We start from the raw sequence: 144,179 nt of genomic DNA on the forward strand, positions 1-144,179 counted from the left end.
GCTGGAAATGAAGGGTACACTAATTGAAATAAAGAACAATTTACAAGGAAGCAACAGTAGAATGAATAAAGCCAAGAATCAAATTAATTATTTGGAACATAAGGAAGCAAAAAACAACCAATCAGAACAAGAAGAAAAAGTAATCCAAAAATATGAAGCTAATAAAAGTAGCCTCTGTAACAATTTCAAGCATTCCAACATTTGCATCATAGAGGTTCCAGAAGAAGAAGAAGAGAAAGAGCAAGATACTGGAAATATATTTGAAAAAATAATGAAAGAAAATTTCCCTAATTTGGTGAAGGAAATAGGCATGCAAGTCCAGGAAGCACAGAGAGTCCCAAACAAGAGGGGTGCAAAGAGGCTCATCCAAAACACATCATACTTAAAATGCCAAAAGTTAAATCTAAAGAGAGAATCTTAAAAGCAACAAGAGAAAAGCCATTAGTTAACTACAGGGGAGTTCACGTAAGACTGTCAGATGATTTCTCAAAAGAAAATTTGCAGGCTAGAAGGGATTGACAAGAAATTTTCAGTCATGAAAAGCAGGGACCCACAGCCAATATTGCTCTACCCAGTGAAGCTATTATTTAGAATCAAACAGCAGATAAAGAGCTTTCCACAGAAGAAAAAACTAATGGAGTTCATCATCACCAAACCATTATTATATGATATGTTAAAGAGACTTATTTAAGAAAATGAGGAAGATCAAAACTATGAACAATGAAATGGCAAAAATATATATATCTATGAACAATTTAACCTAAAAAAACAAACTAAGCAAAGAAAAAGAAAAGAGACAGAATCATGGATACGAGGGCCTTTTGATGGTTGCCAGATGGGAGGAGGTATGGGAGAATGGGTGAGGAGGTGAGGGGATTAAGAAGTAGAAATAGGTAGTTACTGAATAGCCAAGGGGTTGTAAAGTAGAGCACAGGAAATGGAGTAGCCAAAGAACCTATGCATGACCCATGGACATGAACTATGGTGGGGATATTGCCTGAGGGAGTGGGGGGTGCTGGGTGTTGGGGCGCTAAGGGGGAAAAATCAGGACAACTGTAATAATATAATCAGTAAAATATAATTAAAAAATGAAAAGAAATGATGAAAAACTAGGAATAATAAAGACATAGAGATAAATGGTAAAGATAATTGTAATAACATATGAAAAAGCCAAGAGATCCCTTTGCTTTTCCAAAGCCAATTATTATTTCCCAACAGAAACCCCAGATATAATTAGACAGTGAGAAAGGAATTAATTAATTCAAAGTATTGTTACAAAAAGCAAATTCCTTTGTCAATTGTAATCACTGAGTTATGACCTAACTTGGAATAATTTACAGATTGTTTCTTCACACTGCTGCACTGTAGATAAAAATCAGCACAGCCCTGGCTGGTATGGCTCAATGGATTGAGTGCTTGTCTGTGAACCAAAGGGTCGTTGGTTTGATTCCTAATCTAGGGCACTTGCCTGGGTTGCAGGCCAAGTCCCCAGTAGGGAGCACACAAGAGGCAACCACACATTGATGTTTCTCTCCCTCTCTTCCCCACTCCTAAAAATAAATAAATACAATCTTTAAAAAAAAAACAAAAAACAACAAGCAGCACAAAGCAGATCTGCTAGGACTTATGCTAATCAATTAGCATTATCAGTGTCCTGATTGTAACTCTTTCCCAGGGATATGGTCAAACGTTTTCAACAAATACAGACTTTTTTTGAGGTATATTTTGCCTCCATCAGAGTGCATTAACAGAACTCTTCTGAGAACAGAAAAAGAGAGACAAAGAAAAGATAGCAATATTAGAGTCATTTGATATTAAAAGCTGAAAACATTCATCTGAATTTTATAAATGAACAAAGTACTAAAGTGAATTTATTTTGAGTAAACACATTTCTTAGATTAATTTTTTAATTTGAATAAATTCAATTGATGTGATATACTCAATTATTCTAGAGGAAGTCATTTTTATGCCCAAAGTCAAATTATGCATTACACATATAATTATGTATACATAAAAACCTGCCTCACAGTTCCTGGTCAAGATGACAGCACATGTAAATGCAGTATTGAATCCTCCTACAACTACATCAAAATTATAACTAAACTACAGAAAAACTATCATTCAGAACCATCTAAAATCTAGCCAAACAGAAGTCCTAGAACTAAGGATATGAAGAAGAAGCCACGTGGATACTGGTAGGAGGGGCAGAGATTCAGATCAGGCTGGTCCCACACACACCTGTGGCACATAAAAATCAGGAGGGATGTATCCACTTCAGAGGTTCCACCTTAAAAGTGAAGGGTCCCAGCCCCCAACCAGGCACCCCCAGCCTAGGTTCCCAGTACCAGGAAGAAAAGTCCCTTTTGGTTGTGGAAAACAACAGGGATGTAGGCTGAGTGAAAAAGGGCTTCTGAAGACCCAGGCAGCCCTCTTAAAGGGCTTTCACATGGACTTACTCAGACTACCTTTTTCTGAGCTCCAGCACTGGGGCAGCAGCTCAAAATGCACCAGAGACATACAGGAAGGAACTGAAGTGTCTGGCATCAGAGCAAGAGCTAGAGGGGCCGCTTTGTCCCAGACAGAAGTGCTGGAAGAAGCCATTGTTCCTTCGCTGAGCCCTCCCCCATAGAGCTTCCCCCCCCCCCCCAGAGGGCTGTAAACCCTTTATTTCCAAACTATAAATAGGTCTGCTCTCTGAGGAACAGCTGTCCAGGTGAGAAGTCACCAGCCACTCCATCTCCCCTTCCTACTTGCTCTGCAGTCCAAACGAGTCCCCTCAAATGCCCCTGGAATCGTGATCCTGGCAGCCTGTTGAGAAACAGCCCTCCCTTCTTCCACAGTGACTCCAGCACAGCTTGGGCCCTGTTCTGGCCAGGCCCAAGGCTGGCCTGACGCTCAACCCTGTCTGACCATCTCCCTGACCAGCCCCACCACGCGGTCACGTGCTACGGAGGCCCAGCTCGGGACACTCCTGGCTGCTCCCAGCTGCTGTGAGGGGCCACCGGGTCCCTGAGATGCCACAGTTTGGTGCGAAGGTTGGGAGAGGCCTGCTTCCAAGATGCATCCCTGCAGGTCACTGCTATCCCTGGGCCACAAAGTACTCTTCCTCCTCTGCCTCCTTGTTGCCATCTTCTGGCTGGCTGCTCCCAAGCCGCAGCTCCAGGTCAGGGTTGGAACTCAGCCCCTTGGAGGGTTTGGGGCCACCATCCCCTCTGGAGGGCAGGGCCTTGAGGGCCACATGCAGGGATATTCCCTAGAGGCAGAGGGCGAAGCCCAGCCAGTTCAGGAGGCTGATCTGATCACCCAGCAGATGAGCTGCCAACAGTAAAGTGCAGACTTCCTTAAAAATTCCCGCAATGGAGAGAGTGAGGCATAGTACCATATCTGAGTTACCATCAACCTGGTTAATATTGTTTGCCCTTCCATGGTGATTCCCTAAGGCCCCACCCTCCACCCAACCTGTTTACAGTGGCTTTTCCATACCAATGGCCTCTCTTGGCTCATGCTTCAGACTTTACTAAAATCTCTCAAGCAAGCAACATCTGGCCTCTGTGTGCCCCATACATCTTCCTAAGGGGCCCCACGGCTGGCACTAGCAGCCGCCAGCCTTCATTCACAGCTTAGCCTTGTCTGGGTACCTCCAAGTCCGGCACAAATAGAAGTCATCTGTAAATCTCTTTGTAGCTCTTGCCGGGTTACCCTGGGTAGAACACAGTGGTTGCTGATCTTGGCCTGCAACTTCCTGGTAGGCCTAAGAGCATGTGCACCCAATGAATCATTTCAGACCACTTCAAAGCACTGCCCAACCACCTCCATAAATAACACACTAAAGGGGCAGACTCCAGTGCCCTGCTGAATTAAGTCTTGCTCCATGGGGTGGGCTCCTGCAGAGCTGATCCTCCCTGATGGTCGTAGCCAGTCCTTGCAGCCAATAGGCCTATGGGTAAATTCCTTCAATTAACATGCCAAGAGCAATCAAAGCTCAACTACAGTGGAGGTGCATACATAGCCCACATGCGGGGTGCACCTGGAGTACTCAGTATGGGTGATCAGGGAGCCTGTGCCACTGGGCCCTACAGGATACTCTACTATATTAGGCTACTCACCCAGTCCTGGAAATAGAGCAGCTCTACCTAATATATAGAAACAAACACAAGGAGGTAGCCAAAATGAGGAAGTAAAGAAACATGTCCCAAATGAAAGAACAGGATGAAACTCCAGAGAAAGAACTAAACAAAATGGAGACAAGCAGTCTACTAGATGCACAGTTCACAACATTGGTTATAAGGATGCTCAATGAACTTAGTGAGAACTTCAAAAAAAGACAGTAAATATAAAAATGGACCTAGGAAACATAAAAAATCATTTCTGATTAGTCAGAAATGAAGAAGACATTGACTAAAATGAAAAATACATTATAGGGAATCAATAGTGGAGTAGATGAAGCAGAGGATCAAATCAGAGATTTAGAAGATTAAGCAGCAGAAAACACACAATCAGAGTAGCAAAGAGAAAAAGAAATCCAAAAAGTGAGGATAGTATAAGGATCCTCTGGGAAAACTTCAAGTGTACCAACATTCGCATCATGGGAGTGACAGATGGAGAAGAAAGAGAGCAAGGTATCAAGAGCCTGTTTGAAGAATTAATGGCTAAAATCTTCCATAATCTAGTGAAGGAAATAGAATTACAACTTCAGGAAGCACAGATAATTCCAAACAAGATGAATCCAAAGAGCTCCATATCAAGACACATCATAATTAAAATGCAGAAGATTAAAGACAAAGAGACAATCTTAAAAGAAGCATGAGAAAAGCAGTTAGTTACGTACAAGGTAGCGCCAATATAATTGCTTTCTCAACAGAAACTGTGCAGGCCAGAAGAGAATTGGCAGGAAATGTTTAAATGAAAAGCAAGGACCTACAACTAAGATTACTCTACCCAACAAAGCTACCATTTAAAATCGAAGGACAGATAAAGAGCTTCCCACACAAGAAAAAGCTGAAAGATTTCATCACCACCAACCAGCATTACATAAAATGTTAAAGAGTCCTCTTTAAGAAGAAAAAATAGATAAAATACTATGAACAATAAAAGTGCAATAAATGCATGTCTATCAACAATTGAATCTAAAAAACAAAATAAGTAAACAAGCAGAACAGAAGCAGACCCATACACACAGAGAACATTTTGACAGTTGCCAGGTGAGAGAGGGGTTAAGGAATGGGTAAAAAAGGTGAAGGGATTAAGAAGTACAAATTGGAAGTTACAGAACAGTCATAGAGACATAAAGTACAGCACAAGGAACAGAGTCAATAATATTGTAATAACTATGTGTGGTGTCAGATGGGCACTAGATTGATCAGGATGACCACTTTGTAAGTTATGTGATGCCTAATCAGTGGGCTCTACATCTGAAACTAATATAATATTGTTTGTCAGTTGTCATTGAAAAGTAAAATATTATCAAAACAAAATTTTAAAAACCTGACTCAAACTTTTTCCCTCAGAAATGTACTTTAAGGTTATTATATGAGAATGTGAGGAAAATAATATGCATAGTCAAATATATTAAAAAAAAGACTGAATGTTATCTTGGAAAATATAGCTCTTATTCAGTGTATAACACTTTATCATATTGCATTTTTGTAATATAAAATGATATTAAGCACTGCTTAGAGGAAAATTTATAGCATAAAATGTTCATATGAGAAAAGAAAAAAAGAATTCAAATCAATTACCTAAGTTTCTACTTGAAAGTAGACAAAGACAATCAAATTAACCCAAAATAGAAACAATGAATTAATAAAGGAGCAGACATCAATGAAATAAAAAGAAACAAAGAAAATCAATGAAATTACCAATAAATGAATGGAGAAAGAAAATTCTTTCCAACAAATGGTGCTAAAACTCCTGAAACTAATACAAAATAATAGTGAATGAAAAATGATATCAAACTCTACTATGAGGCCATTATAATCAAAACAGTCTGGTACTGGCATAAGAGCAGACACATAGACCAATGGAGCAGAATAGAGAGCCCAGAAATAAACCCATGTCAATGTGGTCAAATTGATAAGGGGACAGGAACATAAAATGAAGTAAAAATAGTCTCTTCAACAAATGGTGTTGGGAGAGCTGGACAAGTACCTGCCAAAAAAATGAAACTAGGCCATCAACTTACACCATACACCAAAATAAACTCAAGATGGATAAAACACTGAAATATAAGTCGTGACACCATAAAAGTCCTAGAGGAAAACATAAGCAGCAAAATTTCAGACATCCCACGCAGCAAAATTTTCACCAATACATTCCCTAGGGCAAAGGACATAAAGGAAAGAATAAACAAAAGGGACTGTGTCAAACTAAAAAGTTTCTGCACAGCTAAAGAAAACATCAACAAAATGAAAAGAGAACCAACCATATGGGAAAATATATTTGCCAATGATAACTTGGACAAGGGTTTGATCTCCAAAATTTATAAAAAACTCACATGACTCCACACCAGAAAGACAAACAATCCAATTAAAAAATGGGGAAAGGTCCTGAACAGATACTTCTCCAAGAAGGACATACAGAGGCCCATAGACATATGAAAAATTGCTCAATATCACTAGACATTAGAAAGATGAAAATTAAAACCACAATGAGATACCACTTCACACCAGTTAGAATGGCCATCATTAATAAATCAACAACCAACAATGTTGGCGAGGTCATGGAGAAAAGGAAAGAGTAGTGCACTCACACTGGTACAGCCTGCAAAGTTGGAGGAATCACCCACCCTAATATCAAACTATACTATAAGGCCCTAGTAATCAAAACAGCCTGGTACTGGCATAAAAACAGAAACATAGATCAATGGAACAGAATAGAGAGCCTAGAAATAAACCCATATCTTTATAGTCAATTGTTTGACAGAGGAAGCAAGGACATACAACGGGCTAAAGATAGTTTATTTGATAAATGGTGTTGGGAAAATTGGACAGATACACACAGAAAAATGAACATAGACCACTTTCTTACATCACACACATGAATAAATTAAAAATGTATCAAAGGCTCAAACATTAAACCCCAAACCATAAAAATGGTAGAAGAAAACATAGACAGCAACATCTCGGACATTGCTTGTAGCAATATTTTATCGGATATCTCTTCCCAGGAAAGGGAAACCAAAGAAAAAATAAACAAATGGGACTATATCAAACTAAAAAGGTTTTTCACAGGAAAGGAAAACATCAACAAAATAAAAAGACAACCCACAGAATGGTAAAACATATTGGCCAATAGATCTGATTAGGACTTAATATCAAAAATTTATAAAGAACTTACAAAACTCAATACTGAAAGACAAACAACCCAGTTAAGAAATGGGCAAGGACCTGAACAGACACTTCTCCAAAGAGGACATATAGATGGCCAATAGACGTATGAAAGAATGCTAATGTCACTCATCATCAGAGAAATGCAAATTAAAACTACACTGAGATATCATCTCACACTTGTCATCAATAAATTAACAAATAAGTGCTGGTGAGAATGCGGAGAAAAGGGGACTCTTTCGCACTGTTGATGGGAATGCAGTCTAGTGCAGCGACTGTGAAGAGCAGTATGGAGATCCCTCAAAAAATTAAAAATGAATCTGCCTTTTGACTCAGCTATCCCGCTTCTGGGAACATATCAAAAGGAACCCAAAACACCAATTCAAAAAACATAGGCACCCATATGTTCGTTGCAGTGTTATTTACAATCACCAAGGTATGGAAGGAGTCCAAGTACCAATCAGTATATTAGTGGATAAGACAACCATGGGATATTTACATAATGGAATACTACTTGGCTGTCAAAAAGAAGAAAATTTTACCCTTTGCAATAGTATGGATGGACCCGGAGAACATTATGCTGAGTGAAATAAGCCAGTCAGAGAAAGACAAACACCATATGATTTCACTCATATGTTAGAACAAACTGAACTAACAAGAAAGAGACAGACTCATAGATGGAGAGCAGGATGACAGCAAAGCAGGTGGGGAGGTTTGGGGTGGAGGCATTGAGCCAAAAGGAAAAAGGACTCACACGGACATGAACAACAGTGTGGTGATTGCTGTGGAGGGTGAGGAGGTAATAAGGGGACTAAATGGAAATGGAAAAAATACAATACACATTTTTTAATAAAGAATTTTCATGGGAGGCCTGTCCCACAAAGAGAGTTTAGAACTTTTGGTCTGAATGTCCTATGGCTATGGCAGGGAAATCCCTTGTGTTCTCCTTACTGTCCTGTGAATCACGCTTCTTCACTTTGAAGTCCCAGGCACTCACCCTATTCCTTAGCTCAGGACAGCTTGTAAACTCAATTGCCTGACTTGCCCCTGAGTCTCCTGTCTTTGAGCTCCTGCACATCTGTAATTAAATTCGTTCTTCTCCTGTTAATCTGCTTCATGTCAATCTACTTATTAGGCCAATCAAAGAACCTAGAAGGAATAAAAAGGAAAATTTTTTTCTCCCCTTTAGGTATAATGGCAGATTTAGAATTCCTTCTTCTGAGTCATAGGTTGTCAATTTATGTTGTAAATTATAGCTTTTATTAAAAGATTAATATGGCTACCTTTGCCATTTCTTATTATAACAGTTTTATTAGTGTATTGATGTTTTTAATGCAAAGTGGTGTTATGATTTGTCAAATACCCAAGGCTGCTTTCTTTCCTCCTCTGCTCTTCCACGCCTCCTGGAGGGAGCCAGCCTGACTGGTATGTGGCATTTTGGCTCACATAGTCATATTTTCCCTTAAGAGTTGTTCCCAAGAAAAAGATGGTTTAGAAAGCAGATTGAGACGAGCCAAGTCCTATAATATTGCAATTAAAAAGCTGGAAAAAACAGCAGGCATTAAAATTGTTCTAAAAGTATTTAATGTATCTCTTACATTTTTCTCCAAAAAAAAAAAAAAAACAATTACAAAAACATTGTTACCATAAAGCAGCTGGGTTTTTGTTTGGGAAATAACAATCTTTATTCTTTATTCAAAAGGAACATTTTTTTTTTCAACTCAAGGGTCTTTTCCTGGTTGCTTGCTGCTGTGTATAATGGATATTAAATAGTTTCTTACTTTCAATGGGAGACCAACTCCACTTGGTTTTGTTCACATGAACTTAAAAACAGGTAAGGAGAATAGAGATATCACAATACATAATTTTTTATTCTAATAACTGGTGTTTTTAAAACTTTCACATTGTTAGTGACTATTTATAAAATAATAAAGCCTAAAAAGTTTAAGACCACATACAGTTCTTTATTTCAAAGCCAAATCAACCTCCTAAAGTTTGAGAGAATTATTGGCTTTATAAATTAGAAAAGAGAGAATTAGTGAGTTGTTGTCTTCCTAAAATTGCCCAGCTGCCTCTAACTTGGGAAAGATAAATGCAGGTTAGGAAGACCATTGGAAGCTGCCAAACACCAGCATTAGTAGGAAGCCAAGCTGAGTGGGAGGAGAGATGGAGCAATCCATTTGCAGATAAAGCTCTTGTGAAACCTGGGAAGTTTTTTCTAAGGAAGTCCCACAGAAAGTTCAAAATAACTTCTTCAACTCTTGTAAAATTGTGAAATTCAGAGCTGTAAAGTATCAGAAATAGTCGTATGCACTTTATACACCTGGAATATTCACCTCTGAAAAGAAGATTTCCATCTGTTTTGGATTAAAGGGAACAGTAAGGATAAGGGATGACTCTTGGGTCAAATTGGAATACAATAGCTATTGGACAAATTCCCACAGTGCCATGTCATGGTTCTACAGTTAATAGCCATGTAGGGCACTGAGAAAATATCAGTCATTGGAGAGTAAGCCTAATTCTGTGTGTATCCCATCAATACATTGCATATGAAATAATAAAATTATGGTGTCTTAGCACTTAATGCAAGCAAACATTAATCCTTCATTTAGCACAGTGGTCCCCAACCTTTTTGGAACCAGGGACTGGCTTCGTGAAAGACAATTTTTCCACGGTTCGGGGGTGGGGGGGTGAGGGAGCGGGGATGAAGCTCACGTAGTAATACCAGCGATGGGGAGGGAAATGAAACTTTGCTCCTTGCCTGCCACTCACCTCCTGCTGTCTGGCCAGTTTCTGGGCCTGGGTTGGAGACACCTGATTTAGCAAACATGTAACACCTCCTGTGTTCCATATATTTTAGCTATACACTCTAATTTTTAGCAATCTTGCAGCTAAAGAATTCCCAACACCACTTTACAGATAAGGAGACACAGAAAGCTTGTAACTATTTGTCTGACTGTCCACAGTTTCCTTGAAAGCATAGATAGTAGTTTACTAAACATTGTGGCTCCAAAACATAATAACTAGTTCATATTAAACCACAAAATATGTGTTGAATAAATAAGTAAATGGATGCATGAGATATAGTTGGGTTGACCTTGAAAAATACATAGGATAAGCAGAAGCAGGGGAATGAAGGAAGAAAAAACTCAAACAAAGAGGGAGATCATCCAATCTTTCTTTCATTACTTGCTTTGTACTTAATTCAAATCACAAATCCGACACAGACATGAAATACCAAACACCAGTATATTACTTTGTTGTAGAGACAGAAAAATGTAGACTTCTGACTTGTGTAAAGCTTCTATACTCTGTTCAAGACCAATTTGCTTCTGCCTTGGACCATGTGGCTAAGTTGGTTGGAACTTCATCCCCTAGACCAAAGGGTTGCAGGTTCGATTCCCAGTCAGGGCACATACCCAGGATGCAGGTTTGACCCCCAGTTGTGGGGTGTATGAGAAGAAAACCGATCGATGTTTCTCACTCACATTGATGTTTCTCTCTCTCCCTATAAGAGTCTGTCTCTCTGTTTCTCTGTCTTTCTAAAAGCAATGAAAAAATGTCCTCAGATGAGGATTTAAAAAAAAAGATCAGTTTTCTTCTGCATCCCTATATTCATCTTCACACTAAGTCACATGAAGGAGCAAATATTAAACATTGCTAAATTCAATATTTTTCATTTTAGTTTTCTATTTTAAAATATGTTCCTGTTTATGCGGTTATGGTTGTCCCACTTCCCCCCCCTTTGCCCTGCCTCCGCCCGGCCCACCCTGCCACTTCCACAGGCAGTGCCCACCTCATTGTTCATTTCCACGGGTCCTTCTCATAAATTCTTTAACTAATCCTCTCACCTTCTTTCAATCAGTCCCCACCTCCCCACTCCCATCTTACATGATTCCATGATTCTATGCCTCTGGTTCTATTTTGCACATTAGTTTATTGTGTTCATTAGATTCCTCTGTTAAGTGAGATCATATGGTATTTTTCTTTCACTGACTGGCTTGTTTCACTTAGCATAATAGTTTCCATTTCCATCCATGCTGTTGCAAAAGGTAGGAATTCCTTCTTTTTCTGCTGTGTAGTATTCCTATATGTATATATATACCACAGGTTTTTGATCCATTCACTTACTAAGGAGCACCTAAGCTGTTTCCAAATCTTGGTTATTGTAAATAACACTGCTACGAACAAAGGGGTGCATAGATTCTTTTGAATTGGTGTTTCAGGATTCTTAGGGTATATTCTCAGCAGCGGGATCGTTAGGTCAAAAGGCAGTTTCATTTTTAATTTTTTGAGGAAATTCCATACTCTTTTCCACAGTTCTTGTACTCGTCTGCATTCCTACCAACAGAGCACTAGAGTTCCTTTTTCTCCACATTCCCACCAGCATTTGTTTGTTGATTTATAAGTGACAGATGGCCATTTTGGCAGGTGAGAGGTGATATCTCATTGTGGTTTTAATATGCATCTCTCTGACGGCTGGTGATGCCGAGCATCCCTTCATGCGTCTATTGGCCGTGTGTGTGTCCTCCTTGGAGAAGGGTCTGTTCAGGTTCTTTGCCAATTTTTTAATTGGATTGTTTGTCTTCCTGGTGTTGAGTCATGTAAGTCCTTTATATATTTTGGATATTAAACCCTTGTTCGATATATGATTAGCAAATATGTTCTCTCATATAGTTGTTTCCTTTTTCATTTTGATGATGGTATCTTTAGCTGTGCAGAAGCTTTTTAATCTGATGCAGTCCCATTTGTTTATTTTTTTTCCTTTATTTCCCTTACCCTAAGAGATATATAGGCAAAGTATTGTTACGCGAGATAGCTGAAATTTTACTGCATATGTTTTCCTTTAGGATTTTATTTGAACCGCAACATATTTAAGTTTTTTTTTTATCTATTTTTAGTTTATTCTGGTGTATGGTGTAAGTTGGTGGTCTAGTTTCCTTTTTCTGTATGTACCAGTGCAGCTCTCCCATTTATTGAGAAGTCTGTCTTTACCTCATTGTATGTCTAGACTCCTTTGTCAAATGTTAAATGACCATAAAGACATGGGTTTATTTCTAGGCTCTCTGTTCTGTTCCAGTAATCTATGTGTCTGTTCGTATGCCAGTACCAGACTGTTTTGATTACAGTGGCCTTGTAGTAGAGTTTGATATCAGGTATTTTGATCCCCTCCAACTTTTTTTTTCTTTCTTAAGATTGTTGAGGCTATTCAATGTCTTTTCTGGTTCCATATAAATTTCTGGAATATTGTTCTAGATCAGTGAAATATGCCATTGGTATCGTAATAGGAATTGCATTGAATCTACATGTTTCTTTGGGTAGCATGCAGTTAGTTCTTCCAATCCACCAACACAGTATATGTTCCACTTGTATCTTCCTCAGATTGTTTCTTCAGTACCTTATAGTTTTCTGAGTACAGGTCTTTTACCTCTTTGGTTAAATTTATTCCTGGGCACCATATTTTTTGTTGTTGTTGCGATAATAAATGGGATTGTTTTCTTAGTTTCTCTTTCTCATAGTTCACGATTGGTATATAAAAATGCCATAGATTTCTGAGTATTGATTTTTGTATCCTGATACTTTGTGGAATTCATTTATTACATCTAGCAGTATTTTGGCAGAGCCTACATGGTTTTCTACAATGTGTACAATCTCATGTTGTCTGTGAATAATGAGATTTTTACTTCCTCCTTTCAAATTTAAATGTCTTTTATTTCTTCTTCTTGTCTGATCCCTATGATGAGGACTTCCAGTACTATGTTGAATGAGGGTGGTAAAAGTGGACATCCCTGTCTTGTTCCTCATCTTAAGGGAAATACTTCTAGTTTTTGTCTATTAGCATGATGATGACAGTAGGTTTTTCATATATGGCATATATGGCCTTTATTATGTTGAGGTTTGGTCCCTTAATTCCCACTTTGGTGACTGCTTTTATCAAAAACAGTCATGTGAATTTAATCTCTCATGTTGTTTATGTGATATATTGCATTTATTAATTTGCAAACATTGTACCATCCATGCATTCCTGGAATAAATCCCACTTGATTATGGTGTATGATCTTTTTGATGCGCTGCTGTTTCGGTTTGCTAATATTTTGTTGAGGATTTTAGCATCTATGTTCATCAGGGATATTGGCCTATAATTGTGTTTCTTTGTTGTGTCTTTACCTGGTTTTGGTTTAGGATAATAGCCTTGCAAAAAGAGCTTGGAAATCTTTCCTCTTCTTGAATTTTTGGGAATAGTTTGAGAAGGACAGGTATTAGTTCTTCTCTGAATGATTGGTAAAATTCACCAGTGAAGCCATCATGTCCAGGGCTTTTGAGTGCTGGTTTTTTTTTTTAATTACTGCTTTAATTTCATTATTTGTTATCAGTCTATTCAGGTTTTCTGCATCTTCCTGAATTGGAAGATTGTATGTTTCTAGAAATTTATCCATTTTGTTCATGTTGTCCAATTTCTTGGCATATAGTTGTTCATAGTATTTTCTTACAATCTTTTGTATTTCTGTGGTATCAGTTTTACTTTTCCTCTTTCTTTTCTGATTTTATTTATTTGGGTCTTCTCTTTTTCCTTGATGAGTTTGGTTAAATGTTTGCGATTTCGTTTATCTTTTCAAAGAACCAGCTCCTGGAATCATTGATCTTTTGAATTTTTAAAAAAATTCTCTATGTCATTTATTTGTGTTCTGATCTTGATTATTTCCTTCCTTATACTCATGTGGGCTTTGTTTGTTATTGTTTTCTAGTTCTTCTGGGTGTAGGGTTAGGTTATTTATTTCCATCTTCTTGAGGTGGGCCTATACTGCTATTGACTTCCCTTATCAGGAATGCTTTTGTTATGACCCATAAGTTTGGGGTTGTTGTGTGTTCATTTTCATTTGTTTCCAGGTATTTTTTTAAATGTATTCCTTCATCTCATTGATAACCCATTCATTATTTAATACCATGTTATTCACTCTCCATGTATTTGAAAGATTTTGAGGACTTTTTTTATTGAGGTTGATTTCTGTTTTTATGCCATTGTGATCTGAGAAAATGCTACATATAATTTCAATTTTCTTGAATTTGTTAAGACTTATTTTTTATCCTTCTCTGTGATCTGTCTCTGAGAATGATCCATGTTGATTCATGTGCACTTGAGAAAAATGTGTATCCTGATGCTTTGGGACGAAATGTTCTGTAAATGTCAATTAAATTCATTTGATCTAGTGTGTCATTTAATGTCGCTGTTTCCTTGTTGATGTTTCTGTCTGGAAGATCTATTAATTTGTGACAGTCGTGTGCAAAAATTCCCTTCAGAGACTATATCGCTGTCAATCTCTACCTTAGAGTTCAACAAAATTTTCTTTATACTTTTAGGTGCTCTTATATTGGGTGCATATATGTTTTAAGGGTTATATCCTCTTGTTGGATTGATACCTTTAGTATTATGTAGTAAACTTCTTTGCCTCTTTTGATAGGCATTGTTTTGATGTCTATTTTGTCAGATGTAAGTATTTCTACCCCTACTTTTTGTTTTTCATCTTCATTTGCATGGAATATTTTTTGCCATCCTTTGACTTTCACCTGTGTAAATTTTTTGTCCCAAGACACTACAGTATCTGCCTCTACCTGTCTCTGCCTGCCCGCCTATTGTCAGTCTTAGCCTAGTCACTGACCCAGCTATTTCTGAGAAGGTTTCTGGCAGAATCAGGAGAATGGGACCTCTGGATCTCCCAGGAAGGGGAGGTGCTGTTCATACTTTAAAGAAGATGGTGAAGTGTGTTTCCCTACACTCAAGCCACACATCTGTGTCTGTCCTGGATTATTTCCCTGAACTCAGCATAGCAGAGCCCTTACTAGGAAAGTGGGTGGGGCCTCCAAAGTCGAGAGTTCAGGTATTCCAGGAACCAAGAGGGTGTTTCTATGGCTCTCCCATGAGGGGTAATCACCAGTCCGTTTCCCAGGAAAGTGTAAGGAATGGTTACACCTAAAGTCGATCTCTAACAACCCTGAGTCTGCCTTTGCTGTCCTTTCCTCAGCAGGAGTTAAGATGGGGGGGGGGGGAGATGCAGGGTGGGGCAAGCAGGATTCCAGAGGGTGGAGCAAATGGTATCCTGCAGGGTAGGGTAATTGTTTTTCCCCTGGGAGGGGATTGCTCTTCTCAAGAAAAATGGCTGCTGAGGATCAGGAGTTGTCCCAGCACAGGAATCCCAGCAGCCAGTCCCCGTCTCTCCTTAATGTCCCCTAGTCCAGACCCTCTTCAGGCGACTCCAGTATATGCTCTCCTCCCTTTGCCAGAGCCCAAGGTGAGTGGCTGCAAATGAAAAGTCCGTGCTTTGGCCCCTTAAAAAACAGTGGCTTTGTCTCCAGCAGGCTCCATCTCTCCCTGGCAGACAAACCCCCACAGCCTTTTGCCACTGGATGCTGCATGGGTGGCTAATCCCAGCCCTGGTGTTCTGTGTTTGGGAGCATGGTCTGGGGTCCCGGCTTCAGGTCTCTCAGGAAGAAGCCCCCACAGCTGAGCTGTAACTTCCGCCTTCTGCCAGTGGGGGCAGGGCCAGCCCCTTTCATGTCCTTGCCCTTCCTACCAATCGCAAGGTAGTTTCTGCCTATTCTTGGTTAAAAAGTCTCCTCTTCGGGTAGTCTTCAGTTGATTATTTCAGGTGTCTGGTCCCCTCTTTATTTTTATTTCCAGTTTGGTTCCGGAAGGTATGAGAAAGACCCTCCTACTCTGCCAGCGTCTTGTGACCTATTTGTTTAAAACCTGGCAGCTTTAAGATTTACTCAATAAATGCCCACATTTGGGGATCAGCATACCCAAATGTGGTACATGTTGCCTCTAGAATCTCAGAAGCCCATTCAGCATTGTGTCTATTTATAGTGGGTTAGACACAGCGTGCAACGAATAGTGTCTTACTTAGAGAATCTGAACATTCCTTGCTATGTCAGTCACGGTCAGATCAGGAGACAAAACAAAACCAAACCAAACCACCACTCTATTTTGAACATGGAAATTTTAATATAAAGAATTCTTTTCCAATAACAAGAGATTACTACTAAGAGAATTGCATGAAGAATTTAAGAGCAGCAGAGGTAGGGAACAGTCACTTCCTCTAACATGGAGGCAGATCACCCAAGGGAGAAGCAAATTTGGATGAATGTTCAAGATGAAGCTGAGTCAGACTTTGTTTAAGAAGGTGTTCATGTGGCAGGGAAGTCTGCTATGGTGCTGCAAGCCTGCTCTGGCAAGCAGGAAGTTGCCCACCAACTTTCAGGCAAGATTCACTGGGAAGCCACTCCCTGGGGTTCTGACAATATTCAGTGCCTGTTCCAGGCTTGCAGCACCATAGCAGACTTCCCTGCCGGGAAGGTGTTGGCAAAAATCGCTGATCACAGGGTGTTCCGCTCACTGCTCCCCAATGCATGCTATAGGAATGAGCACGAAAAAGCACACAAGACCAGAAAACTAAGTCCCTCACTTCATCATCTCTCCAGCAACCTCCACTGCAAATACCTAACATGTGGCCAGCTGCCAAGGGGAACTATGTATGAGTCCAGCTTCAGTACCAAAAGTAGGGCAAAGAAGGCCTTGAAGCTGAGGATTTAGAGCTGAGAGGCCATGAGCTGACACCTGGCAGAACGGACCTCTCTGGCCACTCAGCTCCTCTCTGCAATTTTCTCTCCATATTTGAGCTTCCTACATTTCCACCTAACAAGATAAATCATCTCTCATACAAATAAAGATTTTCTTAACAGGTCTTCTAAATTGGGAGACTCATGTCTTAATAGTTACTGTTTCTATCTCTGGTTATATTATTTACTTCCAAATCAGGTTCCAGACTTAACTCTCAGTCACCTCTGTCCTATAAATACAGGAGATAAGTACTTTCTTTAGAGTCATCATAAAGGCTTTCTAAATTTCTGTCTGGGCCTTGTGTTGATTAGTCAGAGCTTTCAAATTATTCTTTCCTTTATGAACCCTTTCTAGAGTAAGAAATACCATCCTGTGCCATAACGTTTGTCATTAAAGTGACAAACTGGCTCAGCCACTTGATCTCCCTACACTTCCACTCCCTGTGCAACCCATTCTATTGCTCTGCTTGGGACATTTTGAGTAATCATGATGTTACCACATGCTGCATACATCCAGTGTCCCATGTCCTCCTGACAAGAAGGTTATTCATATGCTCTCCAAATGTATGAGCAGTTCAAGCCTAGGATTCCACGTTAAAGTCCATTTGCTGGGGCCAGGGGCCAGCAGGAACCTGGTGACACACTCAAACTAGTTAATTTGAGAAGTATTTAGTAAAAGGACTATTTACAAGGAGAGATCACTGTTTAAGGAAATCAAAATAAAAAACGAGAATCACCTTAAACTTACTTACAAAAGAAAGACATTATCACCCATAAGCTGAAGAAGTAACAAGGCATGAGTCCCAGAATTCAGAGTTGTAGCATATGAGGAACGACTATACACCAGAGATGTGGTCTCAGGAAGAAGAATGCAATCACTGACAACAGACCAAAACTCAGGTGGGAGAAGCGAAGGGGAGACATGCTGCGATCGTTGCCTTTCTTTCACACCTCGAATTTCCTGCTGCTGTTTCCCACTGACCAACACAACTGGAGGACATTATGTGCTCATTGATGCAGTGCACAAAGATCAGCCTCCAAGGGCACAAAGTGGAGAGAGGGGAAGGGTGGGAGGTAGATCTAAGGAGGCAAATGAAGACTATCCCACCGAAGCCATCTGTTTTACCTTTTAATAACTTTTATTTGGTTTGCTAACATTTTGTTTAGGGTTTCTGCATCCATATTCATTGTGAAAATGGCCTATCATTTTCTTTCTTGCGCTATCTTTGTCAATTTTTGATATCAAGGATAAGCTCGCCTCATGATTTGGGGAGTATTCACTCTTTTTCTATTTCTTAGAAGAATATCTATAGAATTGTAATTATTTATTCATTCAATGCTCCAAAGTGACACAATTTGACTTGCATTAAGTTGGGCAAAGCATGCCTCGCTTCAAGAGGGTGGGGAATTGTAATCAAGCACACAGTGTTCCTGAACACTACTAAGAGGTTTCTACCTCTTAGCTTTTTTTTTCCATTTATGAGGTCATTTTTGCTGAGAACTGTGAAGGGTCAGGAATGCTATACTAAGTGCAAGCTAACAAGTTTGCCTGCTACAATTTCATAGATGACAGAAGATACAAGGTTCCTGGGTCAGAGATGAAGCACAGTTTATTGGACACAGAAATAGCAGCAGACAGAATATAAGCATTTTGACCTAATTCCTTCAAGGTGACACAAAGTCCAGGTGACACAAAGTCCAGGTGACACAAAGTCCAGGTAACACATGCACACCCATGAGTTGCATTACAGGATAGGAATCCTGGGCTCAGATACTCTGAATCTTTCATAATGAACCATAAAAAGTATACCATCCAAGTCTCTTTGCTTTACAAACACCCTTGAAAATAAGTCCTGCATAACATAAAATGCCTCTGCTCAAAATATCATGCAGAAACATGAGAAGCCTATGGATAATTCTCAATTGACTTTTTTAAACCAACTTTGTATCCAACAGAGATTAATTATTCATTTTTATTGTGAATTACAATTTATCAAGATAAATAACTCCCTTTGCTCTGAAATTTTTCTTCCCAATTTCGTCTTTGATATTATTGCCACCATTTTTTGTCTATTTGCATATGACTGATAATTTTTAATCTTTATATGTCATTTTATTTGGGGTATATACCTGCTATACTGCATATATCTCACTCTTTTGATGCACTATGAGAATAACTATCCTTTACTAGAGAATTTTAACCTGTTTAAAGTTATGCACCATGATATTTTTAATCTTGTTTTTCTACGTACCTTCCTGCTGTTAACCTTAAATATACATTTATATAATTGTGTTGCAGTGTGAAATATTGCTACTTGAATTATAGATCTTCACCTTTTATCTTTTTCTCTCTAGCTCATTAACGTCTACTTAGCCATCCAGATCCACTCTCCCCATTTTCTACTTTGCTCTTTGTCCTGAAGCTGTATGCATTATGTCAACAGACTTGTATTTCTTCTGCTTTTGGGGGAGGTGGGGTTCCATCAATGGAAAATTCAAGCAGAAGACTGGAGGAAGGGAGCGGTGTGGGATCAGAGTATTTATTTCTCTAGTTCATGAGGTCACCCTAGGGCTGGTCTCTGGTCTTCTCGGTTACCTTCTTCATTCTCTTTCTGGGTTTCCAGAACCCTGCCTCCCCAGTTCATTTGAGACAAGGAGTAGACATCCTTTATCTCATACTGGCCCTGGGCTCCTGTACTATAATTTAGTTTCCTTACACACTGCCCACACTTTATAAGTTCCTTTGTAAATTCGGAGTGTTAAGACTATCTCCTGTTAAGACTGACTCATAAACCCTAGTTCATCATTGTAGGTCCTTGATATGCATATGGTCAAGGTTATTCTTTTGGTTTATTGGAGAAAGGGATTATTATTGTTCCTTGATCAAGTTTAATCCTTCTACAGAGTTTTCATTGTTGCCCCACTAGGATTTTTTCTCCCATAGGAAGGTAGTTCCACTCTTTACCCCGTTTTCCAGCATAGAATGTACCTTTACTTGTTTGTTTATAAATCGTTTCAGTTGTTCGCTTGGGATTTTGAGAAGGATGGAAGGTGAAAGTGAAGATAAAAAGAGAAAATTTGAATCCCTACCTTAAAAATAGTGTCTTTTCTCTTACCTGTAAAGATTTTCAAAAAAGGTAATTCTATAATGCTTCCTCCCACCCACCTGTATACTGGCTATTCTTCTGTAAATACATATTATCTAAAATACATTTCTTGGGTTGAAAGTCAAGCCTAGCTTTTATCTATTAATTTTAACTATAATGCATGTGAAAATTTTTTAAATGTTAATGTAAAAATATGTAAAATGTTTTTTTAAAATATTGTTTTAGTAACAAAATCATATTTTAACATCAATCGTCTCACAGTAAAGCACATATACAGAGATGTCTTCTCTTTATACAACGTATGATACTATTAAAATCACTTAAAGTCAACTTTAAAAGTTCTATTTCTATATTGTGTGATCTCTGTATTACTCTAGTAGCAGTAGACAAAAATGCTGATCATCAGACAAATACTCCTGGGTCTTCTAAGCATTAGGCCTTGGGGATTCTATAATCTTAGGTGTTGTTTCTGGGTGATATTTCTTTCTGATCTCAGCTATGTCAGCATCATCAAGTATAAATGCAGCCAGGACTGGAATTTGAGAAAAATAGTTCTTAGCCAGGATATGCTTGTGCTGGATCTTGTGAATAAATAAGGGTTCATATCCCTGAAAAGAAAAGAAAATCAAATTCTATTACATGTCACAGATATATTTTGCCAAGTAAAAACAGGTTCACGCCTCAATGCCTTTGCTTATTAGTTCTTTGAGCCCCGAGTACATTTCTTCCCTTCTGTCTATCATTTTTCAGGGCTCAGTTGCTATGATGCTTTAACCTGCAAGGCTCTCCTGATTCTCCTTCTGAACTCAATCTGACTCCAACCTAAACCTTCTGGCCTCCGTACTTGCAAACACTTTTATGTATTTTAATTGTAATATTTAGGTTATTCTGCCTTGAAATTCACTATACTCTTGAGAATCTCTTCCATGATAAAGAAAACTTGAAGTCTCGAACTGGGCCTTTTCCATAGCTGTGTATCTCGTCACCATGAGGTTCGAAAGAAGGCACTTGTGTCACTGTGGTTCTCCTAAGCCTCTTTCAACACTGATACAATTAGCAGCTTGACTTTATTTTCCAAACTTGGTCCTTCCCGTATCCCTAGAGTTCAAAGGAAAGATCGCGTTGGTGTTGTGACAATGCAAACCTCTCTTTGGTTGCCCCTTTTACTGCCCCAGGTTCCCATCTTAGGAATCCTTGCATTCTCTCTCTTCTGGCTTCTAATCAGAAAATAACATGCCTGCCTATCAAGTCTTTGTGCTTTTTTACTTTTATTTGTTCTCAGTTAATAGGTTTCTTGTCTCCCCGCAGCTATAGCAGCACTTTGAACTTTCACATAACATTGTCACATGACTGTGAGACAATCAGTTTTCTAGAGAGAGCAGCAGACTACTAGTTGCCAACCCAGTGGCATTCTCTCTCCCACTTATATTTAGAGGCCTGATTTTGTATAGGGGCCTGGTTTTGTATTTTGTGACATCATGCTCCGCTTTCCTAGCATTTATTCTTGCTATAGGTGGCCATGTGACAAGTTTCTGGCCATTATACATACACATATAATTAAAAGTCATTAGCACTCACAGGAAAGCTTATCAAGAGTGAAAAGACTTGTCCAGCACGTTTAGACGTTTGCCGTACCTGGGAGGAGTTAGAGTAGCTATCTTATCTCTAAGAGTCTACAAGCAGGAAAACAAAAGCTAAAGATTAAATATGGCAGAGGGGAAGGGTGGAGGACCTGGGTTTGTGAGAGCATTGCAGGGCCACCAAACCAGCCCAGGCTGCCAACCTCTGCACCTCTTGTTACACAAGAAAACTAATCCCCCGTTTGATTAAGTCACTGTAAACTGCTTAGTCTATTACTGGCAGCTGAACTCATGCAACTCAAACAATGAAGAATTGTGTTTTTCTCCAAGGATTTAGCACAGTATGTGGAACATTCAAAACTAAATTCTGATTGAATTAACAAATACCATCTATTCTCTTTATTAATAGTAACGGACCCTTCTTTTCAACCAAATGATAGATACTGCCTGTACCTCCTCCTAAAATTTGTGTTCTGAGAATAAGACATCCTCTCTCGAAAGATCCCTCCCCTCCGTAGTGTCAATCAAAAGTAAAGAAATCCCTGGAGAAAAGGAGCCAAAAAATATAATATTCTCGCAGAAAGTACTAGGTAGGAGTATCCTGGGCTTATTTTAAATTTTCTTCTCCACAGACAAATTTAACAGGTCAAAATAGTCATCCTTTGCACTAATCTAACTTCATTGCATCACCTCTTAGCCCATATTTATTCAAGAAAAATTATTTCATTTCTGTATGCAGCATTAAATTATATATATACAGGACTTTGTAGGCTTTCAAAGTGCTTTTACAGAGCCAAAAAGTAATCCTTAAAAATTATATAAGCATGTTATGGTTCATACAATTAAAGGAATAATAAGCAACTCTTAAAGAATAATACGAAAAGACTGCCAATATCTATTACCCACTTTTTATGTTATTCCCTTTATAGTGATGAGAAAACCAGAGCACCAAGACATTATTAACAAGCTTGCGTAACTTCTCCCAGCTCATGAGTGATAGAGCCAGAATTCAAAGTTGGGGTACTCTATACTAATTCCATGTTTTCAGGTAACCTTTATAAAAACAGATAAAGCAAAGAGGGCAGCTTTAATGTTGTTCATATCGTTAGTGACAAGAATGGGGAATATGGGGCCATGTATCCTGACTTTAAATCCACTATCGTTCTTACTTTGGCCAATGTGCACACGACGAGAAACTGCTCTGCCTCATTTACAGTTTAAAGAATAGAAGCCTTTTTCCATGCTTTTCCTACAACTTTGTGTCATGATTACTGGGAGTCAAGATTATTTTAACTTCTGAATTTTTTTTTTTTATTTACTGAGAAAGCAAATATCTGTGCATTAAGAAAATTCTGGAAATGCTTGAACTTGCTGCAAGACCAATTATTCCTTAACTAGGTTAAGTATTAATACTTAAAAGATTACACCAGCCAAAACCCTAAAGGAGGCAATTTTTGTTTTGAGTTTCCCCAGTTGAGAAACTTAGCTATTTTACAGAAATTCAATAAGCTCAGCATCCTGGATGTGGATAGAACATTTAATTTGATACTGCAGTAATTTGATTAAATACACAACAGGTGCTGTATGGATTAACTGAAGAAGCAGTATAATATTAGCTTTGTGAATGAACCTCAATCTGCCTAAGGGTGCTGGATGAAATGATTTTTTCAGTATTGGCTATGCTTGCAGTGATTAAATATTTATGAGGCAGCTTAGTTTACTAAATACGATATTTAACACAGCTTCAATTTCTTGCTCTCTTTCTTTCAATACCTAAAGTAAAATTTTTCTTAGCCTGGCTTCTACTGGAAAATTCTTCAAAAAAGCTAAAGATTTAACTAGTTTCTCCTCTTTACACTTCCCTCTCCCCAATAAAAACACAGGCCATGAGGAGCACTATTCAAAATTACTGTTATATTTGAAATCATTTCTTTATTTTCTCTTAGCTGATATCTTGCATGGAGTTAAATACATTAATTTAATCAACAGAAGGCAAAGAATCAGTATCAGCAGTAAGAATTCTAGGGGAGCGTAGTGTAAATGGAGCTCTCTGAGAACTCATCAGGGACTCCTCAATTCCCTTCATCAAAATGCTTTAGAGATTACATGTTGTAAATTACTGAAATTAAGTGGTATTTAATTTTTTAAGTGCTTTCCCCACTCCTGGTTGGTTGGAAGCAAATAAAAAATGGATCCTCAAAGCTATACCCCATGAGTATGATTGTCATTTAGAGCACAGAATTATGAACAGAATTAATTTGAGGATTAATTATCAGACTCATGATGATTAATCAGAGGACAGATTTTAGTTCTACAATACCTATCTAGTGGTAATATTCATGTATTCATTCAACAAATACTTACTAAACCCCTAATCTGTGGCAGACACTGCTGCAGGTATTACAGCTAGAGACACAACCTAACAAAATCTCTGCTCCTGTAGAACTAATATGCTTAAACTTGCTATTATTACAGGGAGTACTATCATGTCTGGCTACTTGTACAGACCCTCAGATCTTTTATCCTCACCTTCCATGTGCCCTGGCTTCCCTTTAATGTCAATCTCTGCCACACATGCCATCCACATATTTTATTACTGTTATCCATGGGTTCTCTGTTTCTTAATCCAGTGGAAGTATTTAAATTATGTAAGGAATGTATTAAAAGGCAGTCACTTTATCTCTAATAATTCCAATGATTAAGTTAACTTCCCCCCCAAAAGTTCAACTTTGTTACCTCTTCAACACTTGTTAGCTTGAGGTGAGCAGCGCCTTCATCTTTGGTGAGAAGAATGCAGTTCCAGGGGGACCACTCCAGGGACTTGTCCCACCTGACCATGGCCAGGTCGTTGAGGTCATTCCAGGCACTGAGTGCTGACTGGGACGCCCAGATGTTCTCAGTCAGGTACTGAATATCTTGCAGCTGCATGTCAAAATAAGTTTGAAAAATGTTTTCTTATAAACATAAAAGTTATTTAAGGTTATTATATTAGTTAAGGAGACAAATTATATTATGTATATTTTTAAAAGAGAAATACTATTGGTAAGGTTTTCAGTGCTATATTGTTCCTTATTTTCCACCAAATATCTGTTCATTTTGCCCAAATTATGTTAACAATCTCACATTCATGACCTCATCTTTGACCCAGAGTAAGCTATATATATTTCTTCCAATATGCTAATTTTACCTTACATTTACTGATATGGTATTAAGTATTTTTCAAAATGTATTAGTGACTATCATCTTATGTTCAGGGTTACTGTACATTATTTTAATCCCATTTTACAAATGAGGAAATTGAAATTTAATTAAAAATAAACAATTTCCTTGGTGTTATTGAAAAGGCTTTTTTATTTTAATGAAAAAGAGGGAAGAGGGAATTAAGTAACTGTTTTTAAACTTTATTTAAACCATATTAGCTAAACTCTTGAAACAGCTTTTTATCAAGAAGTCTACACATATAAACTTGGAAGTGCCAGCGGAGCAAGCCTCTCAAAGTATAAAAGCATAGGGAGGGAAATCCATTAGTTTAAAAAGTTTGGGTAGGAAAGCAGGAAATCAGTGGACCAATTTCATCCATGACTGGCAAATCTTACTGATTATACCTGCATCAGGAAAGCAATTTTAGAATCATCTTCGTATTCAGCTTCTGAATGGTAGAGCCGCTGAAGTAAACTTTTGTACTTCAAGAATGATTCTCGTTGTCGAGACTCATTTTCAAGGCTAATGCAGTTCCGACACCGGTATATGCGGTGTGAGATGGATGATACAGCAAACTCCGTAGAAGGCAAATAGAGCTGGCAACTGTGGCAAAAGTATATCTTCTTATAAAATTTAAGTGGGTCTTGAGGGACCTAAATAGTAAAAATATATACATATATTTATAAAGAGAGAGCGAGAAAGGTATAAAAACAGGCCAAATACTATGCAACAGAAGCACTGAGGGGTAACTTATTTTAGAATGAGATAAAAAGTTGATTTTATTTTTCCTTTCATCTCCTATCCCATACAAAATGTAAATTTCAAGCAGTATTCACTTACCCTGCCAAAATATTAACAATCTGTATTGTTCATCAACCTTTAGATATATATGGTAAAATCACAAAAATTAATTGACTGAAAAAGATTAGTAGGTAAACACTTTGGGTTGCAAAACAGTAAGGAAAACTTCTAAGTGCTTTGGCATTTATTTTTAAGAAGAATTTAGATTTTTGGTGTTATGCTGCATTAATTAATCTTACAGGCAACAGCTAGTCTGACATATAAATAAAAGCCCGCTAAGCCATGTGTTCTTATTCATCCATCTTAACAATAAATTTGGATGACTCAATAATCAATTTTCAAACTTTGAAACTTTGTATCATAGGGTAATTCTATTTTTAATTTTTGAGGAACCTCCATACTGTTTTCCACAATGTTCACCAATTTACATGTTCACCAACAGTGCACAAGAATTCCCTTTTCTCTACATCCTTGTCAACACTTACTTTTTGTCTTTTGCTGACAGTCATTCTAATGTTTGTGAGGTGTCATCTCTTTGCAGTTTTGATTTGTATTTCCCTGATGATTGAACAACTTTTCATGTTCATGTTGGCCATTTGTCTATTCTTTGGGAAAATGTCTCTTATGGTCCTTTGACCATTTTTAAAGTGGGTTAAAATTATTTTGCTATTAAGTTGTAAGAGCTCTCCCCTCACACTTTTTTTGGATATTAACTCACCAGATATAGAGTTTGAAAATATTTTCTCCCATTTTGTAGATTGTCTTTCATTTCATTGATTCATTCTTTTCCTTTGCAGGAACATTTTAGTTTGATGCAATCCCACAATCTCATTTGTCTAATTTTGCTTTTGTTGGCTTTGCTTTTGGTGTCATGACAAAAAAATCATTGTCAAAATGCTTTTTCCCTATTTCCCTCTAGTAGTTTTAAAGTTTCAGGTCCTTCTTTTAAGTCATTAGTCCATTTTGAGTTGACTTTTGCATGTGGTAGAAGATAAGGGTCAAATTTCATTTTTTGCATGCCATTATCCATTTTGCCCAGTATCTTTTACTTAAGAGACTATCCTTTTTTCCATTGCGTGTTCTTATCTTCTTTGTCAAATATTAGTTGACCTCATATGTGTGGGTTTATTTCTGGGCTCTCTATTCTGTTCCACTGATCTATGCATCTTTTTTTTATGTCAATACCATACTGTTTTGTTTACTAGAGCTTTGTAATATAGTTTGAAATCAGGAGGCATGATGCCTCCAGCTTAGTTTTCTTTCTCAGGATTGCTTTGGCTACTAAGAATCTTTTCTGTGAAAAATACCATTGGAATTTTGATAGGGATTGCACTGAATCTGTAGGTCAGTTTGGGTAGTATGGTCATTTTAACAATATTAACTAATTCAAAGAGATTTATTAAATGCAAAAAAAAAAAAAACACACCAAAAGCATGATCCATTTTAAAAATGGATAAATTAAACTTCATCAAAATTAAACACTTTTGCTCTATTGAAGATACTATTAAGAGAATGAAAAGCCAAGCCACAACCTGAAAGGAAGTATTTGCAAATAATATATCTTACCAAGGGCTTATATGTGAAAGAGATAAAGAATTCTAAAAATTCAATAACAAGAAAATAAATAACCCAACTTAAAAAAAACAAACAAACAGTGGAGATGGTAGCAAAATATATGTATGGCAAAAAAGTGAGTGGAAAGATGCATATTAATCATTAGGAAAATGGATATTAACATATAATGGAATACTACTTTATGTTTATTAGAATTCCAAAATTAAAATAAAACGTTACAATACCAAGTGGTGACAAGGTGGCAGAACAATTTGAACTCCCATACATTGCAGATGTAAATACAATATGGTATAGCCAGGTTAGAAAAAAAGGTATCTCAGAGTCTTATAAAGGTAAATATGAATTTACCATGACTCAAAAATCCCACTTTTGGAGGTTAGGTATTTAACCTCCAAAGATCAATTGATCTTAAACTTAAAATTAAGCGTTTATAGTGGCTTTATTCACAAAACCCCAAAACTCTAAACAGCTTAGTGTTCTGTAACTGTGAATGAATAAACACTGTGCATCCAGACAATAAAAACACAAACTAATGATAAACTCAGGAACATGGGTGAATCTCAAATGCAATATGTTAAATGAAGGAAGCCAATCTCAAAAGACTAAATATAGCCCTGACCAGTGTGGTTGAGTTGGCAGGGCCTTGTTTCACAACGCAAAAAGTTGCTGGTTCAATTCCTTGTCAGGGCACATGCCTGGGTTGCAGGTTTAGTTCCTAGTCAGGGCACATAAGAGAGGCAACCGATTGGTGTTTCTCACATTTATATTTTTCTCCCTATCTTTCTCCCTCCCTTCACCTCTCCCTAAAAAAAAATAAATATTTTTAAAACAACTACATATAGTATGATTCCATTTATATGAAATTCTGGGTTAGGTAAAACTATAAAAAGAAAATACAGGTCAGAAAAATACAGTTAAAAAAAAATTACCAAAGATTAAGAGGCCTAAGGAAAGGGTTGATTACAGGACAGCAGTATGAGGGAATTTTGGAGGATAATAAGACTTTTTAAATCTTGATTGTGCTGTTGGTTACATGACTTTCTGAGTTTGTCAAAACTCACACCAAAAAGAGTGAATTTTACCAAATATAACTTACAAAATGAATAAAATAATATAGTGTTATGTGAATATGTAGAACATAAAATTGTATTATGTTACTGCAAACATATGAAAACTGAATAAGTCTATAGAAAAGCACTAGAAGATAGCCTGGACAAATGAAATACTGATTTGAATGAAAAATAATAATATGGGAACTTTACTTTTTTCTTTATTTTATTTTTCATATTTTTCATATTTATTTTTCATATTTTTCATATTTTCATATATATAGATATAAAAGTCCAAAATGAACAACTCTATTAGAGACACAAATTAGAGTAGTAGCTGCTTAAGGCAGGAGGGTAGTGCTGGGGTGTGGGAGCTGGGGGAATGGGAGAGTACATGAGTAATAGCTAGAAAGAAACTTTCTCGAGGCAATGAAAATGTTCTAACATGTGCTGTGGTGACAGTTGCCTATATCGGTGCCTATTCTAAAACCCACTGAACGGTACACCTTAACTAGCCAAATTATATGATATGTGAATTATATCTCAATAAAACTGTGTTATTTCTAGCATCACGATTTACTTTTTAATCATTTTTATTTTTCAATTACAGTTAGCATACATTATTATATGAGTTTCAGGTGTACAATCCAGTGATTAGGCATTATATAATTTACTAAGTGATAATCCCAAAAAACAGTGTACCATTCTGACACAATACAAAATGGGAAACTTTTCTCTTGTACTTTTGATATATTTTAGTATTCTCTTATAATACAAGTAAATTTTAAAAATTCATTTAAAAATAAATAGTATATAAACTAAACAATTTTTATAATTTTGACTAAATATTAATAACTTTGTCAAAAAATGTTTCAGTCAACTCCCCCTCCAGACTTCACTAAAAGTATTTTAAGCACTTTTGCACAGTAAAAAAGCAATAAGGTGACAGAGTGACTAGATTAACAACTGAAGGAAGCAGCCATAGACTGTGGATCCCTGGTGATCTTGAACAGGCTGCCTAAAGCCAGGCTGTGACACCATCTGACATTACCAGAGGCAGATCCAGGGGGAAAAAAAAGTGCACCTACACAATAGCATACAAGATGTGGTGGGTGGGCAGAGTGACTCTGAGCCAGCCATTTGGAGGCAAGGACCCGCAAAAGAATGACCCAACAACAATCAAAACCCAATTACTTCCACAGAGCCGACATAAACGGCATGCAAAGCATCCAAAGAGCATCAAGTTCAGGAGGTCAGGGAGACTGCACCACTGAATCTCACAGGTCTCGTACCATACAAGTTTATACCACAAAGTCAGGAAGTCAAAACAGATAAATTTAAGAAGCAGAAGCAAAAAAGAAGAGTCTTACAAAAAATGGGTAAACAAAGAAACAACCTCCAATCAAAAGGAAAGGAAGAATCCCCAGAAAGACTGCTAAATGAAATAGAGGGGACCAAACTATCAGACAATGAATTCAAAATAATGCTTATAAGGCAGCTCAATGAGCTCAGTGAGAATTACAAAGAAGTACAGGGAAGCCACAAGGAACCTTCTTTGAACTACATCAGCATGAAAAAGTACATAGAAACTATCAAGAGCCAGGAGGAAATGAAGAATACAATTTTTGAATTGAAGAACACAGTAGAAGGAATTAAAAGCAAGCTAGATGAAGCAGAAGACTGAATCAGCGAGGTGGAGGACAAGGTAGGAAAAAATTCCCAGACTGAGCAACAGAATGAAAAAAGAATCAAGAAGAATAAAGAAGGTTTAAGGGAGCTTCAGGACAACATGAAACATAATAATATCCATATCATAAGAATAGCAGAAGGAGAAGAAGATGAGAAAGTTATAAAAAAACAGTTTGAAAAAGTAATGACAGGCCCTGGCTGATGTGGCTCAGTGGACTGAACATGGACCAGTGAACCAAAGGGTCTTCAGTTCAGTTCCCAATCAGGGCACATGCCTGGGTTACTTGCCAGGTCCCCCCCAGTGAGGGGCACATGAGAGGCAACCATACATTGATATTTCTCTCCCTCTTTTTCACATTTCCTTACCCTACGTCTAAAAATAAATAAAATCTTGAAAAAGTAATGACAGAAAATTCACCTAACTTGATGAGCGAAAAATGTCATGCAAGTCCAGGAAGCACAGAGGGTCCCAATCAAGATGAATCCAAAGAGGCCAACTCCAATACACATCATAATAAAAACTGAAAAATTTAAAGACAAAGCATATTAAAGGCAGCAATAGAGGAATAGCTAGTAACATACAAGGGAGCCCTGATAAGACTATCAGCTGATTACTCATCAGAAACACTACAAGCCAGAAAGGAATAGCAAGAAATATTACAGTAATAAAAAGCAAAGATCTATAACCAAGACTACTCTACCCAGAAAGACTCTCATTAAAAATGGAAGGCAAAAAAAGGAGCTTCCCAGACAAAAAAAAAAAAAAAAAACCAAACAACCAAAGGAACCAAACAAAAGCAGGCTAAAAGAACACATGTTCACCAACAAACAGCATTGCAAGAGATGCTAAAGGGCCTACTTTAAGAAGATGAAGAAAGAGAGAGAGAGGAACACAAGTGCAAAGGGGAAACATGGCAGTGAATAATACCTAGCGATAAAGCCTTAAATGTAAATGGATTAAATGCTCCAATTAAAAGACATAGGGTAGCTGAATGGATAAGAAAACATGACCTGAATATATGCTGCTTACAAGAGACCCACCTCAGAACAAAGGACCTACATCGACTGAAAGTGAAGGGATAGAAAAAAATATTCCAGGCAAACAGACATGAAAAAAATGCTCAGATGGCAATATTTATATCAGACAAAATAGATTTCAAAACAAAAACCATAAAAAGAGACAAAAGAAGACACTATATATAATACCTAAGGGAACAATCAATCCATCAACCCTTGTAAACATATATGCATCCAACATAGGAGCACCCAAATAGACAAGAAAAATCTTGGAGGACTTCAAGAAAGACATAGACAACAACACACTCATAGTAGGGGAATTTAACACCCCATTGTCAACAATAGATAGATCTTCGAAAGAACCAACAAGGATATTGTGGCATTGAACGACACTCTAGATCAAATGGACTTAATTATAGATACAGAACCTTTTTACCCCAAAGAAGCAAAATATATACTTTTCAAATGCACATGGAACATTTTCAAAGATAGACCACATGGTAGGTCACAAAACAAGACTCAGTGAAGTCAAGGGAATTGATCATATCAAGCATCTTATTCGATCATCATGGCTTGAAACTAGAAACCAACCTCAAGGAAAAAACTCAAAAACATTCAACTCATGGAGGCTGAGTAACGTGCTATTAAATAATGAATAGGTTAACAATGATATCAAGGAAGAAATCAAAAAGTTTCTGGAAACAAATGAAAATGAACACACAACAGCCCAAAACCTGTATGGGACACAATGAAGGCAGTCCTGAGAGGGAAGTTCATAGAAATATACACTTACCCAAAAAAGATAGAAAAATTTCAAATAAACAACCTAACCTTACATCTACAAGAACTAGAGGAACAAAACAAAACAAAAACAAAGCCCAGAGCAGGTAGAAGGAAGGAAATCATCAAGATGAGAAAAGACTTAAATGACATAGAGACTCAAAGGATCAATAAAGCCAGGAGCTGATTCTCTGAAAAGATTAACAAAATAGACAAGCCTTTAAGCAGACTCATCAAGAACAAAACAGAGAGGACCCAAATAAATAAAATCAGACAGGAAAGAGGAGAAATTACAACTGATACCACAGAAATACAAAGGATTGTAAGGTTACTATGAACAACTACATGCCAATATTTGACAACCTGGGTGAAATGGACAAATTTCTAGGAACCTATAATCTTCCAAAACTGAATCAAGAAGATGCAGAAAGTCTGAATAGACCAATAACAATTTGTGAAATTGAAGCAGTAACCAAAAATCTCCCAGTACACAAAAGCTCTGGACCTCACAGCTTCACAGGCAAATTTTACCAAACATTTAGGAAAAGGCTAACCCCTGTCCTTCACAGACTATTCCAAAAAATCCAAGAGGAGGGAAGACTTGTAGACTCTTTTTATGAGGCCAGCATCACCCTAATCCCAAAACCAGGTAAAGACACAACAAAGAAAGAAATCTATAGGCCAATATTACTGATGAACATAGATGCTAAAATCCTCAACAATATATTGGCAAATTGGATCCAGCAATACATTAAAAAGATCATACACCATGATAAATGGGATAATACTATACAAAAGGACTGTATAATATTTGCAAATTGATAAATGTAATATAGCACATAAACTTAACAAAAGACAAAACCTACAATTATCATATCTCTAGATCTTGAAAGAGCATTCAATAAAGTAACACCCATTTATGGTAAAAATGCTCAGCAAAGTGAGAATAGAGAGAGCATACCTCAACATAATAAAAGCCATGTACGAGAAACCTACAGCCAACATCATACTCAAGGGACAAAAACGAAAAGCTTTCCCCGTAAGATGAGGACAAGACAAGGATGCCTGCTTTCATCACTTTTATTCAACACAGTATGGGAGGTTCTAGCCATAGTAATCAGAAAAGAAAAAGAAATAAAGGGCATCCAAATTGGAAAGGAGGAAGTAAAACTGTCATTGTTTGCAAATGACATGATAGTGTATATAGAAAACCCTATTGGCACCACCAAAAAAGTACTCGACCTAATACCACATTTTGCTGTGTATAATGAGCACTTTCTTTCCCCAAATATTTGAGGGAAAAATAAAGATTGCATTGTACATGGGTAGTACCTTAAGTACCTGTATCTGTTCTTGTGTTCTGTAATTATTAGTTACATAAAACTTCTTGTATCATAATATGTTCAAAAATAAATGCTAAAATTCCTTTATAATACAAAAAATAACTATCTAAATATAAATAAATAAAAAATAAATTAAAAAATTAAAACAAAAGATTTTTTTCCGGGAAGTTTGAGTCAAAAACATTGGTGCACATTATACACAGCAAAGTACAGTAAGTGAATTTGGCAAAATAGTGGGACCAAAGTCAATATTCATAAATAGAAGACATTTTTGTACACCAACAATGAAATATCAGAAACAGAAACTAGTGGGAAATATCCCATTTACTATAGCAACAAGAAAAATAAAGTACCTAGGAATAAACTTAACCAAGGACGTAAAACACCTATACTCGGGAAACTACTGAATACTGAAGAAAGAAGTCAAGGAAGATACAAACAAATGGAGGAGTACACTGTGTTCATGGATTGGAAGAATTAACATCACTAAAATGTCTATACTACCCAAAGCAATCTATGATTCAATGCAATCCCTATTAAAACACCAATGGCATATTTTACAGACTTAGAACAAATATTTCAAAAATTTACATGGCACCAAAAATGACCCTGAATAGCCTCAGAAATCTTGAAAAAGAACAAAGTAGTGGAGATCACAATACCTGATATCAAACTATACTACAATGCCACTGTAATCAAAACAGTCTGGTACTGGCATAAGAACAGACACATAGATAATGGAACAGAATAGAGAGCCCAAAAATAAACCCATGTCTCTATGGTCAATTAATATTTGACAAAAGAGGCAGAGGCAAAAAATGGAGTAAAAATAGCCTTTTCAACAAATGGTGCTGGGAGATCTAGAATGGTACATGCAAAAAAAATGAAAGTAGACCACCAAGTACACCATACAACAGAATAAACTCAAAATGGATTGAAAAAAACTTAAACATAAGCTGTGAAACCATAAAAGTCCTAAAGGAAAACATAGGCAGTAAAATTTCAGATATCCCATGCAGCAATGTTTTCACCAATACATCCCCTAAGGCAAGGGAAATAATGGAAAGAATAAACAAATGGGACTACATGAAATCAGAAAGCTTCTGTACAGCTAAAGAAATCATCATCAAAATGAAAAGGGAACCAACTGTATGGAAAAATGTATTTGCCAACCATACCTCAAACAAGGGTTTGATCTCTGAAATATGTAAAGAACTCATACAACACAACACCAGGAAGACAAATAACCCAATTAAAAAATGGGCAAAGGACCTGAGAAGACACTTCTCCAAGCAGGACAGACAGAGGGCCCACAGGCATGCGAAAGGATGCTCAACATCACTAATCATCAGAGAGATGCGAATTAAAACCACATTGAGACACCACCTCACACATGTCAGAATGGCCATCATTAACAGATTAAAAAACAAAAGTGCTGGTGAGGATGTGGAGAAAAGGGAACCCTAATGCACTGAAGGTGGAAATGCAGACTGGTGCAGCCACTGCGGAATACTGTATGGAATATCTTTAAAAAACTAAAAATGGAACTGTCTTTTGACCCAGCAATTCCACTGCTGGGATTATACCCTAAGAATCCTGAAACACCAATTCAAAAGAACTTATGCACCCCAATGTTCATAGCAGCATTATTTATAATAGCCAAGCGCTGGAAACAGCCTAAGTGCCCATCAGTAAATGAGTGGATCAAAAAACTATGGTACATATACACAATGGAATACTACACAGCAGAAAGAAAGAAAGAACTACTACCCTTCACACAGCATGGATGGAACTGGAGAGCATTATGCTAAGTGAAATAAGCCAGGCGGCAAAAGACAAATACCATATGATCTCACCTATAACAAGAACCTACAATCGAGAAAAATAGAATGAGGGGCATGGAAGCAAGGAACAAAACTGACAGGGAGGGGTGAGAGGGTGAGGGAGGAAAGAAGAGGAAGGGCCTAGTTAAAGAACAGGTATAAGTGACCTATGGACATGGACAACAGGGTGGGGATTGACTGTGGCAGCAGGGAGGGTGAGCAGGCGCAGCAGGGCGGAGCAACTTGTGTTAGGAAGGGTGGGAATTGGGACAACTGTAATAGCAATAAAAAAAAAAAAGCAGTAAGGCACAGAGAGCAAAATCCCTAATGAAGCTTAAACATGGCAGAGTTGGAGAAGGCAGTTTAATTCAAATACATGTCACATTTGAAGTTCTATCAGGATAGCCACATGGATTTGTTTAGTAATAATTAAAACTATGTTATAAGTATTCTAAGTGGACACAAACAAGGGCATGTAGAATCTCAGAGATCCAGGATCTCTGAGGCCTCATGAAGGAAGGGGATATTGAATCTTAGAAAATGAACAAGAGTTGGCTGGATGAAAGATGGGGACAGCATTTCCGGGGGAAGCAACAGTACATACAAAAGCATGAAGGTGTGAGAGATCACAATACATTGAACAGAGTGCATTATTCAAGTGGAAATTTGGTTCAGAGATTAGGAAAACATTCAAGGTTGGAAACAGACACAGAAGTTAAATAAATAAGTTTACTTCATCAACATAAAAAAAAATCATTCAAAAGAGATTTCACAATAAGATGGTCTGCCACATGGACGCCAAGTGAAGTGTTAAAGCAAAATTTGAATACACTTCTATTTATTATAGCACATCATAAAATTTTGAAAAAGGAATACAGGAAAAAAGTACAGTACCTTAAGGTGTCTTACAACTTCTGGATTAAACAGGGGTGTTTTGATGTAATGAAAAAACAACGTTGCAATTCTTTTTCTGAGTCCCTCAAGGTTATCTTGTTTGACTCCTCTCATCATAAGGTCAACCTCTCTGTCAATCAATTCCAGAATTTCCTGAGTCAGTTTACATTCATGTTCCTATATAAGACACAAAAATATTCAGTATAGGATTTTAAAAATCACTGTTAGTGTTTAAAACTACTACCCAAAGAAAACAAAACTCAAGTCTACAAGAAATGAGACATCACTTACAGAAGTATGAATTGGCACAACTAATTTGGAAAAAATGACATTATCTAGTAAAGTTTAATATATGCATAATATACAACACAACAATTCTAATCTTAAGTACTTAGAAAAACATGCATGTGGAGTCATTGTTCACAGTAGCCCCAAATTAGAAATAACCAAATAGTCATAAATAAATGGATTACAGATTAATAACTAAAGGAGATAGCCACAGACAGTAGATTCCTGGAAGTCTCGAACAGACTGCCTAAGGTCTGACAGGGTCAACATTTGACATCATCAGAGGCAGATGCAGAAAGAAAAAACTGCAGTCTCGTACCATAGAAGTTCATATCATAAAGTCAGGAAATCAAGACAGATCAATTCAAGAAGCAGAAGCAAAAAAGAAGAGTCTCACAAATAATGGGAAGACAAAGAAACACCCCCCAGTCGAAGGGAAAGGAGGAATCCCCAGAAAGAGAACTAAATAAAATAGAGGCAGGTAAACTATCAGATATTGAGTTCAAAACAATGGTTCTAAGGAAGCTCAATGAGCTCAGTGAGCTCAGAGAGAATTACAAAAGAACTGCAGAAAAACTATGAGGGATTTACTGCAAACTACATCAGCATGAAAAAGGACAAAGAAACTATCAATAAAAGGCAAGAGGAAATCAAGAATACAATTTCCGAATTGAAGAACACAGTAGAAGGAATCAAAAGCAGGCTTGATGAAGCTGAGGACCGAATCAGCAAGCTGGAGGACAAAGTAGGAGAAAGCTTCCAGAAAGAGCAAGAAAATGAAAAAAGACTCAAAAAGAATGAAGAGGCATTTAGGGAAATGCAGCACAACCTGAAACGTAATAGTATCCATATAGTAGGGATACCAGAAGGAGAAAAAGAGGAGGAAGGGATAGAGAATCTGTTTGAAAAAGTAATGATAGAAAACTTCCTTAACTTGAGTAGAGAAAAAGTCATACAAATTCAGGAAGCACAGAGGGCCCCACTCAAGAGGAACCCAATGAGGCCCATTCCAAGACACATTATAATTAAAATGGCAAACAGCAAAGACAAACAGAATCCTTAGGGCAGCAAGGGAGAAAGAGGTGGTAACATATAAGGGAGCCCCAATACGACTAGCGGCTGACTTCTCAACAGAAACACTACAAGCCAGAAGGGAATGGCAAGAAATATTCCAAGTCATGAAAAGCCAAGGCCTGGAACCAAAACTGCTCTACCCAGCAAGGCTCTCAATTGAAACTGAAGGGGAAATAAGGAGTTTCCCAGACAAAAGAAGGCTAAAAGAATACATCTCCACCAAACCAGCACTGCAAGATATGCTAAAGGGGCTGCTTTAAGATGAAGAAAGAGTCCATGAATACCCAGTTCTTTTCACAGTCACCAATACTTGATATTACCAATATTTCTAACACTTATTAATCTGATTGTGACAATGATGTGTTATTTTAATCGCTCCTTTATTGTTTGTTGAAACTAAACCTGTTTTTATATATTTCTTGCCTATTTCTATTATTTTTAAAAAGCTTTAAATGACTTTTTAGTATTCTTTATCCATTTTTTGACTTAATGTTTGTAGAATTTTTTTCCCTAAAAAAACACAAACACAACCCTTTTTTTAGATGTGTGGCAAATACTTTCCTATTCTATTACTTGTCCTTTAACTTTGTTTATATGCATATTACTGTATAGTCTTAAATGTTTAATATAGTCATATTGTCAACATTTTACTTTATAGCTTCTGGGTTTGCATATTTTACTTCAGCATAAGAAAAATATTATTTTGAATTTTTTCCTAAAACTCCTTAGATTTTACATATTGATTTTTAACTCACATGCATATTTTTTGTATAATGTGTGAAATAGGGCTCTATATTTGTTTTATTTCGAGTAATGGTGCATGCACCTTATTTGTTGAATAAGCCTTATTTTCCCCATTGATTTTAATAATCAATTTAATCATATATTACATTGTTAGATAGATACATACATTTGTTTCTAGCATGTTCTTTTTATTTCATTGATCTATTTGATTATTTCTGTGCTGGTGTCATGTTGTTTTAATTGCTGAGACTTTAGAATGGATTTAAATTTTTTAATATTTTATAATGAATTTTGACATTTAAAAAATAAAATCAGTCTGCATTTGAAAGAGGGAAGGAAAGAAAGAAAAGAAAGAAAGAAAGAAAGAAAGAAGGAAGGAAGGAAGGAAGGAAGGAAGGAAGGAAGGAGGGAAGGAAGAAAAAGAACAAACTCCTACCTTCTGCAAAAACATGGATGGAACTGGAAAATATTATGCTAAATGAAATAAGCCAGTCAGTTAAAGACAAATACCTTAAGATCTCACCTGGAAGTGTAATCTATTCAACAGAATAAACTAATGAACAAAATAAACCACAGGCATGGAAAACATGGAGCAGAATGAAACTGACCAGAAGGGACAGGGAAGGAGGACAATGGTGGAAAGAAGGAGAAGGGACTAAACAAAGAACATGCATGAATGACCCATGGACATGGACAACAGAGTGGGAATTGACTGTGGGAGCGGGGGTGGGGGTGGGATGGGTGGAGGAGGGCAAAGGGGGAAAAACTGAGACAACTGTAATAGAATAAACATGGTTTAAAAATAAAAATTAAATTAAAAAATAAATTGATTACATAAATAAGTGATGTCTTATTCATATACCGGAATATTATCTAATGTAAGGAAATAAATGAACTACAGCTATATATACAATAACAAGTTTCACTTTTACAAAGTAATGTCAAGGATCAAGGCAAAGTAATGTCAAAAGAATCAAGGCACAAAATAATACAATATCATTCCATTTAAACAAAACCCAAAAATAAGAAACACTAACTTTATTTTTTAGAAATGTACACAAAAGTGGTAAAACTAAAGAAATCAAAGACATGACTACCATGATAGTCAGTATGGTAGTTACTTCTAGGGGAAGAGAGGGTGAACGGCCATTATGAAGAGAAAGTGGGACACGGCAATGTTGGTACTGACCTGTTTTGGATCCAGAGGGTGGTTATATGATTGATGGCTTTGTATTTACTAAGCTGCACATATTTATTCTATACATATTGTCTGTTTGTTCCTATATCTCACAATAATTTTTATTTTTTAAAGATTTTATTTATTTTTAGGGAGATAGGGAAGGCGGGATGGAGAAAGGGAAAGAAATATAGATGTGTGAGAGACACATTGGTTGGTTGCCTCTTGAAGACCCCCAACTGGGGACCTGGCCCGCAACCCAAGCATGTGCCCTGACCAGGAATCGAACCAGCAATCCTTTGGTTCACAGGCCAGTGCTCAATCCACTGAGCCACACCATTCAGGGCACAATAATTTTTAATAAAGTAATAGAAATGAGTGTGTTTGAGATAGAAAGCCCCAGGTAAGAGTTAAGTGATTAAGGTAGAAGGATTTATAAGTAGTCAAATAAGTAGAAAATAGAAGTTGTTCCAACCACCCAACAGGGGACCATGAGAAGCACAGTGTGAATGAATGAGTCAAAAGGTAAAGTTGGTAACTATAAAATAATACTCTTCTGTATTTTTTAATATATACTTGGCATAGCTTATACATGATTCTGCATCAGTGGTCCTTGACTGAGGGGGGAGGGGCTCTGTCCCACAGAGCCACTCCACGTTGCCACGAATGGGGAAATAAACTGTACCAGACACAAACTGCCTGTCAGGAGAAGGGGTTAGTGATTCCCTCTAGTGGAGAATGCCCCAAGGCCTTCTCTAGAAATGGTTTTTATTGAGAACGATATGCACAAGGGTATACAGCATGCATACAAAGCCTATCAATCTACATCCAAAGGCTATAGATAATAAATTGAAGAAATACGGAGGTTTGTCTTAAATCAAGGTCAGTCAAGCTGGCACCAGATGCTCGTTAAGACACAGTTTAAGGGCTCAGAAATTATCTCCTTGCTGTGAAGTAAGACACCTGGTTTTTCCTTATCAGGGCAGTTCGAGGCAGAGCAAGCTTCAATGGATACAATGCATTCTTTTGCGGGGCCACAGTTCCCAACGCCTCACAAAGTGATCCGCAACATCAGTACTCATTAACTCAAGGGCATTCTTAGCAAAGTAGGTTTCATAGGATTTAATACATTCCTTTCCCAGACCTAATTGTCCCCAGAAACCACCCAATCCAGTTCAGGGCTGTACCTGCCTTTAGATTGTTTCACTGACCGGTCAGGCAGCTGGGCAGAGCAGCCAAGAGATAAGAAGACTTTTTTCAGATAGAATGAGGACTCCAGCCATGAAAAAGCCAAGGAATGAAGGTCTTTTGCCCCTTTACTGTGTCCCCCAAGTCCTTCCCTGATGGCACCCATGAGGCTGTACCTGTCTTAAGTTGCCCCTGCCATTGAGGCATCTTACCAGTCATTGACTAACCAGCCATCCTCCAGGGCCAAGGAGGGTGATGTGAGGGAGGCAGGGGCTGTGCCCCTTCCATGGGAACACGTTTTGTCTCCTCAGTGGCCTATTTTCCCAAGGCCTCCTTGCTCAGCTCCAACCTTGGTGCCCTCTCGCCTGTCAGCGAGGCTACAGTTCCTGAAACCAGGCAGGACAATTCCCAACACTTGACCCTGAAGACACATGAGGACCTGGGGAGATTTAACATTGCTCTCACACTTGAGGACCTAATCTAACTGCTCTGAAGTGGGGTCTAGCTATTATTCCTAATCATTTATTCTCATAATCTCTGTGTGTGTCTGTCTGTCACCCTCTTTTTCTCTTTTTCAAGCTCTCCAGATAATTCTAATGTGTACTCAGGTTTAAAATTCACTGGTCTGTATTATAACAGTCAGCAAAATAATGTCTATTATTTATTAAGCGTTCCCTATTTGTAAGCAGTGAGATATATAAATTATATTTTTATTTTATATTATATATATATGCACACATATACTTATATCCTCAAAGCAACTAATTTTACAAATTAATTGAAACTGATTTTCAGATATATTAAATTACTTATTTAAGATTTCACAGCCATAAGTGAATACATGTGGATATGATAGCTTAAACATATTGTTTAAGAGACGCACAATTTATCTTTTATGAGCCACCTTTGGCTTTTTTAAATAACCATATAACAGTCATAGTTATGTCAGATAAGAAAATTTCTCCTATATTCCCTACCTGCACTTTCTTTTTTCCAAATGGTCTTTTTACTGCCCTCTGTAGGTATCATGCTTATCTTCCACCTCTGGATCTTTTGTCTCTCCCTCGCTCTCTAACTACCTCTGTATTCCAAGGCGTGTTGCAGCCTCTCTAGGCTGGACAGGTCCGCTTGGGGCTCGGATAGATGGAGGAAGATGCGTGGAGCCTTGGGGATGCTTGACATGCCTTTATTTGAAGGAGTCACACAGGCACAAGCCAAGTCCGGGGAAATCACACAGACCACAAAGCCTGTGTCCGCGCTGCACACAGGTCACAAGCCCGTGTGGAAGGAGTCACACAGGTCACAAAACCTGTGTCCAAGTAGGTGCCCCGACTCCCCACCTCGTCCAAAGCTCCTATCCCTCTTATACTAGCCCTAAACAAAGCAGGCAGTCAAGACAGAAGGTTAAGTAACTATCATGAGCTGCACATGCGATCCTACTCAAGGCTACTGGGCAGTTTATCACACCTGGGACTCAAGGCCATGAGACCCAGGCAAAAGCCTGTAGGGACACTGCTTTATCAGACTCCTCCAAGGTTGTGAGGAATTGCTCCCTCTGGTTACCCACACCTCTAGGTGAGGAGGCCAGACCGCCTTTACGTACCCTACACAAGGCTAGTCACTACACAAACATCTTTGAAAGGGTAGTCCAGAACAAAGGCACTCAATGCCTCTGCTCTGCAAGAGACCTATAGTGACTTATGTCCTAACAAGAACCATTTTACTCAACTACTTAATGTGTCTTAAGAACTTTATGAATTTTGGTCTTATTTCTTAAGAGAATGAGAATTCTTTGCAATTAGGAAGTAAAGGACCCACATGAGATATCTAAGAGTTGTACACATGAAATTCTTAGACTGTAATCACAAGATTTCATAGATAGATCTAAATATGGCTGACATTTTTTTCAGTTGTTATTTATAGTGAACTACTGATTATTTGGATAGCTGTATCTATGTGCTCTGGCAATGTGGCTCTACTGATGACCAAAATAGATGCTCTATGCAGTTACCCAATCTACTGCCTATGTACAAACTTTATAATAGCACAGACAATAATTCATAAACAACTTATATATTTATGCCATAAACTGAAGGTGGCATATGGCAAGTGTCTTATAAATTTAGTAAAATCAAAATCTTTTTCAGAAGCCAAATATTTTTAGCTGAGTTGTCCATTCAACTTATCTATATTGACAATAACATATACCCAATATTGCCTTCAATTTGAGCTATAAAATATAAGAGCTATACCAGTGGTCCTAACAATACCTGAGTTTTCCCCCCTTGACTAGGAATGTAGAAGATACTCATTACAGTGAATGCTGTGATGTGCTGTCTGCGTTACCCCCACTTCAGGACCAAAGCACTTGGTCTCCCAGCTGCGGATAGGTCTGGCAGCTGGCAGCTCTCCACTGAGCCTCTCTCCAGATTGCCTTCAGCTGAAGAAAGCCATATTGGCTGAAAGTAGCTGCCATCAATTTAAAAGAACTTCCTCATTCAAGGTCATGCTTTCTTCCCTGGAATATCCTGAATCAAATGACTAATCAGTGTGGGGGAATAAAAGCCCAGGATCCTAAATGAAGGTATATGGGAACATGTATGCATACATACATACATACATATATAAATGGAATCCCGACCCACGTCCAGCTCACAATGGGTCCACTGGGTTCAGAGACCCACCTAGTGTTCATTTCCCTAATCTTAAATATATCATTGGAATGGAATACTTGGGCATTGGCAAGGCTTGCCTTTCCCTTGATTTCTTGAGCTAATGTGATAGGGAAGACTAAGTAGAAGCCCCTGAAACTGCTCTATGCTGCAAACCAAGGAGGTAGAAGTAGAAATGGCCCCACTTACTAGTTGGGGAATTTTTGCTTCCTGTCCCTGCAACTCTGAACTCTTCAAAGTTAGAGGTCTTAATTCCTGGAGGGAAAATTTTTCTAGCAGTGGACACAGCAAGAGTCCTATTAAACATTAAACTACATCAAATGCCTGGGTTTCTTAGGCTAAATGACCCAAGACAAGGAAAGTGCCACATGTCTATAAAGGTAACTGCCCTTGATCTTTTAAAGGCAGTAGGGCTATTACCCAAAGGGGACAAGGAAGAATATTTTGGGCATCCAGGTAACGGGCATTTTTTGGTACACTCTTAGGTCTAATTTTGATAGTAAATGGAAGTCTAGTAGCCTCAGGCTGAGAAGAGCATTGTTTACCTCTGGTCTAGATCTCTCAAGGCATGGGTCACCTGAACAGGTAAGCTAGGTAGATCAAGTAAAGGTGCTACTTGAGAGTGGGAAAATCTAAAATGGGTATCAGAGGAAAGGGACAAGAGTATAGGTTGCTGCCTTAAGGACAATGACAATAGGAACTGTCCTATTGTCCTTATAGGAACTGTACCTCATCCACCTTGCTCATAATTTTCCCTAGGAAAGCAGGACCTACCCAAATCCAGAGGAGCTGTCGCGGGGAGAACCAAGCTAGGTGCTCCTGGATCTGAGGGTTACTGTCTGGAGCCAGTTGAGGAGGGAGCAGGGCTCTTCATGAATCCCACAGAGCCTGTCCCGGGGCTGTCACAGATGCAGGGAATAAACACGAGTCATCCCTCTGTTTGCCGGGAGAGGGGACATGGCTCTTCCTTCTAGTGGAGAAGGTCCCGAGCCCCCGTGTCCAAAGGCTTTTATTGAGAACCATATGCACAGGGGTATGGATGCAGAGCTCATCAATCAATGTCAAAAGGCTATGTTTACAGAAAACAGAGATCATACATAACAAATGAAGGAACACAAGAGATCTGCCTCAGGTCAGGGTCTATGAATAATGTAAATCTCCTTCCCAGTATGAGCCGGTTATCCTAGCTTTTGAGGGAAGAACAAAGCATGCTTCAAGGAACGAACTTCTAGGCCTGATTTCCCCCTGGGAACCACCCAATGCAGTTTAGGGCTGTACCTGCCTTTAGTATTGTTTCAAGCCTGAGTCAGGCGGGTGGGGCAGAGCCAAGAGATAAAGAGACTTCTTTCAGAGAGAATGAGGACCCTGGCCACGTCCAAGCCAAGACAAGAGGTGCCGGCCTTTTTGCCCTTTCTCCTCGTCGCCCAAGTCCTTGGCCTGCTGTTCATAACGGCTGTGTCTGGCTTAGGTTGTCCCTCCTCTTGAGGAATCGCACCCAACTTTGACTACCAGCCATCACAGGGCCAAGCAGGGTGAAGTGAGGGAGGCAGGGGTTGTGCCCCTGCCAGGGGAACAGGTTTTGTCTCCTCAGTGGCCTGTTTTCCCAAGGCCTCCTTGATTATCTTCAGCCTTGGGGACCTCTTGCCTGTCGGTAGGGCTACAGTTCCTGAAACCTGACAGAGTGTTTCCCAACAAGGAGCTACTCCCAAAACTTATAACATGAAGCCAGTGGGTCCAAGCAGCAAGCAGCATGTGCAGTGCATGCTGTGTTCAGATTTGATGTAATCATTTCTCCACTACTCGTATACTGTTGACTAACACTCTTAACTGAGTCCTTCTCTGAGAACTGCTTTCCAATAAAGACAGATTCCTCCTTCAAAGTCACATTAAAGGATGAGTGCAGTAAATAGCATTATAAAGTGTCACCTCCCTTCTATGATTCTTGGAAACTGATGGAAAAGACCAGCGGGGAGGTTTAGACCTCTGGGTACCAAGGAAACCAGTACCTTCCCAAATCTCTGATCACTCAAGCTCAACCCAGACTGTTCTGAGGGACGTTCACTGGTCTCCAACTATGGGCAGGCCTAGCAACAAATGTGAGCTTCCCTAAGAGCTTTCAGCTGGTTCAGTCCTTTGTTCTCGAGGCTCTTAAACACTGGCTACTTTGACTTTGTGATTATGTTTGGATGATGTGTACTCAATGTCCTGATATGTTCACCGCCTAAAATCATGGTAATATAGTGTGTTTTGGTTTTTTAAACTGTTCAGTAAAAAAGTAACTTAAATTAAAAATCTAAGATTAAAGTGAAAACAAAACAAAAACAAAGTCACACCTCCTTCCCGGGGGCAAGCCGCATTTGGTAAATGATCAATGTAGGAGTAAAACTCTAGCCCCCTGCCTCAATTCAGGACAGCTCACAAGTCTTCACAGTGTCAGAGTTCCCTGTTAGATTGAGAGTGGGAAAAGCTCTTCACCAGTGATTGATGAGAAAAAAAAGACAAAAATGCTTACACCGATGCTGCTTTAAAACTGCTAAAAATAAAATTTTCATCAAAATATATAGATAATAGTTGCTATTTTATTAAACTGAGTATTAATCCCATGCAATATATTTGCATATATTTGCTTAATTGCACAAATATAAAATATATTTACATTTAGAATATTCATTGTGCCATATATACATTTATTATATGTCATAATATATAGTTTGAGAACTTTTAGATAGGTATTAATGCATAAACCATATCCTCCCCAAATTATACCAAAACAATATGTATATAAACATTTATTAATTGTCTTTATAATTACCTAATACAAACATCTTGCTTATTTTAGTATTTTTTATTGATAGTGATAGGGATACCCCAAAACTAAGAGAAAGGTAACGTACCTTCACAGTATGTTTAAGTGTTAAGAGTACATCCAACCTCTCATCTTGAGAGAGATTTTTCAGCATAATACATTTATAGATGTTGTGCAGCTCTCTGGCTCTGATAGTGAACTGTGTATCCATCTCAATTATTTTGCCGTCAAACCTTCTCCATATATTTGGAGCCGAACACTTAAAAATAATGTTTATAATTATCAGTTAGTTAAAGGCTAAAAAATAATTTTGATCTTTCTGCTAAAAGTCTACTTTAATGTCATGTGCTTTATAAGTAAAAGTATCACTAAAATGTAAGAAAATTAATTGAAAAATTTATAGACCACAAGAGAGTAAGACATTTTAGGGACAAAATAATACGAGAGAGCTCTTCAGCATATAAAGTATAAACACATCTACAGGATTCAGAGTTTGCTACTAATTTGTATTAACTAGTATGTTGAATGGCTTGAAGGGTACATGAAATAACTAATTACCCCCTTGAGAAAAAGCATGCTATTTAGAATGTTTTTAAAAATTATCTGCTTGGTTTATTTATAGTGAGTTGAATAAATGTGTCTTGATCATGCTTTGGCAATTAAAGACAACATTTGTGGAATAATTGTTACAATCCTCAACGTGTTAAACCTAAAGATATAAAGAACTCTATGAGTTATAGTTTTGTTTCCTGTATTAACCAATCTATAACAAGTTCACAGTTCTTCACACAGCAGATGTCCATAGTGAAACGGTTTTACCTGGTTTTCTTAGTAGCACTTTGGCCCCTGCTTCCTTGAGCGTGGCTAAGCTTCTCACTTTCTATTTCCAAATCTGACATGGCACCTGGCAACTAGCCTGCCTCCTGAGCTTTGGGTTAAAAATAGAGTTCACTTGCCCTGAAGCCCCTCTTGAGTACTTCCAGGTTAAGACAGGAGGTGAAGCAAGTGCTCTGCAGACTCAGGACATCAGCACAACCCTTGATGACGATGATTCAGTTTGTGTTTGCCACTGCTTCTCTTACCTCTTTTAAGGTGCATTCACCAGGAAATTTCCCCATGAAAACTCACAGTCTATTTGCTCTTCTACTTTACACCATGAAGCTGCTCAGTTTCTTCCAAACAAGGCTATGTTATCATGACTATTAACTGTTCAGTGCTGGAGGCTGATTGGTAATTGCTTTGGAGATCTGTAGTTCAATTTATGCCATACTTACAATTATTTCAATTTTAGATTTGATATAATCTTAAGTTTAAGTAGAAGCCCATGTAGTGGGACAAATTATCAAGGATGTAGATTAGCCAGATAAAGAAATAATATAAAGATGTATTTGGTATGACAGTCTTATGAGGAATTTTTAGTTAAGCATCAATTTACCTTTAATTTTTTTATATTCCATATTAGCTAAACTACATTGAGAACCACAAAGTAAGCTTGAAAAGCAACTACATTTGATATGCTTTCCATGTAACAGTATCATTTTCTGATGAAAGCCAAAATGAATCAGAAATTTTAGATTCTCAGCTGTAGTTTTAATTCAGCAAGTGAGAAGCTTCAGCCCTGTAATTTATATTTTAGAGCATAAATCTAATATTAAATAATGTTAGTGGGCTGATAGAATTCAGTAAAATTCATTAAGAATTATAAAAGGTAAATAGCTCAATAATAAAGTGTTTTATCATTTAATTATTATCACTTAGAAATAAAAAATTGTTTTAAACTGAATACAGCCTTGTTTGGGGAAGGCGTCAGAGTGTTACTGAGGTTTAATGCTTGTTTCAAAGTTCTTTTTAAGTTTTAAGGAATAAGCAATCTTAAGCTAAGTTTGTACTGCAATATTCAAAAGTCTAATTTCGCATCCAATTTTCCTCCGAGTTGGCTCTGTGAAACGTAATCTTCAAGAACTGTGTGAAAGGATAAAGTCAGCGCCATTTGCCATTGTGGCACCATGTGCCCAGCTGGCCTACAACCTTGTTAAACATGGCTGCCATTTTTCTCTTCTGAGCTTGTGTCCCCAGGACTGGAAGCTACTGGAAGCAAGAACAGAACTGCTCCCTTACTGCTGCAGGCAGAAGATAACATTGTAACAAACTGCAGCCTCATGGTACAACACCCAGCAGCCCAAGGGCCACACAACAGCAGCACCCTCTCTTTTTAATCCAATTATAATTCCATAGAACTCAAAGCCCCCACCCCTAAATGCTGATGTATCTCTCCACGCCATGCCCCTCTCGTTTCCTGGAGAGTAAATAAAACCTTCATTCTCCACACTTTCTTCTGTTTGTGAATTCTTTCACAGCCCATGTTGCCGACCACCCTAATGATATGGACATACCTTTTGCTCTGCCGGCTGGTAACTTATTTCATTTGTAATAATCCAAGTATAATAATCTTTTAATGGAATACCTAGTTCACTGTATTTTTTTAGCTGATTGATTTAACTTTATATTCCCTCCAAGGTTTTAGTTCCATCTAATATAGCATAATACGGTAATATCTTGGATTTTTCTAAATATATTCAACATCCTGAACTTTCCTATCCTTCAATTTTTTACTCAAGCCCTACCTTTTCCATAAAGATTCCTAACTGAGTCAATAAAATCACCAGTACCTGAACTCTTATTGTACTTATAAATACACACCCACAAGCATAGATGCAATCTTGCTATTTCAATCACTCAGAACAATAATAAAATCTGGGTCCAAATTGTTCTATAAATATTTTATATTTGTTAATTCTATATGTCCCAAAAGATTACAGGAATGTATTTCTCAGTTCTATATATCTCACAGGGCTTACAACACTCATTCATTTAGCCAACTAATATTTATTGGGTATTACTCAGTACACTGGGTACCTAGTAGATAAAATACTACCCTGATTTTAAGAACTCTCAAATCTAATGGGATGCAAAGATAAGAAAATAAGTAACTAAAAGAAGGGTAATTATGTTTGATGATTGCAGGAAAATAGTTAACTACAGGGTGTTATGAAGCACTTAACTGGTGAAAAAAATAGTACCTAAGATAAAACCTGAAGAAAAACTAGCAGTTAGCCAGGGGAAGAGGAACTAATACAAACAATCTTAGATTTAAAGTTCAAGTTCCCTAATGTTAGCACTAAGATGATATTAAAAATCTGTTTGGCAAAGATTTTTTTATATTCTGATTCATTTCTATCAACACTGATAACTGTATCTTCAAATCTAGGCTTCTTTAATTTCAGGCCTTAAGATTTTTTTTTTTTTCAAACTGTGATGCAGGAAAATGTCAACTTCGCTGATTTTCCTTTCCTATTTCCTCTTTCCTTTGAATGCTTTGGCTGTACTAAGAGATGTACAGCAATCATGTTCTTGAATTGGTTCAGAAAACAGGAACATAATAAATTCCACTTAGCTGCCAACAAATGAGACAGCACAGACTCTGGATGAGAGAAACAGAAGAACAGCAGGAAGATACACTTCAGGGAGAGGAGGGTGCAGAGATAACAAAATTCTTGAGAGCAGCAGGCTTCCACAAAAGAGAAGAAATGACGACACTGTGAGAGGAGGTCTTTTCTTCCTCCTAAATTAATACTCAAGTCCCTAAGGGCACACATTAAGAATAATCGTAACCCACCGAAAGCTACTGGACAGTGATCAACTTCTTTTACATAGCAAAAGGGTTTTGTTCATCCACAGAAGACACCCCTGTGTAGGGTGGTGCTCAGAAAAAGGCAAGAGTTGATTATTTTTCTGTCCCATTAGCTGTTGGCCACCTGAATACTGAGAAGGGACATTTAAACGACACAGCTAATACGGGTTGCAGTTTTTTACATTGTAACTATGATAAGTGGTGTGCAAATCGAAGAGAATCAAAGAAATAAATGACTTTTGACTCTAGGGAAAGCCTCCTGCAAAAAATGCAAGTGGTCTCTTTATACGGTTGGGTAAAAAGCATCCAAGATATATTAGAAACTGGCTGATGATGTTTTGTTCAGATTTCTTGACCTGAATTTCTTCATTTCTGTGAACCTGTGAGTTTTTAATATTTGATAACCAGTGTAGGCACTGTTTATTGTGTTAGGAGAATAAATTATTGAATTAATACTTCAGAAAATCTTAGGTTAATCCTTTTAAGGAGAATGAAGGCTTAGTATAGAATTCATAATAAATGATTGATTCAGTGCCTTGATTGGACTAATTTAAAATCTTACCATTCTTTACTCAGAGAAATTCTATGTTCAGGATAAAAAGATATAAAATAATCCACATGCTATTTAGATTAGATGAAGTTTGACCAAAACCACAACATAAAATTTTATTCTCCAAAGTTAAACATAGGAAAGTAAATGTTCTCTTTACATATCTATATATTATGATGCTAACTGTGGATCTTAAAATCTGCAGAGCCAATCTGCAATCTGGCTCTGGTTGTTAGTTTTGACATTTGAAAAACTCTAACCTTGTCTAGCTCCAGGAATTAATTAAAAGCTATTTTTTCTTAGCAATCAAAAGAACTGCAGATTAATAAACCACTTCAAGTTTTATGAACTCAACACTGACTCCTCCTGAATATCAGAGACAATATTAGGCATAGGGGGTGAGGTGGTAAGGTGGACGGACATAAGAAAGAGTAGACATTGTATAAGTACTTGCGAGAAAACACTTACTATAAAATCAATCTAACTGTTTCCTATGATGTTTACTATGGTATCATATACAAAAAGACGATTAAAATGATTTTGTATTCAAATAACAATGACTTTATAATTTACTATACAGGTTAAAAGCAGGCCCAAAGCCATTATTACTCAATATTTTTGAAGACTGGACTAATTAGGTTATATAATGAACTGTGGATTGACCTTGTGTGTAGTTCCTCTACTCCGTGGTTGTGTTTTTCTTGCCCTATACACTTCAGTCAAAACTATGGTAAAATTCCCTTGTATCAGCCAAAATGTCCATTTTCTCTAAATCCTAGCCTGGGGATCAATGACATTAACTGGTTTATCACCTGGGATGACTGCATATTTAGAACTACAATTCTAAAACCCATGACCCACAAAAAAAAGAAAAAGAAAAAGAAAAGAAAACAACACCCATGACCCTTGATATCTACAAATTCTTTTGGCTAATTTTTCTACCCTTCCTTCAATCTTCTGGTCTTGCATCATTGTGTGCTGCCCTGAATCAGTCTGGACATTAAGACCTGGTCATTTCTCTCATTCTCTCTCCTCTTACAAAAAACAAAACAAAACAAAACAACAAAAAAACCCACCATCTTGCATTATTTTTGTTTTGGTTTTAAGAATATCAATTTTATTCATATTTTTCTACTTAAAAGAGCAAGATATCCTAAAGTATAAGCGAATACTCCCTCACCTCATGAGAGTCAGTAAAACTATTTTTATTTTTTTATTTCAATTGTTACTTTATTATTTGTTGAAACTAAACCTGTTTTCATATATTTCTTTATTTTATTTTATTTTTTTATTTTTCAAATACATTTCCTTTCTGCCACCACTTTCCCCTGGCCCCCTTCCCCACCTCCCTCCCTCAATCCATTCCCACTTTGGCTTTGTCCATGGGTCCTTTAAACATGTTCCTTGACTTGACCCTTCCCTTCCCTTCCCTACCACCCTTCCCTCTTGATTCTTTTGGTTTCTTTTTTCTTTCAATGTCGCTGGTTATATTTTCCTTGCTTGTTTGTTTTGTTGGTTGGGCTCCACTTATAGGTGAGATCATATTATTTGTCTTTCACCCCCTGGATTATTTCACTTAGCATAATGCTCTCCAGTTCCATCCATGCTTTCACGATGGGTAGTAGCTCGCTCGCTTTCTTTCTTTCTCTTTCTTTCTTTCTTTCTTTCTTTCTTTCTTTCTTTCTTTCTTTCTTTCTTTCTTTCCTTCTTTCTTTCTTTTTCTTTTTCTTTCTCTCTCTCTCTTTCTTTCTTTCTTTCTTTCTGCTGCATAGTATTCCATTGTGTAAATGTACCATAGTTTTTTGATCCACTCTTTTACTGAGGGGCACTTAGGTTGCTTCCAAAACTTGGCTATTGTAAATTGTGCTGCTATGAACATTGGGGTGCACATGGAGAGGGAAGATGGTGACCCTGGCTGAGACAATAGTGGCTCCCCTGCTTCTCACCAAAAGCAGCGCCCCTCCGCATAGAATCCCTTCCCCTTACCGTGAGCAAAAAAGGATTGCAGGGTCGTGATTTGGGGCCCAGAGTTTGTGAGGATACTCCACTGGACCTGCATGCGTTGATAAAGTTTACCTTTCCTTTGCTACTCTTGGTGTCAACTGAGTCCTTTCCCAATCTGACGCAACATCTGGTTCCCTGACGGGGAAGTGACCCATTTGCGCAGGCAAGTTGCCTCTGGTGGGGAGGGGGGGTGGACTGGAGGCTGCCCTGGGGAGGCCCAGCGGCAAACGAATGGGGAGGCACCATCCAACACAATTACCGGGACCCACTTCATGCTGAGGTTTCCTAGGACAGCACTCAGAACCTCAACCCCAACCCTGGACGGCGAGGAGAACTAACGGAACCCAGAAACCACGTGGCATCAGGATCGGGTGAGTTTTCCCTGGGAAAGCGCCCTGAATCAGGCCCGCCCCTCCTCTAGATGGAAGGGGAGACTGACGAGGTAAGGCCTTCCCAGGAAGTGGAGGGGAAGACTGTGTAGCCCCTGAGTGAGTGAGTGAGGGGTCCCGGTTGCTTGTGGCTGGGCACCCAGTATGTGGCTCCATGGTGAATAACCATGGAAACCTGAATGGTTATCTTGGCACCATCATATGGCACAATGGCTGATTAACCTGGAAATTACATAGGCAGCCTTAGCTAAGACGGGCCTAAGTTTCTCACAAGAGAAAGAGGCCAGGCGGGTACCTGATTGGTCTCCGACTGGAGGCACCCCAACCCTTTGTCTGTCTGCACCGTAAGAGGGGAACATGGGAGGTGGACAGTCTACCCCCACCGTCCTAGGCGGCATGGCTGAGAACTTTAACAAATTCAAAGCAGTCTATGGCATTCTCCCCCTCCCCGCCACCCCCATGGATCCAGATACCCTGACTACACTCTGTGAGTTAGAATGGCCCACCTTGGGTGTAGGATGGCCCTTGGAAGGAACATTAGACTTAGGAATTATCAGTGCCGTCCACACCAGAGTAACAGGAAGGCCAGGGCACCCAGATCAGTTCCAATATATAGACCAGTGGCAGGACTTGGCCCAGCAAATGCCAGCATGGCTCCGAGGGTGTGCAGCAGCCCAACAGGAAAGAAAAGGTACAAAGGGAATGGGGCTCAAGGCCAGAATCGAGTTCAGTCAACACCAACCCCCAAATGCAGGAAGCCGTGCATCCTAGTCGCTCAACCTGCCGGCACACGAAGACACCCCATCTACCAGGGAGCCCCTGATGAGGAGCCACCGATGCCCATCTGCCCACCTCCTTATGCCCCAGGTGCAGCAGGACCTGAGGTCAGCCCAGGAACACCTCCTCCGTTGGTTTCCCTGCCAACCACCCCAGAAGGACAAGACAGTCCAGGGAGCCCTGTCACCGGCAGGCTGCGTTTGGCGAAGCTGCCCTCCAGATGCCCCTCAGGGAAGCTCAGGGCCCACCCCAGATAGGCCCGGGTGGGATGGTACAGCCCAGACGGCCGATCGTGTACTACCAACTGTTCACCACCACTGACCTGCTGCACGGGACGCACGACACCTCGTCATGTTCAGAGAAGCCCCAGGTCCTCATTGATCTCATGGAGCCCATCATGCAAACCCATCAGCCCACTTGGTACGATTGCCACCAGCTCCTCCTCACCCTGTTTTGTATGGAGGAGTGACGATGAATTTTGCAAGAAGCTCAGAAATATTTGCAGAACACTGCCCCAGTCAGGACACTAGACCCGGAGGCCTGAGTGCAGGGAGCAGCTCCAAAGACCCAGCCGGAGTGGGACCATAATACGGAAGAAGGGCGAGCAGCCCTCCAGAGATACCAAGAGGCCCTGTTGCGCAGCGTTCGAGAGGGGGCCCAGAAGCCTACAAATATGTCCAAAACTGCCACCATAACTCAGAAGCCAGATGAGTGTCTAGGGGACTTCTACGAACGCCTTTGCAAAGCATACCGCATCTATACCCCGTTTGACCCAGAAAGCCTTGACAACCACCAGTGCATGGTGAACACCGCCTTCGTCATCCAGGCTGCCAGGGATGTACGGAAGAAACTGCAAAAACTGGAGGGCTTTGCCAGGATGAACATCAGCCAGCTACTAGAGATTACAAACAAGGTTTATAATAACAGAGAGGAGACTGCCAAGCCAGAGGCAAGAAGGCGAATGACGGAGAAGGCCAAGCTCCTGGTGGCGGCACTAGGACAGCCACCCTTGTCCAACAGGGAGGGACCACCATGCACAAGAGGGGGAAGGAAGGGCCCCAGACCCCTTGACCAGGATCAGTGTGCCTACTGAAAGGAAAGAGGACACTGGAAAAGGGAGTGCGCAAACCGGAAGTAATCAGACAGTCCAAGGCCTGACCAGTTTGCTGCCGAGCCCCAACTACCGACGGTTTTAGGCCTGGCAGGACTGGACTCTGACGAGGGAGGACCAGGTTCCCTTGAACTAGGCCCCGGGAGCCCATGGTCCGTGTCCAGAGAGGGGGCCGTGCAATTCCATTCATGGCAGACACAGGGGCTGAACACTCGGTTGTTACCACGCCAGTTGCACCCCTCTCTGGGAAAACAACCGCGATAGTCGGGGCAACGGGGTGGCCCAGTGCTCAGAAGTCATTTTGCCAAGCCTGCACCTGCCAAATAGGGGGCCACCAAGTCACCCACGAGTTCCTCTACTTACCTGAATGCTCGGTACCCCTCCTTGAAAGGGACTTAACAAAACTAGGGGCACAAATAACCTTCCAGCCGAGTGGCTCCGCCAGCCTCCAAACAGGGAGAGGACTCACCCTCCTAGTCACAGTCCCCTGTGAGGCGGAATCCCGGCTATACTCGGCCCCCACGGACACGACAAGCTCAGGTGCAGAGAAGTTGAAACGCCGGTTCCCAGGGGTATGGGCCGAGGGCAACCCACCTGGACTAGCCTTTACCCACGCGCCTCTCATCATTGACCTGAAGCCCGGGGCAACTCCTGCCCAGCTGCGACAATACCCCATCCCCCAGGAAGCCCAGTGCAGCAGAGCAGAAGTCCTACACCGTCATTTACAAGGGGGTATCCTGGCAGCATGCCAATCGCCATGGGACACCCCACTCCTGCCAGTGTGTAAGCCAGACAGTACAGGCTATCGGCCAGTCCAGGACCTGCGAGCTGCGAATGAGGCCACTGTTGGCCTCCACGCCGTCATGCCCAACCCATATACACTCCTTGGGCAGCTTCTGCCACAGGTGGCGTGGTTCACCTGTTTGGACTTAAAGGATGCCTTCTTTTGCCTCTGCCTAGCTGAGAAAAGTCAGCCCTAGCTCACCTTTGAGTGGGAAGAGCCCCACACCAGACAGAAGGCCCAGCTTACATGGACAAGGCTTCCCTAGGGGTTCAAGAACTCACCCAGGCTCCTTGGGGAGGCCCTCGCCAAGGACCTGGCAGCATTTCCAACATGGGGAGGAGAGCTCACCCTCCTCCAGTATGTAGATGACCTCCTGTTGGTGGCCCCAACCAGGGAACCCTGCTGGGAATGTGCATGCAGCCTCCTGCGACTGCTCTCAGACTCGGCGTATAAGGTATCCTGGAGGAAAGCACAAAGCTGCCAACAGCAGGTGAGATACCTTGGCTTCGTTATTACCCAGGGAAGGTGAACACTAGGGGCAGAAAGGAAGGAAGTCATCCTTTCCCTGCCAAGCCCCACTACATGGAAGAAGCTCAGGGAGTTCCTTGGGGCGGTGGGGTTTTGCCGCATCTGGATCCCTGGTTACTTGGCCCTGGCTAAACCACTATACCAGGCCCTGACAGGCACAGATGCAGACCCGCTCTGCTGGGGACCGGAGCAGCAGGAGGCCTTCAAGACTATTAAGACTCTCCTGGGACAGGCTCTGGCCTTAGGACTGCCAGACGTGTCCAGGGAATTCAACCTGTTCATGCACGAAAAAAATAAAACTGCACTAGGAGTATTAACCCAAGCAATTGGGCCCTGGCAGCGGCCGGCTGCATACCTGTCGAAGCAACACAGTAGTGGCCGGGGGCGGGGGGGGGGGGGGGCCGTGCCTGTGCGCTGTGACCGCCACTGTAATCTTCATCCCGGAGGCAGACCAACTGACCCTGGGTCAGATCATTAAGGTTTACGTCCAGCACGCTGTCACCAGCCTCCTAAAGAGACATGGGTACAAGGGGCTCTCCAACCCCTGGCTTACCCAGTACCAAGGTCTGTGCGAAAACCCACAGGTCACCATGGAAACAATACGAAAACTAAACGCCGCCACCTTCCTCCCAGCTGACAAAGGGAACCCCGAACATGACCGCACCGAGGTCCTGAGGAGGTCTCCGCAGGCCAGCCCGACCTCTGGGATCAACCGCTCACCGGCCCCCTGTGACCCTGTATACCGACGGCAGCGGTTACATACAGGGCGGGGTCCAACAGGCTGGCTACGCCAAGCCCCGGCCAGGTCCTTGAGGCAGCAGCCCTGCGGTCGGCGGGGTCAGCCCCGCGAGCGGAACTATGGGCCCTCATTCGAGCCCTTAGGGTAGCTGGGGGAGAAACAGTCAACATTCACACGGATTCCCGGTACGCTTTCGCCACCCCGCATGTCCACGGGGCAATTTACAAGGAAAGAGGGCTCCTCAGAGCAGGAGGAAAGGAAATAAAGAACAAAGATGAAATATTACAACTACTAGAAGCAGTGTGGGTGCCAAACGCAGTAGCAGTGATACGCGGTAAGGGACGCCAGAGGGCGGACACAGGCACTGCGCGAGGAAACCGGGAAGCGGACGAGACCGCCGAGCAGAGTGCGCAGGGGGAGAGAGAGGTGAGGCCACACCCCGCCCGAGTGCTTCCCCTACTCCAACAAGACCTCCAGGAACTCACAGATGCTCCGAAGGACGTCACTTGGGCCAAGAAAGAAAAGTGTCGGGAGACCTCAAATGGCCTCTGGCGACTTCTGGATGGAAGGTTGTATGTCCCGCGGGGGCCGGCACACTGCCTGGTGCAAGAATGCCATCAGCTCACGCATTTAGGGAAAACTGTACTAGAGGCATTGTTTGCCAGATATTCCTATATAGCCAGGCTACGGAGCATATATGTGTCCGCATGCGCAAGAAGCCCAATGTGTGCCCAGAACAACCCCCAGCAAAGGCCAAAGGGCCCTCCAGGGGTCCGGCTACCTGGGACGGCTCCATCTGATTTACCGGTTGACCTTACTGAAGTCAAACCAAGTCGAGGCTACAAGTAACTGCTCGCATCCATCCGCACCTTCTGGGGCAGGGTAGAGGCATACCCGGCCCGCACAGAAAAGAGCAGGGAAGTTACCAAGGCCCTGCTCAGGGACATCATTCCCCGGTTTGGACTTCCCCTCTCAGTTGGAAGCAACAATGGGCCAGCCTTCGTGGCTAAGGTGCTCCAGGACCTCAGCCGCCAGCTGCAAATAAAATGGAACCTTTACGCTGCTTACAAGCCCCAAAGTTCAGGAAAAGTAGAGCCCATGAACCGAACTCTGAAAAATACGCTGGCCAAGTTCTGCCAAGAAACCGGACTCCCCTGGGTAGACTTGTTACCACTAGCCCTACTCCGAGTACGGAACACCCCCAACCAGACAGGCTATCTACCCCTTTTTGAGCTCCTCTTTTAGAGGACCCCACCAGTGTTACCACTACCCCAGGGGACCCCAAAATAGTTGGAGAGACACAGCAGGGGGCTTTCCTTCAGAAACTAGGAGAAGCACTAGCCCAGATTCACAGAGTAGCCCTCGGTAGGAAGCTTAATCCCTCAGGAGCCCCAGGACACCCCCTCCGCCCAGGAGACTGTGTGTGGGTAAAGGACTGGTAAAAGGAGCTGCTTCAACCTACTTGGAGATGACCATACCTGTTGTTTTAACCACCCCAACTGCCCTTAAAGTTGCAGGTCTCACCCCTTGGGTGCATCACAGCCGAGGTAAGCAAGCGGCCCCACTGGAGGAACCTGAGAGACAGTGGAGGGTTAGGTAGAATCCCAGGTACCCACTCCAGCTCCGGCTCCAACGAACTTGAACCAAGGACAACACGTAATGGGGGACCGCCCTTGGTGGACCTTCGGGCCCATCGCCCTAGCAGCCGCAACGTTAGGGGCAGGACTGGTAGCTGTCGCCCCAGAGGACTGGACCAACGGCCAGCGGCTAGCGCTCGGGCTCACTTACACTGGACTAGCAGTAACCTTCAGGTGCCTGTGCTGCCCCGCTTCTAACTCAGCATGGGGCTGCGACACTTACTGACAGTGGCTGTGTCACTCTGGGGCATGACCTGCACCTACCCCACTTGCTCCTGTGGGCAGGCAGCTGGACAAAGAATAAAAGTAGGTGGCATCTACTGGACAGCACCCACTTCTGTATTCACGTCACACACTGTAGTACCAGCAAAATGCTACAGCGATTCCCAGGTCACCCTTTGCACCTGGAGGGACACTACCTATTGGATAGGCCTATTAAGACGTAAGGGCCAGGCTGTATGTAACAGCATAGGGAGGCGTGGGACCCGAGTGTGCTGGCCGTACTACCCTCCAGCTGGGAAGCTCAGATGGAGGGGGAAAGCAAGACCATGTGCTCCAGAAAGAGAGGAAGTAAGGAAGGAATTAGCAAAGCTACACCCCTTCCAACTTATAAGGGCCCCAACCTGACTGGGTTTGAAGGGGCACTGCAAAGGTTTCGTCCCTCAGAGCAGGCCGAGTGGGTAGCCCAAGCTATCTACTCCCTCTACCAGAATGCCAACCTGTCCCCACCTACGTGCTGAATATGTCTGCCCCTAGTGCAACAGGCATTTATTGGGGTACTGGCCTCTGCCGGATGGGGGCCAGAATGGAACCTAGAAAATAAAATAGTTCTCTTTGGGCCAGGAGCTTCTGGGGTAATCCCTATACAGACAGAGGCCAACCTAACCTGCCTTTTTACCCAAGGGAACAGCAAGGAACCTTGGAAAATAGGGACAATCCTGGGCAGCCTCTGCCATAAGAACAAGACCATACTAAATGATGAAAGCATCTGTAGTCTTCCAGGTATTTTCTTCCTGTGTGGCTCAGCAGCCTACCGAGGTCTACAGACCAACTGGACTGGATGGTGTATAAGGGTATTCTTAACCCCAGATATCAACATTTATACAGATGAAGAAGTGTCCAACTTCCTCCTTCCCTACGAACAGAGGAAGTGAGCAGCTCTCACGGCAGCCCTCATAGGGGTTGGAGCCGCCACTGGAATTGGGGCAGGCGTCGGTGGGCTAGGGACATCAGAAGGGATACACTACAAGCTATCCCGGGAACTAAATGATGACATGGAGTGAGTGGCAGACTCACTCATGTCCCTACAAAGCCAGATTAATTCCCTAGCCGTGGTTACCCTGCAAAACCGAGGGCCTTAGATCTCCTAACAGCGGAGAAAGGGGGCACCTGCATGTTCCTAGGGGAAGAATGTTGCTATTTTGTTAACCAATCAGGAATTGTCACAGGGAAAGTAAAGGAGCTCCAAGACCATATACAAAAGAGAAGGGAAAGTCTGAGCAGCTCCTGGCCATGGGAATTAGGGCAGTGGACCCAATGGCTGTTCCCACTGATTGGGCCATTCTTAGTGATCGTTATGGCCATGACCATCGGCCCCTGCATAGTGAGAATGCTCATTTGGTCCACAGAGGCCACAGTCACGCGCAAAACCAACGCCCACATTCTAGCCCTGCAGGGATACCAGGCCTTGAGCATCGAGGCTGAGGAATACCTAATTTTATAGGAATAGAATGATGCCTATGATGATACCATATAACACAGGCATCGTAGTGGGGGGATGTAGAGGGAAAATCATGACCCTGGTGGCAAATGCCATTTTGACCCTGGCTGAGACAATAGCAGCTCCCCGGCTTCCCACCAAAAGCAGCGCCCCTCCCCGTAGAATCCCTTCCCCCTTACCACAAGCATTAAAGGATTGCAGGGTTGTGATTCCGGGGCCAAGACTTTGTAAGGATACTCCACGGGGCCTGCATGAGTTAATAAAGTTTACCTTCCCTTCGCTACTCCTGGTGTCGACTGAGTCCTTTCCCGATCTGCTGCAACACATAGGTTCCTTTGAATTGGTGTTTTGGGATTCTTAGGGCATAATCCCAGCAGTGGAATCGCTGGGTCAAAAGGCAGTTCTATTTTTAGCTTTTTGAGGAAATTCCAAGGTGTTTTCCACAGTGGCTGCACCAGTCTGCATTCCCATCAACAGTGTTCTAGGGTTCCCTTTTCTCCACAACCTCATCAGCACCTGTTGTTTGTTGATCTGTTTATGATGGCCATTCTGACCGGTGTGAAGTAGTATCTCATTGTAGTTTTAATTTGCATTTCTCTGATGGCTAGTGATGGCTAGGATCCTTTCATACGTCTCTGGGCCCTCTGTATCTCTTCCTTAGAGAAGTGTCTATTCATGTTCTTTGCCCATTTTTTTAATTGGATTGTTTGTCTTCTTGGAGGGGAGTCATGTGAGTTATTTATATTATTTTGGAGATCAAACCCCTATCTGATGTATCATTGGCAAATATATTTTCCCATATGGTTGGTTCTCTTTTCATTTTGCTGATGTTTGCTTTAGCCATGCAGACGCTTCTTATTTTGATGAGGTCCCACTTGTTTATTCTTTCCTTTATATCCCTTGCTCTAGGAGACATATCGGTGAAAATATTGCTGTGTGTGATATCTGACAGTTTCCTGCCTATGTTCTCCTCTAGAAGTTTTATGGTGTCGCGACTTATATTTAAGTCTTTCATCCATCTTGACTTTATTTTTGTGTATGGTGTCAGTTGGTGGTCGAATTTCAATTTTTTGTAGGTAGCTGTCCAGATCTCCCAACACCATTTGTTGAAGAGGCTATTTTTACTCCATTTCATGTTTCTGTCCCCTTTGTTGAATATTAATTGACCATAGAGATCTGGGTTCATTTCTGGGCTCTCCTTTCTGTTCCACTGATCTATATGTCTGTTCTTGTGTCAGTAACAGACTGTTTGATTACAGTGGCCTTGTAATATAGTTTTATGTCTGATATTGTGATCCATCCTACTTTGTTCTTCTTTCTAAAAATTGCTGCAGCTATTTAGGATCGTTTACAGTTTCATATAAATTTTTGAAATGTCTGTTCTATATCTGTGAAATACATCATTGGTATTTTAATAGGGATTGCATTGAATCTATAAATTGCTTTAGGTAGTATAGACATTTTGATGATGCTCATTCTTCCAATCCAAGAACACAATATATGTTTCCATTTATTTGTGTCTTCCTTAATTTCTTTCTTCAGTGTTGTGTAGTTTTCTGAGTACAGGTCTTTTACCTCCTTGGTTAAATTTATTCCTAGGTACTTTATTTTCTTTGTTGCTATAGCAAATGGAATTTTCCCCCTGATTTCTGCTTCTGATATTTCATTGTTGGTGTACAAAAATGCCTTCGATTTCTGAATACTGACTTTGTATCCTGCTGTTTTGCCAAATTCACTTATTAGGTCGAGTAGTTTTTTGGTGGGGTCTATAGGATTTTCCATGTACACTATCATGTCATCTGCAAACAGTGATAGTTTTACTTCCTCCTTTTGAATTTGGATGCCTTTTATTCCTTTTTCTTGTCTGACCACTGTGGCTAGGACTTCCAATACTATGTTGAATAAAAGTGGTGAAAGCGAACATCCTTTTTTTTTTCCCAATCTTAGTAGGCAAGCTTTTAGTTTTTGCCCGTTGAGTATATGTTGGCTGTAGGGTTTTCATATATGGCCTTGATATTGTTGAGGTATGCCCCCTTTATTCCCACTCTGCTGAGTGTTTTTATCATAAATGGGTGCTATACTTTATCAAATGATTTTTCTGCATCTATTGAGATGATCATGTGGTTTTTGTCTTTCCTTTTGTTTATGTGATGTATTACGTTTATTGATTTCCTTATATCACTGGGATGAATCCCACTTGATCATGGTGGATGATCCTTTTAATGTATTGCTGGATATGGTTTGCCAGTATTTTGCTGAGGATTTTAGCGTCTGGGTTCATCAGCGATATTGGCCTGTAGTTTTCTTTCTTTGTTGTGTCTTTATCTGGTTTTGGTATTAGGGTGATGCTGGCCTCATAAAAAGATTTTAGGAGTCTTCCCTCATCTTGGAGTTTTTGGAATAGTCTGAGAACGACAGGGGTTAGCTCTTCCTGAAATGTCTTGTAAAATTCTCCTGTGAAACTGTCTGGTCCAGGGCTTTTATGTGCTGGGCGTGTTTTGATTACTGCCTCAATTTCTCCAGCTGTTACCAGCCTGTTCAGGCTTTTGCTTCTTCTTCATTCAGTGTTGGAAGGTTATACTTTTCTAGAAATTTGTCCATTTCATCAAGGTTTTCAAATTTCTTGGCATATAATTGCTCATAGTAATTTCTTACAATCCTTTGTATTTCTGTGGTATCAGTTGCTATATCTCCTCTTTCATTTCTGATATTATTTATTTGGGTCCTCTCCCTTTTTTCTTGGTGAGTCTGCTTAAACTTGTCAATTTTGTTTATCTTTACAAAGAACCAGCTCCTGGATTGGTTGATCCTTTGAATTGTTTTTTTTTAGTCTCTATGTCATTCAGTAGTTCTGTTCCCTCAGCTCTCTCCCAACACCTCCATCTCCAGTCTCTCTTCAAGTGTCTCTAGACAGCTATGTGTCCCCTTTAGCCAGGGATCTACTATCTGTGCCAGCTGCTCTGCACTTAGAACCCAGGCCTGCGTGCAATTCCTGGCCACGGCAGAGCCTCCTGAGGGTGAAGCAATTGTGTCCTTTATGCCTGAGCAAGATGGAACGTGCGGAGGGGGAGGTGAGTCATCACTGGGGCCCCGCTGGCCATTGTCTCAGTTCTCTCCCCAAAGCTTTCCTCACCAATCTCTCCTCAGGCAGCTCCAGTCCACACTGCCCCTGCCTCTGCCCAGAGACCAAGGAAAGTGGCTGCCACTGCAAATGTTTGTGTTGGCCCTTTAAATATGTCTTTGCGTCTCCAGCCGCCTGTCTCCGGCAAGGAGCACCACTACGCATTTTGCAGCTTCTTTTGTCTGTGTGCCTTTCTGGGTTCTGGTGCTGTAGGCTAAGGGTCCCGCTTATGATTCAGACCCTGTTCTTCTCAGGGGGATCCAATTGGCCGTTTCAATGTCCCTCTGGTGCTGGCACCTGTGGCGCCCAGCCCACCCTCTTGAACCTCCACTGTACTTCTCATCCATTCGGTTGTGCAAAAGCCAAACCCACTGTCTGTCCAAGGCTCCAAGGCTCCTCTCTCACTATCCTTCCATTGTTTTCCAGGAGATTTCTCCACAATTTAGTTGCAATTCCAGTGTGGTCCTAGGAGGTCAGTGTGACTTCCACTCACTCCTCTGCCATATTCTCCCTCTCTCATCTTGCATTTAATATTTCATTTATTTAATGATATAACTTAAGAAGTCACAAGAAGGCACATTGTAACCCACTACCTTCCAACTGTTTTCTCCTGGAAATACAAAAAACCCCTCTATTTTACTGACAAGAAACAATTCTCCCTACACTGAGAATCCTTCGGGAACTCAGATTCAACCCTAACAACTTATCAAAGTTATTTATAAGAAACAAAAATAAAAAATAAAAAAATTTCCTTCCTAATGGGAATTCTTGTGAACTAATATTCCAGATCTCATCTCTTTATCTGTGTGTGTATGAGATTTAAAGACCTTATCTTACAGTGATATATTTCATGGGGAAGAGTAATGGTCTTCACTTGGCTCCAGAGTTGCTAATTGTATGTTGGGACTTGACCTACTTTTGGACTCTTTCTAACTGAAAAAATGTTTAGAGATGATCCTAGATATGAGGCCTGGGGTAGGGGTTGGGGGGCAGGGTAAAAACGCATAAGAATAATAGGACATTGTAAAAGTATTTCCAAGAAGAATTGAAAATAGTGTGAAAGAAACAAGGCAGCAGAGAAAGCACAAGTGGGAAATCCTGCAGAAGGTGCCGCCCATCTTCCCTGTCCATTGGCCACTCAGAGGCTTCAGGCACCTTCACACACTCCTGTGCCCTGGGGCCATGCTGTCCTCCTGGGTAAGGCTGACAATCAGCCACATAAGCAACACAGGTCCCAGCGATGAAACTAGATTCAACAGAAGGCAACTTGCTAAAGGAATAAGTTTGTTTAAAATATGAATCTGGAGAAATACGAATAGTATGGCTTCCATATAGTAGACTCAACTTTTCTCAAATGAAGATATTCAAGAATTTGAAATGACAGTATCTATACTGTGTAATTTCTTGATAATATCTGAAATATAAAATTATACAATTATTTCTGTCCCTGATTTTTCCTCCTGTCCTCCACTAGTATTTATTGATACTCTGTGATAAACTCTGTGCTAAGATATGAGGATACAGAGATAATAATAGTCCTTGTCTTTAGAAGTTCAGAATCTAGGAAGGATTTAGACATGTAAATAGATATAATAAAAACTGACCACAATGTACTAAGAGAGAAGTGAAAGTCTCATGAATACACACAGTACAGGCTTAAGTTGGAGGATCATGGAATCCTTTCTGGAACAAGGGGCATCTGAGCTTGTCTGAAGCGTGAGTAACTGGCTACTGAGCCAGGAAAGAAAGGATGTTCCCAGTAGAGGCAAGACCATGTAAAAGCATCAAGAGCACATGATCTTTCTGAAGATGTATGAGTAGTAATTGAGCATGGCTGGAGCAGTGTGGCCGTAGTGTGCAAGGAGACAGCAATGCAGTGGGGGAGGTGGTCTGAGAATCACTTGTGAGAATCCTTGTTCCCCGAGGGCAGTGAGGAGGGGCAGGGGCAGAGCGGTATTTAACGAGGTCGCTGTGGCAGTGGCATCAGTATGGAGGCAGGAGCTGAGAAGTCAGACTAGAGGCCAAGAGCCTAGTTGAAGACAAAAGTAATCCAGATGAGAACATCCAGAATATTTAAATCAATGTCAAGCTCACACATACAAGATAAGCCCCGTCTCATGACAGTCTCCCAAGGGAAACAGGGCAGCAAGAGAGAGGAGCTGTCCACTGCAAGTCCTCAGAAGCCCCGCACCCTCGCATGTTTCACTAGGATCACAAAGCATTCCACCAAGACTCAGATTAGCTGCAGTTCAAGTCTTTGCCTACAAGGCCACCGTGGACACATGTGAAGAATCAGAGGGCCATGGCAGAGCCATTTCCTTACAGGCAGTAGCAGTGGGTTTGGAAACGAAGAAGCAAGGAATTGAGGAGATTATTAAAGTAATGGAACAAACAAGTTGGTGGCTGATAGGATGTCAAGAATAATGCCCTTTCTTCCTGAAGCTACTGAGTAGATGACAAAACGTTCGCAGAGATAAATTATGTGAGTGCTATGGAATAGGATAAGTTTAGAGGTGAGGGGAGAAGGAGTGGTGAGGTGATATGACTTCAGAGCTGACTAGAGGTGGACTCTTGGGACATCCAAAGAGCAATGACAGTAGGCATCTGGATATGTGATTTTGGAAGCTCTTAAGAGAGGTCTGGCCTGGAACTGTAGGGAGTTCCAGGATTTAGACAGTAGTTAACACCACAAGAAAAACTGAGCTCAAACAAGAGAATGTCCAGGTAAGATAAGAGGAAGGTATTTCTAGTATAAAAAATATATTGTTTTTTAAAACAAATGCTTTCAAAGAATCATACAACTAGAATTCCTACAGGTGAATATCTTGAAGAACTCCATTCCTTTTCTTCTTGCAGCTGGTTGGCTTTCAATTGTTTGGAAAGCTCAGGTTTATAAAAGGAAATTGGTCACTATGGAAACAAGCTATTTAATATCAAACAGGCAATTTCACCTTAAAAGGGTAATTACTTTAGTGTTTCCCTTAATTGTATGTTTTCATGGTTTTCAATAATCATACACCCTTTTGGTCAGAAATTTCCAATCAGTTAATGACCTGGTAAGCAAGAGAAAAAACACTAATCGATAGCTATTTTCCCCAGGTTGCTCACTGTGCCAGCGCCCCAGACAAGACATTTTGTGAATTTAATATTCCATTTTATCAGGGTGTGCAGTTCGCCTAATTTCTATAGCCAGACTAAATCTAAATGAACAATTACAAAGAAAGTGTCTAGATTTTCTTCCTTCATTGATCCCTTTGGCTGAGAATGAACATGTTAATTTCGTGTTAGTTGTCAATCATTATTCTAGGCTGCAGTTAAAATCTAAAGATGCATCAGAAGAAAAAGGGAGAATTTTTAAAATGTTACCAAAATGCTAAACAAGATTCATGCAAATTCTTAAAATGTAAATTTTAATTATTTTACACTTTTAATCTAAAGCTACACTGATATTTAAATAATTGGTACTTCACTGACCTTATTCAAAAAAGCCTGTATTATTCCTTTCTGATTTGCCATAGAAGCAATGGATCTGTGTCTCCCAATGGAAGCAATAATTTGGGTTTCTTTCTCCAGAAGTTCACACAAAGCAGCTTTCCTTTCAGCTCCAGTGAAAGACTGGTTAATTCGTGCCAGTTCTTCTTGTTGCCAGACTAGAAGAATAATATGAAAGACTTGAGTTTTAAAAGCCCACATCTTTACAGTGTTTTTTTACCATCACATCCTGACAAGCAGTATTTTATTTTTGTATCAATTTAAATAGAATTATATATGAATAGAATCCTTCATAGTGTACATCTGATACATGAAAAATAAGATGAAACAGAAGCTGAGAGACTAAACAATAGTCAAACAAACAGAAGCCAAAGGACATCAGTGCAGAAAATGTCAACCTATGCCTCCAGGTAAGCGTGCTCACGATTCCTCCCCAAAGGCGGCAGGTGTGTCCTCCATCCATGCAAGTTTACCTAACTTTAGCTTCACTCACAATACCCTCACCAGTGAACACACCAGAGTATGGTGAATGGTCTGGCCCCACAAATCAGCCTTTTCTTACAGACATCTCATTCGCTTCTTCCCCAATCCATCCAGGAACTGTGGTTTCCAGGTATAGCTAGACCTTGCCTTAACTTCCTTTCTATTCTTACGGCTGCACTGAAAGAAAAATCTGGTTTTTTAACTGTGCTATTTACTTTACCTCCTGTTTTCCTCACAATTTCTAGTCCTCTCTTTCTAATTAAATAAGGCCATAAAAATGACAGTTGTTTACTATGTAGCAGGCTCTGTCCAAAGTGCTTCTTGCATATATGAACTCATTTACTCTTCTGACAAACCAGTGAATAGGTGTTACTATTATCCCCTATATTATAGAAAAGGAAACAGGAAAAGAGAGATTGTATAACTTGTCCGAAGTGGAGCCAGGACTCAAACTCAGGCAGTCTGGCTCCCTGGTCCACGGGCTTGACTGCTCTCTGCCTCTCAAAAATATATCAGCCTTTGAATTGTACACTCTTTTTCAATGCAGATTTATCTGCTGGTTTACGCTGGAGAGCCACCTTTACTTAATTAGCCATCTAATTCCTTCCTCTTACATAGAGATAATTTATAATTACAGTGTCAGAATGATGAACTTGCAGGCACTCATGAACTACATTCTGGCCATAGAAGCAAACCTATTTTTTCTGAAGTTTAAAAAAACCTGGTTCACTTACCTTGTTATTATTCCTGCCAAAATTCTACCACTTCTTTGCTGGTTCAAAATACCTATTAACCCTTTTTGAGTAATTATCTTGTGAAAGGAACTCTGTACGGTTTGATGGTGCAAACAAAAGTGAGAAAGACTTGTGCCTTATTGAAGGAACTAATATGTTTCCTTGCTTCTCCCCGGTTGGACAGACTGTGAAATCATATAAGATTATTTTCCCTTATCTTCTACTAGATATGATTCAGTCAAGTAAAATGTACCCTTCCTTTGTTATATTCCAGACATGATTAGTTTTTCACCTGTTACAGGGATAGTGCAGAATATATTACATTTATATATCATTTATATAATTAGAAATTACATTTTTCTTCTATTAAAATGCCAGGTTACCTTAACACCAGGCTCTGCATTGAAAAGTATGTATCTGAAGCCACAATGTTATTTCCAGCCCTCTTCTGCTATAATCACTGCCTTTCATGACATCTAGCTTAACAGTGTTATCAGACCATTTCTTCTTCCTCTTAAATTTCAATTTGAAATCATCCTGATCTGGTAAGAACTTGTCAGTCATGTTCCTTATAAGAATCTACTCTGTCCCTCACCAAGGATATATTATTCAAACACTGTATGACTTGGTTTGTCTAAAAAGAGGATTTGTAAATTTATGAGCTAAATAATGCCATACAAGTCCAGGAAATCCATAACTGATGAGTTTATCGTTTAAGAGTAGCAAACAAAAAGAACTTTTAAAAACTGAACAAACTCCATGTACCAAAAGATAGTATATGAAGAGAAAAATTGTTTGTTTGTGAAAATAATAACTGAAAATATTTATTTCATTATATGGGTGTTCCCAGAAAGCAGGAAAAAAAAAACCTGAATGATACTAGTAAACCTATTTTACTCTTTAGTTTTAAAACATTAGAAACTTTTCAGATCAGTAATAAATTTAGGCTACTAGGATATCATTTAAGTTATTCTGCCAACCTCAAAAAACAAGACATTCTCCATTAGAGGAATGACCTCCCTATAAATCTATAACAAGGGATGGAACATGGCAACAGAAACATACCATGTTCCAGCTACTAATAAGAAAAACACAGGAATCAGGAGCACCTAGACAAAACTAATTTGACAACTCATTTGCCCATTTCCAGAACTATAAATAGAAGACATTAAGGGAAACAAGAGAGATTCTGCCCCTTTCATAAAATATATGTTCCCTAGGAATCATTTTTAAAATGGAATGATGTATTAGTTTCCTGGGGCAGCAATAATAAAGTACCACAGAATGGGTGACTTAAACAACAGAAATTTGTTTTCTCACAGTTCCGGAGGATAGAAGTTCAAGGCCAAGGTGATGGCAGGGTTAGTTTCTTCTGAGGGCCTCTCTCCTCGGCTTGCAGATGGCCATCTTCTTCTGGTGTCTTCATATGATCTTTCTGTGCATGTCTGTTTCTCAGTCTCTTCTTCTTATAAGAACACCAGTGAAATTGGCTTACATCCCACTCATAGGACCTCGCTCATTCTTAATTATTTCTTTAAAGGCCCTATCTCCATATACAGTCACATTCTCATATACTGGAGATTAGGACTTCAACATATGAATTTTAGGGGAACAAAATTCAGCCCATAACAAATGCCAATTAACTCCCAATATTTTTTAAAGAAAACAATATTAAATTGGTTCATTTGAAAAAATACATTTATCTCCTTAATTTATCTTCTTTCACAAATGACCTGATTTCCAGAGTCTGAAGTTCAATTACAAAACGGAAGTATAAGACTAGTATTTAGTGCATACACATTTTAAAATTTCTGAGATCTAATTGCAATTTTAAAGTAAAAAAATAACAGAACATACAATATCTTTTCCACCACTGCCAGTTCATATGCATCTTCTTTTTAAAATTCTCATCTTTAAATAAATAAATTTCTCATCACAGACTGGAATCCTGAATGTCAAGAACCAAGGAAGATTCAGAATCCCAGGGCCAGATATGTAATTGAACTGGGCCCAGGGAGTCTCCAGAAGCTAGAAGTCAGGGTACCTTGAGATGAAGAGGTAATAATTAGTCAGAAAACACAGTTAACTCAAGCCAAAACTAAGCAAGAGATTATAATATTCGATTAAGCAAATTTACTAGATATACTGAGCAAGGTCCTATCAGATGCCATAGGCAAAAAGATGAACAATTAAGAGAGTGGTGTGTACAGAGAATAATGGAGCAAAGAAAAGAGGCTCTGAGCTCTACCCATGCTGTTGAGAGAGGCTTCCTAAAGATGTCTAACCCTATGCCAAATCTGAGATAAAGCGACAATTCAGATCAATGGATTGATAAATGAATGAATGAATGAATAAATGCATACTAAATAAAATTTTTAAAAGACATAAAAATCAAACATCTTTCCATGGATATAGTCTTGTATCTGACTAATTATATTACCTTATACAGTTAAATCCATTTGTTAAAATGATCTCATTTCACTTAATAATTGAGGGACAGATTATCTGGAAGAAATGTTAAAATTGGTATTAGTCAATGTAATTCAAACTATGCAGCTGCCACTATTGGCCACGAGAGGGCAGCAGTTTCAAATACTGGAGTTGAGACGACAGCCTGAACTTACACCTTTAAATAGAAGAGTGATATAAATTATTGAGCTTGTGACTTTTGAACCAGAAATTTTAACTACCACAAAACAGACTTAAAAGCTATCATTCTGAGAATTTAAATTTAGAATTGTAGGACTAGAAGAAAACTGAGAGGTATGGGTTTTATGTAAGAAATTTCACTTTTATTTTTGTCATATAAATCATGTAGAAATAAAAAAATATATTTGTTCTACTTTAATATGGGAAATCTGTATATAATTATTTACCATATGACAGTAACTCAGACATGCACAGGTCTTTGCACCTTTTAAAGTACTTTCATAAATTTAATATTTTATATTATAAAATGTAATATCTTATTAAATGTAAAAATATTTTATACTTTTCACTTTATATAACCTCCTGAAATAGATATGTCAGAAACTATTAAGTTCTTTTATAGTTGAAAAAAAACTGAGGCTTAGGAAAAGTAAGTAACTTGTATAAGTTAATACCACTGTTAAGTAGTAAAGGTAGAACTTCATTTAGCATATTTCCTATTATTTTGTATAGTTACCTCTTCATCAAACAGAATAACACTGGTATCCTTTGGCTTATTCACATACGAATTTGGATTACTGTTTGAACAGAGTTCTGCTGTAACAGAAGTGTAGTTTTATAATTATCAGTATGATCTTTCACAGACACTTTGCCACCACTGCTCTCTGTTAAACCATCAAACTTAGAAATAACCTTTGTTTTCCTCTGACAGAGCAAATGGAAATAGAGGTAAAATGTAAAGTAAAACAAAGTATTTGCACAGGTCAACAATTAGGAGAAAGAGGAAGCAGATGTACCAGTCCAGGGAGCAAGCTTAACTGTTACACACTGCTACATTCCTAAAGCCACTCAATTTTGCATGCGAAATTTCATTAATTTTGCTGGTTGGACCTAGTGTTGAATTGTATCATCTTCAGTAAATAGTGCATTTTCATATAGCTATTTAAATATGTCCAATATCCAACACCTAAAATTGTATTTGGTTAGAGGAAAAAGTGACTTGAGTAACAAACACATAATAGTATCCACAAATAGTATATAAAGAAACAAAGTTATAGTAAAAAAATTGCATAAAGTTGTTATGAATCATCGCAGAAGTCAAAGACTGTTATTTCTTTGGATAAAAAAAATAAAACCCATTCAACAATGGCAAAAAAGTTAAAGCTATTTTTAATTTCTAAAATTTTTCTGTGATCACATGAAGCCAACTTCTCTACTTTCTGGCATCCAAGGTAATAGAAAAACTCTTCTGTTCCAGTTACTTCCATTTTAGCAGGTAACTTCTGAGAAAGCAGAAACTAGAAACAGCTGCATTACTACATTCCTAGGTTTCCCATTCATTCATTCATTCATTCGTTCAACCAGTATTTGTTGGGATATGAGCTAAGCACAGAAAAACAGGCTAAAAATATCAGTTTCTCTCAAAGCTTACAACCCAGTGGGGAAAGGTGATTTCAAACAAAAGGTGTATTACTACAAATTATGGTGTTATAAGTGAAAAATCTGGAGTGCAATAGGATAGCAAGTTGTATTGTCAGTCACAAAAGCCTGTGACTAGACGACATTGAAGCTGAGGTTGGAAGGTAGGCAATGGGACAGGCTCCCAGGAGAACAGCGTCTCTACAGCCCTGAGAGCCCTTGGCTTGTTCAAGGAACTGAAGCTTCTAATTGTGTCAATGACTAGCACACATTGTATGAAAGAAATGAGGCATAAAAGTCAAGTGTGCAGAAAATACACTCTACTATATTAGGATTAAAGGAAGGGAATAAAAGGTATTGCCCAGCCCTCATCTAAAGACCAGAATCAGAGACAGGGTGCTGGACCGAGGAACGGCGGACAGTTTAACCGTGAGTTCACAAATTCCCAAAACTGTCAAAGAACCATATTAGGCAATACTTTCTTTATTTCACAGGGATGAGGATCAAATGAAATAATATAAAAAATTTGCATAACTTACCCATTGTTAATATAAAAGCATTTCCAAATTCATTTCAGCCTTAATTCCTGTCCCATATATAAGACCTTATTCATCATTTTAAACTGTCTACTACAGATTCCCAAGACATTTTCCTAACATAATAACATCTTCCTTTTGTCTTTAATAGACCTGTTTTTCCTATTAATGAAAAATTATAAAAATTAACATTTCATGCAAAGCTTATTTCAAACTTACAATTTAGTGCATTATACAGAAGTTCAAAATCGTCTTTTGTTTGAGGATTATGCCTCCGGTAATAGTCCAATTTCTTCCATTCTTCTTTTTCTCTTCTCTTTCTTAGTTCTTCCTGTTCCTCCCACTTTAACCTTAACATTTTTTGTCTTCTTAAATTCTCTACCACGTTTTTTGCATGCCATTGTCTATAGTAAGTCTGTAAAACTATTACCTGTAGTTAAATGAAAAGGAAATAAAAGGTATCTACCATCAACTTTAACAGTCAATAACAAAAGACAATATTGATTATATTTACTCCAATTCAATCAATACTAAAAAACCGAGTCCAGTTTTAGCTCTGTGGCAGATATTCTCCATACGAGAACATTATGACATGGATAGTGCACATCAGCTATTTGACTTTGAAATCTAGCAAATACACTTTCATAGGAGTCAGACAGTACAATGCTTAAAAACACAGGCTCTAAAGTAAAACTTAATTTAAATTTTCCCTCTGCTACTGACTAGCTGTTTGGTTTTGTGTAAGTTACTTGGTGTCTCTGTACTTTGGTACCCTCATCTGCAAAACTGATAATAACAGAATGCATTTAAAGTGCTTAGCCTAAGCCTGACTCATTGCAAGTCCTTAATAAATACTATCACTGTAGAATTGTATACCTAAAACCATTATAATTGCATTAACCAATGTAACCCAAAAATTCAATTAAAAATACTATTATTGTTATATTAATTACCTCTACTATTATTGAAAAGTAGTTCTCTCTAGTTTGTCTTATTGTTATTAGCATAAGCTCATATTTAAGACAAAATTATATTTCCTAAACGTATAACTGTAGGTTATGTGGTGGAAATCAACAGACAGATTACATAAAAGGGAGACTTGAGCAAACAAGTATCTATTAAATTGTGAGAAATATAAATGTCTGAGGGTCTACTGTAGTACCAGATCCTCAAAAAACTTGCAATATAGCTGCGAGAGTTTATGTTATTATTTACTAAATTCATAAATAAAAATAAAATGTGGAGAGGCTGGATCAAGATGGAAGACTGAGAATATGTTGATATATTCCTTTCCCTCCTTCTAATCCCTGATAATTAAAGACAATTTAATAAGCAAAAATAAGTAATGACATTGGATCCTACCAGAGGAGTCTTCCAAAGGAAAAGAAACTTAGAAGAATGTCCTTAAGAAAGAGGAGAGGTGGAATAAGTTGAAGATGGAGACTATTCATACACTGAACAGGCAAACTAGAAAATACAGAAGTGACTCTAAGGTTCCTTCAAGCCAAAAACTGGAGGATCCTGTGAGCAGAAGGTCTGTTAAGGCAACTAACAAGGTGGCTGCTTGAAAAAGCATAAAGGACAGACTTCTCTAAAACAATTTAGTTAAAGAGCAACAGAGGTATTTGCCTCTGGGCAAGAGGAGTTATTGTCCCAGAAGGCTGGTCACACCCAGGATGAATAGAAGCCCCTCTTCAGAAAGCCAGCTCTTGCCCATCCCCTAATACCACTGGGTAAGAATGTAGTAAACAAATACATTGTAACACGGTGGACATCAAAAGTCTTAAATACTCTGAGGACACACCCAAGAAAAACTGAACATTTGAGAAAAGCCAACAAAATAAAAGATTGCTTATTCAACAAAGAATAATTTACATTTGTATGAAACAGAATAACTAGAACAGTAGGTCTCAAACATGATGCCTAGACCAGCAGTATCAGTATCATTTGGAAAACTGTTAGAAATGCAAACTCTCAGCTTCCCCTTTCCCCTCAGCTACTGAATCAGAAATTCTGGGTGGGGCATGGGTGATATACATTTACAAGTTCCTCAGGTATTTCCGATCAATGTCAAAGTTTTACAACCACTCTGCTAGAAGTAAGACAAAACACAACAAAACAAAAAACAAGGCCAAACTAGATAAACATTTTTAGAGAGGAAGGAAAGAATATTGAATCAATATTAAAAAATTAAAAAAGACTCTAACAAAATTTTTATTTTTGAAATTTTACAAACAATAGAATGTTAGCTTGAGTGCTATTAAATACACTAAAACACAGTTGCTTAAACAATGTGGAAGATTTTCCCTTCTCACATCATAACCCAGGGATTAGCAATCGGTTTAGGGCTGGAAGGAAACTGACATATTCGACAAATGGCTTCCCGCTTGTGTGTCCCAGTGGCTGGTACATCTTTAAGCCAGTAGAAAGGGGGAAAAGAACAAAGAATTGCAACCAAGTCACTCTGAGAGTACCGCATATCATTTTCCCTCACATTTAGTTACTGGGCTCACCAATACACAAAAGAGGTAATGAAATGTGGTCTTCAAAGGAGCCGCCATGAGCCCAGCAAAGCTTAACTATAATGGGAGAATGGACTTTGGCCAAGAACCACTAGTTCATTATAGGCTGACCTGCAGAGCACGCAGCACCCAAGGGAATTACTAAGCATGCAACTTGGCAAGAAAATATTTTCAGATTCAAGGTAAATGGTACAAAAAAATAATAAAGGAATATTAAGAGAGATGTAAGATAAATGATACATCTTCCAGGCAGAATGAAGAAAGTTGATTTTAAAAGTTACTCAAAACATAGTAGAAGATGGATGGACCTAGAGGGTATTGTGCTGAGTGAAACAAGTCAGACAGGGAAAGCTATTTTGCTTATATGTGGAATCTAAAAAAAAGCTAAATGAACAAACAAAACAAAACAGAAACAGATTTATAGATATACAAAACAGATGGTTTCTAGAGGAGAAGGGAGTAAACAGATGGGTGTAAAAGGTGAAAAGGGAATAGAGTCACCAAAGTTTCAGTTAAAAAATAAATAAGCCATGGGGCTGTAATGTACAGCACAGGGAATATAGTCAATAATATAATTACTTTGTATGGTGACAATGGTTACTGGACTCATCGTGGTGATCACATTGTAAGGTATATAAACATGGAATCACTATGTTGTATGCCTGAAACTAGTATAATATGGTATTTCAACTATACTTTAATAGAGTAATTTACAAATAGAAGAACATTTCCCATACTGAAGAAAGACAGGAGCTCTCAGATAAAAAGGGCCATCATCAAGTCTCAGGCATATCACAATAAGATTGCAAAGGACACAGTGAAAAGTCTACAAGCTTCCAGAAAGGAAATAAAGAACCGAGATCTGATTGACATTAGACTTTTGATCAAATGCAGCTTCAAAATTATAAAGGAAAATAATTTTGAAAATAAGTGTGACTTTCTGCACCCATTCAAATTAAAACCCAAGAATGAGGGTCATTCAATAGCACTTAGATGGTATACCTCCCATGCATAATTTGAAATAATTACTACAGAATGTGTTCTAGCAAGAAGAATAAATTAAAAGGGAATAAAGAGTGACCAAAAACCTCAAAAAAAGTTAAGTTAAATACATTTTATTTGAAAAAATAATTTCATATATATGTAACTCTATCAAAATCTGAAGTGATTCTAATATAGTAAGTTATAAATACGTAATAAATTATATATATTTACGTAAAATTGTAATTCTAGATCAAATCTTCACTGGATAGGAAGAATGAGGAAGAGGGAGAAGGAAATAAAGGATAAAAAAAGGCTTGCTAAGGTTCTTGACTTGTTCATGGAAAAGATGTAGAGCCTGATTATATGCATTTGGTATTAAAAAATTAGGTGCATTAAAAGTTTTTATGAAAGTCTGGCTGGGTAGTTCAGTTGGTTAGAGCGTCATCCTGATATGCCAAGGTTGTGGGTTCACATAAATAGGTGGAACAACAACTGATGTTTCTCTCTCTCTTCCCCTTTCTCTAATACCAGTAAATTTTAAAAATCAATAAAAAACAAACATATAATAAAAAATAAAATTTTTATGAGTAATCACTAAGAAAATAGAAAATAACTATTGTTAAACTATGAAAGAAGAAAAAAATGAAATGTTTAGTCAAAGCAACAAAAAGAAGGACGGTTAGTAAAAGAATAAAAAACAAGAATGAATAATAAGTAAAAAACAAAACGAGATGGCAGGAATGAGTACACAAATATCAATAATGACACTGATATAAACAAGAAAAATTTAAAATAAATACTAAGCATTGAACTCAAAAAACTCAAGAATAACATAAACATGATACAAGGAATCAATGAAGGTAAAGTAACTTATTAAATGAAAACTTACTCCTTTTACTGGCTTTTACCCAATCCCTCTGTTTACTGCTCATATCTCACTTCTATATCTCACAAAACCTCAAATTCACATCCCAAGATTTTATGGGGTAAATTGATTTGGTTCTTGATTCCATCCCCCTCAGCAGACATTTAGGTTTTCACTTCCTCTACTCAAGGAAGTTAACACTTCTTTATCTGTGTTACAACTTTAAAAAAAAAAAAAAACCTACTGACATTTACTATTCTTTCCTTTCATGTGTTCTTTTGTTCCTATATGTTTATACTTTTTGTTTATTCCTTTAATATCATTTTATTGGAACTTGGAAAATACTGTAAAGATTTTACTTTCCCCATCTCATATCTATTGTCTCTTACTTCCTTACTAATAAAACCTCAGTCTTACTGAGGAGCAACAATATGAAACTTTTAAAAAGTATTTATAACACACTCAAAGCAGGGAGTGTCACATGACACAGTTCAGGTCAATGAGACACAAGTGAAAGTCACTAGATGGGGCTTTCAGGGAAAACTGTTGAAGGTGCTGCTGTACGTGGGACATGCTTCCTTTCTAGGCTTCTCCTTTCTTTCTGCATAGGAAGCAGACATTATACTAAATGTTAATTATCCATTTTATCATCAAATGGTAACAATCTGATAATAAGATTAATGGAGTGGTAATGTAAAAAATATTTAGTCCCTGATGACATTACAGAGCCACCATCAAATCCCTTTTACAAATAAGGCAGTAAAAATTAGTTTGGACTGAGAAAATAAAAAATATATTAGGCTGGAATAACAAGCACTAATAAAGTCAGCTACAAGTTAACAGGAAACAGACATTGAAGGAAAAATTTAAAAAGATACAAATAAATGGAAGCATATACTGTGCTCATGGATAAGAAGAATTAGCATTGTTAAAATGTCCATATTACCAAAAGCCACTAATAAATTCAATGAAATTCCTATCAAAATACCAAAGGCATTTTTCACAGAACTAGAACAAATAACCCAAAACTTTATATGGAACCATAAAAGATCTAGAATAGGCACAGCAATCTTGAGGAAGAAAAACAAAGTTGGCGGTATCATGCTACCTGATGTCAAACTATACTACAAAGCAAGAGTAATCAAAACAGCATGGTACTGGCATTAAAACAGACACATGAATCAATGGAACAGAATAGAGAACTTAGAAATAAACCCATGTTTATACAATCAATTAATTTATGAGAAATGAGATAAGAACATTGTACTAAATAAATGGTATTACAAAAACTGGACAGATATGTGGGAGAAAATGAAACTAGACCACCTTCTTACACCATATACAAGAATAAACTCAAAATGGATTAAACACTTACATGTAAGACTCAAAACCATAAAGCTCCTAGAACAAAACATAGGCAGTAAAATCTATGACATTTCTCTTGGCAGCATTTTTTTCTGTGTATTTCCTCACACTAGGAAAACATCAAACTAAAAAGGTTTTCACAGCAAAGGAAACCATCAACCAAATAAAAAGACAATGTACTGAATGGAAAAAGATATTGAAGATATTTACCAATGATACATCTGATAAGGGGTTAATATCTAAAATTTAAAAGAACTCATACAACTCAACACCAAAAAAAACAAACAACCCAATTAAAAAACAGGGCAGAGGACTTGGATAGACACTTCTTCAAAGAGGACATACACCTCATCAGTAGATATATGAAAAAATGCTCAATGTCATTAATCATCAGAGAAATGCAAACTAAAAACCACAATGAGATATTGCCTAACACCTATCAGAATGACCATCTTCAATAAATCAACAAACAACATATGTTGGTAAGGATGTGAAGAAAAGGAAACCCTTTTCCTTTGGTGGGAATATAGACTGGTACAGCCAGCATGGAAAATAGTATAGAGTTTCCTCAAAAATTAAAAACGGAACTGATTTGTAACCCAGTGATTCTATTTCTGGGTATATATCCAAAATACTAATTCAAAAGGATATATGCACTCCCATGTTCACTGCAGCATTATCCAAATAAATAAAGAACAATAATTAAAAAAAATGCATATGCATCTATATGTTAAACTTAAGTATTATTTATAATAGTGAAGATATGGAAGCAACCTAACTATCCATCAATAGACAAATGAATAAAAAAGAGGTAGTATACAGGGTCTGGCACAAATAATGCCCTCTTTTTATAACAAAATCATAAGCATGTAATTCTGTAACATAACAATATCACACTCAAGCACACCATATGACATTTAAGGTGAAATGTTCAAATGAAAACTATAAATTATTATATCGATGTTATTACCCTACCAACCACATTCAAGCAGGTATTACTTCTGCTGGACCCCATATATAATGTATATAATAGAATATCACTCAGCCATTAAGAAAAGTGAAATCTTAACCATTTGCAACAGCATGGATGGACCTAGAGGATATTGTGCTCAGTGAAATAAGTCAGATAAAGACAAATGCCATATGATTTCACAGATATGTAGAATCTAAAAGGACAGTAGGTGATATAGTCAATAAAATTGTATCAGAAATAATTATGTATGGTGTCAGATGGGTACTAAACTTATCAGAACGATCACTTCTTAAATTATATATATGTCTAATCACTATGTTGTATAACTGAAACTAATATGTCAACTGTAATTGAAAAATTTAAAAAATTATTGTATTAAATAATAAAGCCTAGCAAATAAATAAAAAATAGAAAAACTGATGAATTTGATGATAGATCATTAGTTATGTGCTGTAAAGCAGAAGAGACAAAGGTAAATGAACAGACAAAGACTTCATGACACCATGAAGAAACACTTAAGGGAATACTTCAGACTGAATGAAAATGACACTAGATGTTCATTTTAACTGAAATGAAGAAATAAATAGCACCAGGAGAGGTAATTCCATAGTTAAATATAAAAGACTATAGAATATTTTCTTCTCTTCTACTCTTATTTAAAAGACAACTGCATAAAATAATTATTAAAAAAATTATAGGGCTTAGAACTTACAAAGAATTTACAAATGTGTATGATAATGATAGCACAAAAAAGGAAGGATGAAATTAGAGTTCTACTGGAGGAAAATTTCTATATTTTGTTGATTTGTTAGTATTAATGTGAAATATAAGAGGTCTGTCCAGAAAAAGTCCAGCCATTGTTAATGGAATGAGAAGAGTTCGTGCAACATTGATGTAACCTGGCAACCAAGGAGCGTGGACTGGAATGCAGGTGTGAACAATGATAACTTCACCATGCTAGTCAGTGGGGATGGTAGATGCTGTTGAGTGAGCATGTGTACCGTGTGGCCATCACATTCAAAATGACTGAGCAAGTAGAGCAACAAATCTACATCAAATTTTGTGTTAAGCTTGAACATTGGTGATTGGCAGCTTCATCATGACAATGTGCCCGTTTATGCATCATTCCTCATGCAGAGTTTTTGGCAAAGCATCAAATCGCCTAGGTGACTCAGCCCCATTACAGCCAGCTTTGGCACCCTGTGACTCCTGGCTTTTCCCAAAACTAAAATCACCTTTGAAAGGGAAGAGATTTCAGACCATTGATGAGGTTCAGGAAAATACAACAGGGTGGCTGGTGGCAACTGGTAGAACTGTGTGAGGTCCCACGGTGCCTACTTTGAAGGGGACTGAGGCGTTATTGTTCTATGGACAGTGTTTCTTTTATCTTCTTCAGTAAATGTCTCTATTTTTCATATAACTTGGCTGGATACCTTCTGGACAGACCTCATATTGTTATAAATAGAGATGTACATTGTAATCCCTACATTACACTTAGAGCAACCACTTAGGAAATAACTCAAAAATAATTTCAAAAAACAGTAAAGCAATAATAAAAATGATAACCCAATGAAAAGTGGGTAAAGGATCTGGATATACATTTCTCCTAAGACTACATACAAGCTGCTAGAAGACACATGAAAAGATATTTAATATCATTTGTCATCAGGATATACATATCAAAAGCACAATAGGATACCACTTCACACTTGTTAGAATGGCTATAATCAAAAACAATAACAACTGTTGATAAGGATGTGGAGAAACTGGAATCCTCATACACTACTGGGTGGACATAAAATTATATAATTGCTTTGAAAAACAGTTTGGCAGTTTCTCAAAAAGTTCAAATACAGGCTTATCATATGAGCCGGCAATTATACTCCTGGGCATATACACAAAAGAAATAAATACTTGTGTCCACATAAAAAATTATACATGAATTTTATACAGCTTTATCCCGAATACCCAGTAAACTGGAAACAGCCCAAATGTCCATCAACTGATAAAGGGACAAATGAACTGTGGTATATATATTTGCATATATATAAATATATATATATAATTGGGTATATGCAATGTAATATTCTGCAATATAAATAATTGAAGTATTAATACATGTTACAACATGAATGAACCTTGAAAACATTATGCTAAGTAAAAAACAGTCACAGAGACTACATATTGTATGAATACAAGTATATGAAATATCCAGAAGAAGCAAATCAATAGAGGAAGAAAGTAGATTAGTGTTTGCCTCAGGCAGAAAGGATTGGAGGGAAATAGGATTGCTACTGGGCGCAGAATTCCTTTTTTGGGATGATGGCAATGTTCTAAAATTGATTGTAATAATGGTTGAATAATTCTGTTTATACAGTTAAAAATTTTTAACTGTACACTTTTTTGAAAAATACTATAAAAATTGTATTGAAAATAAAGTTTTTAATTTAAGAAAATTACATAACAATTGAAAAGGCACACTAGAAAATATTTAACATAAAAGAAGGCAGTAAAGGAAGGATAAAAGAACTAGAGGCACACAACCATAAAAAACTATAGCAAAATTGCTGATATAACTCAACCTTATCAGTAATTATATTAAAGATAAATGTATTAAATACTCCAAAGGCAGAGGTTGTTAGATTGGATAAATAGATAAAATCCAATTATATGTTGTCTACAATAGGTATACTCTAGATTCAAAATCTCAAATAGGTTGAAAATAAAAGAATGAAGAAAGATAGACTATGCAAACATAACATAAAAGAGTTGGAATGGCTATATTAGAGAAAATAGGTTTTAATCTCTCTTTGATTTCAATCAGTCTGGAAACCTTCCTTGTAGATTCTACTATCACAGCAATTAAGGCCAAGGAATAGGGGTACAAAGCTAATAAATGGCCAAAGGTATCACACACAGACCCTGGGATTCCCTAAAGGAAAGGGAAGAATTAGGAGTATTTAGGATTCTGGTTCCTTATATTGGGGGTGACTGCTGACAAAGACTAGGTAGAAGCTACTACCAATAAAACATGACTCACACTGACAAAGATTCTCCCCTTGACCAAACTCTAATCAGGCTCCTCTGAGCTCTTTCTCAACTATGTTGTAACATTTGGGCTTCTGTGTTCATCTTTGCGTTGGTCAATTTTATTAAGAATCCTGCTACTCAAGTCTTAGGAAAGAAGAACATTCTACTCTTTACTACAGCATGGACAGACCTGGAGAACATTACTAAGTGAAATAAGCCAGCCAGAGAAAGACAAATACCATATGATTTCACTCATATGTGGAATCTAATGAACAAGCTTGAACTAACAAGCAAAATAGAGACAGACTCAGAGATAGAGGGCAGGCTGACAGCTCTGAGGTGGGGGTGGGGTTTTAGGGAATGGAGGGACCAAGCAAAAAAGAAAAAAGGACTCATAGACAACAGTGTGGTGATCGGGGTGGGGGGAATATAAATGGTAATGGAAAAATACGATAAAAAATAATTCTAAAAAAAGCTTAAAAAGGGAGAAGTAAAGACAGTTAGCTTCCAGTTAAATGGAAAAGGAAAGGAAAATATTTTAGATGAATAGACTCAAAATCCCTGAGAAATTTCCTTTGTCATAAGTCTAAAACATAAATGTTTAATTAACTTATAAAGTAAATGTAAAATTTAAATGATAGGTATGACAGTTTTAAAAACAAAAATGTAAGTTTCAAATTTGATTGAAACCTAATAATTTCAGAAGATGCTAAACTGCTGAATTCTAATAGAGGTATACTGTACCAATATAAAAAATAAAGAGTCCTGCTGATTCAGTTTATCAAGAATCCCCAGCCTCAATATCTGATCACCCTCAATATTTGATCAGGTTCCTCATCTTCATCCATCCTCCAGATGATGCCTAATCTCTCTGACCTGCCCTTGGCAAAAATCCTGTTAGGTTGGTTTAGCTGGAAACTCCTTTACCCCTGATGGTTTCTCTTAGTAATTTTCCATCCACTGACCCCTACCCTGCTCCTTAGCTATAAATCCTGACTTTTCCTGCTGTATTCGGAGTTAAGCCTCTCCCTTACTACAAAACTCCACTGAAGTAAGCCCTCTTGAATCAAGTCTGCCTTATCATCTTTAACAAGGGTTATAATTTTTTTCTTAACAACATTGATGTGGGGTCTTCTTAATTCACTCACATATTTTTGTTTTCACACATAATAAAAGTTATCTTACCGCTGCTAATCTTTGAGCATCGTATTCTGCTGCTGAAAAATATTTTCCTGGAGTTACCATCTTATCAGTTATATTTGATACATATACACCAATTTTAGTCATCTGTGTGGATGTTGTATTTATAGTTTGTTGAAGTTTCTTTTTCTGAAAAACTGTCTAAAATAAAAATATAAAAATTTTAAATATCTACCCTGTACACATATACATAAGAGCACATTTTCCTACATATTTTTCTTTTTATACTTTAATTGTCATATAATTCCTTAGAAGATTTTTATTTTGGAGCATAACATTTGTTGATTCTGTAACTTCAAACACCGATAGAAAAAAATAAACATATTACCTGGGTATCCCTACAAAATACATTGTATTTTTCAGGAATCTTTTTAGGTATAGTTTGTGTTCCAGCATTGTGATATTCTATTCCTGTTATTTTATGTCTGAATCCACCAAGAAATGGTTTGTGAAAATCAGATTTTACAATCTCAACAGCTACCTGTTGGTACTGATCAATGCCTGAGGAGATAAAACCAAGACTGAATGGAAGTTCAACTATAAAACGACTCTAAAACACTTTACCTAAAAGACATCAAGTAACTAACCAGTTTGTACTCTGACAGTTAGGACTTGAGAGGCATCACTTGACCTATTTATTCTTTTGATTGGATATAAATCTGGAAGTGTAGAAAAGATTTCCACTTGTACAGTATCCTGTGGCTTAACTCCATGTTGTAGTAGAGTCTCATTATTTTTAAGAATCTTTCCTAAAAATGAGGTAAAATTATAAGAAGTGTTATGACAAAGAAATGACTATATGTACTCACTTTAAGGGGATGAAAATATCAAAGATTGTTAGATAAACATGTTTAATTACTAAAATATTGATTAGTATCAAATATTAATGGTGTCCACCTCTTACTATAATGTTAGTACAGAAAACTCCAGTGTGAAAAGTTAAGGCGATACTCCTGAGCAAGAATTCAACATTATAAGCAAAGTTAAAACTCTCAATTCATCAGAAATGCAAATAAATAATAACCATGCAACTCTGTAAACATTTAAAAATTAAAAAACCTATTCTATAAGAGCAGCAAAATCATATTCTAAATACTGACTCCCTAAAAAATGAGTGTGTTATATGTAAAACAGGATGTATCATATCAGGGAAAACTTGATTACTTTACTTTAATACTCACCTTTCTCTCCAGCAGAAAAGTTTATAGTCAGAATTCCAAAGAATCCCTTCCTTTCTCTGTTTTTATAACCAGAAATTCACATAAATTAATGTCAAGGTGTAGTTAAGTCTCAGTTTTGTGCTTGAAAAACCAACATCACTTTATGTTGTACTGCTTCAACTTCTACTCCCTCCCCATTAGTTTAGTCTATAAATTTACTCTATTTTTATTCCTCTATTTTAAGGCATATAAAAATATGTGTAATGTTACTGGTTGCTGTTTTGTATTATGAAAACTTTATTGATAGAACCCATATCAATTTTCCATCATATGGTCTTCCTAATTATAATTAATAATTGGAGCATGGCAAAGATTTTGTTATGTTCATTCTTAGAAATATATCAGATACCACTAGCCTTTTTTAATGTTTGATGATTACCAACATTTTCAAAATTGTTCAAAATTTTTTCAAAATTTTTTATTTTTTCAATTACAGTTTACATTCAATATTATTTTGTATTAGTTTCACGTGTACAGAGCATAGTGGTTAGCAAATCACATACTTTACAAAGTGTTCCCCCTAATATTTCCAGTACCCACCTGGCACTATACATAGTTTGAGAAAACACAAAATTCTTTGAATTTTAGTATCTCATCCTAAATTCTTAATTTAAAAAATTAACATGTATTTTTATGGGTTTTGCAATAGGTCAAAATAATGGTTCCAAAATATATTCATGTCCTAATCCCCAGAACCTAGGGATGCTACTGTATGTGACAAAAGTGGCTGCGGATTTTATTAAGGATTTTAAAATGGAGGGAGTATCCTGGATTATCACAGTGCTCTTATAAGAGAAAGGGAGAGGGAGATTTGACTACAGAGGCAAAGACGATATGACAGAGGAGAAAGACTTGAAGCTGCGATGCTGCTGGCCTTGATGATGAAGGAATGGGCCATGAGCAATGAATGCAGGGAATGCAACACTAGAAGCTGGAACAGGCAAGGAAGCAGATTCTTTCCAGAACTCTCAGAAGGAAAACAGCCCTGCTGATAATTTGGCTTTGTCTGAGTGAAAATGAGTTAGGATTTCTGCCCTTCAGAACTGTAAGAGAAATAAAGTGTTGCTTTAAACTCCTAAACTTGTGGTTAACTGTTACAACAGCCATAGGAACCTAATATGGACTCCAAAAACCCTCTTCATTCCTCTTCTTGTTTCTGTCGCAGGCTTAGTCCCACCAAACATAAATTCCAGTTCTAGTTCCAGAGGAAATTACCTATCTTAGAGGGGGGTTTGGTTGACATAGAATCAGCTCTTTATTATTGCTACTGACGTAAGCCTGTTACCCAGTGGTGATGTCGAATATCTACACATAAAAAAAGACAGATGATGAAGCACAAAGATCCTTAGATACCCGTGGCCAACCACTCCAGCTTCCAAGTGCTCTCCTCCAGTTTTGAACTTTGCCTTATACTTAATAACACACAGTTTCAAATTCCCTTTTTGGAAGTATGTCTATATTTAAGTTCAGACTCTGACACTTATTACCTGTGTGAATTTGCACAAGTTCCCTGAGCTTTAGTTTTCCCCTCTCAAAAAGAATTCCTAATAAAGGATTGTTGTGTGGATTGAATGATAATATGATAACACAGGCAGAACATTTTGTAAAAGGACTATCACATAGTAAACCTCAATTCATCATCAACACAATCATGACCATCATCAGTATCACTATTACTACTTAAATGTAAGCTTTGTTTCCCAACCAAGCTTTAATAACCAGTTGTTTAAGTATACCAACATTACACTAAATATTACACTATTAGAGCATGTTCATTGGAATAGTGTCGGAAAAACCAGTGTGGAACTGAACTGATTGTCTTTCTCTGATTTGGCAAGGCGGAACTTGATAGGTATAACTTACTACTTTATAGTTCTTAGGGTTTTTCCACAAGAAAGTGTTATTGTGGCAAATTTATAAGTTAATACCAAAACTTTCTAAGCTAAAACATTAGAATTTGTGCAGACATATCTACAATAACATTAATTTAACTATGTTAGCCTAATTAACTACATCAGAAAGACTACATCCTCTCCTGACACAAAGTTAATGTAAAGTGGGTTGCTCAATATTGCGAACAAAATATAAATAAACATGAACACCCTGGGACTACAAATTGGCCTTAATGTATAGAAGACAGATAGAGAAACCATTTTCAGTCCTCTTCTTATTCTATACACATTCATTCATCCTCTATTTTTTTCATCTTCACCTCCTCCCACTCTCCAGTCACACTAAACATCTTACCACTTCCCAAAAGTCCTAGTGTTTTCCTCACCTCTTTGGGGCTTAGCACAAGTATTACCATTTTTATTAAAGGAAACTTCTAGATTTTCTCAGTTTCTTTCCTCCCTGTACTCACAGATTTTTGTGCATATCTCCATTAAAACATTTACACATTATATGGTAACTACTGCATGCATCTTCCTTACTAGTCCATAAACAACTTGAGAACAGGAATTTTGTTTCAGGTTTCTTGATATATTCAGTTCTTAGTAAAGTATTAAGAACAAAGTATGTCGTCAATAAAAATGTGTTGAATGAATATATAACCATAATACAATGTTCAAACAGTAAGTATCAAGATAGGTAGTTTAACAAACAAAATATCTTAATATTTACATGTAAAAAAAATCATTAACACTAAAGAAGTCGTGGTAAATTTTATTAGCATCCAAGCTTACCTGCACATCTTAGCTGCAGTACATCAGATGGCACATTTACTAAGTAAGAAAAATGATCCCTGAGGTATTTAAAATTGCTGTCAATTTTAAAAGGCATTATAATTTCCTGGCCCACAGGAAGAAGTACAACCTTTACTGTAGATTAAAAAAAAGAAAAGAAAAGAAAGAATCATAGTCAAATGCAAGGGTCAGCAACCTACAGTCTATAAGCAAACAGAAAATTATGGAACAATTTTTTACCACATAGATGCAGTTGTGTCTGCCATACTCCTCCACTGCACAGCTATAAGAAGAGTAACTTTACATTTTCTAAGAGGATAGTGACAAACATTCAATTGTAACCTTTTGCTTTGAAAATCAATTTAGAATCTTAAAAATTAGCATCACTTATGAACAACTGTTCCCTTAATGCCAGCTCAAAGTTCAGATCTCTCTTCCATTCCCTAACATGAGGATCAGTGTACAATCAGGATTCTTTCCTTGCTCAGAATATCACAAGAAACAGAAAATCAAACTAAACTGCTTTGAAAAATTCCCAATATCTGCTAGATATCACTCAGATACAAACATAAAAAAAATCTCAGAAAATTAAGCATTTTTGTGTAGTATTAGAAAGAGACTCTCAGACCTAGGGGGTGTCCTAATGCTTTGATTAGATATTGATATCATACATCACTAAATCAGTCATATTTGTATAATTAAGAAAAACTAATACATTTTCAAAGAAAATTTTCTTTGACCTTGCAACTACAAAAGATATCTCTTACTAAGTCCATTCTTCTTCCCACAATTTATGTCCATAGTTGCCAAAATGCAAAACAGAAAATCACTCTTCTGTAAATGTCTGAAATAACTACACACAAATATCTAGAATAACTGTACAAATCTACTTTTCACAAAAACAGACATTATGTGACTCGCTTCCCACTTTATAAACAGAAAATCAAGACACATTGAAAAAAGAAAAATTGTCCTGATAAAATATTATCTGTTTACAAATTATGGAAAAGAAATACAGTATTTAAAAACTGTCATTGGGTAAACTTTTTCTTTTATATCTATAGACTTTCAATTTTAATGAAGAAGATGTAATAAGATGGAATACAGAGTGCATACTGTAAGCCAAAAGAAGTCATGAATTTCTAGATGTCTGATACGATAGTTTTCATAAGCTAAATGAGACACCAGTAATCCCAGGATGAAATTCACCTAGGCATTGTTTATGCTAAGGTTCTTCGAGCTTGCCAAAACTTTTCACAGTTCTCTGTTAGCAAAGAGAACATTTCCACAGATGAGTTAAATTCTCAGAAGGCTATTTTAATTATTTTATGGATTGAAAATTCGATGATGAATATATTTTAAAGTTTTCTTAGTGACTTCCTAAGCTTTGGGGAAGGAAGTGTGTTAAGGAATTTGTGAGCCTCAGGACTAAGAAAACTTTTTTAAAAAGTCACCATGTGTTTGTTAATAAGCAACAATATCAGAGAATCATAAAAATATCAAAAAATGGATTCCAAATTTACAATGAATAATGAAATTAAAGAGTAACAACTTCGATTCAGTGTAATTGGGCTCGATTAATTTTTTCTTCTTTCATTCTTAGCGTATGTGGACATACCACACAAGGGTAAACTACAGCACTGGGCTCAAAAGCTACATTTTACCAGTCACCCTAAGCTGCTGTTATTACTATTAAGTGACGGCCCATGTTTTGCACCTTATGGATAAAAACTCGCTCAAAACTTACAGACAAAGGGGAGAAGCAGCAGTCGTTAACCAGGCAGGAAGAAAGGTTCTCTGTGTAACGGCCTTCTTGCTGCCCCCTCCGCTTTGTCACCAACAATGTGATAATAACTCCTACATGCCACCAACATTATATCTTTAAAATTAAACTATAATGAAAGGTAATTATTTTTCTGAAGCTAAATATAAGGTAACACTACACAGAAATTTGGACATACTTCAAAGCAACAAAATGCAAGCAATGGATATGAAACTAGGAAATCTGGAATCAAGTTCCCACCCACCTCTTGCTATCTACATACAATTAATTCCAAATCGCCATGCAAAAAAATTACAACTATACTCAAGGATTTGTCTACTGTTTTCCAAGATTTCCAAACATTTTTAAAATCTATTTTATTTGGGAAAAACAGATAAATATCCATTTAAAATTTAAAGATGTTCCTTTATTTAGGGAGAGTAGATACTTCAGAATAGAGAAGCTTCACACCTAGTTAAGGCATTCCAGGGGTGTAGCTAGAGAAGTTTGGTGGATAGGAAAAGGGAAAGTAACATCAAATATAAAACAAATCTTTAAGCAAAAACAAGCAAGCTTCCTTCAAAATGAAGACAGGCAATATCCTATCTTCCCTAGTTAATACCTGTTACTGAAGAATCTATCATTGATGTTTTTAGAGATTCCTTTACAGCCTTTATTTTATCCAGAAATGTCAGATAATCAGTTGAATACCGTTTGGCTGACCGTGCTGCATCATCAAATTCAGTTAGATAGTCCTTTTCATAACGTCTTGCAGAATCTGAAACTTGTTCTGGTGACATAACCTCTTCCATAAGTGGTTCTTCATCGTCTGACTTGAGGCTTGAAGAACTCTGGTCATTCTCCTCCTTAATGTGTGTTTCCTGGCCACCACCAGATGGTTCTAGTTCCAGTTCATTGTCTTCAGTTTGATCTGACTCTGGAAGCTCTTCTGACGTAACTGGAATATTGATAGTCTCATGAGCATTATCACTTTCTTCTGCTCCATCAGGAACATCCTGAGCATGAAATTCTTCCTGTTCAGACATCTTCCTGAATTGAGAAAAATACAGTCACTATATATAAAAACTTCTATACCAAATATCAAATTCATTGCTGTTATACAGTAATGTTTATCATATACTAAAACGTTTATTAATTTTTTCAAAAAACAATGAGTATCTTAATAATGGCATCAGGTAAAACATCAGTGAATTTTTAACAAAAACACCACCAAAAGTAAAAATGTATATCAAACAGAGAAACTCCAAGAACAATTAATTTGAAATAAATCTTCATTGAAGAATATATTAGAAAATATTTTGAAATATATTGTCATCTCTTCCTTATTGAATAATCAATGTTTGTGAAAGGACTTTTTGAATAATTTTTTCCTAAATACAAAACTCACATAGGATTTATGCTCTGGCATTACAATTGGTTAGACACTCCAAGAAACCTACCAACTCGCAGGGCAACTATATCCTGGGTAGCACATTCTTGGTGGCAGCTTTGATCTCACAAGTTGTGGCAGAGGTCTCCAACGACCTCTATCCCCTCCCAAAAGAAACATATCAACAAGTAAGTATGGATTGATCCTGGAGCTGACTAGGGCCTGAGCTACTGCAACCAGGAGTTTTGGCTTGGAAAACCATTTAACAGCATCCAGGAGCTTGGGCCAGGGTCGGAGGAGGGCAGCCCGGACAGAGCCAAGCTGCATAGACAAGAGCTGGTTCAGACTAGTGAGGAACCAGTCAGCAGTGAGCCTATTTATAGAAGCTGGCAGTCAGGAAGAAGGGACAGAGGAGGTGACCTAGAGGCTAATTTCTGTGGCATCCAGCAGAGGGAAGATGAAAATTTGGCACAGTGGTGAGATGGGAAGCCTGTGATTGGGGGTTCCATTTTAAGCACAAATCCTTATGGGGAAAAGAACTGACCTCAGTCAGTGAAGATGTCTGGCTACTAAATGACAAATTAAAAAAAAAACAAACAAAACACACAAATATCTGGAATAAAAGTATATTCATTGTTGAATATATTCATTGGATTAAACAATGAATCCAATGAATATAGCATTAGAGTTGAAGAGGGAATTAACTGGAAGATAAATAAAGAGATTTTATACGAAGTGCTGCAAAGAGATAAGTATAAAAAAATATGAGAGTTTAGGGGCCACGGAAAAAAGAAAGTATAGTATATTTTTCTGCTAAGCATATATATTGTTGTGAGCTAAGAACGGTTTTATATTGCTAAAATACAAAACAAAGAATATGCAGAGACTACATGTGGCCTGCGAAGCCTTTTGCAGAAAGTTTGCCAGGCCCTAATCTAGCACAAGTCAAATTGGAGTCCTAGAAAAAAAACAGAAAGATGGAAAAAAAAGGAAATATGTTAAAAATTAATGGCTGAGAATTTTTCAAAATGATGAAATATATAGATCTACAGATCCAAGAAGCACAACATAAATATATACCTAACAAGATAAAGAAAAATAATTCATAGCCACAAACATTGTAATTAAATTACAGAATAACAAAGGCAAAGAGAAGGTCCAGAAAACAAACAGTGATAATATAGAGGACATATCATCTACTGTCTTGAATCATACTAATTTGCTAACATTAATAAAAAGGAAAGAAAAGTAAAATCACTGCAGTTTCCTCATCAAAAAAAAAAAAAAAACAACAACCAGAAACCAATGCAACAATGTACTAATTAAAATAAGATAGCTATCAACCTAGAATTGTGTACCCCCAAAAATTATCTCCCCAGAGAGAAAACAGGTACATTTACAAATAAGTTTCCACGAAGATATCTGCTCTAAAAAAACTTCTATCTGAAGGATACACTTGAAAAAGGAGGAAAATGGACCCAATGGGAGTACAAAGTTCAGGAAGGAAAGATGAGCAAATAAATAAAAAACATATAGGTAAACCCAAACAGATATTGTGAACACAAAACAATAGTAAAGACTGGAAATGTTAGACAATAAAATATGGTACTGGGAAGGAAAAGATGAGAATAAACTGTTCTTGAATCCTTATACTATTTAAAAATTGAGGGATATGATATTATTAATCATAGATATTGTTAAATTAAATATAAAGGTTAAATTTCCAGTACAAGAAATAACTAAAGTTTAAAAATTTCAAAACAGCAAAAAGGAAAAATGTAAAATAAGATAAAACTGAACAGAAACGCAGTTTTTTAAAAATTCAACAAACCTCTTTAGGATCTCACCCACTTAAAATAAAATCTTCTTTTTGGTTATTCTCTCCCATAACATAGCTTAATGGCCTGATTAGAAAGAGAGTATCTAAACAAACCGTAACTCCTAGGAGCATACGCATCTGCCCATTTTGGACAGTCTGATGAGGTAAAGCTCCTGTTATTGTCCAGTGGCTCATCTTCCCCTAAAATGGCCAAGGTGGCAGCTTCTAAGTCAGCAACAGCAACAAAATCAAGAACTGCTCCTCAAAAAACACAACCAAAATAATAAAAAGAGAAACCATAGACTGGGAGATTTTTTTTTTATTTTTTTAAAATTCTTTTTGCAAAACTCCTATCTGCTAAAGAACTTCTATCCAAAATACATGGAGAACTCTCAAATAAGAAAATAATAAGAAAACTCAGTAAGAAAATAATAGTAGTAAAAAATAAAAGAGTAAACAATTAAATAGACATATCACCAAAGAATATATACGGAAGACAAATAAGCAGGGCCAGGACTAGGCTGAGGCTAATGTAGTACCTGCACTGCTCTTATACTTGCACCTGAGCCTGAGAATAGATGCCTCCTAAAATTTTGGACCTAGTTGCCTCAGTTACCTCATTCTGCTTCTGGCCCTGAGTCTAAGCCCATGAAAAGATGCTCAATGTGATTAGTCATTGGATAAATGCAACTTAAAATCACAATGAAAATTCACTACACACCTATTACAGTAGTTAATATGTTTGATTGTTTTGTTTTGTTTTTTAGCCCGACAATATCAAGGGCTAGTGAGTATGAAGACAAGTGGCTTTTATAACTTGATGGTGAAAATGCACATTGGTACAACAGTTGGGATACTTCTGTCAGCTTTCTTATAAAAGTAAACACATACTTACCATATGACTCAGCAATCTATGTCCTTTACCCGAGTGGAATGAAAAGCTACATCTGCACAAAAGTTGTACACAGATGTTTATAAAGGATTTATTTTTAATCAGCAAAGACTGGAAACAACACAAATGCCCCTTAGCTGATGAATGGATACACATACTGTGATAAATTCATAAATGGAATACTAATTATCAATAAAAAGGAATAAACTATTGATACACACAACAATATGGATGAACCTTGAATTATGCTAAGCAAGAAGCCAATTCGAAAGGCTACATACTCTATGATTTACTTAAGTGAAAAGCAAAGCTCATGGTTCACAACCTCAAGAGTTCCCCAGGTAAAATCCAAAAGTGCAATAGACAGAAAAGAGGCAAACCACACCAGCTGGTATGGTAGGTGGCAGGGTTTTCTTTTAATTGATTTTTTTTTTTTTGAGAGTAAGAGAGTGCAAGAAACTTCGATTTGTTGTTTCACTTCTTTTATACATTCATTGGTTACTTCTTCCCTGTATGCCCTGTTGGGGGATGAAATCCACAACCTTGGTGTGTATCAGGATAATGCTCTTAATCAACTGAGCTACTGGGCCTGGGAGGTAGGTGGCAGTTTTAATAAGCAAGAGAACTTTCATAGGAGGCTTGTCTTGGGCAGCTGCAAAGAGGAGTAGCTCTCTGTGATCACCCACCAAATTTAAGAGTTTGTATAGAGGCCTTAATCCAGCTGAGTCACGTATACAGACCAGTTGGTCTCAACTACACATTACTCTCTAAAGGCTTCTTCCTTGAAGCAGCTCCTAGTACAGTAAAGGGACCAGTGGGCAGAAACTTCCAAGGATAGTGCAGGGGGTAGTGCCCTTTCAAGTTCAAGGGTCAATCCATAGTCACGGTCCTCTTGATGACCTCCTACAAAAGCACAGACCAGTATGCACAATTTTAAACGTACAACTAAATAGTACCTCTAGTAGGTGAACTGCAGGATCGGGCAGTTTGGGGCAGGGGGAATGGGTGGAAGATAGGTTTTCACTGTTTATTCTTTTTACTGTTTAAACGTTTTTATCATTTTTATGTATTATCTATTCAAAAGTAAGTATTTTAATCTTAAAAATTGTTTTAAAAGAAAAAGCAGTCTCTATTACGACTGCATACAAAAAAAAAAAAAAAAGTCCCCCTTTCACCTACAAGGCATGATAGATCTAGAATGTAAGTGTAAGTAGTAAGGCAGGAATCCAGTTTTGATTTCTACCAAACAGATTTGAGTTTTAAAGTTTTTTAAAAGGCACAGCAAAACTACGAGTGGAAAAGAGTGAGAATGCCAGTGAGGACGGCCTGTACGGTCTCTATTTACTAGAGACTGAAAATGATCACCATGGGTAGCTAAATGTTACATCTTGCTTCTACACTATTACCGTGAAAAGCACTAGGGGTGGGAGAAGAGGTACACCTCCTGGCTAGATGCTGCTGCTTCCGAATCCCAAATCACAGATGCGGACCCAGAAAACGAACCAAAGAAAGAAAGGTTGCTTTGCACAGTTTTTAAACTAAGTAAAGAAAAGGGTGGAACATTCCTGACCGGCCCATCAGTCCCCGGAACCCGTCGGCACAAGATCCCGGCAGGGAGTGCTCGGAGTCCAGCGCCGGTAGAGTCCCTGACTGATGGGCGGTCTAAGGGTTGGGTCAGGAGAGGGCAGACAAAATCTGTCCTCCTACCTAAGATGCTCAGCTACTCGGGTCGAGGTGGTTCCTCAGGCTCCTAGAAGCAGCGACCGAAACCGGATTTTGTTGTCCGCAGTATCCTAGCAACGACCCTAGCTCCACCTCCTCCGCACAGCTCCCAAGAGAAGAGGAGCTTCTCGAGCTGGAAAAGATGGCAGGGGAGGGGCGCAGCGGAGTCAGGGGACGAGGGGCGGGACGCGGGCGGGGGGCGGGGCGATAGCGGGGAGGCGGGGTCACCGGGGGCGGGGCAAGGGCGGAGACAGTGGTTACTTGCTGGTTAGATTTGAAAGTGAATCGGATTCTAACCTCACTCGTCCACCCTTTTACACTTGTGAAAGACCACTGTTCTCTGAACCAAACACTAAAAGCAGTGTACGCTTATAGATATAAGAAATCGGGATTATAGAAAATAGAAATAAGAGATGAGAATGAAGATCCTGACAAAGGAGAACACAGTTGTACAACAGTAGGTGCATACTTGCTTTTGTTAAATTTGGAACTTGGCTCTTGGATTCCCGGCAACCAGTGAAAAGGGAGTCAGGAGCAATTACCTAACACCCTTTTTAGGTTAGGAGAAGCAAGGCTTTTGTTAATCACTAATTTGTAAAGGGTTTTGTTTTTTTTTCTTATCGCCGTAAATTCTTTGAGAAACTTTTTAAAGAATTGGGGGAAAAGATCATTTACGTTCCTATTGCGAATGTAATTAAACCTAATGTGGCTGCTTTATAATAACACCTAACACTTACTAAGTATTCTGTTACTAAGCACTTTATATGTCTAATTTAATTCTTACAATGATTTCGTTAAGGAAGACCTGTGACTAGTTCCATTTTACTAGTGAGGAAACAGGTTTTGAGAGGTTTAATGAGGGAGCCAGGATTAACCCAGCAAGTATGACTCCAGAGCCTCTACTTTAAACCACTAATCTATGCTACCATGTTTGATTTAACATGCTTTACTATTTTAAAAGGATATAACATGAAGTAATAAAACTAAAATTTGTTATATATAGTACAGTTCATTCCTCTTTCATAATGTTCAGTGTTTTCATCCCTTTCATTCTAAATTTGCATTCTCCTCTCACAATAACTTCCTAATGTCCAATGTCATTTTTCATCTTCATCATATTTTAAGATATATATTTATTAGTAGCACAATATAAAATATATATTGTATTCTCAGATAACGCTGGCTTTAATGATGGTTTTAAATAAAAGCAGGTGCACTTAAACCATTACATGAATCCACATATTCATGAAGAGCAAAGCGGGGAAGGAGCATCCAGATAACCACTAGCGTTAGTCTTTTTTTAAACCAGGGTAATTGGAGGTGTGTAAACAAGTGCTTCCAAATATTCCCCCACTCCCATCTCCAAAAACCATAGTATGTCTTAACATTACTAGTAAAGAGAATTCCATTGGTTTTAAATACTCCCCTTTTTGGCTGTCTTCTTTAAAATGTATCATCCACTGCCCTCCATGTAAGAGAAAACTAGGTTTAGGCATAAAGGTAGGATATGGAGGGAAGAAAACTTGGTGGTAGAGAATGTCAAGAACTTCACAGTGTTAAATGCAACTGGATACCCACTCTATGTTCATGTTTTATTTATATTTTACTGTAGAGATGATCTTATACAACCATATAAGCCTAACATAATTGTTGGCTTCCCAGGTACTCCATTCTATGCAGGTTGGAAAGGTTATTAGCACATCAAAATCACACACCCACACACACAATTTTTTGGTTGTGTAAAGTAAATGTAAATGCAAGGTGAAAACAATCAATGGGAAAGACCTCAATTTTGAAAGTGGAAAAATAATTTCACATGATTTTCCATTTACTTTCCACAATGAACCTGTAAATTTTAGGGGGATTTATTGCCCCAAATGACTTATCTTTATTTCTCATAAAATACCTATCTTTATTTTTCACAGTATTCATTATACAATAAACATTTTAAAATGTGCTTTATTTTTACAAAGGTGCCACCTAGTGGCTTTATGAAATCAAGCATTTCAAAGTGTTTCCCATTGATACTTCAGGCTAAAATGTATTTTGATATAAATGAACTAGAAAAAAACATTAGAAGACTAATTTAGAAAACCAAGGTCTGAAAGTTATGCTTTGGAAATCACCTATATGGATTAAATTTGAATCATAATACCTCTGTGAGCTAGTTACGAGACTGGAAATACAGATAGAGTCTCCATAGTCCCTGTTCTATACCTGTAAGGGGCAGCAATGTTTGAAATTCAGGATTTTTCCCATTTTTAAAGGTAATATGAGCATATACTGTATATTCATTCTGTGATATCTTCAGTGGGTCTGGAGAACTAGAATCAGAGACACAGAATCAAGTACATTAATACTTCTGTAGAAAAATATATTCATATTCACATTAAAGTGGGATAAAGTCCACAAATAGCGTTATGTCAATTCCAGTCAGATTTTGCTCCCAATGAACTATGAACAAAAATTCTGTTTTCAAGCATTTTTGGAGTTTAGAATTTAGATAGGGAATTTTGGACCTATTTTCCCCTGAGAAAAATAACCAACCCTCCCGTTGTAGGGGAAAAAAAAAGAGAAATGTCTAAAAGGTCCCCTTGAAAAAAAAATTCTTCCTCTTTTTGTGATCACAAGAAATCCTCCAAAATAATCTCTGAAATGATTTCATTTACAGAGTTATATACAGAAAAAGGCTAATCCACCATTAACTTCTATTTAGGCACACTGCAAGAAATTAGCTCCTAATACAAACCTAAAGATGTCTTCGAACATTAATTAGCAGTGCATGACAAGATAAATTTATGAGTTCTACAGCACATTCAAAAGATCCTTAGCCAGGTGGCTCAGTTGGTTGAGCTTAATCCACTGCACCAAAAGGATGTGGGTTCAATCCCAGGTCAGGGCACCTAGCTAGGTTGTGGGTTCAGTCCCCAATATGGGAGGCAGCCAATTGATGTTTCTCTCTCACATCTATGTTTCTCTCTCTCCCTTCCACTCTTTCTGGAATCAATCAACATGTCCTTAGGCAAGGATTTTTAAAAACTTTTCTTTTTAACCTCGGTTTTGTCTCTTTTTCATTTCTATGTGTGATGTGCCATGTGCCCCTCCCCTGCCCATGTTTATGGAAGCATGTCTTGAAATGACGACATCCTTGGCTCAGATCCCTTATGTGACTCTTTCAAACACTGTCAACAATTGTTAGATATGTAATATGAATTAGAAACAAATTTTATGTGTGAAAACTTTGGGGTTTAGGGGTAGCCTATGCAAATTAACTACTTTCTCACTACTTTATTTCAATAACTAAAGTTGTGGCTTACTACCTCTACATAAAGATTTTTGAATAAATTACTTCAGTTCCCATCAATAATTCAAATCTCATCACATTCCCATTTTGTATCTTGTGAATTCTATTTAAAATAAACCTACTTATAGTCCTCTAAATCAAACTCCTATCTTCTCATTTACTTTTTTTATGTCAGAGTATTACTATTATTGTAGTATGGGCTGCAATCCCATCGAGTACCACATTTTAAAGGAGATTCTGCGCACAGATGCAATACTCATGGTATGTTCAGTGACTTGGTACTTGACACTAGAGCCCACAATACCCTTGCAGAGGAAGTCTCTTCTGTTTCTTTTCAAAACTATGGAGGCTGGGAAGAAAAAGCTGGTATTAGCCTATATGTGAAAATTTTCTCATACAGAACATTGTTGATTTCCTTTGAAAAACATGAGGCCTAATATAGATAACTAGGGAAATGGCACAGCAGCACAAGTCTGCTCTACATTTGGGTAACCTGTTAAGTAACGCCTTAGAAGACGTGAATTCTTAGCTTCTGAGAATAGTCGAACTGAACTCTCCATTTTTGGGGAAGAGTTCCTGGATACACAGAAATATCATCTTGGCTGTCAGAAGGAATTATAGCTGGCAAGGCCTGTTTGATAAGCCTGCTGAAGCATCAGGTGAAGAGTTTTTTTTGTTTTTTGTTTTTTTTTTTTAAGATTTTAGTTATTTTTTAGGGAGGGAGAAAGGGAGAAAAACATTGATTTGTAAAGCATCGATCAGTTGCCTCTCACATCCCCCGAACTGGGTACCTGGCACAAAAACCCAGGCATGTGCCCTGACCAGGAATTGAACTGGCGACCTTTTGGTTTACAGGCCAGCACTCATCCCACTGAGCGGCACCAGCCAAGGCAAGAGACAACTTTTTAAAACTGAATTTATTGGAGTGACATTGGTTAATAAAAGTATATACGTTTCAAATGTACATCATCTGTATATTGTTTTGTGTGTTCACCCTCCAAAGTCTCTTTTTGAACCATTTATCCCATTACCCTCTGCTACTTCCGTCTACCCTCCTTCCCTTCTTGTAATTACCATATTGTTCTCTGCATCTGTTTGTTTAGTGTCTTCAGCTTTTTCATGGAGCTCCCCACATGACAGCTATAAAGTCTGTTTTCTGTATTGTTTTATTTTCTTCATTAGATTTCACGTATCCATGAAATCATAAAGGCAGTTCAGCAAGTCTTCCCATTGTACCAAGTCCCAAAGTCAGCTACTTAAAAATCGAGATCTCCACTTGGCAGAATGCTTTCTCTCCTATTTATCTAAGATCTTAATACTCATTGTTGTACCTGCAAATAAACTTGTTTTGCATTATAAAAACAAACAAAAAAACTCCATTAGTTTCACCTAACTACACTTTAGAATTAGAAAAGGAAATACAACGAAAATGAGCTCCTTCTATCCAGTTGAGGGAAAGGTAGAGAAGGGGGAGAATTACAAAGAGTGAAGCCTGGTAGCTTGGCATATGACGGTTGCCACTAACGTCATCATTCTTTCTATTCAGATGACAAACTACTCCAGCTTCTGGTGTAGAAAACAGGGCAACCCTGAGCACTGATCCTTACTCCAAGTGGGTACCACATACCGTTTGCCCAGGGCAATCATGATTTATACCTGTTACCCTTATATTAGTAACTTCCTTTCACTCTCAAAATCATTACAGGTTCAATGAGAAATCATCCTTTGATCCAGATAGAAGCCATTTTCATCCCAAGGGAAAGCATGCCTGTGTATTTGAATATTCTGCATTCAGTCCACGGATAGGAGAAAGAGGGCATGGATTTTGCTGCCATCTTCTTGTTTGCAAAGCTCAAATTGATTAGCTTCTTATGAAGTGTCTGGAGTATAGTAACTGAATAAAACACATGAGAAGTCTAAGGAGAATTGAAATGGGCCATTCTAAAAATTACTCAAATTAGTCTAAGTGCCCCTCAGCAACAATGAATATCTTTAAATAGAAGAATCATTTCCAATGGGTCAGGACATCTTAATCTGGAAGTACAAAGGAAGCAACTAGAAAACATCTGAAAGAGTAAAAACAGTCACGGTCGTACGGGCAGTTAGAATGGCAGTTATGAAACGTAAAAGAAAAAAATGACGGACCACACTGCAATGCCTTTTAGATACCTACCAATTATCAGTCTGTGATCTATGTGAAGACTTTTGCACAAGATAAAATCCAGTTTACTGCTTCTGTTTATAATTATTCTTTATATGTATGGTACTTTCACATAGAAAATCAAGAAAACAGGATCCATGTTCCTCTGGTACAGCCCAGATAGTACAGGCAAGAGACATCTCAAGCATTCGTAAGGAATAATATAATGGTTAGGAGCATGAGCTCTGGAGCAAGACTATCGATGTTCAAAACGTAGCTCCGTATCTTACTAGCTATGTGACCATGGGTATGTTATGACACCATTTCTTTGCCTCAATTTTTCCAGGATCCCTGTGTTGTACAACTGCAAGGGAACACTACTCACACTGGATTATGGTTTCCTTATTTGGAAAATGGAGATATTTTTCAGGATTTCACTCTTAAGAGTTGTGCAGATTTAACAAGTGAAATCAGTCAAGTACTTAGTGCCTTGCAAACATTAACAAATTAGCTATTATATTATTAGTAGTACAACTACTACTACACTACACCTAGCATTTCCAATGCAAGTATCAGTAAGGTCCCCTTTTATCAACAGCCACAGGAGCTCTATTGGTGAAATATGTAAGATGTCTAAGAATCATGGGAGAGTTGAGGCTGAAAATATGACAAAGGCACACCGAGCCACCTTTTTGTTTTTCTGGTTTACAAAATTATCTTCAATGCATCTATGTAAATATGCTTTAGGGTCAATCATGTATTTTGATCTCAACAAATATATATTAAAGCAAATGTTTAGAATTGAAAACAAAGTTATAAATCACAAATTCTACTTCTTTTACAGAGCAGGAAATAGGCCTGAGAGGCTGACGACTTGCCTCCACTTAGTCACTGAGTTCATGATGGCACTAGAACCATGGGAATGAGAACCCCTGGACTTGACTTCCCCCACAGCTTTCTGTGTACAGTCTGGATACTAAAATATAACTCAATACACTTCATTTAATATTTATTTAGCATTCAATTTACAGCTCTATAAGGGGAGAAATTTATAGCAAAAAAGGAAAGTACAATTTTCTCTTTCTGAAAGATTCTGCTTTGCCACAGGGATAGCAAAACACACATGCGTGCATGCGCACGAACACCCCTTGCCCCCCAAAATATTATCTTTGAAGGCAAGAAACACCAAATTTAACTAAGTTTTTAGAAATGATATGGGCTTGAAAGAAAAGGCGAGGACACCTGAAAAGTAATTTAACTTTTGTTTAACCTTAAGCTTGTCAATTGCTCCTTTCCTTAAATAGCTTTGTCATGTTTGATACCCAGCTACACTCATATTGGAAACTTAGTAAAAACTACTTAGTGATTCCACCTGGAAGTTAAAACCATACAACTAAGATGTTTTGAATAAAAACCTATCCACATGCCAGATAAATTTTAGGAACTCTTGCCACTTCTTTTACAGCATCTTTATCTATCCTGGTGTAGTTTGATTAAGGGCCACAAAGCTAACTTCCTTAAATGAGACAAAATTTTAAGTTTCCCAACTACCACTGTGTAAATAAGAAATCTTCCTTTCAAATACAAAATCAATCTCCTCGACTGTACAATGAATTGTAATTTAATGGTTTTTCTCTCACTACTTCACTTCAAATAGTGACCTATACATTTTGTTTAAGCAATAATAAATTTTTCTGATTTCTTCAGAATAGAAAAAAAAATCAAATGTGTTAGAGATGCTACTAAAAATATTTCATCTATCAAATATAGGGCCTGTGCATTGAAACATATAGAAATTTTTCCAATTAATTTTCAAATCTTACAGAGCCTCTATTTTATAATATACCATCTTTGAAATAATTTGAGTGAATGCTCTAACAAAAACTGATTCATAAGTCCCTATTACCATACTCATCAGTTTTAACAAGTCTCCTAAATATGTTGTCAGTTTTATTAGATGTCAATAATATGGAAATATTTTGACATAACAGAATATTTAATTACATCAGTTTCCCTTCAAACAAGTCATTTGATGATGGTTATATTGGCCATTTCCACTGGTTGGCAGGAGGCTCTTCCACTAAAGGCTCCCATGGTTTCCATTGTATCATTTTCCTCGCCAGACTTAGTTCATTTTCAGCCTGTTAGTAAAGTTGGAAAAAAAATCATTTGATTATACTGTGTAATAGATATTTATCACAGTTAATAACATATAACTATTAGAGATACTATTTTCACATTAACACTTAGTAAGCTGTTCTACCATCAAATGTTGAATATTAATTAAATTACCTTAATTGCCACAGCTATGCAATTACCATAAGTACAAAAGGATAGATTTTGATTTCTTCTATTTGCTTAAAATTTCCTATTAGATTATTTAAATATAAAATTGGTGAGTTCAATCTTAATCATCTATTTCACCATTAGACTACAAATTCTTTGAGGATCAAAAAGTATGTCTCCTCATTGACGTCAATGGCTTTCAAACTTTATTTTACCATGGCCCACAGTAAAAGGAAAAAATAACATTTTACTAAGGGATCCACAATATACAACTCCAACAAAAAAAAATATTACCTTTACTATAATAACTATGATGCACTCTATTTTCTTTTGTATTTTGTTAAGTGCTAGTCACAAGCCACCTGTCTGATTTCATGACCCATAATCATCTGAGCCCAGCTTACAAAACAGGGATCTATGAAATGCAGGAGACTACAGTAGCTGCAAAAGAAAATCTACTGATTGAATTAGTTGCATTAATCAGACTGTTACACATTTATTTTCCCTTTCAAACACAATTAATAACACATTTAACAAATATATTTTACATATCTTATCATTTTACATTTCTCCTAGAACAAGGGACATATGGCAACTCTGGCCAACTCAGAAGAACACTGTTGAACACTTGTCAGGATGCCAGAAAAGGAATTCAAACACAGAATAAGTGTTTAGATTCCATGAGAAGCTTAAAAATACTTTAAAAAAAAAACATTTTTGAAAAATACAAAAACATGTAAAAATTAAATGAAACAGAACTAAATATTTGTCAGACTTGTATAAAAAGAGGACATGGGAGACACAGAGGGAGGATTATTTGACCAAATAAAAATCTCACAAACCTCTACATATGGAGGAAATATTCAACTGAAGTCAAAAAGCAAAGAACAGACTAAAAAAATGTTTAGGCAATAAGGCAAAAGATTAAGATTAGTATCCCTTTGATTATTTAAAAAAACAATAAAAGAAATATATAAGAAAAACATTAAAAACAAATTAATGGACTAAAAATATTAATTTATAAAACATAAGAACATATTTTTAAAGTATAATCTTATTTGTAATTGGGGAAACTAATGCACAACTAATAAAGGGGGGGGCATCATTCCCCCCAATTTAATGAAAAATTGTAGCATTACCAAGCCCTTAAAACTTAAAGGTAGTTTCTAAAAAGATAAAATTATTCAAATAACAGTAATATTGTGTTACTAATTTGAACTAAGGTAAGGCTAACAAGAACGTGCCCATTACATCCAGGTGAGATCGGGCGCACACGGCAGTATGGCTGTAGACCCATTATATTCAAAGAATATCAAACTCCAAACTTCAAATAGAAGCCTCATAAATTCAAGTTATAATTAATGCCATTTAACGGACATACAAGTTAGAAGTATTTTCTACACATGATTAGATTTATATTTGGTGAGTTGATACAAGAAATTTAGTTTTCCTTTCTTTCTGGAATGTCAATTTTGTGCCTGTATTCATTATGTCTCGGAACTTTTGAAACCAAACATCTAAATATTCAACTTTTTCTTTACCTGAAGAATCACCTCTTCTATTTGGCCACCCTGAAGTCGGTCTTCTAATTTTTTAACATCTGGTTCCTATAATTTAAGGGAAAAAAAAAATATTTAAACAAAGGAATATCTGAATGTTTTGACATCCTATATTTTAAAAATGCATATACAAAAAAATGCATATATAAATGTAATTAATTTTTCTCTCATCGTATCCTTACTCATTTTTACCAAATATTTGGTGGAAACCCATGTAATCTATTTTATTGCTTTTCTATCTTAATACTAAAGATAATTAAACATGGCCCTGGCTGGTGTGGCTCAGCGGGCTGGGCATCATTCTGCAAACCAAAGGGCTGCCAGTTGGATTTCCAGTTGGGGCACATGCTCAGGATGCAGGCTGGGTCCCAGGTGGGGACATGAGAGAGGCAACCAATTGAGGTTTCTCTTGAACATCGATGTTTCTCTTGCTCTCTCCTTCTTTCCCTCTCTAAAAATAAATGAATAAAATCTTAAAAAAAAGAAGTTAAACATGTATTGACATGCTTATTAAGAGAAGAAATGTTATGATTAATTCACTCTTTCTAAAAGACAGATTTGATTTTATTTTTTTAAAGATTTTATTCATTTACTTCCAGAGAGAGGGGATAAGAGGGAAGAAGAGAGAGAGAGAAACATCAAAGTGTGGTTGCCTCCCAAGCCCCTGACTGGGGACCTGGCCAGTAACACAAGCATGTGCCCTGACTAGGAATCCAACCAGCAACCCTTTGATTCGCAGGCTGGTATTCAATCCACTAAGCCACACCAGCCAGGGCTAAAAATACAGATTTTAAAATACTACTTTATTCTCTTAGTACTGTCTATTATTTCTATTACCATTAAATCACTCTATGACCCAGAATTCCACTCCTAGATATAAACCAAATAGAAATGTATATGTTAAGCAACTGACATGTTCAAGAATGTTCCAAAATTACATGAGGCTGAACACAAATCAGCCTCAAATTACAAAGAGTCCAAATGACCACATTTAATAGAATGAACTACAGTATTTGCATATAGTAAAATACTATAAAGCAATGAGAATGAACAAACTATAAATAACAGCATAGATGATTCTCTCAAATGTAATATTAAGCAAAAGAAAACACACACAAAAGAGTACATACCAATGGTTCTACTCAAAACCTGTCTGAGGTCAGAAGAGCTGTTATGTATTACAAGGGTAGTCACTTAGAAGGAAGAAAGGTTTTGGTGTTCCGGAAATGTCCTCTCTTTTGATTTGGTGTTAACATGGGTGTGATTTTGTGAAAATTCATCAAGCTCTATACTTGTTATTTCTGCACATTTTTTTGTGTATATTATTCTTCAATAAAAGGTTATTTAAAAAAAAGAAATGCTAATACAGTACCTAAAACATCCAATGACATATTATTGGATCACACTTCTGGTGTCTTGGCTGGGACACCCCATTAATAAAAGACAAATCAAACAGGAGAAAAAACAAGCAGAAGTTTAATAATTTACCAAACTAAAGGGTTTTGTTTGCTTCTGCACACCAAAGCCCAATACAATTTGAACAGGAGTGTTCAGCAAAAAAAAAAAAATAATTAAAAAGAAAAAAAAAATAATAATAATACAGGTTTATTTAAGGAAATTGTGCCAGGCTAGAAGACACAAGTTAGCAAATGTTCTAAAACCTGGCTCCTCAATGGCTCTTAAGGGATGGATTATATATGGCAGAAATAGTTAATCACAGTGATTATTGTAGGTGGAATCGTGGCCTCCATGGATTGGTTGGGGCCAGGATAGGGAGTAGTTGATTATTTGTTTCAGGCCCTGATGTCAGCTATGGAGTCATTCTGTCTAGTTTTGTGAGGCTGTGGGAGGTAGAGTCGTTCCAGCTTGATAGGCCTGGGGCTGAAACAGAACTGAGGTCAAGATGTTATTTTTAGTTGGACTGGAACTATGTTCCCTTGATCAATGGACCTGAGGTTTTATTCTTTAGACAGTTTGACCCTAATTATAACCAGATGTGCTAAGAGCTTAATGATAAGGGAGTGGATATGCAGAATGTGAAAAAGTAGAAGGGTCTGGTTAAAGAGAGGCAAATGAGTCATGATGCTATTAGACTGGACAGATTTGGCTTGAATTAGGAAAAACTCATATTAAACAAATGAACCCCTAGTAGCCACAGCAATTTTGAGAAAGAAAAACAAAGTAGGAGGCATCACAATACTGGACATCAAACTATATTACAAAGCCACTATACTCAAAACAATCTGGTACTGGCACAAGAACAGACCCATAGACCAGTGGAACAGAATAGAAAGCCCAGAAAAAATTTACTTATTTTACAGAAGACTGAGTTTTTGAAAGCCAAAAACCATGTCATATACATACATATATGTAAATATATGTAAATAGGGTGGGTTTTTTGGACCATAAATGAAATAAAAATAGGGAGAAAAAAAAGATATTCGCTACAGGAATTGGCATGCTTCTGCCGCAGGGTATCTGCTGGCTGACCCAGTGTATCTGCATGGCTTGTTCCTTCACTTCTATCCAAGTCCTCCCTTGTGTATTATCTCCTTAGGGAGGATCACTTGTACTGTGATAAACTCAGTAATGCCCCATGGGATGTACCTGAACTAATCCCTGGAACCTGTGAATGTTATGTTAGATGGCAAAGACTCTGTAGGTGTGATTAAGAATCTTGAGATCAGGAGGTTATCCCAGATTATCTGAGAAGGCACTAAACACGATTACAGGTGTCCTTATAAGACAGAGGCAGAGGTAAACTACATACAGAAGAGGAGAAAGTAATATAACCACAGAGGCAGAGTTTGGATTGATGCAGCCACAACCTAAGGCAGGCCCAAAACCACCAGAGCTGAAAGAAGCAAGAAATCAATTTCACCCTAGAGTCTCCAAAGGGAACACAACCTTGCCAACCCCTTGATTCGGGTCTCTGATACTGATTTTAGATTTTTGGCTTCCAGAAATATAAGAGAATAAATTTCTATTGTTTTAAGCCACCAAGTTTGTGGTCATTTGTTACAGCAGCCATAGGAAATTAATACATATTATAACATCCTTCATTATCCTGGAAGACAATTTTCTTCCTTTTAAAATTTTCCTTCACTACATTTTCTGATAATATACTTCTTTATTTACTTACTTCTTCTTCTTTTTTTTTTTTTTTGGCCTCCCATCATTAACAACAGGAAGGCAGGGATTTTTATGTTTGGTTCATTACCATGTAAGCACTAGCTTTCATCCCTACAACATGTGGCATACAACCAGCATTCAGTGTTCCTTGATTAAGGGTAGTTGGAAAAAAGGAGGGAAAATGCAGATGAATATGTTTGAGACAGACTGTTTAATTCAGAATTAACTGAGCTAAAAAGCCAAAAATCAAAAACAAAAGAGGGAAGCTGGTCATTGTTATAAAGGACCCAGGAGGATGAAGGTTAAAAATGCAAGGAATGTTCAATATTTTCAACTCAAGAAAAGCCTGTATTAGAAAAACAATTCAAAATTTGTCTTACTGAAGGTAAGTCAATAATGTGACTTTTATTTACCAATGGCATACTGCCATCAAGCTAAATAAGGTACCACATACTGAATGCTCACTATACACTGCAACTGTGTTTAAACACTTTACATAAATCACCTCATTTGGTCCTAACAATAATGTTCAAGGTAGGTATTAGTATACTCAAGTTATAGATGAGTAAATTTAGACAGTGAAATGTGCACTATGCCAACAGTAATTCAGCAATTAAGTATTAGAACTGAGATGAAAACTTCAGACAGGCTACAAACCAGTACTTTATACCAATATGCTATTACTGCTGCCCTAGTATAATCTGAAAAAGTATTTTTTCTTATCCATTCTAGGCTTAGTCAACAGATACTTTGCAATCATTAATGATATTCACTGAGACCTTGTGTGGCCCTAAGGGGGGTTAAAAATCTGTGATAATTTAACCATAAACAGGAATCAGTGATATAACTATTACAAAGTGTAAGGGGCTGTTAAAAACGATTTGTATTTAGCCTTTTGGAGAAACAAACATTTCTGAGAGACCTTATATAAGTGCCAGGGGCTACACCAGATTCTTAGGATACAAGATGGATGCAATTGTCATTCATTAGCAGCTTACATACTAGTGGAGGAGACATGAATGAGAAACAGTGTGATAGGTACATTACCAGCACAGAAGCTGTCAATCTCTACTTAGGGATGTAAGAAAAGGCTTCAGAGAGAAGGTAATGGATCTTGAGGACTGAGTAAGAACTGCCAGATAGATAAGGTAAGGGTGTTCCAGGAAGAGGGGGCAAAAAAAGAACACAAAAACAAAATTGCATGGAATTCACATAACTGTCAACAATTTGGTATACTGCTGAGTATAAGGTACAAAATAGGAAATGATAAAATTGGGAAGATGACCTAGAGCCAGACCTTGGGGAACCTTCCATCCATGCTAAGGACTTTATCATGTAAAGCAGTGGTTCCTAATCTTGGCTGTACATCAAAGTCACACAGGTAAAGATAGCTAGGTAAGTTTTATACAGCCAGTTTAGCATAAATCTATAAACTCAGTCTTTGAAAAATACTGGACAGGAAACGATGGTGAAGTTTTTAAGCTGACAGACACAATGACTTACACACTGGAAAAAAAAAATCACTCTATTGGCAGTGTGGGATATATAATTATGTAGAATGGAACTATACACAGACCAATCAGTTAAAAGGCACTTGAAATAGCACAGGTCAGAGAAAAAAATGTTAAGACTATGAAGTGAAAGTAGCAACAGTGAACTATTCTTCAGTTGACATTCCTATGAGAGGAGAGAAATAGGGCAAAAGTAATAAAGTATAAAAATACAGTTATCTTTTTCTTTTAAAATAGAAACAAGGTAAATACATTTCAAAGCTATCTAAGAAAGAAATGAACTTGATCTTATTCTTTTATCTTTTACACCAGTACTTAATAGGGCTTTGCACATAGAAAGCACTCAGTAAACAGGAGTTTGATAAATGAAAGGGAAAAAGGATTAAAGAAAAGCATGGAAGAAAGGAGAATACAAATAAGAGGAAAGTGTAGAATATGCAAAAAATAAGCAACTGCATTTTTTTGTTAAATGTTTCATTGTATACAATAAATCAAAGAAAACAAAATTAAGTCAGGTACTTACCGCTTTAACCATATCCAGCTTCTCATTTGTAATCTGTTCTGTGTACTTTCTATATGCTGCATTTTTAGGGATTTGCTCAAGAACATCAAGAATTTTTGTGTACAATATTCTTAGCCTCTGAAAACACAAATCATACAAATTTCTATTTTCAAATACCACCAAAGGTTAAATGGAACACTTTAAATTTAAAGTCTCACAGGTTTTAAAAAAAAAAAGACTCTCAACTGTTGTTTTCTTTTTTAAAAAGCATTTAACTTTTGCTGCAATTTTTTCATGTCTATGCCCTACCTCTTTTACAATTTAGGAAAAATTAATTTTTCCTTGTTTATTTTTTATTTGAAATTTTAGTTTAATTGTACAAAATCCATAAGCATACACAAAGTAAACAAACCCTAAGAATTTCTAAGAATCATTTTACTTAAAAAGTAAAGTTAGCAAATTTAGACATTATTTTTATATTTGAATATAATATTTAGACATTTTTATATTTGAATATAATATTCCATAATTGAGGCTATTTTACTGTACTAATATGGAGCCTGACACAAGACCATATAATCTGAATTGTGAGTGTTGTTTCTTTTTTTAAACCATGTTTCTTCTTAATTTTAGCAAAGGGTATGACAAAAGAAAGGCCTCTTAAGAGACTTAAGTTTTAAAATGGGATATTAATATATATGTTTCATAGGGTGTTGTGTACCTTACAACAGTACCTGGCACTCATTAGGTTTCAATAAATGTCAGCATTGTTATTCCATAGGGGAAGAAGTGGTCATTTCAGCAGGTATCAGAGAAGGGGTCACAGAAAAGGCAGCACTGCGGATAGACCTGGAGGGACAGTAGGGCTTGGACAACTACAGATGTTGAAAAAGGCGATTTTACACATTGACTGCATATATAGGATTGAATGAGAGAGAATACAGGGAACATAAAATAATCGGTATGTAATTCTATTTTCCTTGAACTGTGTTGTCCAATGGAGTGGCCACTGGCCAAATATGGTAATTGAGCACCTGAAATGTAGCTAGTCAGAACAGAGATGTGGTAGAAGTGTAAACACACACTAAACTTTAAATACTTAGTATGGACTTCCGGCCAAGATGGAGGCGTAGGTAGATACACTTTGCCTCTTCATGCGACTAAAAGATGGACAACAAGAAGTTTAGAAAGAAAAAATAATCAGAACTGCCAGAGAATCGAACTGCATGGAAGTCCAACAACCAAGGAGCTAAAGAAGCATTCATCCAGACCGGGAGGACGGGCAGAGAAGGGCAGCCAGCAGAGAGGATGAGCAGCAAGGCAGTGGCTAAAGGACCAGGCAGTCAAGGTGGTGGCTGGTGAACCGGATGGTCCCATGTTTGCGTGTGGATACACTGGGAGGACCAGCCAGGGAGTGAGACAGACTGCAATCCAGGGTTCCAATGTGGGAAAAGAGAGCCTCAAAACCTCTGGAGGTAAAAACCTGTGGGGGTTGTGGTGGCAGGAGAAACTCCCAGCCTCACAGGAGAGTCCGTTGGTAAGACCCACAGGGTTGAAGAACTTACACAAACCCACCTACCTGGGAAACAGCACCAGAAGGGCTCCATTTGTTTGTGGGTAGCGAGGGAAGTGACTAAAAGGAAGCGACACTATTCCCTCTCGGACCTCTCCCCTATACACAGCGTCACAACACAACGACTTGGGCTGCCCTGCCCTTAGGTGAATACCTAAGGCTCAGCCCCTCAAAATGTAACAGGCGCTCTGAGACAAAGAAATATGGCCCAAAGGAAAGAACAGATCAAAGCTCCAAAAATAGAACTAAGTGATGAATAGATAGCCAACCTATCAGATGCACAGTTCAAAACACTGGTAATCTGGATGCTCACTGAATTGGTTGAGTATGGTCGCAAAATGGAGGAAAAAGTGAAGGCTATGTAAAGTGAAATAAAGAAAAATTTACAGGGAACCAACAGTAAAGGGAAGGAAACCCGGGCTCAAATCAATGTCTGGAAGCAGAAGGAAGAGATAAACATTCAACCAGAACAGAATGAAGAAGCAAGAATTCAGAAAAAATGAGGAGAGGTTTAGGAACCTCTGGAACAACTTTAAATGTTCCAACATCCGAATCATAGGGGTGCCACAAGAGAAGAAGAAAAGCAAGAAATTGAAAACTTATTTGAAAAAATAATGAAGGAGAACTTCCCCAATCTGGTGAAGAGACTTCCAGGAAATCCAGAAAGCTCAGAGAGTCCCAAAAGAAGATGGACCCAAGCAAGCACAAACCAGGGCACATCATAATTACATTACTCAAGATTAAAGATAAGGAGAGAATCTTAAAAGCTGCAAGAGAAAAGGGGACAGTTACTACAAAGGAGTTCCCATAAGACTATCAGCTGAGTTCTCTAAAGAAACCTTACAGGCAAGAAGGGGCTGGCAAGGAATATTCAAAGTCATGAAAGGCAATGACCTATATCCAAGATCACTCTATCCAGCAAAGCTATCATTTAGAATGGAAGAGCAGATAAAGTGTTTCCCAGATAAGGTCAAATTAAAGGAGTTCATCACCACCCATGCATTATTATATGAAATGTTAAAGGGACTTATCTAAGAAAAAGGTAAAAAACTATGAACAATAAAATGACAACAAACTCTCAACTATCGACTGAACCTAAAACAGAAACAAAAACAAAAACAAACTAAGCAAACAACTAGAACAGGAACAGAATCATAGAAATGGAGATCAGTGTGGAGTAGGAAGGGAAACAATGGGGGAAAAGGTACAGGGAATAAGCAGCATATATAGTAGGTACAAAACAGACAGGGGAAGGTTAAGAATAGTATAGGAAATGGAGAAGCCAAAGAACTTAAATGTACGACCCAGGGATATGAACTAAGTAGGGGGAGAATGCTGGGAGGAGGGGCAGTGCAAGGCGGATGGGAATAAAGGGGAGGAAAAAAAAATGGGACAACTGTAATAGCATAATCAATAAAATATATATTAAAAAATAGTATGAAAAGACTATAAACTATCAATTTTTGTTAATTATATATTGAAATGATAATATTCTGGATATGTTATATAAAATATATTAAATTTATCTTTTTCTTTACTGAAAAACGTGACTCCTAAAAAATAACAAACATGTCTTAAATTTATGATGTCATATTTTTATTGGACAGCACATGGACACAATATAGGACACATAGGAAATGCTTAGAAAGTAAGGACGGAGAAAAAGATTTTAAGTGGTTTGGCATGCCACGTTAATGCATTTGGGCTTTATTCTGTGGGCAATAAAATTATCTATACTTCCAGAAAATAATCAGCAGTAGTGAGTTAAAAGGATTAAATGGAGGAACAAACAGAAAGGCCAGTAACAAGGTTGCTGCAATTCTCTACTAAACAAGAGTAAGGGACTAAACTGCGGTTGGTACTCACAGTGGGAAAGGAAAGAGAGGTGAGACGGGAGAGACTGGAGAGGTGTTAGAGAAGATCAACAGATTTCAGGAATGAACATAAAGATGCAAGAGTTAAGAGAAGTATCTACTATGATGTTCAAATTCCCAGCCTGGGGAGTAAAAAGACTGATAACTCTCAAAGAAAATGGGAACAGACTCAGGGATGGAGAGGAGAATGACAGCTATTGGAGGGCAGCAGGGGTGAGGGATTGAGCAAAAAGGACTCAGGGACATGGGCAACAGTGTGATTGCTGGGGGAGGAGGGTGTAAGGGGGCTCAATGGTAATGGGAAAAATTACAATAAAGATTAAATTTTTAAAAAGAAAAATAGAGTCCACAGAGCATGAAACATTTAGAAACAAAAAACCATGAGTTCAGTTTTTGACAATAATGAATCTGAAGTCACTATGAACTTATGATTACATGAAAATCGCTCAACAAACATTTGATTGAGCACACACCATATGCCAGTCATCGTTCTAGCAGTAAACAAAAAATTGCTAGCTTCGCGGAAAACTACTTTCTAAATAGAGATAAACAAAAAACGAGATACAATAGTAGAATACAGTCTATTGACTAGTGAGATGCAGGGCCATATTAAGGACTCTCTTATTTACAGTGAAAGCCACAGGAGGGTTTCCAGGAAAGGAGTGACATGTCTTAACTTACATTTTAGCAGGCTGACTCTGCTATGGCTGAAAAATGACCAAGCTGAGGCAGTGACAAACAGAGAGAGGCCGTTGGGAAGCAAATGCAATTATCTTTAGCAGTGGTGATGGTGGCTAGGATCTGGGTAGTAGCCCAGGAGGTGGTTGAGTATAGGAATATATTTTGAAGGCAAAACACGGGATTTACTGAACTACCAAATTTCAAGGTTTTTGACCTAAGTGATTGGAAGAATGGAACTGCCATTCACTGGGATAAGTAAGGCTGAGAGAGGAGCAGGTTTTAAGATCAGGAACTCAATTTTGGACGTGTTAAGTTTGAGTCGCCTGCCTGACATCCAAGTGCAGACGTCCACTAAGCAATTAAACTTACAACACTCTCATAAAGGGAGAGTTCAGTGCTTGATATGGAAATCTAATTGTTTTTAGTACATAGGGTGGTACTTAAGAACCACTAAACTAAGTCTAGACACCAAGAAAGAGCAAATATAAGTAGAGAAAGGATCCAAACACTAAGTCTTACAACACCAAAATTTAGAAGTGGGAATATGAGAAATAACCCAAAAGGGAAAAGGCAAAAAGAGCAGGGGTAAAAAACAGGTAGCGTCCTGAAGCGCAGTAAAAAAAAAAAAAGCGCTTGGTAGGCAAGGTGCCCCATGTGTCAAATGCTGCTATTGGGTCAAGTAAGATGAGAAATGTGAGGTGACCATGAGATTTCGCAGTGTCAAGATCATGGTGACCTTGAAAAAAAAAAAGAGCACTATGGCCAAGCCTGACTGGAGTGTGTTCAAAGGGGAATAAGAGAAATTGGATAGTATGGACATTTTAACAATGTTAATTCTTCCTATCCATAAAGTGGTACATGCTTCCATTTAGTTTTATCTTCTTCAATTTTTCTTCAGTCTTACAATTTCCTGAATACAGGTCTTTTAGCTCCTTAGTTAAATTTACGATGGTTGCCAGAACGGAGGGGTGTTGGGGGACTGGGTGAAAAAGGGGAGGGGACTGAGAAATACAGACTGGTAGCTACAGGACAGTCATAGGAAACACCACAGGTATGGTGCCAGGTGGGTACTGGAAATACCAGGGGAAACACTTTGTAAAGCATATGACTGTCTAGCTCGTATGCTGCACACTGGAAACTAATACAAAATAATAGTGAATGTAACCTGTAACTGGAAAAAAAATTTTTAATTTTGAAATAAAATTAAAAAAATGGGAAACTGTGGAGTACAGAGAGCGAGTTACCTGTAAAGGGAAAGAGAAACATGGTGTGGTAACTGGAAGGAGGAAAAGGATCGAAGATCTGTTTTGTTTTGTTTTAAGGATGGAAGCATGTCAATGCTGAAGGGGAAGACCTACTAAAAAGGAAAAGTGATGACAGAAGGTGCCAATGCTAGAGCGATACCTGCCGTAAGCCTAAGTGGCACCTAAGTGGCACCTAGGTAGAAGTGAGGCGGGGAAAAGGTGAAAAATGAAGATACACATTTGGGAAGGCATTAACAAAAGTACCAGTGAAGCCACGAGAACGGCCACAAAACACAAGAAAATTTTTTCTTGTCAACAAGAAAAGTGTTTGAAGAAAAAGGTTAATGACAAAAAGAAAAAAATGTGGCGCCGGATCAACAAAGCCGATCGCTCTTGTCTCAAGAGCTCAGGAGGAGGGGTAGTTCTGGGCTAGATCTGTCCGTATTCCTTTGACCTGCCGACACACAAGGGCGCAGGATTCTATTCTTCCTTGAGAACTCGGAGAAAAAGAAAAGAGGTACCTACCTCGTGCGGACTCTCACACACCGCCAACCCCACAAGACCAGTAGTCTGTTCAAAAACAAAACACGATTCATGCTGTTTACAATTCGCCGCGTCCACCAAGCTAAGAAAAAGCAAAACCCCAGGCTACCACTGGCCTGAAACCAGCTACCGTCTCTCAATGCCGCCAGTTCGGAGCTTTTTTTCTGCCCTAAGGGCAAAGCAGAATGACCGCCCCACAGCACCGCCACGCCGCGCCCGTTCCGCCCACCACCCGCGGGATGAGGGGCTTTCGGGCGGACTCTGCCCCACAGTCTAAATTCCGTCAGTGACCTCCATTACCCTTACCTTCTTTAGCACGCCCGCCATGACAACGCCGGAGAGCGGAGTACGCGAAGCCCTCTGGGAATCTTGTTCAGACCCGCTCAATCCACCACCGAGGCCGCCACTCCATCACCTTGGAAACAGCTTGGCTCCTCCCCCTCTCCAAAAGAGAAAATTGACGCACGCGCAATGCTCACACCAGCGTCTATCCGTGCACCGTAGGGGAAAGGGTTGTGTGTTAGGGGTCTTAAGTGTCCTATCCCTTACGCCGCTGACACGTTGCCCAAAAATTGACGGAAATACTCCAAGCTACCAAAAGCTTAGACGTAATCGCGCTAGGAACCTGCACTCTCTTTAACCTTTGGGGAATTCCTTGACGTTCCTTACACAGTGTAGTCAAATGAAGTCGAAGTAAAATGAAGGTGGTGGTGGAGCTATCGTCTAGATGAGCGCTTAACTGCAAATGTTCTTTCGTACAGTAGTCTCAGTATATTGAGCTAAAACATTATCAGTATGCAGTTGCGTTTCCCATCGCAACTTTTTCGTTTCACTCGCTGAAGCTCATCATCTATTTTAGCATTTTCCCAGGCTAGGTGGTATCAGACCACTTTTCCCCACCTACCTCTGCAAACATTTATTGAGCATTTATTGAGACATAATTTGTAAGACAGGATTCCACACCCTGGAACTCACAGAACAATGATGAAGACATGTATTAATGGGTAATTTTAATTTTCCCAAAGAGGTTTCTACCAAGTGTAATGGTAGCAAAGAAGGAGAAATGACTAACCAGAAATTGTGGTTGACTGGAGTTAAGGCATTCATTAAAAAGTTAATGAGAGAACACATGTACAAAGAAATATGTATATTCTAAACAGCAAAAGTTGTAATTTAAATAGTAAAACAACTCACAACATGGGAGAAGATATTTGAAACCACATGTAATCAATCACCAGAAGATAATTGGTGCCTACAATATATAAGGAATTTCTATAAATCAGTAAGAAAAGAACTAATACCAGAACATGTCTCCCTGCTTCCATTCCTACCTTCTTATTTGGAATATCTTAAATGAGTTAACATATGTAAAGTGCTTGCCTCAGCGTGTGAAACAAAGCACCACACATGATTGCTAGTAATTTTTAATTTTGGTATTATTATTTTCGACCTAGTAGCTGGAATAATTCTTTTAGCAAACGCTTTGCTCAAAATTCTGCCATGATTTTTCACTTGAAGTGTAAAAGCCAAAGTCTCTATACCTGCCTGTAAGTTTCTGCACAAGATTGCCCCTTCTGCCACTCATATCTCAGACCTAACCTCCTATTCCCCTTCCCCTGCTCAGGTACCTTCTCCTCTAACTCTTTTTTGGAAAAACTCTTCCACCAGTTGGGCACACAGCTGGCTCTCTCACTTCTTAAAAGTATTTCTGCAAAGACTGCCTTTTAATGTGGCCTACCCTGGCCATAAGATTTCAAATTGAAAGCGACCACAAAGGCACTCTTTATCCTCTTCTCTGCTTCAGTTTTCTTCACAGCCCTTATCACCTTCTAATATGCTATCTAATTATCTCATACTCGTTTTTTTTGTATTACTCTTTTCCGAATACAAGCCATATGTGAAGGGATATTATGTCCTACCATATCTCAAATGCCTAAAATAGTACGTGATGCATATGGTTTTAGTGAAAATTATAGAAAAAAGGCAAAAGAAATTAAAGGGCAATTGACAAAAATGGAAACAGGAACAGTCAATAAACATGAAAAGAACTCAATCTCCCTAATAATTAAGTAAATGGAAATTAATTATAATTTTACTGCTGTCTTATGGACAAAAACTAAGGACTGACAACACCAAGTGTTAGCAAGGATGTGGAGCAACAGGAACACTCATACTATACTGGTGGGAGCGAATTGGTATACTCACTATGGGGAATAATTTTACAATAGTTGAAGACATGTAAAACCTATAACTGAGTGTTATGGGTTGAATTATGTTTCCCCCAAAATTCATATGTTGAAGTCCTAACCCCCACTACCTCAGAAAACGACCCTAGTAGGATATAGGATCATCGCAGATGTAATTCATTGAGGCAAGGTCATTAGAGTGGACCTGTCCAATAAGACTAAAGTTTTTATGAAAGGGGAAATTTGGACACAGAGACATGCGCACACGGAGAATGTCAAGCAAAGAGGAAGGCAGAGATCGGGATGATGCTACTACAAGCCAAAGAACACCAAAGACTGTCAGAAAACCGCTAGAGATTAGGGGAAAGGCCCGGAAAAAATTCTCTCAACTCTGCTGATATCTTAATCTTGAACTTCCAACCTTCAACAGGTGAAGTTACACTTTTATGCTATTTAAGCCACTCAGTTTGTGGTATTTTGTTACAGCAACCCTATAAACCAACACTGAGTAATAGATTAGTTTGATCATATGCACCTCTTCTTCATTTAGGATAGCTGTCTCTAGAAATATGAGCCATGGGATATAATCTTTCCAGTTCAGATTACCCAAAGATTAGACTTTACCATAACTTCCATCATAATTTCCAACTTCTAGTATTTAAATCACCCAGAATGACAATTCTGAACAGAAGATATATAGAGATATATATATATATCTATATATATGTTATATATTTATTAACGAATGTCCATCTATTAATGGCATTTTAAAGATATGTATGTGCATGGGTATACATATATAACATACATAAATATAGAAACACTATTGAATTAGAACAAACCATCTGATATACCATTTGCACCTACAAAGGTGACATACTTATTTGGACACACTAGATTAGATACAGAAAAGTATATTAAGATTGGGAGGAAATATCCTATTCTTCATTTTTTTCTTCTTTCAAAGATTTTATTTATTTATTTTTAGAGAGAGGGAAAGGGAGGCAGAAAGAGAGAGAGAAACATTGATGTGCAAGAAAGACATCAATTGGTTGGCTCTCACCTTCTCCAACTGGAGACCTGGCCTGCAAACCAGCCGTGTGCCCTGACTGGGAATTGAACCTGCAACCTTTCATTTTGTGGGATGATGCCCAACCTACTGAGCCACACCAGTCAGGGCAATATCCTATTTTTCAAACCAGATAATGCTGAAATCTTCACTGGAATTTAGATGAATAGAAGTTTATGAGATCATAGTCCTTGTTCCCTGTCCCTCCATATTCTAAGAATTTTTGTCATTGTGGGGGGTGTTCTAGAATATAAAATCATGTGATTATGAAAGATGCATGTGCTTTCATTTGGTGGAACTTTGAGTTCAGGCTTTTGCTATACTATATTTGCTAAAGACATGACAGCTAACAGACCTAGTGAATCCTGGCTAAGTTACTTAATAGCTAACCAGTTCTACGCGGTGGGAAAATGTGTAGGTTTTCTGAGTCAATTGCTTTGCAGAGGTGTAGGGCTGGCTATGAAGAGGGCTAGGTGGTCCTACGGCTGGTGACAGTAGAATTAACTCCAAAGGGAAATCAACATTGGTATCTGTGATGTCAGAAGGTGATTTGGGAATGCCTTACTATAAGTAGCAGGGACATCAAAGGCACCATGTATTCATTTGGAAGAGAGTCCCCAGAGGAATAAATGTTTGAATCAGCAGGAAGGAGACAGATGTTGGGAAGTTCTGTAAATACAGTTAGCAGACCAGGTGACTTAGAGCTAAAATCTGGGTTTCATCTTTTATACAGTTTGCCCTGCAGGACTTTTAGCCTATCCAATTAAGAGAGGCTTGTTTCTCCAAAATTAAGTACATGGAGGAGTTAGGACCTCTTACATTGCTTTTTAATTGCACAAGGCTTTTTTGTGAAGGGCTAGATATTACTCAAGTTAGCAGTTAAAATGTTTCCCTGAAATGCACTGCTGTGGAGCTATGCTGGGGGAGCCTTTATGAGGGAGGCATGAGACTGAATGACTGAAAAGGAAGAAAGCATTCCATTTTCAGGGCATGAGGGTCTCATTTCTGAAAATCTAGATGGGATGGGTACTGCCTTGGCCAGTTTTCCCTTAGTTTTCACAATCAGGAAGCAGAGGTGAAAATAACCTCCACTCAGAGAGTATTCTTTTATCTCCCAAACTTGGCAACATAGAATATCAATTTGCTCAAGTGAGTTCTTAGAAAAGACTGACATATTAAAATTCTAATACTTTGGACATTATCCATCTATTGTGCCTCCATTCATATCAGGCATGTTCAAAACAATTTGGATTTTTTTACTGTCTTCTCTCTGTATGCTGTGAATACTTCTAAAAAGTGTCCACAACCAGGTGAATGTGTTTCCCATATAGTGGGATTTAGAACCTCATTTTACATTAGGCTGTAACTCAGTTGTTTAAGGAAATGAAAACTATTTTATGAGACTATAATAAATAACTATTTATTTATACAAATGGTAATCATATACTAATAAAATGGTAAGAAACAATTTTAAAAAACAATTTAGAAATAGATAAAATATTGTATAAGAAAAAAGTAGGAAATACTGAAAAGATATCATAAATATTGACACTGTAATTTAACTAGTTTCATCCAATGTCAAATAACAAATTAAGTAAAATAAAGTATCCAAGATAAAATGAGACGGGGAGACAACAGCTAAAGTAGAGAAGAGACCTCAGAAGTTGGTCGTGAAGCATATAATCATTTTAAATAACTGGATAAACAGCAGAAAATCTAAAATAATCACTCATTAAGCAAATGTATATTGATTGCTTACTTTGCATCAGAAACTGCAATAGGTACTGGAGTTCTGTTGGTAACACATTGGCAGGTCTCAACCATTAAGGAGCTTTTTTCTAGTGGCTGGACACACAGTAAACAAGTAAACTAATTAATAAATAAAATTACTAAATGTGATATTTTTCCAAAAAAAGAATGAGCAATGTGCTATATGATAGATGGGTACCTGGTTAGAGTGCAGGAAAACATTTCTGAGATGACATTTATTCTGAGACATGAAGGCTGGGTCCAGTCATATAACTAACTGGCTTAGGCAAAGGGAACAGTGGGGCAAACGTATAAAGAGGGAAAGTTCTGTGATAAGAGTGTGGCTGAGGTAGAAGGGCGATTCGGGGGGTGGCAGGGACCCAGCTGAACGGATCACGCAATGGGGATGGTTTAAATATGGCCTGGTGTGATCTGATACACACTTTTAAAAGACTTCTACACTTTTAAAAGACTTCTCCAGTTAGTATTGGGAGAATAAATTGGGGCAGGAAAAGAATAGAAAAAAAATGGTTTGGAAACCAGTGCAGTAATCTGGTCAAGAAAGACAATCACTTGAATTAAATTGTCAGCAGTATTAGTGGGCTGATTCATTGTGTAATTTGAAAATAAAACCAACATCTACAGCTAGATTCAAAGTGAGAGGAGAAGGAAAAGAGAGAAGGAAAGAGTGGCTCCTAGGTCTCTCTCTGTAGTGACAGGGTAAGTAAAAATTCATTTAGAAGAATTTAAAAATACGAGTTTCAAAAGCTTAAAATAAACAAATAAATATTAACCAAATTGTAGACTAGAGAAATAAAATAGCAAATAAAAAAATGTGTTTAAAAATAGAAAAGAATACCAGAAGTCATGGAGCCCAATATTTAACATCCTCACACAAACTGAAACGGTCTTTGGGCTAAAGCACCTCTCCAAACCCAGCAGCTATTCCACTTGTGACCATCCAAAGATACGGTGCACTGGGTTAAGACACATGGGAACCTAAGGTGTTTGGGTAATTTCAGGACTAAAGACATTTGACAAGACAGGGCATGTGGTTTTCTGTTTTTTTTTTGTTTGTTTAAGATTTATTTATTTAGAGAGAAGAGAAGGTAGGGAGAAAGAGAGGGAGAGAAACATTGATGTGTGAGAGAAGCATCGATTGGTTGCCTCTCATCTGACCTGGGACCAAACCCAGGCTTGTGCCCAGACCGGGAATAGAACCAGCAACCCTTCACTTAGCAGGATGACACCCAATCAACTGAGCCCTGCCAGGCAGAACCAAGGCCTGTTTTGATAATTAAAAAACAAAGGACCACTAGATTGTTTCAGTGGTTTTTCCCTCCAACCCTTGAATTTGGCAAAGCCCACTTATACAAAAGATACCTCCAGAAAAAAGCAAACTGGAAAAAAGCCATGTTTTACTGGAAGCACTGGGCAAGACTCTCAAAGAAAAATAAGAGTGTAATGAAAAAAATAAGTTTAAAGAGTTGCTTACACTCAAGACTGAGAGAAGAGGAAATGAACATGAACAACTATAGCAATGACTAGAGAGAAAGAAAAATTGCCAGGGGCCTGCAAAATTCTGATTAACACTATAGAAGTTATTATAAATGTATTGCAGTGAAATTTTAAAAATGTCTTTTAGTTTATAAATTTCAAATCTTCCTTTAAATATTCTGCTAGGGCCCTGAATATGAATGGATATGCTTTAAAAAGCTGAGAAAATACTTGAATTATGGAAACTTTTCATCTAAATTTTATGGTCAGCATAGCTTTAATTCCCAAGAGGTCTTTTATATGCAATATATAATATTATACAATACATAATATGATACAATATATAATATGCAGTATATAATGTAGTAACAAATGTCTACATTACATAAGATCCCCTTATAGCAATCCAAAATCTATATGTTCTTAGATCTTATACATTCAGGGATCTTATACATTCAATTTGGCCTTTCTCTATTATAATGTAATCATAGAATATAGAGATATATAAAAATCCCAAATTGCATCTATTTTCCATAGAAAGCCAGATAAGATGACTTCATAAGCCATGCTTATGGACAACATTATCCCGTTGAGGGGATGAGGAACTTTATTTATTTTAGATGTTCTGGCAAATTCATTTGATAAGAAACACAACAAACAATACAATATAAAGGAGTCTTAGCTAGATTATCTCATATACATGTACACAACAGGGAAAAATATCTAGCCTAAGAATGGCTAGAACCCAAAAAGGGCCAACCTGACACTTAAAAAGTCATTACTAACAACAGTGAATAGCAGCATATGGAGACCTTGATGATGTGGTCTTACATGACACTAAATGCAATTGGATGCATTTTTAATAGTGGAAGGATGTATTAGACTTACTGAAAGGGCAGTAAAAGAAGGAATGGGGTAGGTGAAGTCAGTATGTCGCTGTCAGCACCTGGAGGAAGCAGAGTGGGCAGGGCAAAGGGAAATGCTGGAGAAAGGTGGATACAGTTCAAAATTCTGCTGAACAGGAAGTAGAGCCAGCTCACCCACAGTAGCTCATGGCTAGTCAACAGGGAAAACAGGGAAGCTAAATGGGATTCACATAATATCCTAAAAGCACAGTATAGCTGTGATGGTTGTAGGGGACCTAGTGTGGAGACTGTTGGGGAAACTGAGAGGCAAACACATTAAATATAATTCATTTCTCTGGTGCATAACAAGGAAGAGGATGCAGAAAAGAATTGGAGTGTGATGAAAATGCCTTATTATAACTTAGACAATTAGAAAATTAGAAGCAAATAATGATAGATATTGGTATGTTGTTGTCTAAGAAAACTGAAGTATGATAGGGTATGATTAAATCTTTGTCAACAACACTGAAAGCTTACAACTAATGCCATAGTTCTTCAGTGGTGGGTGATAGCGCTTTTCTTTAGACCACCTCAGTTCCCGCACATTCTCTGATTGTCCCTTTCACAGCAGGCTGCCGGGGCTGGTGCTGGGACAGCCCTGAAGTCAGCAGTCCTGTGATGCCTCCTTGAATGGCCTCTTCTTTATTTCTGGGATATTCTTGGCAGGAGCAAGAAAAGCCAAAAATAGTAATAAACTGGCTTCCAATGTCCTTGCTTACTCCAGAAATTATGCCTACTCACTTCTTCCAATAGGCTTGAACTCCCTGACCTTGATAGATACGGCTTGGGTGGATTGACCCTAAAGAGTCGTTTGGTAAACAGCTATTAGTAGCAAGTGGCACATTGCAAGGATCATACTGAGACATTTCTCTCCCCCTATTCACAGTTTGGAAGGGCCAACTAGCCTTAAATATCTTTGCTTCCTCAGCACTATCCATTTCTAATTCCCACTGAAATGTATACATTCCTTTTTCTAATACATAGACCCACCTTTTTTTCAACATCACTATGAACTCTCAGCAGGAATATAGCTCCACAATTTACCAGCTCTATCCTTGGGCAGGTCTTTCAAATTCTCTGGATCTTGGCCAATATCTCCATCTGTAAACTCCGCAAAGATTGGACTAGGTGATCATTTCCTGACAGGTGGCTCCAGAACCCCTGGCTGTTCAAGACTGTGTTCCAGGGTGTTCAGATCAGTATAGGTTATAATGATATTTATTTTAAATTATATTTTAAGTAATAAATAAAAATTATTTTAAATTTTTCATTAAAACAAATATAGTCAAGAGCCTCCAACTCCTTAGCAGTTATAAATACGTACTGTGGTTAGTGGAGGAAAATGAGATTAAAAGTAGTTCATCATAACCATATATAGAAAGCTTCAACTGTTTTGACTATTATTTAGTGTTGTTTTTAACCTTGGGCAGGATATTGACATTTATGCAGTGGAGATGGAGAACACTTTCTTACCATAAGGATCTGTCATGTTGCCTTTCATATCTCCCCCGACTTCCCTCCTGTTCATTCCTCTGTTAACCCCTGGCAAACACTCAGTTCTCCATTTCAAGAATGTTCTGTAAATGAAATTATACAGTTTGTAACCCATGGGATTCACTTTTTTCACTCAGCAAAGTGTCTGGAGAGTCATCCATATTATTGGATGTACCAATAGTTTATTCTTCTTTATTTCTGAGTATAATTCCATGGTTTGGATATACCACAGTTTGTTTAACCAATCATCCATCAAAGGACATCTGGGTTGTTTTCAGTTTTTTGCTATCACAAACAAAGCTACTATGAACATTCATGTTCAAATTTTTGAGTGAACCTAAGTTTTCATTTTGCTGGTATAAATGTTTAGGAATGCAATTGCTAGGTTGTATGGTAGTTTCATGTTTAAGTTTTTAAAAAATAACTATCAGACTGATATCTTCATTGGCTGTATCATTTTACATTCCTACCAGCAATGAATGAATGATAGGGAGTTTTCTTTGTCTTTACCAGCATTTGGTGGTGTCCCCACTTTTTTTTTAATCCTAGTTATTCTGACAGGTGAATAGCTATGTTTCTTTGTGGTTGTAATTTGCATTTTCCTAATGCAGCAATTTTTAAGTTTTTTCATCTCATGGCACACAAGCTAATTACAAAAATTCTGCCACACACCAAAAAATATAATTTTTCCCAGTGTGACAAAAAGTAAATATAATTTCAACACTAGACAGCTTGTTGTATTGGCTGTTGTCATTTTCTTATTTGACAATCCAAGGGAAAAGAAGTCAGTGCCCCTGACTAAATAGTCAGGTAGTGCATGCATGTTTTAAAAATTCTTGTGGGCCCTGACCAGGTGGTCTGGTTGGTTGGAGAGTTGTCCCATACTCCCAAAGGTTGTGAGTTCAGTTCCTGGTCAGGGCACATACTTAGGTTGGGGGTTCAATCCACAGTCGGGGTACATGCAGGTTGCAACCAATCAATGTTTCTCTCTCACATCTATGTCTCTCTCTTTCTCTCTCCTTTCCTGACTCTCTAAAATCAGTTAAAAAACAAAACATATCCTCGGGTCAGGATTTAAAAAATTAAAAAAAAAAATCTTGCAGTGCATTGGTTCAGAATCACTGTCCTAAATGATTATTGATGTTGAATGTCTTTCCATGCATTCATTTAACATTTGTATATGCTTTTTTACCAAAATAAAAACAAAAATGGTAACTATATGAAGTGATGGGTGGTAGATGGTGGTAATCATTTTACAATTTATCAAATCATTGCATTGCACAATTTAAATATAAAAAATTTTGTCAATTATATCTCAATAAAACAAGCCAACAAAAAAAGCATTACCAGCACACCCCTAACTTTAGCTCACTCATTTCTCATTTTTTCTGATTCCCTTTGTATTCAAAAGCTTAGAAATAGTTAGCGTTGGTGGTATAGTGGTGAGCATAGCTGCCTTCCAAAAGCTTAGAAATAGTTTAATTTCTGCTTCCTCTTTGCTGATTTGGAGAGTGAAACACATGATTTAGACTTCTTGTACTTTCCCATAGCACTTTCTACAGAGCTAGCCATAAAGTAGGTGTATCTAACAAATACACCTAAATCAATTGATAGCTTATAATAGAATTGAGGGAAACATCAGAAATTATCAGTGATGGAAGAAACTTGGATTTGAGAACCATAAAACTTTTTTTTACCATCAATATTTTGTTTTTAACCTTCAGTATTTCAGACTTCAAGGTCACTGGAGGAAAGGGTCAAGAAGACACTGAAGAAGTAAGCATTCAGAAGACTGTGTGTAAGTTATTCTTTGTTTTTCACATGCATGTTTTTATCTTTGGACCTAATAGCCTGAGACTATACTATTTAATTTTTAAGTAGTCTCTATTTATTTTGGCAACTAATTCTCACAGTTATGCAGATAATTCTTTAACCTCAAGAAAAAATATTGATACAGATTTTAACCTAAAAAAATCTGTATCAATATTTTTTCTTGAGGAATGGATTCATTTCTTACACAATAATAGACAATGCTTTCAGCCCCACTTTCCTCCACAGTACTCTTTTTATCTTATTTTAATTTTCTATTTCAGCTTTGAAGACCTATTGGGTATACATTCTACTCTATTGACTTTCAGCTCCCTTGGATGTCTTTGTAAGACATACAAAGGAGGAAAATATGGAAAGAAAGGTAAGAAACCACCATGAGTATGTCAAATGGATTCTTTTTCTTAATCAATTAGGCTTACTTATGTTTAATGATATGACAGATATTTAGCTTTTTGTACTTTTAAAACCATCTTTTTCTACACAGTCTGTTTTTACTTTTTATGTAGCTCTTTAGATATTTAGGAAGGCTTTTAGTTTTAATTTAGTGTTTAACTTAATATTCATAATATTGCATAACTCTCTTGGTTTCCAATTTTTTTATACAGTACCTGTGCAAAGTTGATAAAATTATCATATTCCTTCTTCCTTTTCCTTTCTTCAGCATTTCCTCTCCTGCTCACTTTTAGTAAAAAAAAGGATTGAATTTATTAGTGTTTTCTGTCCTTGAGTGTCTTCTATGTGCTGCTTTGGGGAAATATTATGTCAGATGGCTTACCTTTTTTTTAATTTTATTATTTTATTTTATTTTATTTCATTTTTACCATGGCAGCACAAAGTTATCTTTCTTTACATTTAAAAATCCAGTGATCTTACTAGGTTATGTCTCTCTATTGACTTTTTAGATAATTTTCCCTGGGTAAATAGTGTGTCTTGTAGCTATTTAGATTTAAGTCATGTTATATTTCAGAAAATTTTTTTAAAAAATATGTCTCTTTCAATGCTTGCTTTTATTTTTTAGCATTCTTTTTTAGGGTCCCCCACTATGCATGTGTTGGAACTTATTTGACTGTTTAATAAACAGATAAAGATACATAGACATATAGGTATATACTCTCTACTATCCTTTTTAATGCTTTATTTATTTTCATTCCATTTTGTTTGCTTTTCTCATTTTTATCCCAAGGTTTTTGGAATAGACTCTCTTCAGGGTCTGTTCTCTCTAAGTCTTTAAAATTTGATCTCCCTTTCTGTGACAGCGTTTTTATTTCTCCATTCTTTCCTGAAGTCTGAAAGCTTTTATTTCATCTTCTCCTACTCTATTTTTATCTCTTCACTAAGTGCTTGCATTTCTATTTTGTAATCTTCCTTCACAGGTGAATTTGTGTCACTGTTTTACCTAGTGTCAAAATTTATGACCATAATTTTTATCTGCTCAATGTCAACATTTTCCAGATGACTGTAATTCATCTGGAATTTTGAATTATGGAGTTTACTGTTCTGTTCTTTCACTATACTTTTATATTTATGCTATAAGAATTCCATGTTTATTAATCACTTATAAATAAGTTGAATTTTCCTGAGCCAACTTTGTCCAGATGGTAAGAGTCTGCTTCCTGTAGCTTCTATGAGCTGCACGTGATTCTTTGTGTAGCTTCTTTCCCCTGTTATACTAAACCAAAAGAGATCCAAGAAGGTTTGTGCCACCACCTTCCTCCTTTTAGTTTCTGCACAGATTGTTGCAATCAAAGGTGATAACTTTTGCTATAGAACTCTAAACATGAGTTCTTCACCTTTAGAAAGTATATGGGGTGAGGCAAAAGTAGGTTTACAGTTGTGAGTACTGGAAACACAGAGTTTATTCTGTAGTATTATTTATTAATTATTATATTATTGTCCATATGAACAACTGTAAACCTACTTTTGCCCCACCCTATATATTAGCTGGTATTTTCAAAATCTGCTACCACCAGGCATTCTTATCTCTCTGTACTACTTTTTACATCCTCCTGTGAATATTTCTAACATTTATGCTTTTAGCAGCTCTTACAATTTTTGTAAGGAGTCTGCAGATTATATTAGTCTAGTTTAGATGAAAATACAATTTATGTTTTGTTTTATATTGTTTTTCATTCTGTTACCATAGGCCACAGGCAGTTGGAGCTTGGGCCAGGCAGGCCACCCTGGAGGGGTGGGCTGCTTGGGGGCTGCATAGAAGATACAAGTGTGTGTGGATCCAGGACTGAGTGCCATGCATACTCCAACCGGCTCCCCAGGATGTGTGTGTGCCATGTCCGGTGTCAGGAGGCGGGCTGAGGCCTGCAGCATCTCCAGGCTTCCAGATGGTGGGTTGTTGGGAAATGCCCGGCCTGGTTTCAGGAGCTGTAACCCTGCCAACAGGCTGGAGGGCCCCAAGGCTGGAATTAATCAGGAGGCCTTGGAGAAACAGGCTCCTGAGGCGACTTGACCTGTTCCCCTGGGGAAGGGGCATAGCCCTTGCCTTTCTGCTTTGCCATTGAGGGCCAATAGCCAGTGACGGGTAAGTTACCTCACACTAAAGTAAACAACCTAAGACAGGTATTGGCCAGTTTTGGCAGCAGACAAGAAATTGAGGGACACGGAGAAGGGGCCAAAAGGCCCTCACACCTGTCGGCTTGGCTTGGACACGGCCGAAGTCCTCATTGCAGCCGAGAAGCAGCCTCCTTATCCCTTGGTGGCTCCCTCCCTCAACCTGGCTCAGGCTTGAAACAGTGCAGGAAAAACAGCCCTAAATCAGATCTGGCGGGTCCCATGGTAATCAGGCCTAAAAGTAAATTCTTTAGAGTATGCTCTGTTCCTCCCTCATATCTCTGGTCAGCTCACGCTGCAAAGGACCTTAACATTATTTACACCCCTTACCTTTTATCATTAAGGCACTTGCCCTTATCTTCATGCTCTTTTGTTTAGACTGGTCTTCTCTCAGACCCATGTAAATCAGTGAATTCCTGTCACTTGTTTTCTTAAGGGTATCTATTCTCTGTAAAACTTAACATGCTAATGTAATGAATGTACCTATGCATTCCTCTTACCTAGGCCACTGATAAGTTTTTCAACAAAAGCCTTGGAACAAAGGGCGATCGGGCTTCCCCACTAGGGGGATGTGCGACTGCCTTCTCCAGTAGGAGGGAAGGGCCCCGTCTGCTCTCCCGGCAAACAGAGAAGTGTTTGCAACATTTTGTGTTTATTCCATCTCATCCGTGACAACCCTGGGACGGGCTCGGTGCGTTTCAGAGCCCTGCTCCCACCTCAGCGGGCCCCAGCCGCTTTCCCTCAGGTTTCAGGGAGCGCGGCGCTCTCTGCGGCGCTCCCCACAGCAGCGCGTCCCTATAGCTGCTGCGCAGTGTGACAGTGGGTTCTGCAACCTCGCCCTCCCAACTACGGCGGACCGCCAGGGGGCGCCAGGGAGTCTCCCCCATTGGTCAGGATGGTACAGGGGGAAGTTCTTACACTGAGAGTGCTAAAACTAGAAAGATGAATCGACAGGACCAGAGCATATTAAAAGCTTGAAAGATAATTAGATAGAAAAACAAAACAAAACAAAAAAAACCCTTCCTTCCCCATTCCTATAAGAACTAATGGCTTGAGCAAGAACGAAGTACGGTCTTCGAGATGGGAGTCCATCATTCTCCCAGGTCACTGCACCTGGATAAACCTCTTTCCTTTTGCAGCAGCACTTGCCTCCGTAGGGGCAGGTAGCCAAAACTATTTCAGGTGTAGTTTTTGGCGATGAGGATGGGCCAGCATGGACCTCGGTAACTCCTTGGGGGGCTGGGGTCCCAGCTGCTTGTGGCAGGCCCACGCTGGAGCAGGACTGTGGGGACTTCCCAGGAGCTGCTAAGAGCTTTCCTTAGGGATTTTCCCTACATTCCTTCTCAAAGTGTCATCTGCCTGAAACACTTGGCTGGTGAAAGGGAACAGGTTTCTAGGGAGCAGAGGGACAGAAAGACTGAGTAAGTTGAACTGGTATGCATACTGGGGGTCTTCTATCTCTACCACTTGAGCTTTGTGCCACTTGGGTCCAATTAGGATGAATTTGCACTACTGGTTGGTAGGTTATGTCTGTTGTTTGGGCTTTGTGCCACTTGGGTTTGTGCCACTTGGACTTCGTGCCATTGGGGTCCAGTTAGGTCTGCTTGTGGTATGAGTTTTCAGGAAATAAGATGCTAGGACTTGCTTGTGAGTGCTCATTTGGACTAATGGAATTATGGATTTAAGTTTTGTTCATACGTTCCCACTTTATCTAGGATCTTTCTGTTATTATGATTTTGGATTTGTACTTTCATACCATCAGGGGTTGTTTTATTTTGATTCCTGAGGGGAGCCCAGGGGACCAAATTTCAGCACATTGGTCCTAGAGCTATGACCCAATGACTAAGACAGAATTGGTTTTCTATAACACTGCTTGGCCTATGTATACTTAGGACTACAGGAAAAAAGGCCCCTAAATGGCTCCCTCAATTACTATACCATCATACAGTTGGAATTGTTTTGCCAATAGTCAGGGAAATGGAAGACACAAGAAGAAAAGGAAAATGAGGAAATGAGTGTCTTTAATGTCCTGAACCAGGGGTATGCAAGGTTAGCGGCAGGAAGACTTCTTCCATCACCACTCCTGCTGCTAGATATCCCTGCAATAGGGCCCGAGGGACAACAGCCTCAGCCCTGTATGATGAAGGAATTATCTCCCCTTGAAGACCTGGCAGGGCACCCAACTTGGCCAGGGAGCATTCCTATCTGGGGCAGGACAATTCCCTTTGAGTCTCTACTCTATGGGGAGAACAAACCAGGAAAGCCGGTCTGATGGCTACTATGCCCATACGCCATATCCCACTTCACACTGATTAACTGGAAGAAATCTAACTCCTCATATAGGGAGGATCCTCAAAAAATGGCAGATGTTATCACCTCCATTTTTGCCACTCCCCATCTAAACTGAGCAGATGGATAGGCTTTCCTTAATAGCTTGCTAAGGGCAGGTGACATGAGGCTAGGTGTAAATTAGACTAATGAAAAGGCTCATTGCCTCCATCGAGAGCATCCCAATGGTACCCCGAGCCCAGCCGGGGCAATTTCCTTGACAGACTCCAACGGGGACCTGAATAGTGGGGACCTCACCTTCCTAGAGCATTGTAAAAGGGGCATATTAGAAGGGCTTAAGAAAGGAATGCCTAAACAAAAGAGCCTGAATATGACACAGGCCGTACAACAGAAACCAAATGAAGATCCTTCTGAATTTTTAGAAAGGATCTCTCGGGTCTATCAAAAGCCTATTGATGCTGACCCACAGACACCAGAAAATGTCTAGATTGTAAACATGACTTTTATTGGGCAAAGTACCTCAAATATCAGAAGGAAGTTCCAAAGTTTAGACGGGGTGTAGGGAATGAATCCCTCCAAGCTGGGATAGTCTTTAAATAGTCTTTAAAGTTTACCATGCCTGGAAAATGAAGAAATGAAAGCAGACTGCTATTTCCTTAGAAACGGTGCAGGGAAACCAGAAGGAGATGTGGAACCTGAAAAGAAAAGGAAAAACCCTCTGGTCTCCAATCAATGCACCTATTGCAGAGGAAGACCATTGGAGAAAGGATTGCCTGAAACTCAAAAAGAAAAATAAAAAGGATAGTCACCCTCACTGAGAAAAGTTAGAAAGGAGTGATGACTCTGATGATGAATGAGTAGACTCAGGGGTTCCCCTAGACACCTCCCAACCAGTTATTATTCATCCACAGGAACCCTGGTACAATTGACAGTGGAGAATAAGCTAAATGACTTCCTTGTAGATATGGGAACTACATACTTAGTACTAAATAGAAAACTAACCAAGGAAAGTTCAGCTGCAGTGTTGGTTACTGAGTGACTAGGCAATTACAAAAGCAGGCATTCCTTCAACTTCTAGTTTCCCAGCTTGGGGACCAAAACCTTACACATAGTTTTCTCTACATGCCAGACCTCTCCATTTTATTGTTGGGTTTAGATTTACTTTGTAAATTGCCTGCACAAATAAGTTTTTCCTCTGAGGGAAGCAATTATGTTTAGGAGCGTCACTAGAACATGCTCTTCAGCTCCATGTGCTCTTGACTTGCCCAGAAGGACCCAGAGGTGAATTCCTCTCACCTGAGATCTAAGAGCAATCAAGTGGTATGGGCTGATGGAAGCTGAGGTAGAGCAGTTAACATCTAACCCATAAAAATTTACTTAGCAGAAGGGGTGCAGATCCCATGTAAGAAATAATATTCCCTTAAAAAAGAAGCAATAGAGGGAATTCTATCAGTATTGCAGAAATCCTTAAAGTCAGTATTAATTTGGCCATGCCAGTTTCCCTATAACATCTGTGTTTTGCCAGTCAAAACACTTCGAAGACCATCATTTACTTCAGAAATCTCACAGAAGAAAGGGCAGGCACTGCAGATTCAATGAAAACTACATGCATCTTAGAGACCCCAACCTATGGGAAAGACTGAGAAAATGAACTGCACAATAAAGAAGCCCTGGTGAGAATATGCCAGGAAACACATTTGATATGGGACCAGGCACTCCCTATTGTCTTGCACTGGATTAGGGTAATGCCTGAAGCAGGCTGAAACTAAGCCCTTTGAAATAGTTTATGGGAGACACCTGCACATTTCTGTTTTAGGAGTGCCCCCTTTAAATTTAGAACATGAATTAAAAATCAAACCATGTGTACAATATTTAGAGAACACACTAGCAACTTTGCACATGTTTGCTCATTGCAAGTTTATTTATCCATGTGACGAGCCCTCACACCTGTTCCAGCCATGAGACTAAGTTTTACTAAAGACTTGGAAGATTCAAGGTCCTGAACAGCAGTTAGCCAAGCAATGGGCCAGTCCCTGTGATGTCCTGCTGACAACACATTCTTCCCTAAAGCTCATGGGAATCAAACCTTGTCTCCGCCACAGACAGATAAAGCGAGTGCCGCCTGAGGAGGACTCAGATCTTGAGCTGCTGTTGATACTACAAGGGAAAATTCTACCTGCCCTCTTGAAAGAGATTTAAAATTCCCATTTTAGAAAGGAACAGGGACTCCCAAAGTCTCATCTTGGAAACCCATCTGTAACACTGTCTCTTGAAACATGAAGCGGTCTACCTACCACCTGCGCTTGTTCAGAAGTGCCATCCTCTAGACACTGCGTACACTTGCCCTCGGATGACAACAATCCTCCCTCATGTAAAGGCTTCCCTCCATTCTTGACTCACGTTCCTCCTTTAGTAGATAAGAATAATCTCTGGACCTGGGTATAGGTAAGACTATGCTCCTTGACAGCAAGGAGAAACTACAGATGTGACCTCTATGCATTTACCCTTGTGAGGTTACAAGGGTCCAGAGTTTTGAAGGGAGGAATTATTACCATAGGCAGCCGTCATCTGGAGTGCAGGTCTGGCTGGCCACTTTGTGGGACCAGGCCATGCAAGGGCCGCATAGAGGACATGGGTGTACCAGGATCCAGGACTGCGCCATGGATTGCACCCAGCTCCCCAACATTTGCAGGCTCCATTTTCAGTGCCGTGCAGTTGGGTGAGGGCTGCACATCTCCAGGATGCCTGATGGTGGGTCCTGCAGCACCTCCTCTCCACTATCATAGACAGTTGGGGAGCACTGGGAAGTCTCCCTAATTGGCCAAGATGGTACAGTGGGAAGTTCTTACACTGAGCAGGCCAAAAACTAGAAAGATGAATGGACAGAACCCAAGCATGTCAAAAGCTAGCAAGATAATTGGATAGAAAATAAAAAGCCCTCCCCTCCCTATACTATACAAACCACAGGCTTGAGAAGGAAGAGGGGATGGTCTTTGAGACAGGAGTCCACCATTCTCCCAGGTCACGACACCTGAATAAACCTCTTTCCTTTGGCACCAGCACCTGTCTCACGAATTCATCTCTTGTTGGGGTGGGCAGCTAAACCTGTGTTTTGGTTACAATTCTTCATGTTGCTTTTGTACATTTTCCAAAAAGAGAAAGAGAAGGAGAAAGATGTGAATTGAAATACGATGTTTAAACCAGAAAACTTTCTATTATCTATTTTGGTATGAAAACTATTCTTTTATTATTATTTTATAAGATTGTAGTTGTAGTTGTAAAACTAGCTATTGCATAGCTAGCTCATATTTAATTCAACAACTGAAATCATTGTCTGTTTCATATTATTGATTATGCCAGATCTTTATGTCATATACTTATGTGACTGATATATATATGTAAAATTTTAGAATATCCTTGGTAAATTCCATTGTTGAATTTTTAGCATATTGACATGATTATGTATTTTGATAAAACATTAGTTCTTGTGCTCTGTTATTTGTGTGGATGCCTTTTTCATTATTGTTTTGATACTGAGAAGAACTCCTACTCTTTGAGGACTAAATACTATGTTTTACATTAAATATTTCTGCAAATGGCCTTTTTTCCCCTTTCTTGAAAGCTACTAGAACACTTGAGACCTAATTTTTGGTTCACTTCATGCAGGTGCACTCATCACAATGCTATGCACTTTAATTTTAGCTCTACTTTTTTATTTACATACATTTAAATTTATGCCATTTAGTCCTTTTTAATCACCATGTATCAACTTTAATTCTTTCTGCAATAATTCTCTCCTTCCCCCCTTTTGAAAGCCCTAAAATTTGATGCTCATAGCAACTGATTTAAAATGTTAATAAATATGTTTAATTTCTTGAATAATACAGAGTCAAATTGACATTAACCCTTTCTTAAGATTTTCTTTGGGTATGGTTATTCAGTCTTAAGCCCATAAACTGTTCTTCATTCATTTTTTTAAAAAAAATTTTATCCCCAGGGTTTCCAGGAGAGTTTCTGTCAAAGGCACTGCAGAAATCATAATCTCTATTTACTAGACTAATGTTCCTTGTGGGGAGAAAAATACCCAGCATAGTTACTTGCACATGGAAATTACTTTTATAATATTGAATGAATAAAAGGATACATAAATAGTAAAGTAAGGTTCAAATGATAAAAATTTTCACACGCCTGTTCACAAACTACATGCTTATATTTTTCTTAAAATGTTGTTTATTTTTTAATTAATTTTCTTTATTGTTCAAGTACAGTTGTCTCCATTTTCTCACCACCACTTTCTCCTTCCCCACCCTCCTCTACCTCCCACCCTCAATCCTTCCCCACTTTGGCTTTCTCCATGGGTCCTTTATACATGTTCCTTGACTTGACCCTTCCCCTTCTTTTTCCCGTTAACCCCCTTCCACCTTCCCTCTGTTACTGTTGGTTTGTTTTTTCTTTCAATGTTACTGGTTATATTTTTCTTGCTTGCTTGTTTTGTTTATTAGGTTCCATTTATAAGTGAGATCATATGGTATTTGTCTTTTATCCCCTGTCTTATTTCACTAAGCATAATGTTCTACAGTTCCATCCATTACAGTTCACTGTCATGAAGGGTAACAGCTCTTTCTGTCTTTCTGCTGCACAGTATTCTATTCTGTAAATGTACCATAGTTTTTTGATCCACTCATTTATTGATAGGCACTTAGGTTGCTTCCAGCACTTGGCTTTTGTAAATTGTGCTGCTATTAACAATGAGGTGCATAGGTTCTTTTCAATTGGTGGTTTGGGATTCTTAGAGTATAATCCCAGCAGTGGAATTGCTGGGTCACAATGCAGTTTCATTTTTAGATTTTAGAGGAAATTCCAAACTTTTTCCATAGTGGCTGCACCAGTCTGCATTCCCACCAACAGTGTTCTAGGGTTTCCGTTTCTCCACAACCTCACCAGCACTTGTTGTTTGTTAATTTGTTTATCATGGCCATTCTTACTAATGTGAAGTGGTATCTCTTTGTGGTTTTAATCTCTCTAATGGCTAGAGATGCTGAGCATCCTTTCATATATCTATCTCTGGGCCCTGTGTATGTCCTCCTTGGAGAAGTGTCTGTCCAGGTCTTTTACCTATTTTTTAATTGGATTGTTTGTCTTCCTGGAGTGGAGTCATGTGAGTTCTTTATGTATTTTGGAGGTCAAACCTTTGTCCTGGGTGCCATTGGCAAATATATTTTCCCATAAGGTTGGTTCCCTTTTATTTTGCTGATTTTTTCTTTAGCAGTGCAGAAGCTTCTTACTTTAATGAAGTCCCATTGTTTATTCTTTCATTTATATCCCTTGCTCTAGGGGACATATGGGTGAAAATATTGCTGCATGGAATATCTGAGAGTTTCCTGCCTATGTTCTCTTCTAGGACTTTTATGGTATTGTGACTTATATTTAAGTCTTTTATCCATCTTGAGTTTATTTTATGTATGGTGTAAGTTGGTGGTTGACTTTCATTTTTTTGCATATAGCTGTCCAGCTCTCCCAATACCATTTGTTGAAGAGGCTATTTTTACTCCATTTTATGCTTCTGCTCCCTTTGTCAAATATTAATTGACCATAGAGACATGGGTTTATTTTGGGGCTCTCCTTTCTGTTCCATTGATCTATATGTCTGTTCTTATGCCAGTTCCAGACTGTTTTGATTACAGTGACCTTGTAATATAGTTTGATGTCAGGTATTGTGATCCCTCCTACTTTGTTCTTCTTTCTCAAAATTGCTGCAGCTATTCAGGGTCATTTATGGTTCCATTTAAATTTTTGAAAAATTTATTCTATGTCTGTGAAATACATCATCAGTATTTTAATAGGGATTGTATTAAATCTGTAAATTGTTTTGGGTAGTATGGACATTTTGATGATGTTAATTCTTCCAATCCATGAACACAATATATGTTTTCATTTATTTGTGTCTTCTTTAATTTCTTTCTTCAGTGTTGTATAGTTTTCTGAGTACAGGTCTTTTACCTCCTTGGTTAAATTTATTCCTAGGTACTTTATTTTCTTTGTTGCTATAGAAAATGGGATTTTTCCTGATTTCTGATTCTGATATTTCATTGTTGGTATACAAAAATGTCTTCAATTTCTGAATATTAACTTTATATCCCGCTGTTTGTCCAAATTCACTTATTAGGTCGAGGTATTTTTTGGTTGAGTCTATGAGGTTTTCTATGTACACTATCATGTCATCTGCAAACCATGACAGTTTACTTCCTCCTTTCTAATTTGGATGCCTTTTATTTCTTTTTCTTGTCTGACCGCTGTGGCTAGGACTTCCAATACTATGTTGAATAAAAGTGACGAAAGCAGACAAACTTGTCTTGTTCCAAATTGTATTGGGAAAGCTTTTAGTTTTTGCCTGTTGAGTATATCTTGGTTATGGGTTTTTCATATATGGCCTTTATTATGTTGAGGTATGCCCCCTTCACTCCCATTATGCTGAGTGTTTTTATCATAAATGGGTGCTGTACCTTATCAAATGCTTTTTCCGCATCTATTGATATGAGTATGTGGTTTGTGAATATTGAACCATCCTTGCCTCCTTGGGATGAATCCCACTTGATCATGGTGGATGATCTTTTTAATGCATTGCTGAATGCATTTTGCAAATATCTTGTTGAGGATTCTAGGATCTATGTTCATCAGCGATATTGACCTGTAGTTTTCTTTCTTTGTTGTATCTTTATCCAGTTTGGGGATTAGGATGATGTTGGCCTCATAAAAAGATTTTGGGAGTCTTCCCTCTTCTTGAATTTTTTTGGAATACTCTGAGAAGGACAGTGGTTAGCTCTTCTTTAAATGTTCCTTAAATATAATTGTTCATAGTAATTTCTTAAAATCCTTTGTATTTGTGTGGTATCAATTGTAATTTCTCCTCTTTCATTTCTGATATTATTTATTTCAGTCCTCTCCCTTTTTTTTCTTGATGAGTCTGCTTAAAGGCTTTTCAATTTTGTTTATCTTTTCAAGGAACAAACTCCTGGATTTATCGATCCTTTGAATTGTTCTTTTAGTCTCTATATCATTCAATTCTGCCCCGATCTTGATTGTTTCCTATATGGCTGCCACCGTATGGGGGATGAGTCAGCACTAGAACCCCACCGGCTACTCTCTCATTTCTCTCCCCAAAGCCTCCATCCCCAGTCTCTCTTCAGGCATCTCTAACCCACTCTGCCCACACCTTTGCCAGAGCCCAGGATAAGTGGCTGCAAATAAAAATTTATGCCATTGGCCCTTTAAATGGCTCTTTGCATCGCCAGCCACCTATCTCTTGCAGAGAGCAACCCTGCTGCTTTTCGCAGCTGGCTGTTATCTGTGTACTTTTTGGGCACTGGTGCTGTAGGCTGGGGATTTAGACCCCCACTCTTCTCAGGGGGATCCAACCGGCCATTTCAATATCCTTCTGGTGCTGCCACCCTTGGGCGCCCCACCCACCTCTCGAGTTTCCATGGCACTCCTTACCAGTCAGGTTGTGCTAAAGCTGATTCTGTCTGTCCAGGGTTATAAGGCTCCTCTCTCGCTATTGTTCAGTTGTTCATTCCAGGTTATTTCTCCACAATTTAGTTGTAATTCCAGGTTGGTCCTGGGAGGAGGTCAGGGTGACTTCCATCCACTCCTCCACCATCTTGCCCCTCCTGTTTTGTTTTGTTTCTTTTATCCTCACCCAACATCAGTATTTTCATTGCTTTTAAAGAAAAAGGAAGTAGGGAAGTGGAGAGAGAGGGAAAATCAATCGGTTGCCTCTCATATGTTCCCGGATAGAGGACTGAACCCACAAACTAGGCACGTGCCCTGAATGTGAATAGAACCCGTGACCTTTCAGTTCACAGGGTGACACTCCAAGCAACTGAGCTATACCAGCCAGAGCTACCAGTTTATGTTTTGCATCAGGTGAAGTAAAAAGGTAATCCTTTACTCATCCAAAACCTACTTCAGTCTCTCATGCTCAAATGCTACCAGCAGTATTTCTATGATCAGGAATGCATCACAGAAATAGGAGGTAACTTGTCTTGACCTAGATGCTCTTTGCAATTCACCTAAACTATAAATATACCTCTCTTCCCTCCTTTCACTTCTCTTTCTGGACCTTTAAAATTTTTTCTCTATATTTTTAGTTCTTGCTTGTTTATTCATTCATTTATTCATTCATTGATTTGTGGAAGCTCAGTTAATTTGACACTTTAGCTTTCCTAACACTATTATCTCTAAGTTTTACATTCATTCATATGATAGAGACCTTTGCCATCTTCTATATATGCCCTTCTAATATCTGGGCCCACAATCACATGTGAACCACAGTTATTTTATTTATTGAGTCACTCTTTTCTTTTCAGTGAGACGTATGTGTGCATGGTTAGAACTTTATGTCCTACAGCCTACCCCCTCTCTTTTTGTAGATATTCAGACAACTGAATCATTGCCATTTGTAAACTTTATGAAGTCTTATAACTCCTGTTATCTGTCCGAAATATCCGGTTTTCTTTTTCTTTTTTTAATTTTAAAAAGTATATTTACTGATTTTAGAGAGAGAGAAACATTGATGTGAGAGAGAAACATCGATAGGTTGCCTCCCATATTTTCCGTGACCAAGTATCAAACCCGCAATGTAGGCATGTGGTCTGACTAGGACTCTAACCTATAACCTTTTGGTGTACAGGACGATGCTCAACCAACTGAGCCACACCAGCCAGAGCTTGTTTTTCTTAATTAATTGAAATATATGATACATTTATATTCATGATATTTTATAAGAAAAGGTAAATCAAGTAATAGTATTAATAGTAAATGTGGGTCATATTTATTTTATAAATTATCTTTACATTGATTTTATAGTAACAACATGTTATTCATTAATAATTTCAAAGTTTAATTGGGAGAAATTTTAGATAAAAATACCTTCTTAGGATTGAAGAATAAGGATTTTAAATTTATTTTTTAAAAGAATATCTATTTTTAAATTTCAATATTGTTGTATACTCACTGCAGAAGTTATAATAGTTACATTTGTTCTCTGACCTCTTTTTTATTGCTAATTCACTTCTATGTAAAATAAACTCTATAATATTTTCAGAAGTATCCTGAATGGCTTTTCTATTTTTTTTCTCTTCTATTTAATCTCTGCCTGATTTTAGCCTGTGGGCTTAATGGATAATCATAGCCAAATGAAAGTTAAAAATTAACTCAGAACTAGTTTACAACCTGCCTGGTACCAAGGGATTTGCAAATCTGTAACTCACTCCCTTGGCTCCTAGGAGCTAATTATGGCAAATCACACTAATTAAATTACTCACTAGGCCTTTATTAAAAACAAATCTATTATGTTATAGAATGTATTTTGAATTTGCCTTCAGATCCCAGCTTGGCCTTCTGTGTGCTATGGAATTCTTATGTAGACATTTAGTTTGTGTGAGAACATTAAACATATGGTGAAGCAGCAGATTTCTCTGTTTAGGTTCCCAGGCCCTCAATTCAATTCACATTTATTGAGTGCCCACATTGAGTAAACCCATGGGTTACACCCCGTGTCCTCAGATGTGACAAATAAAAATGATGTAAGAAATGCGTGTGAATAATACAATATGAGGCAAAGAGAAAATACATACTAATAAAGGAGAAAAAGAGATGGGCTCTGACAAGATTAGAAAACTTCACAGAGATGGAGAAGGCAGGTTTAAGCAGGGTCTTTAAAAAAGCAGAAGGACGTTGACAGGCAGAAATGGGAGTGGCAAGGGAAGGTACTTTAGACAGGCGACAGGTGAACGAGACCCAGAAGGAGGAACGTGCACAGCCTGTTCAGAGAGCAAACAAGTTAAGCTAAGGCAGCAGGTGAAGACTTGAGGTACATGTCAATCCCTGATTATCTAATGCACTTTTTTATTCTTTGTGTTTGGCTCCTGGTTGAGTTACTTAAATCACTGAACAGAGCAAACATTACAATTAAACTTGCCAGGCACAGGGGTAGCTCTGAGCTTGCTTCTGCATTGGGCCATTTGAGCACTGGGAAGACACTGTACAACATGCCTCACTTCAGCACAGAAATGGGGAGGGCAGCAATTCTACATGTAAACACACACGCACACACACACACACACGCACACACACACTCTTCTGGGAGGCGTCTTGTGTATGGTCAAACCTGGGTGGTTTAAAATCCTAACTCTGCCTCTCACCAGCTATATGACTTTGGGTGATTTAATTAACCCTGTAAAAAAGAATTTTACTTCCCCCTGGGAAAAAAGGCTGTGATAACATCACATCTACTTTGCAGGAATGTTGTAAGGATTAAATGTGATTTAATGCATGTACACGACCAGAACTGCATTATACAGCATCTTTGTGCAATTTAAAAATTTTTACCTTCTCCAGGTGATACAACCCTTCAACCAGGACACTTGAATACGTGAGTGGAGACGAAGTGGATTTCAACCCCCTTACCCCTTCACCCAAGCATCCGTGTGCAGGGCGCAACCTGTACAACTGTACACAGAAGCCCAGAGGAAAGGGCTTAGCGTAAAGCATGGTTACAATACGAACTCAATAAATATTGGCCATCATTATAATTATTAGGGAACAAACCACCCAAAACACAGTGCTGAGGCTTAGGTGGAGACACCTGGTTAAGTCTGTTATGAAAAGAGAACAATATGCACACCTAAGTCTTAGAAAAGAAAGAAAAATGCAGAATTACAGAGCAACCCAATGGGCGTCCATTCCTGTGTGACTCTCCTCCCACTAGATGGTGCTGCCTTGCATGTAGGCAAAGCTTCAGCCTGTTCTGGTAGAACTGACCTCTGGTTAGAAATGACTTTTATTTATTAATAACTCAATCAATACCCAGGTGGTTTCTGTCACCCAAAGGCTGTCTTCAGCTCTCTGTGGGAGAGGAAGTGTATCTCTTTCTCAGAAAATGAGTGTTGCACATATATTTAAACAGTACAAGAAATGATTCTCACTTAGAAACTCCATTAACTTCCTAATATGTTGAATTCAAAACTAGAATATCATCATTAATTAATTTAACAAATAAGAGCATCATTTTACTGTTTGACCACTTTTGGCATTGTTACTGTGTGAGAGAAAAGGCAGGACATGATAGTTCAACTGTGTGGTTTTAAAAAGTTATTTTCCAGATGCCTCATCTTCATGCCAATGGAAGAAGATTCTATTGTCCAAATTAAGTCTCAACGCTGTATTTTCATTATTTATATTTTTATCTTGTTTGATTTATCCAGTTCTAAAGAATTTGAGAGCTTTGCTACACAAAGGATAGGTTTCTGAGAAGTCTTTTAGCCTAACTTTTATACATCAAATTATGAGGATAATAAATTTCTTGTAAAATGAAAATTTTCTTATATTGCTACTTAAGTCCAGTTGTGCATATACCATATGTGTTTGCAAATTTTCTCCCTTTCACTCTTTGAGGAGAAAATATGAGATCTGAAGGGTAACTTTTTAAAAGATTTCTGCTAACCATTTAACACAGTATAAATGAACTTTTTGGGTAAAGTAAATGGATTGCTTAACACACTGTAAAGAGCTTTTTGACTGCCCCAGCCATGTATTCTGGGCAGACTAGGGCAGAAATTGTAGTGCCCCACCTTCTGTTACTTTGAAAGAAAAACCTTTGAATTAAAACCAGTTTTAATGGTAAAACAGCTGCAGAATGGAGAGAGGAAAACTGGTCAATCGTATCATGATGTTTTCCTTCCTGAAGTGTTACTGTGGCTTCCTCTTGCCTCCTGTGGTGGGTCTCAGACGCAGAACACTTGAGGGACAAGACACATTCTACAGTCTTTGAAGATGATGTCTTTGTGGAAAGAAGGATGAATATGTGAGCACAAGACATGGGGTTACATTAGAATACCCAAAGGGAGAATGTCTTCAAAATATTTGGACTATACACACAGCCTTTAGAGATTCTGAAGGTCGAGATGCCACTGACCATACGTCATGCCAGGGAGAAAGCTGTTTCTCATCTCCATTGCCCTATAGGAAGAAATAAAACTCTGAATTCCCTAGTTCAATGTATAATGTCCTCCATATTCCACTCCTTAAATCTGCTTATTTGCTGCAGGCTCCCCAGTGCATTCTGTGGCCAACTATGGTAAGTGTTAATAACTTCCTCACATATGCTATTTTCCCTCACGCCTATGTGCATGTCCTCTGCCTGGAATGTGTGTCACTTTTTAGATTAAAAAAAAAAATCCTCATCATCCTCCCCAGCCCATGCCTTTAGACTCTCTGTGGCACACTCTTTGTCACACTCTCCTGAAGGCTGACTATCACCTCCTTTTGGTCATCTCTTCATCTCCTCCATTGAGAATAACTGCCTTGTTTATTTTTTATAACTAGTTTTTTTATTGTATTTTTTCCATTACCATGTAATGCCCTTATACACCCCTCCCTCCCCAATCACTACTATGTGGTGCATGTCCATGATTCCTTTTTCTTTTTTGCTCAGTTCCTCCACACCCTACTCCTCTTTTTTGTCATCCTGCTCTCTATCTGTGAGTCTGTCTCTATTTTACTTGTTAGTTCAGTTTGTTGATTAGATCCCACAATGAGTGAAATCATATGGTACTTATCTTTCTCCGACTGGCTTATTTCACTTAGCATAATAATCTCCATGTCCATCCATACTCTCTCAAGGGATAGTTTTTTTTCTTTTATATGGCTGTGTAGTATCCAGTGTGTAAATGTCACATAGTTGTTTTATCCACTCATTTACTGATGGGCACTTGGGCTGCTTCCATATCTTGGTGATTGTAAATTATACTGCAATGAACATAGGGGTGCCTGTGTTCTTTTGAATGAGTGTTTTGGGTTCCTTTGGCTATATTCCCAGAAGACAGATCACTGAGTCAAAAGGGAGATCCATTTTTAACTTTTTGATGTATCTCTGCACTGCTTTCCATAGTGGCTGCACCAATGCCCATTCCCATTAACAGTGCAAAAAGGGTTCCCCTTTCTCCACATCCTCACCAGCACTTGTTTGTTGATATCATCTGACACCATTTTGACAGGTGTCAGAAGATATCTCTTTGTGGTTTTAATTGGCAATTCCTGACCATTCGTGACATTGAGCATCTTTTTATGTCTATTGGCCATCTGTATGTCCTCTTTGGAGAAGTGTTTATGCAGGTCCTTTGTCCATTTATAATTGGGTTGTTTGTATTTTTGGTGTTGAGTTTTGTAAATTCTTCATACATTTTGGATATTAACCCATTATCAGATGTATCAGTGAATATGTTCTCCATTCCATAGGTTGCCTTTTTACTTCATCGATGTTTACCTTTGCTATGCAAAAATATTTCAGTTGATGTAGTCCCATTTGTTTATTTTTCTTTTGTTTCCCTTGCCTGAGGAGATATTTCAGATAAAATATTGCTGAGCAATGTCTGAGATTTTGCTGCCTATGTTTTGATTTTATTCTTGTGTGTGGTGTAAAAGGTGGCTTAGTTACATTTTTCTGCAAGTATCTGTCCAATTTTCCCAACACCATTTATTGAACAAACTATCTTTATCCCATTGTATGTGCTTGCTTCCTCTCGCGAGTATTGACCATAAAGGTGTGGGTTTATTTCTGAGCTCTCTATTCTGTTCTCTAGATCTACAGGTCTGTTTTTATGCCAGTACCATGCTGTTTTGATCACTATGGTCTTATAGTATAGTTT

General features: G+C 38.2%; 2 protein-coding genes across 2 annotated transcripts; both read right to left on the minus strand.

Moving 5' to 3' along the window:
• Positions 1-20,472: 20,472 nt before the first annotated feature.
• Positions 20,473-89,763, minus strand: IQUB (IQ motif and ubiquitin domain containing). The gene is made up of 12 exons (XM_054564210.1): positions 89,340-89,763; positions 86,956-87,090; positions 83,639-83,800; positions 83,380-83,552; positions 83,037-83,192; positions 72,332-72,542; positions 66,274-66,449; positions 45,837-46,007; positions 35,800-35,976; positions 25,233-25,481; positions 24,364-24,549; positions 20,473-20,655 (listed from the first exon to the last, which is right to left on the minus strand). Exons 1-12 carry the CDS (start codon positions 89,761-89,763, stop codon positions 20,473-20,475), a joined length of 2,403 nt encoding a protein of 800 aa, XP_054420185.1.
• A 12,162-nt stretch (positions 89,764-101,925) lies between these two features.
• Positions 101,926-115,282, minus strand: NDUFA5 (NADH:ubiquinone oxidoreductase subunit A5). The gene is made up of 5 exons (XM_054564628.1): positions 115,196-115,282; positions 114,872-114,916; positions 108,996-109,112; positions 103,812-103,877; positions 101,926-102,125 (listed from the first exon to the last, which is right to left on the minus strand). Exons 1-5 carry the CDS (start codon positions 115,214-115,216, stop codon positions 102,024-102,026), a joined length of 351 nt encoding a protein of 116 aa, XP_054420603.1. The 5' UTR covers positions 115,217-115,282; the 3' UTR covers positions 101,926-102,023.
• Positions 115,283-144,179: the final 28,897 nt, after the last annotated feature.

The sequence above is a fragment of the Pteronotus mesoamericanus genome, unplaced genomic scaffold, assembly GCF_021234165.1.
Source record: "Pteronotus mesoamericanus isolate MK-2021 breed Mesoamerican mustached bat unplaced genomic scaffold, CSHL_Meso_final scaffold_85, whole genome shotgun sequence".
Classification (NCBI taxonomy): Eukaryota; Metazoa; Chordata; class Mammalia; order Chiroptera; family Mormoopidae; genus Pteronotus; species Pteronotus mesoamericanus.

Coding starts and splice junctions, on each gene's coding strand:
- IQUB (XM_054564210.1), bottom strand. CDS start 89,763: ATGTCTGAACAGGAAGAATTTCATGCTCAGGATGTTCCTGATGGAGCA. Junction 46,008..66,273: donor TACAGGCTTTTTTGAATAAG/GTCAGTGAAGTA, acceptor ATTATTTTTAAG/TGTTCGGCTCCAAATATATG. Junction 25,482..35,799: donor AAGTTGTAAGACACCTTAAG/GTACTGTACTTT, acceptor TTTACTATTTAG/GTCCCTCAAGACCCACTTAA.
- NDUFA5 (XM_054564628.1), bottom strand. CDS start 115,216: ATGGCGGGCGTGCTAAAGAAG. Junction 114,917..115,195: donor TGGCGGGCGTGCTAAAGAAG/GTAAGGGTAATG, acceptor GTTTTTGAACAG/ACTACTGGTCTTGTGGGGTT. Junction 109,113..114,871: donor TGTGTGAGAGTCCGCACGAG/GTAGGTACCTCT, acceptor TTGTGTTTTCAG/AGGCTAAGAATATTGTACAC.